Source organism: Rhinoderma darwinii, chromosome 7, assembly GCF_050947455.1.
Source record: "Rhinoderma darwinii isolate aRhiDar2 chromosome 7, aRhiDar2.hap1, whole genome shotgun sequence".
Taxonomy (NCBI): domain Eukaryota; kingdom Metazoa; phylum Chordata; class Amphibia; order Anura; family Rhinodermatidae; genus Rhinoderma; species Rhinoderma darwinii.
This window is the reverse complement of record NC_134693.1, coordinates 86,727,512-86,871,690: the sequence shown is the minus strand read 5'-3', so window position 1 is coordinate 86,871,690 and position 144,179 is coordinate 86,727,512. Positions and strand designations below refer to the sequence as shown.

The window sequence follows — 144,179 nt, the reverse complement described above, 5'->3', positions numbered from 1 at the left end:
CCGAGCATAGTACTGTCCAGGGTGCTGATAGAGTTAATGGGCTGCACTAACTCTTTCAGCAACCTTGACAGTACATGCTCGGCGTGCGGAAAATACAATTTTAATGTAATAAAAAAATAATAATAATACGTTCATACTTACTTTCCTCCTGTCCGGCCTCCAGCGATGACGTTCCATCCATGTCGCCGCTGCAGCCAATCACAGGCTGTAGTGGTGGTCACGCACGTCAGGATGACGTCAGAAGGCCGGCCTCCAGGGATGACGCTTCATCCCACGTGACCGCCTCTGCAGCCAATCACAGGCTGCAGCGCACTCTACACTACATTACAAATCTTCGTAGGAACGTCTTAGGTGAGTTTATTTATGTATGTATGTTTGCATGTATGTATGTATGTATGTATGTTGTCATGTATGTATGTATGTATATGTGCATGTATGTATGTTTGCATGTATGTATGTTGTCATGTATGTATGTATATGCATGTATGTTTGCATGTATGTATATATTTGCATGTATGTATGCATGTTTGATTGTATGTATGTTTGCATGTATGTATGTTGGCATGTATGTATTGTTGAAGAAACCCCTTCCAGGTAGCACCTTTTGGGATGGGTGCTCTAATGGGCTCCCTCTGCTTTGTCAGGTGGTATTCAAATATTGTAATTGAAGTATCAGCAGTGCACCGGGAGATCAATAAAGACAATAGCAATCTGTTGTCTCAATCAATATTCTCATTTATTATCAAGATACATAGGTTAATATACCCTCAGGGCGTACCCTCTAACCAGGGTGTTACCTCTCATGGAACAACCAATCATAACATTTTACACATAGACTGAAAATACGTCATAGGGTACCTTCCCACTGAGGTCACGTGATCTTTCTAACACCTGCAAATCCTGGCCTACAAACAATAGAAATGTAGGAGGTTTTCATAAGTCTATGTGGTGATTTCATATATGTGTGTGAAATACTGAGATAAAGAATTGGAAATATAATGATTATTTCAGGTCTAGGCGTTCTGCCAGACTCCTATCTACCAGTATTGAAGGCCACACGAAGAAATAACTTATTCCCTTGTGATTCAAACAGAACCAGAAAGAGATCATTACAAAATGGAGAATACATATCTTCATAATCCGGCATCCTGCTTGATAATTCATAGTGTCATTTAATACAGAGAACATAAGCAATTTGACCATCCATCACAGTATGTATGTATGTTGTCATGTATGTATGTATGTATGTATATATGTGCATGTATGTATATATGTGCATGTATGTTTGCATGTATGTTGGCATGTATGTATATATGTGCATGTTTGTATGTATATTTGCATGTATGTTTGCATGTATGTTGTCATGTATGTTGTCATGTATGTATGTTGTCATGTATGTATGTGTATATGTGCATGTATGTTTGCATGTATGTGTATATGTGCATGTATGTTTGCATGTATGTATGTATGTTGTCATGTATGTGTATATGTGCATGTATGTTGTTATGTATGTATGTGCATGTATGTTTGCATGTATGTTGACATGTATGTATATATGTGCATGTATGTATATTTGCATGTATATATTTGCATGCATGTATGTATGTTTGCATGTATGTATGTTGGCATGTATGTATGTTTGCATGTTTTTATTTTTGCATGTATGTTTGCATGTATGTTTATATATATATATATGTGCATGTATGTAATTATGTTTGCATGTATTTATGTTTGCATGTATATTTGTGCATGCTTGTATATATGTATGTATGTATCTTTGCATGTTTGTTTGTATGTATGTATGTATGATAGTTTGCATGTATGTATGTATATATGTGTGTATGTTTGCATGTATGTATATATGTGCATGCTTGTATATATGTATGTATGTTTGTATATATGTATGTTTGCACGTATGTTTGTTTGTATATATGTCTGTATGGCCATGTATGATACTGTCTGCTGGCGCTCTGTATCTAAGTCAACTTCGCGGCAGGCTTCTATACATGGTATAACAGTCAGTATCACACATTAAACTGAATCTAAGCCTACGACATGTTTTATTTCATTTTTTTTTAGACAGGTTTGGTGTTTGGATTACATCGGTTTCGAGGACTATTTAGATAACGTTTTTTTTTTCTACAATAAAATGGTTAATGAGGGTTGTGTTGGGGGTGCTTTATTTCAATAAAATATTTTATCTATATCTTTGTCTTTTTCTTTTCAAATTTTATTACTACCACTTTAGTAATGGCCGCTGTCTGAGTGACAACATCCATTACTAAGGCGAGGCTTAGTGTTAGCCGGTGCAGAGGCTAACACTAACCACCATTATTACCCCGGTACCCACCACCACCAGGGGTGCCGGGAAGAGCCAGGTACGATCCAGTACCCGACCATCTGTTGTGATGGTCGGGCTCTGGTGCGGCCGCAGGCAGATATTATGAGGCTGGGAAGGGCCAAAAACAGTGGACCTTCCCACCCTTGTAATGCTAGGCTGCTGCTGCTGTGTTGTATCTGGCTGGTTATAAAAGTGGGGGGGACCCCACGTCATTTTTTAAAATTATTTATTTATTAATTTTTTTATTTTTTAAAAAAAAGAAATGGGGTTCCACCCAATTTATCATAACCAGCCACATACAACACAGTGTTATTAGCCTGGGAATGGACAAAACCAGTGGCCCTTCCCACCCATGTAATGCCAGACTGCTGCGGCCTTGTATATGGCTGGTTATTAAAAATGTGGGGGACCCGTCTATTGTTAAATTTGTTAAATTCAACAAAAAAAAACGACGTGGGGGTCCCCCCCATTTTTATAACCAGCCCGATACAACACAGCAGCAGCCTAGCATTACAAGGGTGGGAAGGTCCACTGTTTTTGGCCCTTCCCAGCCTCATACCAGCCTACGGCCGCCCCAGTACCCGACCATCACAACAGATGGTCGGGTACTGGATCGTACCAAGCTCTTCCCGGCACCCCTGGTGGGTAATAATGGGTGGTTAGTGCTAGCCTCTGCACCGGCTAACACTAAGTACCGCCTTAATAATGGGCGCTGTCAATCAGCCAACTGCCATTATCTAGGCACTAATAAAGTTTAAAAAAAAACACAAAGACAATTCTTTTTTATTGAAATAAGAAATCCCCAACAAAACCCTTGTTAACCATTTTATTAACATTTGAAAAAACGTAGATCTACGCAGTAGTCCAACGAATCGAAGATGTAGTCCAATCGGTACATCAAAATCTGCAACAACATAAAAAAACAGTTATCAATGTGAACAATACCAATACTTCTACTCACCTACACACATATATACACACATAAATACACACATAAATACACACATATATACACGCACACACAAACAAACAACCATACACAAACACACACATATATATATATATACACACACACACAAACAGACAAACACACACACATATACACGAACTAACACAAACACACACATATACAAACAAAAACACACATACCCAAACACACACATATACACAAATACACACATATACACAAACACACCCATATATACACAAACACACACACATAAACACACCACCATATACACACACACATATACAAAAACACACACACACACATCTACACAAATACACCCATATATATACACACAAACATATACACAAACACACCCATATATACACAAACACACAAACACACACACACACAAACACACATATAAAAACAAAAACAGACAAAGACACATACCCAAACACACATATATACACATACACAAACACACACTGTTTCTTTTAAATGCTGCTGGGGAACCCGCTCGATCCACTATATAAGGCTGCGCTACAGTGCAGCATTTAAAAGAAACAGGATCCTGACCTCTCCACAGAGTTTAAGGCAGCACATAGTATTTCAGGAGATGAGCGTGCAGATTCAGTGCTGCTGTGAACTCTGCTCTTACCATTACGTAGCTCTCAGTCTGTTACCTCTCCTCCACTCCTGTCCTCAAGAACACCTTCACATGATTGGCAAGTCACCACATAATGGTAAGAGCAGAGTTCACAGAAGCACAGAGTATTTCAGGAGATGAGCGTGCGGATCTTGTGCAGGGTGGTGACTTGCCAATCATATGAAGGTGTTATTGAGGACAGGAGTGGAGGAGAGGTAACAGACTGAGCTACGTAATGGTAAGAGCAGAGTTCACAGCAGCACTGAATCTGCACGCTCCTCTCCTGAAATACTCTGTGCTGCTGTGAACTCTGTTCTTACCATTACGTAGCTCAGTCTGTTACCTCTCCTCCACTCCTGTCCTCAATAACACCTTCACATGATTGGCAAGTCACCACCGCACACAAGATCCGCACGCTCATCTCCTGAAATACTCTGTGCTGCTGTGAACTCTGCTCTTACCGTTACGTGGTGACTTGCCAATCATGAAGGTGTTATTGAGGACAGTAGTGGAGGAGAGGTAACAGACTGAGAGCTACGTAATGGTAAGAGCAGAGTTCACAGCAGCACTGAATCTGCACGCTCATCTCCTGAAATACTCTGTGCTGCCTTAAACTCTGTGGACAGGTGAGGATCCTGTTTCTTTTAAATGCTGCACTGTAGCGCAGCCTTATATAGTGGATCGAGCGGGTTCCCTAGCAGCATTTAAAAGAAACAGGATCCTGACCTGTCCACAGAGTTTAAGGCAGCACAGAGTATTTCAGGAGATGAGCACGGCCGGCCACGGGCAGCCGGTAGTTTTTCCGAGCCGTGCTCCCATTATGCACACGACCGTAAAAACACCCTTTATTGCGGGTCGTAATTACGACCCGCAATAACGGGCTCATAGACTTCTGTTACCCACGGGTACCTTCCCGTTTTCTCACGGGAAGGTGCCCGTGCCGTTAAAAAAATAGAACATGTTCTATTTTACGGGCCGTGCTGCTATACTTTATAATGACAGCACGGCTCGCAAAAGCGGCCGACTGCCCGTGGCCGGCCGTGCTCATAATTACGAGTCGTAATTACGAGCACGGCCCGTAAAATAAAAAAATACAACATGTTCTATCTTTTTAACGGCATGGGCACCTTCACGTGAGAAAACGGGAAGGTACCCGTGGCTAACAGAAGTCTATGGGCCCGCTATTTCGGGTTGTAATTACGACCCGTAATAACGGGTGCTTTTACGGTCGTGTGCATGAGGCACCGTAATGACTGGTGGCTACATGTGTGCACCCGTCATTACGGCAGCGTTGCTAGGCGATGTCAGTAAATAGTCACTGTCCAGGGTGCTGAAAGAGTTAACTGATCGGCAGTAACTGTTTCAGCACCCTGGACAGTGACTACCGATCACAATATAGAGTACCCTGTAAAAAAAATAACACGTTCATACTTACCGAGAACTTTCTGCTTCCTCCAGCCCGGTCTCCTGGCCGTTGCCTTGGTGACGTGTCCCTCTCGACATCCGGCCCGACATTCCTTGATGACGATGCAGCCCATGTGAGCGCTGCAGCCAATCACAGGCTGCAGAGGCCTCTGCAGCCAATCACAGGCTGCAGAGGCCTCTGCAGCCAATCACAGGCTGCCGCGTCAGAAAAGAAGGTCGGACTGGAGGAAGAAGAGGGACTCGTCACCAAGACAACGACCAGGTAAGTATGAAATGCTTTTTATTTTATTTTTAATCAGCAGCCTCTTTTCTCTATCAGTGGCTGCCGATTTTTATAATATTTTTGACCGGGTTCGGTCGAACCCGGTGAAGTTCGGACCGAAACCGGGTTCGGTTGTCCCGGTTCGCTCATCTCTAATCGACACATACAGAGATGAAAAAAAAATGGCAGCCCCCATAGAGAAGTAAAAGTATGAATACAGTAAAAAGTAGAAAGTGACAACACAAATAAATAACATTTTTGTTTATATTATATTAAAAGCAATATAATAATAAAAAAATAAAATAAAATCACGACACCTTCCCTTAAGAACATTATATTAGGCTTTATTCACACAACAGTATTTTGGTCAGTATTTTGCTCCTGTATTTGTAAGCCAAAACCAGGAGGGGGTCCAAAACATGGATTAGGTTCAAATATTTACATTATCCTTTTTATGTGAATGTTCCTTTTAGTTTGGACTTCTTACTACTGACCAAAATATGGCCGTGGAAAGTGGTGTAAGTGGTTCAATAATCCAGGAGGAAAAGTCCTGGATAAGGTTACTTGCTTCAGTGATGTAGATCCTTGAAAAGTTTGCACTAGTAACAACAGGTTACTAAGTGGTTTCATTTACTTAAATTAGGGTCCAGGATTTAGGAGTGACTGAAGACCTTGGGTGGGAAGGTCACTCCTATACTCCATTGAGGGTTTTCTACCTGTCTTTAACCCCTTAATGACACAGCCTAGTTTGGGCCTTAAGGCTCAGAGCCTGTTTTTCAAACCTGACTTGTGTCAATTTATATGGCAATAACTCTGGAATGCTTATACCTCGATTCTGAGATAGTTTTCTCGTGACACCTTGGAATTTATGTTAGTGGTAAAATTTGGTCGATATATTTAGTGTTTGTTTGTGAAAACAAAATTTTGAGAACTGCATTTTTCAGAATTTAAATGTATCTGTTTGATCACAGGGCCGTTGTTTCAATGGACCGTGTGAAGGTTCCGTGAGAAAATAGGACATATCCTATTTTTTCACGCTTCACGCATCCCTCCATAGACTCATCTATGGGGGATGCGTGACATCGCGTCCCGCAGCGCAGAGCACGGATGCACCTTGGACGTGAAAAACTGCAGTTTTTCACATCCGAGATGAGCAACGCTTGTTTGAATCCGGCCTAAGACAGATAGTAATACCACACAAAATAGGGATTTGTTCACATTTCCCATATGTCTACTATATGTTTGCGTAATTTTTTGAACATTCTTTTATTTTTTTCTAGGACGTTACAAAGCGTAGAACATAAGCAACGTCTCCTGTTTTGAGGAAAACTTCAAAAGCCTTTTGTTTTTTTTTTTAGGTACCAGTTCAGTTCTGAAGTGGCTTTGAGGTGCCTGTATATTAAAAACCCCCCATAAATCTCCCCATTTTAGAAACTAGACCCCACAAAGTATTCAAAACAGCATTTATAGTTTCTTAGCCTTTAGGCGTGTCACAGGAATTTAAAGCAAATTAGAGGTGAAATTTACAAATTTCGCTTTTTATGCAGAAAATCCTTTTTATTCATTTTTTTCTGTAAAAAATATGATTTTAACAGAGAAACGCAACTCAATGTTTATTGCCCAGATTCTGCCGTTTTTAGAAATATCCCACATGTGGCCCTAGTCTATTAAGACTAAAACACAGGCCTCAGAAGCAAAGACGCACCGGGTGGATTTTGGAGCCCCCTTTTTATGCGATTATATTATTTTAGGCACCAAGTCAAGTTTGAAGAGGTCTTGTGGTGCCAAAACAGTAGAAACCCCCCCAAAAGTTACCCCATTTGGCAAACTACATCCCTCAAGGAATTTGAGGGGTGTAAGCATAAGAGGTATTGATTAACAAGCACAATTCTTCCAAGGCAGATGCAGTAACACTCTTCCAATGTCTAGTCAGGACTAGCTTGGCCATCACCAAAATTTTGCAAGTCAGAATTCGAAGTCTAGGAGGAACAGCATCCATGTGTAAAAAAAGCAAAGCTAAATGAGGGGATATAGGAACCTTAAAATAAAACAGACACTCTAGCAGAGTAAACACGTTTCCAGTAGTCATGTATAGGACAACCCCACAGCGTATGCAGCAAAGTACTTTTGTGACAACAACTCCGCCAATAATCTTCTGAGGCATTTGTAAATATCTGATGTAATCTGTCTGGAGTATAATACCAGTGTAGGTTAGTATTAATAGCCGCCTCCACAGGATTGGTTATTCGTTTGTAGGCATTGGCCTTCCTCAAAAGTGGTCCCCAAATTCTTTTCACAAGACTTAATATTGTGAGTTTTGTAAAAGGTCAGCATTTGCTTTTAAAGTACTATATATACACACCTTTCAGGTTCATTGTTGTCTTATCAATCCAACCAAAATGTTTCAAATTGCAGATAGGATATAATTTTCTCAGGTCAGAAATAGTGTCTAATCTGTAAATACTTATAGAAGTCACTTTGTGGTAAGAAGTAATTAGACATTAAAATATTCGAAGGTGTTGAACTGGTCTTGATGATACATAGGAGACAGATGGGTAATACCTCTGGTCTTCCAGCTTGTTAAATTCCAGTCAGTAATGGCCAATTCTAAAATGTCAATAGGGGTGTACAATTTAGGGAGAGGAAGTCGGTCAGTCGATTCCTTTTGTAGGTAAGACCAGCAGACTAGAGCAACAGTTGTGAGTGGGGAGATAGAAGAAGGAAGGGAGACATTCCAAAAGGGGAAAATGTAGGAAGCTTCAATTTAAACCCAATGTTTAGAGAGGTTAGATGTCCACCCTGGACTGAAAAGCGTCACCAAGGTGGCTACGTAATATCCGTATATATGTTAGGGATCCCCAATCCTCCCAATCTTTTAGCTCTGGTTAATATATGAGAAGCAACTCTTGGTTTACGATAAGACCATATAAATCCCATAAGAACCTTTTGGACGCGTTGGAAAAAGGTTTTCGTAATAGTTATTGGGATCGTTCTGAATAGATATAAGAGCTTTTGTAGCAATAACAGTTTGAATGTGGCAATTCTACCTACCCATGATACCTCAAATTTATGTAACCTAGTTGTTTCTGATTAAATAACTTGTAAGAGTGATTCGTAATTAGCTCGGTATAAAGACTTATGCAGAGGAGTCAGAGTGATACACAGATATTGAATACCTCCTTCCTGCCAGTCAAATGGATATCTGGTTTTGAGAAGATGAAGTGCCGAGGTGGAAAGGTTCAACGGGAGTATTTGGGACTTTTGGGTATTACGTTTTTATAAGGAGATCTGACCAAAGGGCTGTGTACATTTCAGAGCAGATTCCATGGAATCCTCCGGGGAAGATAGCGAGAGTATAATGTTATCTGCATACAATGATATGGTATGGGTTCTATGGCCTATGTGTATCCCATGGATATTATCATGTTTTCTTAAGATTTGTGCTAATGGTTCAATGGATAAAATAAACACTAGGGTGGGGGGGGGGGGGGGAGTGGACAGCCCTGCCGAGTGCCTTAATGAGTCGAAAACTAATAGATAACACACCACAAGTATAAACCTTAGCCGAAGGGATTGAATCTAATGCCTTAATAGCTTTAAGTATGTCTCCATTGAAACCCATTTTCTCTAGGGTGAAAAAAAATGTACGCCCAATGAATATGGTCGAACGCCGTTTCATCGTCAAGCGCTAACATAACCGAAGGAGTGTTTGACTGTTCGACATGATATAGTAGGCCCAGGACTCTAAGTGTATTGTCCGAGGCTTGTCTACCCTTCACAAATCCTACCTGGTCTTCTATCAACGAGGGGAACAGGGAAGCAAGTCGTGTAGCTAAAATTTTTGCACATAACTTAACGTTCGTATTGAGCAAGGAAATGGGGTGAAAAGTTCTGAGGAGCATCCATTGGTTTACCGGGTTTTGGAATAGTTACAATTAAAGCAGACTGGTTTCCTGCTGGCATGGACCCAGATGTCATAGCTTTCTGATAAAATCTGCACGCATAAGGCGTTAAAATTTCTTGTAGGGACTTATAATACATGTTGGAGAGTCCATCAGGACCAGGGGATTTGCTGTTAGATAGCTGCTGAATAGCAGCAGAGATCTCCTTATCTAGTATAGGGGAGTTTAGGCTAGACAATTGGTTCTCTGAAAGTTTAGGCAAGTACAAATTCCGAAGGAAATTTTGGATATCCGTGCCAGATGGATGAGGAGAAAAACAGTCACTTTCCAAGTTATATAATGAATAAAAGTCTTTAACCCCTTCACGACCCAGCCTGTTTTGGCCTTCACTACACAGCCAATTTTTTCAAATCTGACGTGTTACTTTATGTGGTAATAACTTCGGAATGCTTTTACCTATTCAAGCGATTTTGAGATTGTTTTCTTGTGACATGTTGTAATTTATGTTAGTGAAAAAATTTGGTCGATAATTTCGGTATTTATTTCTGAAAAACACCATAATTTTAAAAAAAATGTAGCAAAAATTAGCATTTTTCTAATTTTTTTTTTTCATAATCAGGTTTTTATTTACAGATTTTCAAGTACAAAAGAAAAGAACTGATACATACAAATAAATATATACTAAGTCATTTCAGTATTGAACTACTACGATTATTCAAAAGAAGAGTATAAACATTGCAGCACACAAATCAGCACATAAGAGTAAATTGTTATCTTGGCAGCATTAGAAAATTCTATATAAATTATCAGAAGTAAGTAGAAAATAATGAGGTAAGAATACCCAAATAATAAAAATAACATAAGTTAGAAAGAAATTAAGAATAAAAGAGAGAAAGAAGGCGTAAAAAAAAATGGAGAAGGGAACCAAAATGGGGGAAGCCATCCCAATATCAGATGTAAGTCATATATATAATGTCACCGTACGTGTCGGAGGACCAATAAGGTTAATTTCGACCTAACCAAGTAGCTAAATGTGGGCCCGATTTAAAGGAAGACCATGCCTGCCATAGGAGCATATTTTGAGCGGTGTGATCTCCATCTTCCGCCATCAATGTTTCCATTCTCTGTAGAAGATCCATCTCCACAACCCATTCTTTGATTGTGGGGGCTCAGTGGACTTCCAATGCCTGGGGATGGCAGTTCGAGCCGCCGTCAGGAAGTGTCGGAGTAATCCCCTTCTTATCCCCGGTAAGGGACCAGGAATCAGGGATAAAAGAGCCATCTGTGGAGTAGGCACCATGGGAGATCTCTCAACATAGGCATAAATATCAAATACAGCTTTCCAGAAAGTCTGAAGGACCTTGCATGACCGCCAGATATGTAGAATCGTTCTGGTCTCCATGCCACAACGCCAGCAAATATCAGACACATCAGGATACATTTTGTGTAGGATCAGAGGGCATCGATACCACCTAGTCAGAATCTTGAAATTATTTTCCGGAGCATGACATGCCATAGGCATTTTATGTGTCAACAAAAAATACGATCCCAGTCCGCAGTTGTCAAACTAACCCCTAGTTCACGTTCCCAGGCACTAATATATGCAGGAGTTTGATCCGCTAAGGCCTCCAATAGGAGGAAGTATATTGTAGATATTACACGACCTGGAGCTGTCGATTGTAGCAATATGGATTCAAAGGTGGTATTTGTGCAGTTGAAGCCCTCCTGGTAGGGCAGATCGGAGGAATGCTGATAACTGAGCATATTCAAACCATGAAAGAGTCCTACCAGGGCAGATCCTACGCATCTCAGAAAAGGAGGGTAAACGTCCATCATCCGATAAGACCTGGCCTAAATCGACAGTCGTCAGAGGAGAACCATACCAAGAAATTAGTTTTGCGTACAGCTGGTGGAAATTCCGAGTTGTCGAATAGTGGGCTAAAAAGCCCAGGTCTATGCGGTAGGCCCTTTCGAGCTAAAAGTCTATCCCAAAGAATGAGGACATGTTGGGTAAGTATTGGGAAAGTAGAAAGGAACGGTCTATAATCCGGCAGAATCCAAGGTAAGGACCTAAGGGAAATTTGTGGTAATTGTCCGTTCAATCGAAACCCATTGTTTGTTGGAGCTATTGTAAAACCAATCTACAATTCGCATAAGAAAAAAAATGTCAATCAGTTAAATAAAGTTTGTTGAAAAAAAAATAAAATAATTACAGTCAAAATCAAATAAAACTACTTTTTTTGCCCAAAAAGTGGTTTTATTCAGTAAGTGTCAAAACAAATAACACATACACATATATGGTATCCCCGCGATCATAACAACTTGACCAATAAAATGAACACATTAATGAAACCGCCGGATGTACGGCGTCCAAAAAACCCGCAAAAAACTACGGCAAAATTCTCTCTTTTCTCCCATTCCCCCCATAAAAAATAAAATAAAAGTTAATCTATAAGTCCTATGTACCCCAAAATAGTACTAATGAAAACTACGCATTGGCCCGCAAAAATCAAGCCCACATACGGTCACATCGACGGAAAAATAAAAAAATGACGGCTCTTGGAACGCGGCTATGCAAAAACAAGTAATTTTTTTCTAAAAGGGTTTTTATTGTGCAAACATAGGAAAACATATAAAACCTTTACATATTTGGTATCCCCGTAATCGTGCCGACCCGTAGAATAAAGGTAACATGTTATTCACGCTGCATAGTAAATGGCGTAAATTTATAACGTGAAAATTAATGCTGGAATAGCTGCTTATTTTCAATTCTCTCCTAAAATAAAGTTAATAAAAGTTAATCAATATATTGTAAGCATCTAAAAATGGTGCAATTACAAAATACAACTCGTCCCGCAAAAAACAAGCCCTTATACGGCTATGTCGACGTAATAAAAAAAAAGTTACGACTCTTGGAATGCGACCATGAAAAAACAAAAAATAATCCTTGGTCATTAACGTGCAAAATGGCCCGGTCATTAAGGGGTTAATGTGGCGCGTATTTCTCTTTATTTCACTTTAATTTTCACTTCGTTTCACGTCACCATTAAGCCCTTCGGTTTTCAAAGAGTACAATATCAGCCGTCACTTTGCCACGAAGCATGCAAACTATGCTAGCAAGCAGTCAACACAAGAACGGGCGGCTACTGCTCAGAGGTTGGCAGCTAATTTACAGAGTCAACAGAACTTTTTTCTTGATAAATCACAGTGCGTATGTTATTTTAATCTATTTACATTTCCTCCTCACAGTATCTGCGAAATAGTATGTAAATGCCATATCTTGCATATTCCTTGAGACAAATTTATTAACTGATAAGGGATATTTTTCACATTTGAAAGACAGTTAATAAATTGGGTTGTAGTGTTCTTACTGTGCTATGAGGTTTGCACACACTACATTTAATGCTTTAGTATATCCGGCCCAAACACTCCCTCCAAATGCTCCTGGCCCGGCCCCTCTGTCAAATTTTAGAACCCATTGTGGCCCGCGAGTCAAAAAGTTTGCCCACCCCTGGTGTAGACATAAATCCTTCAAAGATTGCATAGCTGTGGAACAGGGTTTCACAGACCTCCCGTTGAAGTGTTTGCCTTGGATGGCTGCAGTTCATTGGAGATCTCTGAATGACCATCCTACTATATACCCAACACTACAGGTGTTTAAAACCTTGCAGAGGCGAGAAGGGATTTCATCAATACATTCGCCTCTCGCACCAGTCTTGGGCACCCCGGAGTTTGGCCCGGGCCTGACTGATCGGACATTTAAGATTTGGTTACAACATGGACGTTTTAGAGTTAGCCATTTCTATAGAGATAACACTTGGTTGGATGAGAAGGAGCTGTCCCAGCCTGAGGGCCTTCCTGTGGCATCCCGATGACAGACTTTACAACTGACTCATTACTTATCATGTCTGCCCACACCGGCAACTTATGACCACATGCTAACTCCATTTGAAACTTTGTGCTCACAAAGGGGGCATGAGAGGCGAGCATTATCCAATCTTTATTGTTTATTACTTACTCCTGCTGAGGATTTTATCCCATCATATGTTGCAAAATGGGAAAGAGATCTCCAGATTTCATTATCAAGAGAGCAGAGAGAGAGGATTATGCTCCTTTCACATAAAGCATCTATTAGTAATGCTTATCAAGAAACGAATTATAAAATATTGTCCCGTTGGTACAGAGTCCCGCATGTTCTACATAAAATATTCCCTGATGTCTCTCCCCTTTGTTGGAGATGTGGCAGAGAAGAAGGGACGCTTTTACATATATTTTGGAGTTGTGAGAGACTTCGAGCCTTTTGGTCAGAGGTTAAAGATATCATATTCGAGATCACTGGATTCACATTGGGGGACGACCCGGCTTGGGTCCTGCTGCATCATCATAACATATCTATAGAGGTATAGGAAAATCGTTACTGAGACATCTGTTGAATGCTGCCAAGGCCTGTATCCCAGCAGCTTAGAGATCCTCTGAGCCCCCAGCTATTCGACAATGGCTAGAACGGGTTCATGAAATTCGGAAAATGGCGGAATTGCTCCATTCCTCTCCTGAGCGTGTTCGCTTTTTGCAAATCGGACAGATGTCTGAGGGCGGATCAATCAGTGGTGGATCTGGGGATGCTTAGGTCGCCGTTGTTTTGGTGCGCTGTGTATTCTTCCCTTAATTTGTCCTCTTCTTTTCTAGACCAATCGTCTATCTACGATTGGTGGGGGTATAGGTCATGAGACTGTTTGTTGAGAACTAGATGTACATATTTATATTTATCCATACTAATATTTGATATGTGCTCGAGTTATTTAGCGGAGATGACATTATTTGCAAATTTACTCTGCATTATTGGAATAATTATTGAGGTGCTATGTCGTATAAGGAATATTTTGTACCCATGTCCCCCTTTTTCTCTTTTCTGTATCCCTGATTTCTGTTGAAAATAAAAAAATTTGAAATACAAAAAATAAAAAATACGGTATGTAAACCCATAGTTTGATCTTGGGCCTTTTGATCACTCTTTACCATGAGCACTAATTCTTCTACTTTGTCAACTCGTTCAGAAAGTTGTGTAAATTTTACATTTAATTCTTGGATTTCTGTTTTATACGTATTTTCAAGGCGTTCTATATATTTTTCCATATCTCGCTTAGTTGGCATCATGGCCAATTGCTGACTTAAGTCATCACCCTATTCATAAGAGGTGCTTCTACATCTTTCACCATTAGTGTCCCTCTGTGGGTGGTGTCTGTATATCCCTAGCCTCCGGAGGCCTAGTTTCTAGATTAACAAAAGGGGCTGAATTATAGCTCTCTGGATATATAGCTTTCTGCACCAAGCTTTCCATCGCTTTTTCAATGTCATTTGGCATTGGCGCAGTCAACGCCTCTCGGTTCATGCTAGATTCTGTTATGTATCTTTGCATACTGTTAGTGGCCATTTGTATTGATTGTTTTTGAAGAGAGCTCGATTTCTTTCCTCTTCTACCCCTTAAGTTAGACATATGGACGCTATTGCTGTTGCAATGCCTGGTATGCTGTTTGACAACTGTACAATACAATATGTCCAAGTTGTTACATATCTTAAATGTTGATCGAGACGGATATAAATAACGTTCAATAACCAATATTCAGTGTGTGGCTCAATAGCACAGTGTCGTATATGACCGATGTCTCTAAAGTCCAGATATATAGTACCTCATCTGAGAATTAGCATGTAGACGATAATTCAATAATATTCAATTATACGGTCATGCAGCTATACAGGGATTTATTTATTATTTATTAGTCCGATTAATATATGTACTGAGGCGAACTGAAGCACCTATGTTCCATGTGCCCAGCGTGGCAGGTGTAAATGTTAGCTGTTATATTGTCCACTATTCACTATACAATAATAATAGTCAGAATGCCAATTATCCAGGCGAGGGAGAAAAAAAGAAATAAATTAAAAGTACTTTTTTCTCCGGTAAACAGATAGGATAACACTTATATAAATAATGTGAGTAATAACATAATCCGTTGCTCACTCACCACCGCAGTATGCTGCAAGCTGCTAGACACTTACTGCTACATCCGATTCTGATTGTCAGAATTTCCGGGCTTTTCCAGTCTACCCGACACCCAGGTTGCTTTCAAGCTACTTACAGTTAAATATACATGGAGCTCTAAGTACGGGGGCATTGGGACACCTATGTCATATAGAATCATATAATATAGAGGCATATAAGGGCATATAGTGCTGTACCAGGAACCAATATTTAATATCAATGTCAATATCCAGCCGGGTCTGAGTATTTACTCTGAGTTCGTGAGTTTACTCTGTTACTTGGTTAACAGGCCCCAGTTCTGATCCTGCACCGGAGCCCTGTTACCAGGTGCTATTAGCACATCTAGCACTATGAACAACACTGTGAACAACACTATGATCCTGTAATCAGTGGCGGATTATCATTAGGGTGGTTCGGGCGGCCGCCCGGGGCCCAAGGCACCCAGGGGGCCCATGGCCGACCGAACCACACATGATCGCAAGGCCCCTCATGCCCGGTGTGGCGTCGCAAGCACCGGAGGGGGCCCCGGTGCTAGCAGCAGCCACATTCACACATCAATGAAAAGTTACTATAGTAACTGGGGCCTATGTAATAAACTACACGGGCCACTGTTACTATAGTAACTGACAATACTTACCCCTCCTCTCCCTGGAGCGCATCGGAGGTTCTGACGTCACAGCGCTGTGCGCAGCGCATAACGTCACGATGCTATGCGCCGCGCACAGCGTCCCGACACTTCATGGAGTGAGGACCTGCGACCCGAGGAGGTAAGTTTCATTTTATTGTCTTGCTGATGGGTTGGGGTCAGACACCCGGGACCCCCGCCAATCAGCTGTTTGAAGGGGTTGCAGCCGCTCGTACGAGCGCTACTTCCCCTTCATTGTGGTTACTTTCTCACACTGAATCGCCGACATGGATGTGTCAGCGATTAACAGTGTAAGCAAGTGAGGGAAATGAAGGGGAACAGCACTCGTAGGAGCGGCTGCAACCCATTCAAAACAGCTGATTGGCGGGGGTCCCGGATGTCTGACCCCAACACATCAGCTATTGATGGCCTATACTGAGGATAGGCCATCAATGTTTAGGGACTGGACAACCTTTAAAGCCTACCATGTGTTAGGCTTAGATACAGGGCCACAGCTTATACTGCATAAGAATACTGTCTGCTGCACCCTGTATCTAAGCCTATATTAGGCTTAGATACAGGGTCCAACAAACAGTATCACACATGCACATGGGCCCTGTATCTAAGGCCCTGTTCACATCCCCGCTGCCCTTCCGTTGAGGGGTTCAGTCTGGTTAACCCCTCAACAGAAAGGCAAATGGAAACCTTAGCTTCCGTTTGCATCACCATTGATCTCAATGGTGATGGAAACTTTGCTAAAGATTTCCGTTTGGGGGGATATTAATTTGTATCTATAGGGGGCTGTGTGTAACGCACATTTGTCCAGCATCCAACAGCCCACAACAGCAGACTCCCAAAGCCCTTGTTCCAGTGCTCATCCGATCATAGACCTCAGTTGCCAGACATCAGCTATCACAAGACCAGACCAGACATGCAGCCCTCAGTCAGTTGGAGCAAGACATAAGAGGTAGTGACAGAAATTGAGCAAAAAAACAGCCAGCTCCTACACAGCACGGTCCAGGTTAGTAATCATGTGTGGCCAGTACTTTAATTCAGCATGAAGGCATAGGAAGGTGTCAGGGTTTCTAAATTTAAACGTATCTGCTTGTACAACAGATAGTAATACCACACAAAATAGTTACAAGTTAACATTTCCCATATGTCTACTTTATGTTGGCATAGTTTTTTGAATGTCCTTTTATTTTTCTAGGACGTTACAAGGCTTAGAACTTTAGCAGCAATTTCTCATATTTTAAAGAAAATTTCGCAAGGCCACTTTTTCAGGGACCAGTTCAGTTCTGAAGTGGCTTTGTGGGCCTTATAGATTAGAAAATCCCCATAAATCACCCCATTTTGAAAACTGCACCCCTCAATGTATTCGAATCACCTTTCACAAAGTGTTTTAACCCTTCAGATGTTTCACATGAATTAAAGCAAAGTAGAGATGAAATGTACAATTTTTTTTTGCCGAAATTAATTTCTAATAACATTTTTTTGTAACACAGAAGGTCTTACCTGAGAAATGCAACTCAATATTTTATTGTCCAGATTCTGCAGTTTTTAGAAATATCCCACATGTGGCCCTAGTGTGCTAATGAACTGAAACACAGACCTCAGAAGCAAAGGAGCACCCAGTGGATTTTGGGCTTCCTTTTTTTTTAGAATATATTTTAGGCAACTTGTCAGGTTTGAAGAGGTCTTCGGGTGCCAAAACAGTGGAAAGTCCCCAAAAGTTACCCTATTTTGGAAACTACACCCCCTCAAGGAATTTATCTAGGGATATAGTGAGCATTTTGACCACACAGGTTTTTCGCTAAATATATTGGAATTAGTCTGTAAAAATAAAAATCTACTGTTTTTCTAAAAAACATAGTACAGTAAAAAAATAGTGTAGTACCGTGTTAGCCAGAGACAATATGAAATGTTAAATACTTTTGTGTCAAAAAAGACAAAAGTATAATAGGTATGATACCTTTATTGGCTAACCATAAAAGTTATATATGCAAGCTTTCAGAGCACAGAGGCCCCTTCTTCAGGCAGTTTACAAATGAATGACTTCTAAATGTTATGCTTTTTTCTAAGTTTTGGAAACTACACCTCTCAAGGAATTTATCTAGGGGTATAGTGAGCATTTTGATCACATAGATTTTTCAATAAATATATTGGGATTAGGCCGCGAAAATTAATAGCACAATTTTTTTCCACTAAAATGTTGAATTTTCCCATTTTCACAAGGAAAGGAGAGAAAAATTTTTTTGTAAAGAAATTTCTCCCGAGTACGGAAATACCCCACATGTGGTCATACATTTTTTTCATTAGAAATGAATTAACCCTTTCAGGACTGATCCATTTTTTGCTTTCAAATTTTCATTTTTTACTCCCCGCGTTCCAAGAGCCATAACATATTTATTTTTCAGTCAATAGAGTGGTGTGAGGGCTTATTTCTTGCGGGAGGAGTTGTAGTTTCTATAGACACCATTTAAAGTACCATAAAATGTACTGGTAAACTGAAAAAAAAAATATTTGCAGGCTGATATAGGAAAAAAATCTGATTCCATTTTTTGAGGTTTTTGTTTATACAGTTTTCGCCGTGCGGTAAAAACGAAAACTTTATTCTGCGGCTCAACACAATTACGGCGATACCAAATTTATATATATTTTTTTTATATTATACTACTTTTACAAAGAAAAATCTATTTCTCAAAATAAAAATTGTTTTATTTCACCAAATTCTGAGAGCCGTAACTTTTTTATTTTTCGGTTGATTGAGCGGTGGGAGGTCTTATTTTTTGCCAGACGAGCTGTCGTTTTTATTGGTACCATTTTTTGTCACATAAAAAGTGATAAAAAAGTTGTATTACATCTTTTTTTGAGAGCCAAGGTGACAAAAAAAATGGCGACTTTGGCGGATTCAATTATTTAAGTTTTTTACGGTGTTCACCGTGCGCGTTAAATAATGGTATATTGTAATAGTTCGGTCTTTTACGGACGTAGCGATACCAATTTTGTTTATTTTTTTACATTACTTTAGAAGGAAAATGTTTTTTTGTTTTAACTTTAAACTTTTTTCTTTCTCACTACTAATAACTTTAATTCTTCTACACATTTTATTAGTCCCCTAAGGGGACTTGAACCAGCGATCATTGGATCGCTGGTACAATATACTGCAATACTAATGTATTGCAGTATATTGTTATTTTTACAGGCTTCTGTAACCGCACGATTGCTGTTCCTGTCCGTTAGTCCTGGGTGTCAGCTGCAATATACAGGTGACACCCGCAGCGTATTGAGGGGGCTCAGCACGTGAGCCCGCTCCATACATCAAGCCCCGCACCATGACGTGCAATTAAGTCATAGTGGGCAAAGGGGTTAATGCACAGCGGATGGTGTGAATATTGCAATTTCCACTGGTATACCATTTTAGTGCATAATATGTTATGCCTAGTTTGTGCCACTGAAAACAAATACCTCATAAAACGTTAAGCGGGTTCTCCCGGGTATGGTGATGCCATATATGTGGGTGCAAACTACTGTTTGGGCACGCTGCAGGGCTCAGAAGGGAGGGAGCACCATTTTGCTTTTGGAGCGCAGCTATTGCTTGGTAGTGGTTTGGGGTTTTACTGATATTTCAGTTTATTATGTTGGGGCACATGTAGGCTGGGCAGAGTATATTAGGGCATAATAAGAGGGTATAATAATGCAGTAAATAAATAATAATTCATAGATATGTGGCCGGTGTCGCACTGATAAATGGCGCCCGATCTTATCAGCTTCTGGAACACTCTGCACATTATGCATCGCCATATTTTTTCACCACCGGAGCTGCGTCAGGGCTTATTTGTTGCGGGACAAATCTGTACTTTTTATTGGTACCATTTTGGGGTACATGCAATTTTTTTGATCACTCTTTATTCAATTTTTTTGCAAGCAAAGTGACCAAAAACAAGCAATTCTGACAATGTTTTTTCATTTTTGCGGGTTGATACAATTACGGCGATACCATATGTATATAGTTTTTTTTACGTTTTGCAGCGCGTGTGTGTGTGTGTGTATATATATATATATATATATATATATATATATATATATATATATAAGAGACAGCATATCTATAGCACTACGACCCTATAAACTATTGATAGGATTAGATACATTGGCTCAGCAGACAGTATCACACATGATAGGATTAGATAGTGGCTCAGCAGACAGTATCACACATAATAGGATTAGACACAGTGGCTCAGCAGACAGTATCACACATAATAGGATTAGATACAGCGGCCCAGCAGACAGTATCACACATGATTGATTTAGATATGGGGCCCAGCAGACAGTATCACACATAATAGGATTAGAGATAGGGCCCAGCAGACAGTATCACACGTGATTTGGTTAGATATAGGACTCGTTGACATTGCAGCTCCAGCACTGGACCCAGGAAAGGTAAGAATAATAATGGTTTTGCTTCTTTATGTGTTACGAATTATTTTTGTGTGTTTGTGTTTTCTTACAAGTTCGGTTGTTGGACTACTTCAATGACAGCATTTTTTTTTATTACCAATAAAATGGTTAATGAGGGTTGTGTGTTTTTTTTAGTTCAATAAAATATTTTTTCTATGTTCTTATACTATTTTAAACTTTATTATTACCACCTTAGTAATGGCCGCTGGCTGATTGACAACCTCCATTACTAAGGTGGGGCTTAATGTTAGCAGGTGCTGAGGCCAACACTAACCCCCATTATTACCCCGGTACCCACCGCCACCAGGGGTGACGGTCAGGTACAGGGGCGGCCGTAGGCTTGTAGTATTAGGCTGGGGAAGGTCAAAACCAGTGGCCCCTTCCACCCTGGTAATGCTGCCTGCTGCTGCTGTGTTATATCTGTCTGGTTATGAAAATTGGGAGGGACCCCACATCGTTCTTTCCAATTATTTTTATTAAATATTTTTCATAACCAGCCAGATACAATAAAGCAGCAGCAGGCAGCATTAGGCTGGGTTCACACGACCTATTTTCAGACATAAACGAGGCGTATTATGCCTTGTTTTACGTCTGAAAATAGGGCTACAATACGTCGGCAAACATCTGCCCATTCATTTGAATGGGTTTGCCGACGTACTGTGCAGACGACCTGTAATTTACGCGTCGTCGTTTGACAGCTGTCAAACTACGACGCGTAAATTGACTGCCTCGGCAAAGAAGTGCAGGACACTTCTTTGCAACGTAATTTGAGCCGTTCTTCATTGAAGTCAATGAAGAGCAGCTCAAGATTACAGGCGTCAAAGACGCCTCGCATAATACGAGGAGCAGCATTTACGTCTGAAACGACGCAGCTGTGTTCTCCTGAAAACAGTCTGTCTTTTCAGACGTAAAAGCCTCTCATCGTGTGCACATACCCTTACCAGGATGGGAAGGGCCGCTGTTTCTGGCCTTTCCCAGCCTAATAGTACCAGTCTGCGGCCGCCCCATTGCTCGACCATCACTACAGATGGTCAAGTACTGGATCGTACCCGGCTCTTCCCAGCACCTCTGGTGGCAGTGGGTACCGGGATAATAAAGGGGGTTAGGGTTAACCTCTGCACCGGCTAACACTAAGCCCCGCATTAGCAATGGACGATGTCAATCAGCCGGCGGCCGTAATAAAGTTTAAAAAAAAACAAAGACATAGTAAAAAATTTTTATTGAAATAAAAAAAAAAAAACACAAACCCCCTTATTAACCATTTTATTAATAAGCAGTCATCGAAGTAGTCCTGGAATCCGACGTAGTCCAACGACCAAACCTGTAAGAAAAACACACAAAAAACGATTAGTAATACATGTATTAGGCTTAGATACAGGGCTCATGTGTGATGCTGTCTGTGGGACCCTGTATCTAAGCCTACCACAAGGTAGGCTTAGATACAGGGTCCAGCAGACAGTAATGTTATACAGTAAAAGATTACGGTGTGCTGGACCCTGTATCTAAACCTACCGTGTGGTAGGCTTATATACAGGGCCCATCAGACAGGATCACACATGGGCCATGTATCTAAGCCTACCATGTGATTAGCTTAGATACAGGGCCCAGCAGACAGGATCACACAATCTGTGATCCTGTCTCATGGGCCCTCTAAGCCTGCTACATCGTAGGCTTAAAGGGGTTGTACAGTCCCTAAACACTGATGGCCTATCCTCAGTATAGGCCATCAATAGCTGATGGGTCAGGGTCCGACTCCCGGGATCCGGCCAATCAGCTGCTTTGAAGGCGCCGCAGCTGATGCCCCTTCATTTTCCTTACTCGCTCACACTGTGAATCGCCGACACAGATTCACATTGTGACCGGAATGAAGGGGAAGCAGCTCTCGTACGAGTTCTGCGGCCCCTTCAAAACAGCGGATTGTCCGGCTCCCAGGAGTCAGACCCCGCTAATCAGCTTCAGCAGACAGGGATATTAATCTTACCCTCTTCAGCCGCGGCGGAAGTTCTGTCCTGACTGTATCCAGGATCACGATGTAGCGCGCGGCGCATAGCGTTGTGACGTCAGGACCTCCGCTGTAATTCCGGAACCAGGAAGGTAAGTACTGTCAGTTACTATAGTAAAGTCTGTCGAACCACAAGTCCCAGTAAGCACAAACACAGGAATCTGTGACGCTGCAAGCTACAGGTAGTGCCAACCATTACTACCTCTACATGTTGCACAATTTTTGTAAAAAGTGTGTCTCTTGGGCACATAGAACATCACATGCCAAGGACTTGGCCTTAACAGCCCGAACAAACGTGCGCATATGTGGATGGAAGCCATTAACATTCAAGGAAGCTATTGTAAGAACCATTGTAGAAGATGATGTTTTGCAGCCATCAGCACACCTCCAAGATAAACATTACATGTCTGTCTTAAAATTACCAAAAACAAAGTGGATGAAGGAGAGACAGTCCTGTCTGACGTTAGGCCAGTCTTCCGTGATTCTGCCAGCAAAGAAATAAAAAAGATAAAACAGCAAATAGTCAAAACGGGACACCATGGGTCCCTTAAAAGACAGAAAACAAGAACAGTGAAGGCTGTTCGACAGATGGGAGGGGGGGGGGGGGGGGGGGGAGTCAACTTGTTGTTGAGCCAAAGTGGTCACTTCTGCACCAAAAGGATATGGATGTAGAGCCTCAGGTGGAGCAGTATGAAATGCAAATCACGTACTCCGGTTACATGAAGGGACAGTGGGAAGTTGTACAGATATGACATGTCAACGCTTTTGTTTTTTACGGTGACCTACAACTTGCCAATCATCGTGCAGTCGATGAGGGTTGGGATTAGGAGGTTTTTCTGGGACAGTCACCAGTATGTCCCATTGTCTCAGGAGAGCCACTCAGTCTGAAAGGGTTCAGACAACATGAAGAGATTTGCTGTAGTGAATAATTAGGCAAACTGGAAAGCCCCAGCAGTATAGAATCTTGTGGTGACGCAAGGCCATTGTGACGGTGGCCAGGTGTCTACGAAGTTGCAGTGTAACAGCACATAGGTCTGTAAAAACGGACAGCATTTTATATTGAGTAGGAATAGCGCCTTTTTTTCTAGGGAATGTCATTAATAGCTATTTAATGTGGTAAAAATGGAGGCGGGCTAGGACATCGCATGGCACATAGTCTGCCAGATGTTCTGGTCTCGGGACTCTATGCACTCTGTCAATTATAAGGTCTCTCGTGGTGCACCGAGGAAGCATAGTGTTAATAAAGCCCTGTACATAGTTGGTCAACAACGACCGCAGCATTTAAATCGTTAGAAAGAGGGGGGCGACCCCCTCTAACAGCTCATTGCCCCTCCGCAACGCAATCGCCTTTGGCAGGGCTTAATGAATACATTAGTATTGCAGCATATCGTGCAAACGATCGCTGGTTGAAGTCCCCTAGGGGGAGTAATAAAACAAAGTAAAAATGGAGTTAAAAAGTTTTGTTTTTGTGTAAAAAAAAATACAAGTTAAAAAAAAAAACTTTTCCTGTTTTCCCCCTAGAGCATAGGTATCGCCGCATCCGTAAAAGTCTGAACTATTACAATATATCATTATTTAACCCGCACGGTGAACGCCGTAAAAAAAATAAATTTTTCAACGACAGAATCTCAATTTTTTTGGTCACCTAATCTCCCACAAAAAATTAAACAAAAAGGGATCAAACCGTCGCATATACACCAAAATGCTATTATTAAAAACTACAGCTTATCCCGCAAAAAATAGGCCCGCATACCACTTAATCGACAGAAAAATAAAAAAAAGTTATGTCCCTCGAATTTGGCGACAAAATAAATTTTCTTTTTTACTTGTAAAAGTAGTAAAATATAGAAAAAACTATATATATTTGATATCGGCGTAATTATATTGACACAGAATAAAATTAACATGTTTTACTTGCACAGTGAATTGCATAAAAACGGCGCGCAAAAAACCATGAAGGAATCACTGTTTTTTCATTTTCTACCCCACAAACAATTTTCCCGTTTCCTAGTACATTGCTACGAAAAACTACAACTCGTCCCGCAAAAATCAAGCCCTCATAGTACTATATCGGCAGGAAGGGGTTAAAGAATATGTGCAGTTATTTACGGTGTATATGTATCTAAGAATTCGGAGGAGCGCAGTCTTCCCATATTTTCTCCAAACCCCTTATGTGCTGCCTTTGTCAGGGCCTACTAGGCTATCGTAGATGATATAGCCAGAGACCATTGTTAAGCCTCCGGTTGCCTTAGCAACCATCGGTGCCTGCAATCATGTCGCGGGACGTCAATGGTGTTTTAACCACTATGAAGCTGCGATCGAGACTGAACGCGGCTCCTAAGGGGTTAATTGGCGGGGACATCCCTTGGGAAGGCGCTGCGGCAACTGCTGTGAGATATAGCAGTTGTCACAGCTCCGGTGTGCGCTGGGAAGGGGGCCGGAATGGCGGTTCCTCCCGTGACATACTATTCCGTCTCTGTGCACGAACGATGCGCTCATCATGAGTGTGAAGGGGTTAATCAAGAAAAGCAGACAGAGCCTGATGTGTGAGAAGAAGGAGAGAGGACTAGAAGCAAAGAGGAGTGTGTTGTACTGGAACTGCATATGTTATGCTGGCTGCAGGCCGGACAGGCTTTGTAGCTGAGAACTTCTGCTATACCCCAACCACACAGACTGGTAAGACCTACCTAGTTTATTTTGAACACTTTGCATGAAGTATTGGCCTCATGCACACTTCCGTTGGCCATCGTACGGCCGCTAATGATGGATTCGTAAAACAGACTGCACACGGATCGCTTCCGTGTACAGTCCGTTGTTTCAACGGACCAAATGACTGAAATAACTGTGACTGTTCCGTCAAAAACAGACAGGAGTAGGACCTGTCCCATTATTGTCGGAACAGCCACACGGTTCCGCTAAAACAACGGAAGTGTGCATGGCCCCATAGAAATGAATGGGTCAGCGTGCTATACGTTAAAAAAAAAAAAAAATCAGACAGAACACGGAAGAAAATAACTAAAGTGGGCATGAGACCTAAGGATGCTTGTGTTATGATTTACTGCTTAAGACATTCTGCTAAAGGAAGCTGCTTTAAGTTGGACTTATTTTATGTTTTATTAAATAAACTAAGCCTTTGATCTACGAAGTTTTCACGTACCTGTGTCTTTGGCTACTACACGGCTAGTGAGCTATATCGCCACAGTGCATTCGTTGTTTATGACAGAGTTAAAAAATAAAATAAAAAGGCCAAGCACTTTTAAGTGTGCGACACAGTAAACAGGAACGTGAAGGAGAGGTGGGATTTTCTGGCAGATTCTCTTGGTGTAGTCCTATAGACGCAGGAAGCTCGTCTCTTCGTGAATCGATCAATATTTATGGTTGTGGAATTATTCTCCTTAGGTATTACACAATTTATTTTGTTTGAGGTTATGTAGAAATAACACCATGCTTCACAGAGTCTTATTAACAAAAAAATATCTCATGCTAACAGAGTTCCTAAGTGTTGGACACCTGCAAATTCAACTGTGCAAATACCAGAAGTGAGAGCCAACAGCCACTGTATCAGGGACCAACCCTCAAAAGCAAACATTTTTTTAAAGGACTACAGACCAGAAGTTAGTGTACAACAAGTAAGCACCCTGGATCAGGGGTAAATGCAGGATTTTTAAAGGGGGGAGGGGGGTTTCCAAATGAATACTTTTCAAACCAAGTTGTTTTCTCCATGCTCCTGCTGCCCTCTGTTTTTTATGCTACAAGTACTGGTCTGCACTTATACACGCCGCCTGCATCACAAGAAAAGCGCTAAATAGCGGGGAAAGGTTCTGTTGCCTCGCCAGCACGGTCAATTGTACCTTTTGACCCTGGTCACAAGAGAGGTTTATAGGCAACTGGAACCCCCCCTGCATGCACTGTGGATTATATTGTAGCATTCATGGCCGCGGGCCGTCGGGTTTACTCACCTCCCGACGCTCGCAGCCATGGATGAGCGAGCGCTTTCTCGCATCTCTTTCCTAGGAGACGCCAGCGCTCACGTCCACTCCAGTCCGCTGTGTCCCGTATAGTGCGCGCGCACACGCACGCTCGTGCCTGATCTTGAAGGGCCAGCGAGTGCATATGTGGACAATCATCATAATCAACTGCAATGATTTCCTGGACTATAAGAAGGGCCCTGCCCTTTTGATCCTTGCCTGAGTGTTGTTAGTATATCCCATATCCGTCTTGCAAATGGTCCAATTGTTACCCATGCCCGGTTACCTGTTCCCACAACACCCGTGCTGTGTTCTTGTGCCTACTAGTGTTGGAATCATGTCTACTACACATGCGGTCGCTTGCCACATCCTGTGCCATCTGCCACGTCCGGCGCAACGTGCTGCACCTGCTGTCATCTGCCACGTCTGGCATAACCTGCTGCAACCACCTCCATCTGTGCCAAAACCTCAGCCACTGTCTGGACTATTCAGGTACCCTAGTGTGAGACTTTGTATTGCTGGGGTGCTCTATTTGGCCAGCTGCCTCCCCGCTACGGCGGTGCAGCCTAGTGGGTCCACATACCCACAGACCGTGACATATATTATTAACTTGAATAGGTTTAGACCCATTAAACATAAAAGGCATAGAAATACTATAGCCACAAGCACACTAGAATATACATAAAAACTCTGCACACAACAGAACTGACCTGCTTTTGAGAAGAGAATGATAGGAGTAATGGGTTTTGTGTTGTATAAGACTATATATTTTTTTCGAGTTAAATGAATTAAAAATTCTATTTGACATTTTATGCTCTTATAATAACAAACAAAAGGTAGCAGAGATCTCGTTGCAAAACAATGTTTTCCTTCGCACATAGGTTTCCCAAATAGTAGTTTAAGCTCTTTTTTCAGGTCTAGTTCTTCTGTGTTACAGCAACTGGTTTATGGATAAAACTTCATAGTTGCAACAGGCAGATACACACTCTGATCTATCTTATAGCACAACACCAAGCTTGCGGCCCACTTCTGTAAATACTTGCACACAGATGTCAATGTCCTCATCACTGTGAGCTGCAGAAATCTGGACCCGGATACGAGATTTGCCCTTCGGAACCACAGGGAAGCTAAATCCAACAACATAGATGCCTGAGAGAAATAAATTGTAAAAAAAACAGCAAGTAGTACATTTGAAATACACACACACACACACACACACACACACACACACACACACACACTTGGACAGTGACAAGTTTAGTCATTTTAGCAGTTTAAGCCCATATTGATTACCAAAACAACATATTGAATATACATTTATGTAAAGTGCAGACTCTCCGCTTTAATTTGAGGGTTTCAAATCCTAATTTGAGGTAGGGTTTAGGAATTACAGCTCTATAATATGTAGCTGCCTCTTTTGCAAGGGACCAAAAGGTAATTGGACCATTATCTCAAAAGCTATTTAATCGAATTCATGGGCTATTCCCTCGTTAATCCATCATCAATTAAGCAGGTAAATGGTCTGGAGTTGATTCCAGGTGTGCCATTTGCATTTAGAAGCTGTTGCTGTGAACCCACAACATGGAGTCAAAAGAGCTCTCAATGTAAGTGAAAAAGATAATCGTTAAGCTGCAAAAAAAATGAAGAAATCCATCAGAGAGATAGCACATATGTTAGGAGTGACCAAATCAACAGTTTGGTATACATACTTGGAGAAAAAAATAAAAAGAAAACGAAGTTGTGATCTCGTGAACTCCAAAAGGGCTGGACGTCCACGAAAGACAACAGTGGTGGATGATCGATGAATCCTTTCCATGGTAAAGAAAAAGCCCTTCACAACATCTACCCAAGTGAAGTATGGGTATCTAAGTTCTAAGTCTACCATAAAGAAAAGTAACTTTATAAGAGCAAATAAAGAGGGTTCACCACACGGTGCAAACCATCAATCAGAAATAGAACGTTCAGATTAGACTTTGCCAAAGAACATCTAAAGAAGCCAGCCCAGTTCTGGAACAGCATCCTTTGGACCGATGAAACAAAGATCAACCTGTACCAGAATGATGGGAGGAAGTAGGGAGAAGGCTTGGAACGGCTCATGATCCAAGGCACACCACATCCTCTGTAAAACATGGTGGAGACAGTGTGATGGGATGGGCAAGCATGGCTGCCAAAGGCACTGGGTCACTAGTGTTTATTGATGATGTGACTGAACACAGAAGAAGCCGTGTGAATTCTCAAGTGTTCAGGGATATACTTTCTGCTCAGAATCAACCAAATGCAGCAAGGTTGATTGGACGTCACTTCACAGTTTAAGGCAAAGAAGTGGAATATTCTGCGAGGGCCAAGTAAATCACCAGATCGAGCTGCATTTCACTTGCTTAAGACAAAACTTAAAGCAGAAAGACCCACAAACAAGTAACAACTGAAGACAGCTGCAGTAAAGGCCTGGCAAAGCATCACAAAGGAGGAAACCCAGCATTTGGTGATGTCCATGGGTTCCAAACTTCAGGCAGTCATTACCTGCAAAACGATTCTCCACAAAGTATTAAAAAAAAAAAAAACATTTTATTTATGGTAATGTGAATTTGTCCAATTACTTTTGAGCCCCTGAAATGAGGAGGCGGTGTAGAAAAATGGTTGCAATTCCTAAACATGTCACAGGATATTTTTGTTCAACCCCTTGAGTTAAACCTGAAAGTCTACACTTCAATTGCATTTCAGTTGTATAATTTCAAATCCAATGTGGTGGCATGCAGAGCCCAAATCATGAAGATTGTGTCACCGTCCAAAAAATTCTGGACCTAACTGTACATATTTTTAGGGAGCCAATTTTTTGTCATTGAACATTGCTCAAATTGTGTGTATCGTGGGATGTATTTGTTGTCTGAGGAATTAAATTTATAAGGATCTAACTTTTCTTTTTTTTATATTTCATTCACTTTCTTCCTTGTTTTTGCCATTTAATTCACAATATCCCCCAAAAAATAAAAAATGTGTACAGCTTTACAAAATCAATACATTTATATCCAAACAGCCTAGAAAATTGTTTGGTTATGAATCATTTGCATTTGTAAGGCTCAGTTCATGGGTTCCGTCAGAGCTTTCAGTAAGAGAAACATATGAACGGAATCAAAACTGAGACAAACGGAAACCATAGGTTTCTGTTTGCGTCACCATTGATTTAAACGGAGATGAATTCGATGCAATTGGTTTCAGTTTGTCACCTTTGTGTAAGGATTCCATCGCTTTGATGGAATGACTAGTGCAGACGACTACAGTATTGATTCCGTCAAAATGAAGGAACCCGTACACAAGGGTGACGAACGGAACCCATTTGCACCAGATCTGTCACCACTGAAATCAATGGTGATTCAAACGGAAACCGTAGGTTTCCATTCATGGGTTCCCCTGACGGAAAGTTCAGACAGAACCCATGAACAGAGTCCCGACGCAGATGTGAACGAAGCCTTAGGGCCTGTTCACATCAGCGTTGGCTTTCCGTTCCTGGGTCGACGGAATCTATAGCGGAGTCGACTGCGCTATTGATTCCGTCGGAAAAACGGAAACCTGCCAGAATGGTGACGAATGGAAACCATTAGCAATGTTTCCATCACCATTGATACCAATAGTGACGGAAACGGAAGCTGTGGTTTCAGTTTGACTTTCCGTTGCGGGGTTCACCAGACGGAAACCTCCGACGGAACACCGGAACGTAAAGCGAACGGTGATGTGAACAGGCCCTAAGTAAGAGAACACCAACTTCTTCCCGCCCACTCCACATTAGCGTGCCGTTTAGCCTGCTAATTTACGCGCTGCATGCTCCTGCACCTATTGCACAGGGCAGGATCGGCCTGTCACTAACAAGCCTGTGCTGTGGCAGAAAAATGAAATAAAAAAAAATCGGTAGCCAGGAACACAGCACTCGCAATGAATCTTTACTTGGATCGATCCAGTTTTCGAATTTGCAATATGTAGAGAATACAAGTCCATTTTCATACTTACGTTTTTGGTGCAGTCTTTTCATTTTACTTATCCTTCCTATTAGATCCAATCTAGCTTAAAAACAGCATCAAATTGCACTTTGTGAACCTGGCTAAAAAGGTTGTGGGAATTAAACCTCATGTCAACCCACTCTCTGTTTATGTCAGTATAGTCACTGATACACACCTCTTTCTAACATATTATCTGCCATTGTTGCAGCCAGTCTGGCATCTCCAAGCATCACTGGACAGATTGGATGATCCTTCCCAGCAATGGAGAAGCCTGCAGCCGTCATCTTGTTACGGAACCTATAAAGCAGCAATATAGTTACGGACGGTTTCATATTGTAATAATAGTAAACAGCTTACTATAATTTAGTTGTATATCAAAGCCTAATATTACGTAGTTACATAGTTTGTACGGTTGAAAAAAGACACGTCCATCAAGTTCAATCAAGGGACGGGAAAAGGGAAGGGAAAAGGGAAGGGAAAAATTTCTACACATAGGAGCGAATACTTTGTTGTAGGAAATTATCTAAGCCTTTTTTAAAGCCATCTACTGTCCCTGCTGTGACCAGTTCCTGCGGTGACTATTCCAGAAATTCACCGTTCTCACAGTAAAGAAGGCTTGTCACCTCTGCAGATTGAACTTTTTTTTTTTCAGACGGAGGGAGTGCCCTATGTTTTTTGAGGGGGTTTTACATGGAACTGGATTTCACCATATTTGTTGTATGTGCCATTCATATATTTATATAAGTTAATTATGTCCCCCCTTAGTCGTCTTTTTTCAAGGCTAAATAGGTTTAGTTCTTTTAATCTTTCCTTATAACTTAGATGCTCCATGCCCCTTATTAGCTTCGTTGCTCTTCCTGGTATTTTTTCCAACTCCAGGGCATCCTTTCTATGAACTGGAGCCCAGAACTGGATTGCATATTATAGATGAGGCCTGACTAATGCTTTGTAAAGTGGTAATATTATATCCCTGTCCTGCGAGTACATGCCTCTTTTAATACACGACAATATCTTGTTGGCCCTTGAAGCAGCTATGATTTACAAGTACACCCAGATCCTTCTCAACAAGTCACTCCCCCAGTGTAGCACCCTCTAGAACATATGATGCATGCAGGTTGTTCGTACCCAGGTGCATAACTTTACATTTATCTACATTAAAATTAATTTGCCAAGTGGACGCCCAAACACTTAGTGTGTTCAAATCAGCTTGCAATTCATGAACATCTTCCATAGTCTGAACTATATTACATAGCTTGGTGTCATCTGCAAAAATAGAAATAGTGCTATTAATCCCATCCTCTATATCATTAATAAATAAGATGAATAATAGTGGTCCCAGCACTGAACCCTGTGGTATACCACTTATAACTGGGGACCATTCAGAGTAGGAATCATTGACCACAACTCTCTGGATACGGTCCTTGAGCCAATTCTCAATCCAATTACAAACTATATTTTCTAAACCTATAGTCCTTAAATTTACCCATTAGGCGTCTATGGGGGACAGTGTCAAATGCCTTTGCAAAAACACTATATCCACAGCGGCCCCTCTGTCTAGACTTCTGCTCACCTCTTCATAAAAACAAATCAGGTTTGTTTGACAGCTTCTGTCCTTAGTAAAACCGTGCTGGCTGTCACTTATAATGCTATTTTTTGTCAGATAATCCTGTATATAGTCCCTCAATAGCCCCTCAAACATTTTCCCCACAATGGATGTTAAGCTTACTGGTCTATAATTACCCGGGGAAGACCTAGAGCCGTTTTTGAAAATAGGCACCACATTTGCCCTGCGCCAGTCCCTTGGCACTATACCAGTCACTAGAGAATCTCTAAATATTATGAAGAGGGGGACAGAAATAACTGAACTAAGCTCCTTAAGAACTCTAGGGTGTAACCCATGTGATCCCGGGGCCTTGTGTACGTTTATTTTATTTAATTTAGCTTGCACCATATCTACATTCATCCAATTCAGTATATTAACTGATATATTAACAGCACTGGCACCAGCTACATCAGCTGCTCTTTCTTCTGTTGTATATACAGAGCTCAAGAACCCATTTAGAAACTGCCTTCTCTTGATCCCCTGTGACCAACTCCCCATTACCACCATCTAGGGGTCCCACATGTTCAGAACTTGGCTTTTTTGCATTTATATACTCAAAGAATATTTTGGGATTTGTTTTACTATCCTTGGCCACCTGCCTTTCATTTTGTATTTTTGCTGATTTTATTACCTTTTTACAGATTTTATTAGGCTCTTTATATTTTACGAAGGCTACAGCTGTACCCTCAGATTTTCAAATGCCCATTTTTTGTCATGTATTGCCCTTTTTACAGAAGGTGTAACCCATGTGGGGTTTAATTTTAGTCGTTTATACTTGTTACCTATAGGAATAAATATTGCACTATAATTACCCAAAGTAGATTTGAAAATCTCCCATTTATCATTTGTACCATTATTTGACATTAGTTCTTCCCAGTCTATATCTTGAATTGCAGCCCTCATCCTGGGCAAATTGGCCTTCTTAAAATTAAATGTTTTTGCCCTCCCAGCCTGTGTTTGTTTTTTACAGTATATGTAAAATATAACTATATAATGATCACGGTTACCGAGGTTATCACGAACATGGACGTTCCCCTACAAGCCTTGCATTATTAGAAATGACCAGATCCAACAGATCTTCACCTCTAGTCGGGTCTTCCACAAACTGGCCCATAAAATTTTCCTGCAACAGGTTGAGGAAATGTCTCCCCTTTGCAGTTGAAGCCAAACCATGACACCAATTAATATCCAGGTAAATAAAATCTCCCATTATCACTACAGTACCCGCCTGTGTAGCCCGCTCCATTTGTTTATATAGCTGAACTTCCATCTCCTCAGTTATATCGGGGGGTCTATAGATTGCACCAAAAGTAATTTTTTCAGTGTTTACCTCCCTTTGTAATTCCACCCAATAGGTTTCAACCTCCTCACAGTCTTCACCTTCTAATGTCTCATTCACACGCACCTTCATATCGCTTCTCACATACAGACATACACCACCACCTTTCCTATTCGCCCGGTCTTTCCGAAACAGTATAAAACCCTGTAGATTTACAGCCCAATCATGTGAAGAGTCCAGCCATGTTTCAGCAACACCAACTATATCTATATTTTGTTCCAGTACCAAGGCCTCCAGCTCCCCCATTTTGCTTGTTAGACTTCTGGCATTTGTGAACATACACTTTAACTTGCCTTTACTTTCAGTATCAGAAAGGTTATTTGACATTATTTGGGCATTTTTATTTTCACTGCTGTTTTGTAACGGAGGCATCTCCTTATCTTGTTGCCTAGTTCTATCCCCACAGTCTGTTTCTCCCCCCACCAATATAGTCTGACCCCTCTCTAACCTAACTATCCCTTTATTTTCTACATTGGCCCCCTCCTCAGCCCTAGTTTAAATACTCCGCCCCCCCAGCTAGAATTCGCTCCCCCAGCACAGTCGACCCCCTTCCATTTAGGTGCAAATTATCTGCAGAATACAGTTTGAACCCCAATGAAGTCAGTCAGTCCAGTGCTCTAGGAACCCAAAGCCTTCTCCACTACACCAAGACTTAAGCCATGCATTTAACTCCCTGAGCTCCTGCTGTTTTTCCTGTGATGCGCATGGCACAGGCAGTATTCCTGAGAATACTACCTTGGAGGTCCTTCCCATCCACTTGTAGCCTAGTTCTTTAAAATTATTCTTAAGGCTCCTCCACCTACCATTTATTCTGTCGTTGGTGCCCACATGGACCACGACAGCTGGATCATCACCAGCCCCTCCCAGCAATTTCACCACCCGTTCCACCACGTCACATGCAAAAGTAGTTGAGATGTTGGAAAATGCAAAGCTTTTTTAGGTTTTGAGCAGCTGTGGGTTTTGAGCAGCTAAAGGGTAACTAAACTTTCAGAAGTTTTGATCGATCGGGGTCTGAGCAAAGGTGAGCGCTGTGTGGCTTCATTTGATCGTCTTTTCTCTCGGAAAGTCGAGCAGATGGTGTACGGGCCCATAGACCTACTATTGAGTCCGTACACCGACTGCTCGGCGTTGCGAGAAAAGTCGAACAGAAACCACGCGGCTCAGCGCACACCCGAGGGCTTCTGCAGCTTTGTTTTAATGAACGGTGGGGGTCTCCGTGCTCGGACCCCCACCGATCAAAACATCTGACATGTAACTATGACATGTCAGAAGTTTACTGAAAGTTTAGTGACTCTTCTCATAGTTTTCCACAGCTTTTGGGGGAAGAAAACCATGCTAAGCACGTCTTTACAGGGATTTTCAGCCTGCATTTAATTTAAAACAGCTCCTGATTTTCAGAAGTTTTTGAGCAACACACGTTTTTAACGGCCGTTTTTAGAGCGGTTTTCAATAGAGTATGAAAAACGGCTCCAAAAATGTCCCAAGAAGTGACCTGCACTTCTTTTTAATGGCCGTCTCTTTACACAGCCGTTTAGAAAAAACTGCTTCGAAACCAACGTCCCGTTTGCTTCAGATTTTTACGTTTATGGCCCCAAAAAACTTCTGAAAACACTCTGTGTTAACATACCCTAAAAGGATACTAGGTTGAACTTGATAGCCTTCTTCTTGTGACCCACTTGTGCAGCTTTGAGCCTTTTATAACAAAGTGTAACGTTTTCCAGTTCCTGGTTGTCAACAAAATAATAGCTAGTCCTTCATAACTTAATTGTGAAGTCCCCCGTCCCTAGTAAAACACGATCACTGTGCTCAGTTCTTTAGGATTCAACTATTATAGTGCAGCAGCATCTGGTTATCCTATGGTTGAGTGCTCAGTGTGTGGTAACCAAACGGTCCAGTGCAGAGCACCCCATCACTAAGGATCCAACTGTTATCCTTTTTAATTTAACCTTTCAGAATATGAAAGTAAATTGGACCATTGACATGTCTGTCTAATGTTTTCTTAGGAACGGCACAACACGGTTATTCCTCCTAGAAATTTATGAATAACTTGGCAGCTGCGTATATCCAGTTGGCGGGGGGAACCCTATACAGACTGACAATGTCCAAGTGAGACTGTAGGGACACGTCCATTTAATGAGGAAAATGGTAACACTAAGTTGTCAATTTATGCATACATTTCTAAAAGTAATTACAGAGGAACGACAATCAAGAGTTCTAAGAAAATATCCAGAATTCTTATTATGCATTTTTTGTAGTGTTTTAAATGCCATTTTTTCTGCAGTTTTAAGTGTGGCCAGATGTTACATTAAAGTCTATAGTAAAATAGAAAATACACTACACAACTGCATTTGTGGTTAGTGGCGTTTTTTTAGTTTTTTTTTTACAAATTCAGCATGCTCGGGGTAAGGCTTTTTTCCAATAGGCTTCTCTTTAGGACTTAAAAAAATGCCAGAAAAAATAAAAAAAAAATGTTCAAAATTACACCTATTGACGAACCGCATTAAAAAAAAAATGCATGTTTCATTTGAAAACTGCTAGTGTTTTTAGAAGCAGTTTAAGTATGCCAGATAAAAATTGTGTATGTGAATGATGCCTTAACGCCTTCCCGACATTTGACGTATCCATACGCCAAAGTCGGGGGGGGGGGGGGGGGTATGGCACGGGCTCACGGAGTGAACCCGCTCCATACGATGCCGGTGTCGGCTGTATGTTACAGCCGACACTTCAGAGTAACGAGCGCGATCCCGCTAGTTTAACTCGTTAAATGCTGAGGTCAATAGCGAATGCAGCATTTAAATCGTTAGAAAGAGGGGGGCGATCCCCTCTAACAGCTCATCGTGGGGGGGGGGGTGATGGCTGCTATGGCGGCCTAATGAAGGCCCCCAAGTCCGCCATCTTTGTGCTCCTATTATGCCCTGCCACAGGGCTTTATAGAAGTCTGTCAGAATCACGATATACTGAAATACATTAGTATATCGCTGGTTGAAGTCCCCTAGGGGGGACTAATAAAAAAAAAAATAATATTATATATATATATATATATATATATATATGTAAAATAAAGTTGTTTATGTAAACAAAAAATTAAAAATTAAAAGTAAAAAAAAAAAAACACTTCTCCCATTTCCCCCCTGGTGCATAGTAAAAGTCTGAACCATTACAATTTATCATTATTTAACCCGCACGGAGAACGCTGTAAAAAATACAATTGTAAACGCCAGAATCTCTATTTTTTGGTCACCTCATCTCCCACACAAAATGAAACAAAAAGTGATCAAAACGTTGCATTTACCCCAAAATTGTATCATTAAAAACTACAGCTTATCCCACAAAAAATAAGCCCTCATACCACTTAATCGACAGAAAATTAAAAAAAGTTATGGCTCTTGGAATTTGGCGACACAAAATAATTATTTTTTACACTTAGGTTTTTAATTGTAAAAGTAGTAAAATATAGAAAAAACTATATATATTTGGTATCGCCGTAATCATAGAATAAAGTTAACATGTTGTTTTATTTGCACAGTGATTTCCGTAAAAAACAACGCGCAAAAAACAATGGAGGAATTGTTTTTTTTCATTGTCTACCCCACAAATATTTTTGTTTCCTAGTACATTATGTGGCACAATAAATGGTGCTACGAAAATCTACAACTCGTCCCGCAAAAATCAAGCCCTCATAGGACTATATAGACGGAAACAAAAAAAAAAAAAAGTTATGGCTTTTGGAAGGTGGGAAGGAAAAAACGAAAATGAAAATCTGTAAAAGGGCTGCGGTGGGAAGGGGTTAAAAAGAGGCTCTGTCACAAGTTTATAACTGCCCTATCTCCTACTGAATCTAATAGGCGCTTTAATGTAGATAACTACCGTATTTTTCGGACTATAAGACGCAGTTTTTAGCAAGAATAAGTCTTGCTAAAAAGTCCCTGCGTCTTATAGTCGACAGTCAAGGGACCCGACAGCGCCGGGCCCCCTGACCGCTCCTTACTTAACCCCTTCCCGACCCCTGATGTGCCGGCACATCATGGAGCTGGAGGGGGATGATGTATGGAGCGGGCTCACGTGCTGAGCCTGCTCCATACACTGCAGGTGTCAGCTTCTGACACGCTGCTCTAATAGCCAGTAACAGCGATGACGCTGTTCCTGGCCGTTTAACTAGTTAAATGCAGCAGTCAATAGCGACCGCGGCATTTAAAGTGGTTTTCCCATGAAGGACATTTATGACATATCCACAGGATATGCCCTAAGTGTCAGATAGATGCGGGTCCCACCTCTGGGACCCACATCTATCTCCAGAACTGAGCCCCCTAAACCCCGTTCTATCTTACCCGGAAGATAGAAAGCAAGGAAGGGCCATTGTTGTTGCTATTTAAATTGTAAATATCTCTACTTATTTTTTTACAGATTAGGCTTTGTAAAACTATTTTGCCATATTGTACAATCGCTCCCTTTTATCAGTTCTTCATTTGAAAATAGAATTGCTGTAAGAAAATAAATATATATTTCCTTTTGTGCACCTCTAGGTTATCAGGTACCCAGTTCTCACCGTGCTGTTTTTGCAGACATAGATTGTGCAATTTCATTGCTGTCCATCAAGAGGTCCAGAGCTTTAGAAGCACTGCCAACCACAGCTGGAGGAAGAGTGTTTGAGAAAAGGTAAGGCCGTGAGCGTTGCCGTAGCAAGTCAATTAAAGGCTTTGGGCCGGTTGTATAACCACCTAGAAAGATATAGTAGTGGGTTATAGAAATACAAACATTATAATCAGTACAAATTACAAACCAATTACATACCAGTGAACATAGCATAAGCCGCCGTACACCCGAGAGCTCGTTCAGCTGACCACTACTTCTCCAGACTGCACCATAAACATGCACATTTGGCGCAGATGAGACTGCATGTTAGGTCAATGAAGAGAGGGGAATAAGCTGCTGCCAGATACCACTCTCCCAGAGGGGGGACTGTTCGGAGGCAGCTACACAGTAGATTGTCGGCCGATCCCACCGAAATTGAAAGTCCTTGGGACTTGTCTAATATGTATGCATAGCTTTAGGGCTCGTGAACACTTTTTTTGCGGATAGCATTTTTTTGCAGATCGCATACTGAACCACAAATCTCCATGGAACCATGAACACATTTAGAATTTTGCAGAACCGCAAAGAAAACTGAACATGTCCTATTCTTGTCAGTGTTTGCAGACAGTCTCACCCATTCTAGTGTATGTGTCCGCAAAAGAAATATCTATCTGATGTCTATGATCAGCTTTAAGGAACATTCTTAACATGGAAGATTTATGGAAGATGAATACTGACCTGCAGCTCCGCCTAGTGCTTTTCCAAGAGTGGAATTGACAATTGTCACCTGGGCCATGACTCCCAGAAGCTCATCTGTGCCCCTGTCAATAAGAAAGGATGGGCGAATAAGTCCCTAATGGAATATTATTAAAAAAACAAAGATATATACCAAAAGGACATCACATGTAGTACAAAAAAAACAACATTTCTGCTCTGTGTCTTTTGCAATAAGAAGTTTAGGTAGTGGAGGTTACAAGGAGTTGAGAGCACGGATAGTGTGGTTGTATTGTCAGTGAAGTTTAAAAGTCAGACCTTAGGTATTATTGCTGCACAGAAAGGAGGGGGGTATTTATGCTTTATAAAAAACATTGCTGTATGGGGCGCTAGGAGATCATTACTTGGGGAACTAAAATGGAGTACTGTGTCAAATAAGCAAAGGACTGAGCAGATCAAAAAAGTGATCAAAAAGTCGTATGCACAGATGTGTACATACATCTCTAAACTAGCATGTCTTGTGGGGTGTTCTTTGTATGCAGTAGTTAGTATCTACCAAGAGTGGTCCAAGAAAAGGCAACCGGTCACAGGCACCAAAAGCATTGGGGTGGTGGGAGAATGAAGGCTAATGCATCTAGTCCAATCCCACAGAAAAGCTACTGTAGCACAAATTGCTGGAAAAGTTAACTGACCCCTGTCCGCTGTCGAACCTACAATGTGCACGTGAGCATCAGACCTGGACCATGAAGCAATGGAAGAATTTTTTTTTTACATTATGTGGGCAGCTTGGTGCATATGCGTCGCTTAACTAAGAAAGAGATGGCACCAGGATGCACTATGAAAAGTAGGCGGTGGAAGCAGTGTCTTGCTCTGGACATCTTGGTTCTCATATGGATGTTACTTTGACACATACCACTTACCTAAATTGTTGCAGCTGTATTCTCAAATGGCAGTGGCCTCTTTTAGCGGGATTATTCACCCTGCCACTTTGCAAAAAATTGTTCAGGAATAGTTCGAGAAACATGACAGAGCTCAAGGTGTTAACTTGGCCTCCAAATTGCCCAGATCTCAATCTGATCAAGAATCTGTGGGATGTGATGAAAAAACAAAGCCCAATCCATGGAGGCCTCAAGGATCTGCAGCGGAATGTGTTGCCTTGGCTGTTGTACATCTTTCAGGCTCTCCCAATCTACATACGTCTTTTCTTTTCTTTACCTCACTCACTTCTCTAATGCTTAAATTTATCTGGTCGAACAAACCCGCACGCATTGCACGAGCGATTATGACCCGCACGAGATCTGACGGTGGTCTGGGCTTGCCGGATATCCACCGCTATTACCAGGCGGCACATTTGACGCGTATTTTAGACTGGTGTAGACATGCCGAGTCCAAACCATGGGTCAAGTTGGAACAATCCTTCATATCCCTTCCTCTTGCGGCGGCATCGTGGTTACTGGTTCAGATCCCAACCTCGGCAAAATCGCACTCGCTTATAGGCCCCACCCTGCGTGTTGCGGCCGTATGATGTATATTCATTATCCGGACACTGCAGTAACACACTGCAGGGAGCCGGGCTCCTAGCATCATAGTTATGTACGACGCTAGGAGTGCCTGCCTCTCCGTGGAACTACTGTCTCGTACTGAAAACATGATTACAGTACGGGACAGTTGTCCTGCAGCGAGGCTGGGACTCCTGGCTTCGTACATAACTATGATGCTAGGAGCCCGACTCCCTGCAGTGTGTTCGATCCGGGACTTGCGGCTGAAATACGTTTCGTCCATTACGGACGTAACATGCTCGTGTGAACCCAGCCTAACATTACTGCAGTGTCCGGATAATGAATATACATCACTACCAGCCTGGATGTGAGGTTTATTCAGAATTCTGACACGTCTGTGGCGTCTGAGATTTACAGCAAGGCAAACGTAATCTCGCGAGATTACGATGTAACCTGTCATTTCAAACGAGATTACGCTGGCCTTGCTGGAGTCTCACAGAAAAGATTCAGAAGTGTCAGGATTCTGAATAAACATCACGTCCAAGCTGGTAGTGATGTATATTCATTATCAGGACACTGCAGTAATGTCCTACACTTCTCATAGTTCCAGCCCAGCTTCTTTCACTGCACAATCACACTGTGCTGTGGATCATGCTGGGCTGGAACAATGAGAAGTGTATGAGGCTGATTAGTCACTGATTGGTCAGCCTCATACACTCCTCTGTACAACACCCAGTTGATAAAAAGTTGTCCATTGAGAAACTCATTAGCATAAATCTAAACTAGCTCATAACTTGCTCAAAAATGATAGTTTTTCAAAATAAAAACCACTGCGGTTATCTACATTACAGCGCCAATCAGTTTATGTAGGAGATCGGGCATTTATAATCTGGTGACAGAGCCGCTTTAAAGCTGATGTAAATGTGGGAGGGAGACTCACCCCCCCCCCTCCCTATTTTTGGCTACAAGCCAAGAAGAGGTGTCTTCAAATTGCTAAGCATTGTCCAGTGCCATTTTGGGAGTGGTTTTGGCAGAGGCTACAGGACACACCAAAAGTCTAAGGGTACGTTCACACGGCCTATTTTCTGAAGCAGAAGGCCTCCAAACATCTGCCCATTGATTTCAATGGGAAAACGGCGTTCTGTTCTGTGCATGTCACTTCTTCAGCCGTTTTTCCATAGACTATAGAAAAATAGCTCCAAAAACGGCCATACAAAATGCAGAGAAAAACCATGAGTTGCTAAAAAAACGTCTGAGAATCAGGCCGTTCCCTTAAAAACCGCTCCGTATTTTCAGATGTTTTTTATTTTGTGTGCACATACCCTTAGAATAATGAAAGTCAAGAGGGAAGCCCCTGTGGTGAATGACTTAAGCTGACCTGTTCGCACAGCGTGTATTTGACTTGGCTTTTGACCCATTTTATGCACTGAAAAAAACGTCAAACGATTGCTTAAACTCCCATTAACAGTAAACGCTAGTGTATTTGACACGTCTACACGTAGTCTTTTTTTTTTTTTTTTGAGCGGCGTGTGAACATGTCCTAAGGGAATTATTTCTCATTGGCCTGTAGTTTATATTGCAGTGCAGGGAGAAGACAGGCTGTAGGCAAGAAGATTTTTTTATAATAATAACTTTATTTTTTTATTTTGCAGGTTCTGCTGGACTGTTTGAACTATGTCATAGATACCTGAGGAAGGGACCTGTCCGGTCCTGAAACGCGTAGTATCTATTACAAATAAAGCCTACCTTAATAAACTTAGTTTCGAATATCTATCTGTCAGGCGCCGTGTCCCAAATACTGCATCTTTTCTCCTTCACATCCTGTGTTCGTTTTCCCCGAGAACAGCCGACGTCCACAACGATCTTCATGTATTCTCTTCTCCATGCATAGCAATAGTGTTGTGCCTATCCTAGCACAACACTGCCAGGTGAGTACATCAGCTCGCCTTTTGCTCACATTGTCCCCCGTTCCTTACAATATTACCTTAGAGGAGCACCGTTGTCCTCCTCTCCTCGTTTTTCTTCATCCAGATATCTTCCTCCAGTCCGGCCTCCTGGGATGACATTTCAGCCCATGTGACCGCTGCAGCCAATCACAGGCTGCAGCGGTTTCATGGACTGCCGCGTCATCCAGGGAGGTCGGGCTGTATGTCAAAAGAGGGACGCGTCACCATGACAACGGCCGGGTAAGTATGAATTTTTTTACTTTTATTACGGAAAGGGCTGTCCCTTCTCTCTATCCTGCACGGATAGAGAGAAGGGCTGACGATTAGTGCGGTGCAATTTTGCAGCGAAAACGTGCCCGTATTTACGGGCACGGGTCCGTAAATACTGGTGCAATACGGGTCGAATACGTGTGACCAAGGACCCGTATTTACGGAGGAAAAAAATAAGTTTGTGCGCACGAGGCCTTACAAAGTATCTTCCAGTAATGCGGTCTAACTAAAAGCACACAAGTGTTTTCCCTACATAAAATGCCATTAAGGCCCGATTCACACGAGTGTGTTAAACGTCCGTGGGACGGCCGTTGAAACAACGGCCATCACATGGAACTATGTAATTCAATGTGGCCGTTCAAACAGCCGTTGTTTCAACAGACCGTGTGAAGGGTCCGTGCGAAAATAGGACATGTCCTATCATTTCATGGATCATGCATCCCTCCATTGACCCTCAACTATGGGGGATGCGTGACATCGCATCCCGCAGCCCTGAGCACGGATGCACCTCGGACGTGAAAAACTGTAGTTTTTCACGCCCGTGATGCGCAGCGCTCGTGTGAATCAGGCCTAAGGGATATGGCCGAATCTATTGCTAAGCTCTCCATCAATACGGCCCTGACAGAATCTTGTTATAAACTCCCCATGAGATTGTAATTAACCGCTCAGAGGCTGGCTCCGATCTACCCTGGGTCCTCCTCTGGTTGCTTTAGGGGTTGTGGAGTGGAGGGCTATCTTTTGCACGTGTGGTGGACTTGTCTCAGTGTATACCTTTTTTGGATACGCTTCTATTATTTCATGCAATCAGTAACTCACGTCTTCCTATAGCCCCATGCACGCTACCGTAAAATTGTACGTAATTACGAACTGTAATTACGGGCCCATTAGTTTCTATGGCCGACGGACACCTTCTCTTATGTTTACGATAGGGTGTCCGTGCAGCAGAAAAAAAAATAGGACGTCCTATTTTTTATTTTACGGACCGTGCTCCCATACTTCATAATCGGAGCATGGCCCGTAAAAACGGCTGGCTGTCCGCTGCTGGCCATGCCCGTAATTACTGCTCGTAATTACGGGCACGGTTGTGTGCATGAAGCCTAAGGCTCCGTGCACACGACCATATTTTCATCTATCAGTAAATACTGTCCGTAAATACGGATTTGTAGGAATCCGTAAATACGGTTCGTATATGCGGATCCGTAAAAAAAAAAAAGGAGGCTGCAAATGAGATCAACATGTTGCCTAGCAACGCTTCCGTAAATACGGACAGTATACAGATGCACATACGTAACCGTCCATATTTACTGAAGCTTCTATGGGAGATTAGGACAGTTTCTATAATTTTTTCAGCACTGACACCCATCAGTTGAAATACTGAAAGGTGTCTGTGGCCAATGGAGCTGAATGGGTCCGTAATTACGGACCCTATTTACGGATGAAAAATACGGTCGTGTGCATGGAGCCTAAGTGAATCTCCCTGGGAAGCATTACTGAATAAACTGGTTCCCGATGTCCCTAAGCATACTCAAATGAATTTCATTTAGGTTTCTGGCAGCCAGAATCACAATAGCGTGGGCATGGAGGACTCCTTAGATTAGCCTAGATCGTGTGAAACCAAAATGGTCATGGATCATGGTTAACGAAAAACTCACGTATTCTTCAGGATAGGGTTAAACTGTTTAAGAAGATTTGGTCCACCTGGATAACTTACTCTGCGGACATGAGTAATTTCTGCTCCACCTTGATGGTTAGGTGGACAATGACACTACTTGTGCTCTCCCTAAGTTGCCTGTATATGGTATTTGAATATGATATGAATAGCTTCAGGAATTAATAAAGGGTTAGGCTCCATGCACACGACCGTAAAAAAATCTCCGTAATTGCAGATCGTAATACGGCCTGCAATTAAGGACCCACCCGGTTCTATTGGCCGGGGACACCTTTACGTATCGCTACGGATAGGAGTCCGTGCCGTAGAACGGTACTACAAAAGATAGAAAATGTTCTATCCTTTGCGTTTTACGTGCCGTGTTCCCATACTTTGTATGGGAGCGCGGCCCGCGGCTGGCCATGCCTGTAATCGTGGGCCGTGATTACGGGCACGGCCGTGTGCATGAGGTCTTAGGCCCCATGCACAAGACCATATATTTCATCCGTAATTATGGACCCATTAATTTCTATTGGCCACAGATACCTTTCAGTATTTTTGCTGATCAGTGTTAGTGCTGAAAAAAATTATAGAACCGGTCCTTTTCTGGTCTGTAATTACTGAACGGACTCCCATGTTGGTGACATATAGCCTATGTTGGTGACATATTTTTCAGACTCCCTCTCTTTTTACAGATTCGTATATACGGATCAAATACGGACCATAATTCCTTACATACGGATGAATTACGAATGACTACGGATCCGTATTTACCGGATAGATGAAAATATGGTCGTGTGCATGGGCCTTAGGCACCATGCCCGTAATTATGACATTAATTACTGGCTGTGCTCCAATTATAATGTATGGGAGCACGGTCCGGAAAATAAAAAAATAGAACATGTCCAATTTTTTGTCGGAAAGTTTCTACGGCATGGACACCTTCCCGGAAATATACCGACCATAGAAACGAATGGGCCCGTAATTACGGGCGATTTTATGGTCGTGTACATCATGTTCACACAACCTATTTTCGGGCCGTAAACCCAAAAAAAAAAACGGAAGCAGAACGCCTCCAAACATCTGCCCATTGATTTAAATGGGAAAAAACTGCGTTCTGATCCGAAGGGCCGTTTTTTTTACGCGGCCGCAAAAAATAAGTGCAGGTCACTTCTTGGGACGATTTTAGAGCAGTTTTTCATAGACTATTGAAAACCGCTCCAAAAACGGCCGTAAAAAACTCACGAGTGGCTCAAAAAAGTCTGAAAATCAGGAGCAGTTTTCCCTTGAAAACAGCTCCGTATTTTGAAAAGTTTTTTGCTAATCATGTGAACATAACCGTACAGCTAGGCTGGAATTTACATTTTATGTGCATTTCCACTTCTTAACGCACATAGCCATACTACGGATCCATGCTGTACGAATTTGTAATTAGATATTTATAAAAATCTATGGGCCCATACTGTACCTCCATGTGCCTTTGTTATCATAAGGAGACATACAGAAGTTTTTTCACGGCTTCTGTATGGAAAGAGAATTGTGTTATGTTCCATCTTATGACCTACTACAGAGGTATTCTCTCCTAAGAAGACTGCTTCCTGGAAAGAAGACAGCGCTGTACACAGAGTGCTGCTATACAAGCTGTGTGTTCCGGAAATTAGTATAGCACCCAGTTTTATAGCCCTGCTCGCTAATGCTGGGGAAAATGTTTTAATGCGTGTCTTGGAAGGAAAATAAAGATTTATTTCATGACATCTCTAAATAAGCAATATTCCCATTAAAATATCTGTAATTATTTTTTCACTGCTGTTCTGATTCCTGGAACGAGCCATGTCTGGCCAACTATACCCACATACAAAAGAAACAGTTGACCATATGTAATGTCCCCCAAGACATTACTTGTAAGATAATGTGTTGTAAATGTATTTTAAGACATTTTTGAACTATTAGGTACTGTCACTTTAAAATAACAAACGTGAAGTTACAATGCACTGTTACAGCCGATGCAGGAGTGGCTTAGACTAAGACGTTTCCAGAAGGTGGGAGGAGCTTAGGACAGAGGGGGGTCCAGCGGCAGTTAGTTGGAGTCAGTGTGACAGAGTTAGCAGTTGGAGTCGGTTGGTAGAGGAGGAGAGTGGTACCTAGGTCCATCCATCTTGGATCCAGAGACAGGCTGCCTTCATTATCCGGCCATAGTAAAGCTCGCAGGAAATAAGAAAACAGCCTTAATACACGGAAATCCTCTGACATCTATTGAGAGTAACAGGAATCCATTCTGTGGACAGTGAGCAATCTCACCTTATCAAGTTGGCGAGTCTCATCCTTCACTTATACATGTGTACTACCCTTACGGACAGGCTGAGAGCCAATACACAGAAGCAGAAAGCTGCATTCATGGACAGATCTCATCGTCCCACTGATTGACAAGGGTAGGAAGCTACAAGGAAAGCAGAAAGAAAGAGGGTCCCCCGCTCCTGAATCTGGCGCTTCATCGTATAAGGATTGAGTCTATTGTAAGAAATGTGCCTCCATTTCATATGGAAGAATGTAACCAACATGTTATGTGGAAAACTTCCGTAAATTGTGCCGCAAGCAAGCCTGTTAAACTGCCACTCCAGTCTCCCGTCTTATTTTGCACCTTCGACATCAAGGACACCCCAAAACACCATCAGGACAGGAGGAGACATGGAGTGTCCCGGGGGATATTTAGACACTACCATCCTCATTTACCCAGTGCAAACCCCCTCATCACTAGCTGTGAGCAGGCCCTGAGAGAAATGGAAGGCCTGTTGGCCATCGTGATCCACACTGAGCCGAGCCGGCTGTCAATTTGTGGGCCTACGCCTTTCCCAGGGGCGTAACTAGGAAAGACTGGGGCGTAACTAGGAAAGACTGGGCCCCATAGCAAACTTTTGACTGGGGCCGCCCCTCTCCCTGGGTGTCACACAACCCCCCCTTGTAGATAGTGCCTTTTTTACAGCCCCATGTAGATAACGCCATAGATCCCCCCTGTAGATAACGCCATACAGACACCCCCTGTAGATAACGCCATACAGCCCCCTTTGTAAATAGCGCCATACATCCCCCTGTAGATCGCGCCATACAGCCCCCCTGTAGAGAACACTACATACAGCCCCCTGTAGATAACGCCATACAGCCCCCCCGTAGATAACGCCATACAGCCCCCCCCGTAGATAACGCCATACAGCCCCCCCCGTAAATAACGCCATACAGCCCCCCCCGTAAATAATGCCATACAGCCCCCCCGTAAATAATAACATACAGCCCCCCCGTAAATAATGCCATACAGCCCCCCCGTAGATAGCGCCATACAGCCCCCTGTGGGTAACGCCATACAGCCCCCCCCCTGTAGGAAATGCTATACAGCCCCCCCTGTAGATAGCGCCATACAGCCCCCCTGTAGGAAACGCCATATAGCCCCCCCTGTAGGAAACTCTATACAGCCCCCCCTGTAGGAAACTCTATACAGCCCCCCCCTGTAGATAGAGCCATACAGCCCCCTCTGTAGAGAACACGCCATACAGCCCCCCCTGTAGATAACGCCATACAGCCCCCCTGTAGATAACGCCACACAGACCCCCCCCCCCTGTAGATAGCGCCATACAGCCCCCCCCGTAGGTAACGCCAAGCCCCTGTAGGTAACGCCATACAGCCCCCCCCTGTAGGAAACGCCATACAGCCCCCCTGTAGAGAACGCCATACAGCCCCCCCCTGTAGAGAACGCCATACAGACCCCTTTGTAGAGAACGCCATACAGACCCCTTTGTAGAGAACACTACATACAGCCCCTGTAGATAACGCCATACAGCCCCCCCGTAGGTAACGCCATACAGCCCCCCCGTAGGTAACGCCATACAGCCCCCCCCGTAGGTAACGCCATACAGCCCCCCCCCCGTAGGTAACGCCATACAGCCCCCCCCCCCGTAGGTAACGCCATACAGCCCCCCCCCGTAGGTAACGCCATACAGCCCCCCCCCGTAGGTAACGCCATACAGCCCCCCCCCGTAGGTAACGCCATACAGCCCCCCCGTAGGTAACGCCATACAGCCCCCCCCTGTAGGTAACGCCATACAGCCCCCCCCTGTAGGTAACGCCATACAGCCCCCCCTGTAGGTAACGCCATACAGCCCCCCCTGTAGGTAACGCCATACAGCCCCCCCCTGTAACGCCATACAGCCCCCCCTGTAGGTAACGCCATACAGCCCCCCCTGTAGGTAACGCCATACAGCCCCAACCTCCCAAAAAAAATCTGACCTATAGTGTGTCCTACAAAAGACATGTATCCCCTATTCACAGGATAGGGGATACATTTGTGATCGCTGGCAGCGATAGGGAGAACGGGGGACCGAAAGTCTCCCGAAGTTCTCCATGACTAACCTCTGACTTCCGGAGTCTGCGCAGCTCAATAAAAATAAAAAGGAGCGCTGGTCACGCATGCGCACAAGCGCGACCGGTGCTCCATTCATTTCTACGGAGCTGCCGACACAGACCCCGGAAGTCCAAGGTTTCTCATGGAGAACTTCAGGGGACTTTCGGTCCCCCATTCTCCCTATCGCTGCCAGCGATCACACATGTATCCCCTATCCTGTGGATAGGGGATACATGTCTTTTGTAGGAACAACCCCTTTAATGGCAGAGCGGGGAGATACCTCCCTGTTCTGTCGTAGCGTTCAGTGGCGTCGCGCTGTAGTAGCCATAGCGGCAGCTAGTTGAGCCTCCGGCCATGGTGGGGGCCTGTGCCGGCGGGCGACACGGTCCCCCTCATGCCGCGGTAGTTACGCCACTGGTCGGTTTGTTCTTATGCCCAATGTAAAGTTGATAGAGATAAGCAAATTTGCATGCTGGAGTCGGAGGTAATAGATTTGAGAAATCATGGTGATGATATTGATGCACAGCTGACTGAGTCTTTATAGGGCGGCATCTATGGATGTGATCATTGCCAAGTTGCATGATAAGCTAGCTGCTAGGTCACAATTGGTTACCAGTATACAAAAATCATAAAGGATTTTTCCAAAATGTTACCGGCCCTGTCTTTTTCATTAAAGTCAAGGCCTGATTCCCCAGTAAGTTTGTCCTCTACAGGACAAAAAGAGGGGAGTAGTAAGGGTATGTTCGGACTATTTTCGGACATTCCTCGGGCCGTAAACTGCCAAAAAATTGGAAGCAGAACGCCTCCAAACATGTGGATAGGGGATACATGTCTTTTGTAGGAACAAGCCCTTTAATAGCAGAGCGAGGAGATAGCTCCCTGTTCTGCCGTAGCGTTCAGTGGCGTCGCGCTGTAGTAGCCATAGCGGCAGCTAGCGGAGCCTCCGGCCATGGTGGGGGCCCGTGCCGGCGGGAGACACGGGCCCCCTCATGCCTCGGGCCCCGTAGCAGCCGCTACGGCTGCTACAGCGGTAGTTACGCCACTGGCCTTTCCCATCGGGAAACCCGCTCGCACGCTACACATATTCTGGTCCAGGTGACTCCAAACACCAGATAAAAGCAGCACTGCCTATTTATATAGTTACAATAAAAGGAATTTAAACGGTCAATCTGATATCTTAGCATTAATATAAATTAATTCGTATTTACCAACCTAGTGGAACAAGAATACCGAACAGAAGAGAAGTCATCTCAATTTAGTGCTCATCTACACAATCATAATTCATGGAGATAACAACAAGGAATGGAATATGGATATGAATTATGCTCATGTACAGGAGCCCTTACTGAGTTTAGGTCTACAGCTTAGCATTACCTCACCTAGGATTTCACCCGATAATTTGCAAAGGGTGATATCTGCAGCTTTTCCACACAAGAAGTATGCAGATTTTTTTTTAAAAATAAAAAAACTAGCATTCTGCAACTTTTGTGCAGATTTCTTCTGCTACAAGCGGATTAGATTTTGAAAACCTCATCTACTTGCGTTGCACTGCAAATTAATGCTAATTTGCGGTGCGGATTCTGCCATGTCTAGACCTGGCATTAGCGTGCCTGTAAATAGACCGGTTGACATGTTCTATAGAACCTAGAAAATTTGCTTATTATGATCAGTGCATTACCGTCCATTTGGTCCCATAAATCCAGTAGCATGACATTCATCGATAAACACAAGGGCATTGTAGCGTTTTGCAAGGACACAAATCTCACGAAGAGGGGCAATATCCCCATCCATAGAGAACACACCATCTGTAACTATGAGACGCAACCGGTGTTTCTGTAAAGGAATGACAGGTTAGTGCAGTATAGAACATATTGCTGCAGACGGGAAAGAGTTGTAATGTTGTCAGCAAGGTGCGGAGAAAGGTACACTTACTGATCCTGAAAAGCTGCAGTCCCTAGCAATAATTAACCGCTTCAGTGCATACAAGTGCCTCCATAGCTATTGATGACATGTAGGTTCCAGTGTAGGAGTAAACCTAAACTTACTGAAGATCCACAAGTTTCCAGAGGGCTTCCCAAAGCATCAATTAAACATTATACCTGACAATTGTGTGGACACTGTATAGCAGCATAATATGTGCCAGTGGTGCCCAAATGAAGACCCTAACACACCCCTGGGTCCTGAAACCTGCTCCAAAATCTCAACTGCAGCCGAGGCAAGTTACTAGAGGTAGGCTTGGAAGTGATTTGGAAATGGCTGCTGTTAATATGGGGTGAAGCAAGAGGGACACTGCTGTAATTGCTGGAGGGACATGGGGGTCTACGAGGTGGAGTGCTTTTGGGTCTCACCAAAGAAATTCTGAGCAGGGTCTTACAACTGGAATGAGACGGGGTCTACTGTAAATGCTGTAAGGGGGGGGGGGGGGGTACACCTGCAAGTGTTTTGGCCTTGATCAGTAACAATAAAAAAAAAAAAAAAATCCAACCGATTATTGTGAAGCTTGAGGAGCTTGTGCAGCTTATTGTAATAGTCATCACTTTACTTTTCACAGAAAATGCTGCTTGAGTGTATTTTGATCATAACAGCATAGGATGAAGCCCTGCATAGATTTACACTTCCTACATAGAAGTCCCCTGCCTCCAAGGGGTCACATATCAACTCCCTTGTCTGCCTCGAAGGTGTGTATGCCCCTGGCACTGAAGCCTTTATACTGCTGCAAATGAAAACTCTGCCCATACAGGGGTGGCACCTTAGATCTCAGGTCTGGCACCATATTGGTAGAGAAAATACATTTTTAACATTACCAAAAGGTACAAAACGCATTTAAAGCCATATCTATAGATTATTCAGGTGGCTAGAAATCACACCAGGGTTGCCTTACTCTACCTGCGCTTCTTTCAGTTTTGTCTCTAGGTCCTCTAAGTCCATGTGTTTATAACGATACTTGTTGGCCTTGCAAAGGCGGATTCCATCGATGATAGAGGCATGGTTCAGCTCGTCCGATAACACGGCATCTTCAGGGGTTAGCATGGCCTAAAAAGTCAAAAGAAAAAAGTGATCAATTTGCACAAGCAGAAATGTGATAACCTAGAACTGCTCATAATATCCTTGCTTCAAACACAGCCAGAATTTAGAAAAGTCTTAGGGACCAGCAACTATATTTTTGGGAAATAGAAGATTTATTATTTGCTGGAACATTACAATAATACATAAGTAAAACGTAAATTTACTCGTCATTGTCAGAGTTGGCACCCCAACTGGTTTTTGCCCACAGTCTGAATAAGGAGGAGGACTCAGGGACGGTCCTAGATGGGGATGTTATGTACAACGCGAATAACTTTTATCCCTGAGTGGCCATAGGACTGTTTAATTATTCTAATCTAGATTCTTCCCTAAATAGATTTATTTTCTAAAGTTTTATAATAGTGCACATGCCCATGTACAGATCCCCAGCAGATGGTCCAGCTGCTTTAAAGGGAACCGGTCAGCAGTTTTGAGGCCTCATATATACTATATATGATACAGGGGAAGGGAAGGGCATTTTATAAATACCCTTCCAAGAAAACGATGTGTAATTTTACCGGCATGCCGATTGCAAGTGCCACTGCATGCCCGCCCCTCTGCGTGATGGCTCAAGGGGCCTCCTGATTGGCTTCTAGAGCAATCACTCAGAGTAGACAGTGGCACTTGTGACCGCTGCCCTTGGGGGAAATCAATTGTCGATTTCTCATTCATTGAACTTGCATGAACAAGAAAAAAAAAAAAAAAAAAAAGTTATGTTTAATATGCCCTCCCATATATTGCTCTGTCAACAGTTTTGAGGCCACAAAACTGCTGACAGGTTTCCTTTAAAACCTGTTTAGGTTCTAATAGAACATTGATGTTGTTGTAATAACCAAAGGGAGTCATGTACTATATATAAATACAGTTACCCAGTTACAGTAATGCACGGCTGTGGCATTGCCCATGTACAAAAATAACTCATCGGCCTAGTTAGATAGTCAGACACCAGGCCAGGACTATCATTGGAGCTCCAGGCCCGCATTCCCCCTCGTTCCAGGGGCCCCCCGGCTGCCTGCTCTCCCGAAACGAGTGGTGTTGCTAGCATCATCACGCTGGGGAGGACGCTGGCCTATGCGGCATAGGCCAGCATCCTCCCCAGCATCGCACCAGGCATAGGTCGGCATCCTCCCAAACTCGATGAACACACACTCATTAGATGCCACCCAACATCTACGGGTACAGGACGAAAAATGACGGACATCAAATGTAAGTCCCTACTTTTAATCTTTAACTTTGTTTTGAATATACCAAGCACTCAGGATTCTATATTGTGGGGCACAGTTTATAATACGTTGTACTAAGCTTCAAATACAGGGACGGCATCATAAATAACTGCCCCCACTGATCAGCTAATAAACGGGGATACAGCGCTAGTCGCCGCAGCCTTTTCCTAGTTTACAGGACCTCGCCATACAGTTAGTATGGCTGTATCTGGGATTGCAGTTCCGGTACCCTTCAAGTGAATTGCATAATACTGGAAAACTTCTTAATGCAATTAGTTTATATGTATTACAACAACCGCAGCAATTTCATATAACGGACCTGGTGAACATTTATATTTCTGTTTATGGCTAATCAATTTACCAAACAGCTTTTTTTTCTATCATTTACATGGAGTGCCAGAAACCACACACCGTAAACTATGACACTGGTGGCAGACAGAGACTAATGTATATGCAGGATGACTGAAAAAGTAGTGATCACACTTACAAGATGTGTAGAGTGGGTTGCTTTTACTCCATTGAGACAAGTCTGCACAAGGTACAATGTGAATAAATCAATTCTTTAACCCCTTGAGTACCCAGCTCATTTTGGCCTTGAGGACCAGACCCATTTTTTCAAATCGGACATGTGTCACTTTATGTGGTAATAACTCTGGAATGCTTTTACCTATCCAATTGATTCGGAGATTGTTTTCTCGTGACATATTGTACTTTGTTAGTGAAAAAATTTGGTCGATAAATTCATTGCTTATTTGTGAGAAACTCGAAAATTGAGAGAAAATTTGAAGAAATTATGATTTTTCCAATTTTAAATGTATCTGCTTGTAAAACAAATAGTAATACCACACAAAATAGTTACTAATTAACATTTCCCATATGTCTACTTTATGTTTGCATTGTTTTTTGAACATCCTTTTATTTTTCTAGGACGTTACAAGGCTTAGAACTTTATCAGCAATTTCTCATATTTTTAAGAAAATTTCAAAAAGCTCTTTTCAGGGACGAGTTCAGTTCTGAAGTGGTTTTGAGTGTCCTATATATTAGAAACCCCCATAAAACACCCCATTTTGAAAACTGCACCCCTCAAAGTATCCAAAACCGCATTCAAAAAAAGTGTTTCAACCCTTTAGGCGTTTTACAGGAATTGAAGGAAAGTAGAGCTGAAATGTTCAAATTTCATTTTTATTTACAAAATTCATATGTAATAAAAAAAATTCTGTACCACAGAAGGTTTCACCTGAGAAATGCAACTCAATATTTATTGCCCAGATTCTGAAGTTTTTAGAAATATCCCACATGTGGCCCTAGTGTGGTAATGGACTGAAACACCGGCCTCAGACGCAAAGGAGCACCTCTTGGATTTTGGGGCCTCCTTTTTTCAGAATATATTTTAGGCACCATGTCAGGTTTAAAGAGGTCTTGTGGTGCCAAAACAGTGGAAACCCCCAAAAGTGACCCCCATTTTTTAAACTACATCCCTCAGGGAATTTATCTAGGGGTATATAGTTAGCATTTTGACCCCACAGGTATTTTGCTATATTTATTGGAGTTAGGCCTCATGCACACGACCGTAAAAACACCCGTTATTGCGGGTCATAATTACGACCCGCAATAATGGGCTCATATACTTCTGTTACCCACGGGTACCTTCCCGTTTTCTCACGGGAAGGTGCCCGTGCCGTTAAAAAAATAGAACATGTTCTATTTTTCTATTTTACGGGCCGTGCTGCTATACTTTATAATGACAGCACGGCTCGCAAAAGCGGCCGGCTGCCCGCGGCCAACCGTGCTCGTAATTACGAGTCGTAATTACGAGCACGGTCGTGTGCATGAGGCCTTAGTCTGTGAAAATGAAAATCTACTTTTTTTCTGGAAAAACTTAAAAACTTCTAATATTTGCAAGAAATAAAGGAGAGAAAGCACCCCAACATTTGTAAAGAAATTTCTCCCGATTACGGAAATACCCCATATGTGGTAATAAACTGCTGTTTGGACCCACAGCAGGGCTCAGAAGGGAAGGAGCGCCATTTGGATTTTGGAGCTCTGATTTTACTGGAATGGTTTTCGGTGCCGTGTCACGTTTGCAACGCCCTGGAGGGACCTAAACAGTGGAATCCCACCAAAAGTGACCCCATTTTGGAAACTATACCCCTCAAGGAATTTTTCTAGTTATATAGTTAGCATTTTGACCCCACAGGTTTTTTGCTGAATTTATTGGAATTAGTCTGTGAAGATGAAGAGACTTTTTTTTGGAAAAAAAACTGAATTTTCTAATTTTTATAAGGAATAAAGGAGAAAAAGCACCTCAACATTTGTAAAGCAATTTCTCCTGATTACGGTAATACCCCATATGTGGTAATAAACTGCTGTTTGGACCCACGGCAGGTCTCAGAAGGGACGGAGCACCATTTGGATTTTGCAGCTAAGATTATGCCGAATTGGTTTCTGGGGGCCATGTCGCATTTGCAGAGCCCCTGAAGTACCAGTACAGTAGAAATTCCCCAGGTGTGATCCCAATTTGGAGACTATGCCCCTGAAAGAATGAAATTAGAGGTGTAGTGAGCATTTTGAGCCCTCAGGTGTTTTATAGATTTTATTAGAATTGGTCCGTGAAAATGAAAAAAATTTTTTTCCCCAATAACCTGTCGATTTAGCGCTGCATTTTTCATTTCCACAAGGAATACAGGAGAAAAGACACCCCAAAATGTATTACACAATTTCTCCTGAGTAGGGAAATACCCCATATGTGGTTGTAAACGGCTATTTGGACATACGGCAAGGGTCTAAACGGAAAAAGTGCAATTTCGTTTTTGGGGTGGAGATTTTACAAAATTTGTTTTTGACGCCATGTTGCATTGCGCTGAGGTACCAGTACAGTGAAAACTCCCGAGAAGTGACCCCATTTAGGAAACTACACCCCTCAAGGAATTCATCTAGAAGTGTAGTAAGCATTTTGACCCTCAAAGGTTTTGCAGAAATTAGTGCACAATGGATGTTGCAGATTGAAAATTGTTAAGAGGTTCTCCAGAGTACGGTAATACCCCATATGTGGCCATAAACTGCTGTTTGGGCACACTGCCAAGCCCAGAAGGAGCGCCATTTGGCTTTTGGAGCGCAGATTTTGCTTGGTAGTAGTTTTGTTTAGTGTTTCAGTTTATAATGTGGGGGCATATCTAAGCTGGGCGGAGTACATCAGGGTATATGTTAGCTGGGTGGAGTGTATCCAGGTATATGTAAGCTGTGCAGAGTACATCAGGGTATATGTAAGCTGGGCGGAGTACATCAGGGTATATGTAAGCTGGGCGGAGTTCATCAGGGTATATGTAAGCTGGGCGGAGTACATCAGGTTATATGTAAGCTATGTGGAGTACATCAGGTCATAATAGGATGATGTAATAATGGGGAGAATTAATAATAAAATTAATTATCCATGGTTAGTGACGTACGCTTTGAACCAATCCTTTATGCACAGGCCGGATTATTGGGTGCAGGAGTCGCACTTCTAAAGGGTGTCTGTGGTGTTGTACAAAACATCCGCACTCCAGTATTGCCTAATCTTTGACTTCTTCACTAGCCCCATATGTAGCACAGAGCCCAAAATGTCATAGTTTCCGCTGCATTTACAGGGTCTACCAGTGGGGGCTGCAAATGATGACGTGGGGTTTTAGGTGAGGAACTGCTGCAAATATAAAATTAGTCTGGGCCGTCGCTTTGCATTATTGCGTTCCAAGAGTCATAACTTTTTATTTTTCCGTTGACAAGCTGTGTGAGTGCTTGATTTTCATGGAACGAGCTGTCGTTTTTATTAGTATCATTTTGGGGTACATGCGATAATGTGATCAGTTTGTATTCCATTTTTTCTGAGGTGAGGAGACCAAAAAACAGAAATTCTTTCACTATTTTTTTTATAATTTTTTACCGGCGTTCCCTGTGCAGTATAAACATGTTTACTTTATTCTGCGGTTCGATACGATTATGGCAATACCAAATTTATATAGTTTTTATATGTTTTACTACTTTTACAAAATAAAAACACTTTTCTAAATAAAATGTTTTAGTGTCACCATGTCCTGAGAGCCATAACTTTTTTATTTTTTTGTCGACAGAGCTTTGTGAGGGCTTGTTTTTTGCATGACACTGTAGTTTTTATTGGTACCATATTTGGCTACGCGCGACTTTTTGATCACTTTTTATTCCATTTTTTTTGGAAACAACGCGACCAAAAAAGGAAATTCTGCCATTGTTTTTATTGTATTTTTTTTACGGTGTTCACCGTGCGGGATAAATAATATGATATTTTTTTAGGTCAGGCCAATACAAACACGGCGATACCTATTATGTCTAGTTTTGGTCTTTTTTTTCATTTTTTTTCTAATTATAAAGGGCTTGATCAGGGAAACAACGCGATTTTTTTTATTACGTAAAACATTTATTTATTTATCTAAAACGTTTTTTTTTTATACTTTTTCACTTTTTATTTTACACTTACTAGGAGACTGGAAGATCTGATCTTCTGATCCCCTGTACAATACACCGCACTACTTCTGCATGTACTTGTGTAGTGCAGTGTATTGTAACTGTCACTTTACAACTGACAGTTGAGCCTATTACGTCCAGCCTTGCGCAGGACCTAATAGGCTCCCGTACCTGGCAACCAGGAAGCCGTTGCTAGGCCTACTGGTTGCCATTGCAACCATCAGAACCCCGCGATTTTTCGCGGGGGGGGGGGGCAATGGGGTGCAGAGGGAGCCCCCTCCCTCTGCATCAATCACTTAAATGCCGCTGTCGCTATTGACAGCGGCATTTAAGGGGTTAAACTACAGCGATCGGAGAGGACAGTGATTGCTGTAGTTGCAGTGGGATGTCGGCTGTATATTACAGCCAACATCCGATGAAGATGGAGCGAGCACAGCTCCTGTGCCCGCTTCATCCTCAGGGCGTTACTATACGCCCATTTTCGGGAAGGGGTTAAGAAAAATAGTGGTATTTTTTTTTATACCGCTTTCTCTGATCTCCTCACGGATCTCACAGAAATGAGGAGACCAGAGAAAGTGACAGGAGCTTTCTCCTGCAGACGACGTCACAGACGGCTGTGATTGGTCAGTCTTCAGAGACTGACCAATCACAGCAATCGCCGGCATTGGGGACTGCTAATTGGTCCCCATGCCGGTAGCAGAGACTGTTAGCTGTCAATGACAGCTGCCGCCGCTGTTATATCACTATGTGATTTCACATAGACAGTTTATTCCTTCTTCGCAATAGTACGGCGAAGGTACGCTGCAATGAGCGGCCTGCGACGTACTATTACGGAGAAGGTACGCAAGCGGTTAAAATGTAGAAATAAAGACACTAACCCACCTCAAATAGGCCAGCATTGGCATCAAAACAACTTATATACAAGATGGCATCTTCTCTTTGGTGGAACCGTGCAATCTTCTCCTCAAGATTTTTGTGTATATTCTGGGAAATATAAGTTAAACATATAACATGAGTAAAAGTTTTTTTGTTGTTGTTGATACCAAATATGTACGTTTTAACATATTAACTAAAATGTAAAAAAAAAAAAAAAAAAAAAAAGAGAACGTGCGCGCGCTTATTTATTTTATGTCGTCTTTAACAAATTCTTTTTTGTCCCTTTAGGGGATGTTTTGTTTTAAAGAAGCACTCCAGCAATTCTTTTTTTTTTTTGCCCTATTTAGTGCAGCATAGGCTATTATTCCAGAATAATATATAGGCTCTTATGTATGCCTTAATTAGCACCTATAATACCCCTTGGGCAGTATTATAACCATAAGACATAGTCTATAATTAAGAAAACCTATATACGCCTCACATACATGTATACAGAAAAGGAGTCTTCTAGACATATGTTAGTCCAAAAATATAAATTTTATTATTCCACAAATAGGAAACCCTCCCAAAGATACCCATACATAAACATACAGAATTAAAACACTTAAAATTGAACAAACTCCGAGATCATCAAATAGCCACCAAAGCCTATTTGTTATAATAGTACATAATATACAGCAGGTAACATAACAGCATCAGGGAAGAACATATAGTCTTCAAAATAGTAGGAGGTCCTAATAGTATCTGCCTCCCCTCTACCTAGGTAAAGTCTGTTAAAGATGTTAAACTAACTACCATACACAAGTACTGAGCATGGTTGCATATCGATTACCTGTAGCTGACATGATGGCTGCTGATGGTCTCAGGAGAGAAGCACCTCGATACGCGTTTCGCACCCTTCGTCAGGAGGTGATGATAGTGTAATGGAGTGTGATTTAAATACTACACCTGTATACCGGTGACCAATGGCGCATAGCGATTCATTAAGCTATCCCACGTGTGTCTTCCGCGTCAGGAGCGTTCAGTGCAGTGGCAGGATCCCCCATCACCTGCACTTCCGCCCTTTCTCTGACAACTTCCGGTACAGCATGTGGATGGCCAATCAAGCGCATGCGCAGATCACCCTATGTGTCAAGCCATCTAGCGTTAGAATACGAATCGGCCATTCAGATTATTCGCAAATTATTCATATGGAGGAGTTCAAAGTGTTTATAATATCCATCAACAACCATCAGTTCACATTACGGTTAGTTATACCCGCTATGTATATGCATAAATACATGTTTTATCCCTATACCTGCACCATAGGTACAACCAAATATGAATGTGTCCCGGGATGTGCGGCGCACCAAGCACCATCTGTGGAGGCACGGGTAAGGGAGACCACCACCCGGACCCCCACCGCAGCACCACACACCACCGCGACACACACATCAAGTTTATGAATCAAATCTTTTTGGATATACTATGATGTATATTAGAGTGAAATCACATCGCCGTGCCGCACGACGCGCACCCACAACGGGAGAACGGGTAGGGAAGACCACCCCCAGCGCCCAACACGGTGGGTGAATATTCCCCTCCCGGAGCCCAGCGCAGCACACCCCGCACAAGACACTCCATGATTAAAAATTATACATTAAATGCGTACGAAATGTCAGCTCACCCTCCTAGGTGCACGAAGAAGACAGCGATCTCCACGCTGTAGTAACAATCCAGAAGGAAAAGGTTCAGCACTCCTTGTGGAATATGAAAAAATCTTCTTTATTGGTTAAAATAGATAGCCAGCGGAAGACTGAACAGCAAACAGTGGACAAGAAACATAAAACATACGTTCCCTCTGACGCGTTTCTAGCTTTCAAGAGCCATTACTCAGATAGGGGAAGGAATGAGAATGTCTGACTAAAATAGCTGCCAAGACAAAAAACACCCACTTTGATCAGGTGTATGCAATTATCTCAGAAGTGGATGACATGTGAAACATACAAAATTGTATAAAATGCAACTATCAAATCTCAAGCCAAACACAAAAATACAAAATGTGCAAAATATATAAAATATTAGTAGTTCAGAATAAGATCATTTCTCACATTTAAACCATTGGGGACTATAGTGTTCAACATGAGAATCCAGTAACCCTCACGATTTAAAAGTGCTCTCCTATGATCACCACCTCGCACTGGTAATATCACATGGTTGATATTAAATCTATTGATAACTTATCCAAGAGGGAACATAAAGCCATTTTTTCCTTGAGAAACAATAGTGATATAACTATTAGAACAGCTGACAAGGGAGGGGCGGTTGCGGTCCTGGACACTGCACTCTATATTAAATTAAACGAGGAATTATTATCGGATAACAACACATATGCCAGATCAAGAATTAATCCAACTAAGATTTTTTCTGAACGCCTGTACATTTTGTTACAAGAGGCTCAAAAATTTGGGAGCCATAGATCAGAAGGAATGTGATTATAATTTTGTTGAGAAACCAGTTATTCCTATTTTTTACTCTTTGCCTAAAATCCATAAGGATTGCTTCCCGCCCCCTATGAGACCTATTGTGGCAGGTATTGGTTCCTTGAATGAGAAACTTAGCGAGTGGGTAGATACATTACTGCAACCTTTGGTTACACGTTGCTATGGGTTTCTCCAGGATACAAAACATGTGCTATCGTCTGTAGAAAGTATCAAATGGCAGGATAATTTTGTATGGATAACTTGTGACATTGAAGCATTGTACACATGTATCCCTCATCAATTGGCTTTAAAGGCAGTTCTATACCATTTAGATAGATATTCAAAATACTCTCTAGATCTCAAAAATGTTATTATTATGGCAATAGAGTATCTTCTCTCCTCTAACTATTTCATGTTTCATGGTTGCTATTATATTCAAAAACCAGGCGCAGCTATGGGAGCTAAATTTTCCCCTTCGCTTGCCAATTTATATGCAGCATGGTGGGAGGAGTGCTTTCTATTCACTGAAAGCAATCCTTTTGCTATTGATCTGGTATGGTCGTTACATTGATAACATGATCATTATCTTGTCTTCAGATGTGGCGACCATACCAGACTTCATCAACTACATAAATAATAATCCATTTGGTTTGACATTCACCTATGCTTACGATTGTCAAAAAATTAAGTTCCTGGATCTCACTCTAAGTGGTATTTCCAGCCTAGAGACTGTTCAGACTGGCACCTATCGCAAGCCTACTGCTGGCAATGCAATTTTGCATGGCAAGTCCTGCCACCCGGAGCACAACATCAAGGGTGTTCCGGTTGGAGAAATTTTAGAAGCTAAAAGAAACTGCTCGTCTGAACAGGTGTATAAGGAAGAAACTAACAATTTGTAATCGTTTAAAAAAATCGAGGTTATCCCCAATGGACTTTGGATAGGGCTATTAATTTGGGTGAGGACAGAAAACGTTGTGATTTACTACAAAGAAAGCATACATATAAAAAGAACAACAATTCATCTCTTGTGTTTGTTACATCGTACAGTAAAGAATATCATACGATACGATCTATAGTGTCCAAATATTTACCAGTCCTCTTTCAAGATGAGGGCTTACGCCAGATATTAGAGCCAGGTTGTAAATCTTCCTCTCGGAGAGCACCTACTTTGGGTTCTATGCTTTCACCTAGTTTAACGCAATTTTCATCCAAACAGAATTTGTGGCTTTCGTCAAAGGGCTTTTATCCTTGTGGAGCAAATATATGTATGTGTTGCAATTATGCACACCAAACTAAAGAAGTTCTCAGCCATTGATGGATCTATACATAAAATTAAACAATTCATCAATTGCAACACACGGCATGTAGTTTACCAAATAAATTGTACTCTTTGTAATTTATCTTATGTTGGGTGCACTAGTCGCTCCCTTAAGGTTAGAATTAGAGAACACCTCAATGGAGATACTAATCCTGGAGTTAGAAATCCTTCCCATGCATCCAAACATTTTAGTCTTATGCACCAAGGCAATACCAGTAGTTTTGAGTTTTCAGGAGGTGGTGATCATAGGAGAGCACTTTTAAATCATGAGCGTTACTGGATTCTCATGTTGAACACTATAGTCCCCAATGGTTTAAATGTGAGAAATTATCTTATTCTGAACTACTAATATTTTATATATTTTGCACATTTTGTATTTGGCTTGAGATTTGATAGTTGCATTTTATACAATTTTGTATGTTTCACATGTCATCCACTTCTGTGATAATTGCATACACCTGATCAAAGTGGGTGTTTTTTGTCTTGGCAGCTATTTTAGTCAGACATTCTCATTCCTTCCCCTATCTATGAGTAATGGCTCTTGAGAGCTAGAAACGCGTCAGAGGGAACGTATGTTTTATGTTTCTTGTCCACTGTTTGCTGTTCAGTCTTCCGCTGGCTATCTATTTTAACCAATAAAGAAGATTTTTTCATATTCCACAAGGAGTGCTGAACCTTTTCCTTCTGGATTAAATGTGTACACCTATATATAGATTAATCACAAGTCTGGGGCACGCTTGGCAAAGGCCACCACCAAAGACAATGGCGGTGACAATCCACCGAGCATACCAGATACAAATACACATGTAATGACAAATAGGGTGCTGTATAAGAGATGATCAGAATAGAGTAGAGAGCACAGGTTTCATATTGTGTAAATGATGTGACCAAATGTCATCTAAACATATATATAATATATGGAACACCTCCAAACAGGAGCAAAAATGCAAGCAAAAAAATACAAAATATATAATATATAAAACGAAAATATAAAAATAAATAAATAAATAAAATATATATATATATATATACACACACATACATACATACAAAGGTTTGAGGAGGGAGGACATACAGCCTCGCTCTCCATACAAAGTGTTGCATAATGACTGCCCCTTGGTCACCGGAACAGCCAGGAGTAATTCCAGACCAGTCCGGGAAGCAAGGGACAGGTGCCAAACAATATATTCATTTTAATTAGAAATTATAGTGCACATAAATATCATTTCATATAAACAATAATTCAATTGTATATTCACTGTGAAGTAGTGCTTCTCAATCCTGCAAATTCACTATAAATTTTATATACCAGTGATCCCAGCAATTTCACCAGTGCATCTAGAGAAAAAGACCCCAATGCCCACCACTATAATCTCAATCTATAAGAGCATCTATACTTATACACATTTCTCCACATTTGTTTCATAAAGTCTCCTCCCCACGTCCTTCTCCATTTGTCACAAAGATTTGTGGAATAACAACATTTATATTTTTGGACTAACATGTCTAGAAGACTCTTTTTCTGTATACATGAATATGAGGCATTCATAGGTTTTCTTATGTATGCCTTGTCTATACCTACATAGGTCGCCCCCCCCCCCCAATTATTATTTTTAATGCAGACGTAGATATAGGGCCCAGCTCGATGACATTGCGGCTCCAGCGCTGGACCCAGGAAAGGGAAGTATAAAAGAATTGCTTTGCTTTTTTACGGGTTACTAAATTTTTTGGGTTTGTTTTTTTTACAGGTACGGTAGTTGGACTACTTCGGATTAGAGAACAACTTCGATGACGGCGCTTTCTTTATTCTCAATAAAATGGTTGAGGGTTGTGTGGGTTTTTTTTATTTCAATAAAATATTTTTTCTATGTCTTTTTTAAACTTTATTACAACCGCCTTAGTAAAAGCCGCTGGCTGGTTGACCGCGTCCATTACGAAGGTGGGACTTAGTGTTATCCGATGCGGTGACTAACACTAACCCCCATTATTACCCCAGTAACCCACCGCCGCCGTTTTTAACCAATTATTATTATTTTTGTTTTAAATGACGAGGGGGCCACCCCATTATTAATGACCAGCCAGATACAACCTAGCAGCAGCAGGCTAGCATTACCAAGGTAGGAAGGGCCACACTTTCCCAGCTTGCGTCTGCCCAGTACCCGACCATCACTACAGATGGTCAGATACTGAATTGCACAAGGCTCTTCCCAGTACCCCTAGTGGCAGGGGGTACCGGGGTAATAATGCCTGTTAGGCCCCTTGCACACAGTGGTAGCACAGTGTACGATCTGCGATTATGGCACGGACGGGCTGCGGACTGTCACCCGCATTTGCAGGCCATGCTACCATTATAAAAAGTATAGGAGCACAGTCCGCAGATTAAAAAAAATAAGACATGCCCTATTTTTTGCGGGTATATACGGTAAGGTGTCCATCGGGCATAGAAATGAACGTATCCGTATTTTTATCTGCAATTATAGGGACTCCTTCGGATACAAAGAAGTCCCGATGCTATGAGTTATTAGCAGTCATTCGCCGACTTTCAAAAGCAGGTGAATAAATCGCCAGAGGCAGATTAATTAGACCATAGGCCCGGGGCAGTTAATCGAACTTGGACCGCCATTTCCCACTGCCGCTCTGTTGTGCCTATAGTGAACACCAGCTTCCTGTGCAAGCATTGACAAATGGGTGTTACGATTCCCCTGGTCAAAGGGCTGTGTCCCTACATACTGACAGTCCCGAAGCGTTGCTGACAGTATCACGCTGTGTAGGGACAGATCCTCTTGACAATGGGGATGGTAACACCGATTTGTCTATTAGTCATGGACTACACAAAGACCATGTGGAATACAAGGATTTCCTATAACAGACATGTCAGGAGAGGGGACAGATCCTCTATAAATCCAGTGACTCACAAGTGAGGTCTTCTCCGATGGGAGTCGTTCTCTTTTCTTCTCCATCTGACACAGACAGCTATGGCAAATTCCCCCGATAACTGCAGAGTTTCCCGATAAGAAATCTTTGCCCTTTGCTTCGGCAGCCATTTCCAGCCTTCATAGAAACACAAAAATTCAGACACCAAGGCCCAGGCCGATACATTAAAGTGGTTGTCCGGGCACAAACCAGTTTTTCATACCGATGACCCATCCACAGGATAGCTTATCAGTATATGATCGGTGCGGGTCTGACACCCGGACCCTGCACTGATCAGCTGTTGTAGCTGCCTCCGGGCACTGAATGTTGTGCAGTGTTCTGTGCCTGTAGTGCTGGAAGCTGATGGCTCCATACACTGCATAGCAGCTGTGATGCAGAACTTCAACTCTGCTTCTTTTCACTTGAATAGGAACAGAGCTGCAGTATTGCAGCACACCCTCTATACTGTGACCGGAGCCATCTGCTTCCGGCATGGACATCCGGTGCCCGGAGGCAGCTGATCAGTGCGGGGTGTGGGTATCAAAAAAATCCTAGTAGTTGGTGAGGTAAAAAACTTAGAATATGTATAAAAATTGCAAGAGGCAGTAGAAACCCTTTTTTTCCCAACTACTTGCTACCTATAGAATAGTTTTATTGTAAAAAATACCTTTATTTAAATCAAGTAGGGACAAACCACATAGAATTAAAAACAACAATGTGTGCTGACTTACCTCTAGAGAACTGAGAATTTGTACAAGGGAGCATGTATGTGACATTATGGGGGCCAGCGAAATTGAGGATTTAACACAGTTAAAAACTTTACCTAGACATTTTAAATTGCACCATGCTTTCAACCCTAGAACACTATCAGTAAGAGGTATTGATAGAATACATTGTGGCATCGGGGGGGGGGGGGGGGGCAATGTGAAGAAAGTGTTGGCACAAAGAATGTAAATGGATCGTCATTTTGGGATCCATGACACCTCAGGGACTTAACCCCTTCCCGCACCTTGATGTTAATGAACGTCAATGTGTGCAGTAACTTCGCGCACCTTGACGTTCACTAACGTCAGTGCTTTGACAGTTAACCGCCGCGCGGCGCTACACCGCAGCGGCGGTTAACTGTGCAGGGTGTCAGCCCTGCTCTCCCTGTTGCCGATCAGCGGCCTGTCGCTGCTGAAATAGTCAATTAACCCCTTCGATGCGGTGGTCGATTGCGATCACCACATTGAAGAGGTTTACAGCAGATCGGCAGCCCCCCACATGTATTTGCGGGGGCTGGCGATCCTTCTCACGGCAACCAGAGGCCAGACAATGACCTCCAAGTTGCCATGTACGGAAGCCTTGGAGGATCAGCCTCCGGCCGCGCCTCCGATGCTTCCTGTCAGTGTGACAGTGTTACACAACACATTGACCACATATTTGACTAAGGTAATCATAAGAGTATGTCGGAGCAAGTAGAGTCAGTCCATTGATCCCATAAGGAAGTACGAGCGTAGGACCCTTGAATAGAGGCTAAAGCGCGTTCCATAACACAATTATTGTTAACATATAAAATCACTTCACTCATACTAGGCACTTTTGTAGATTTCCAGTATTTTGCAATCAATATTTTTGCAGACAGCAATATATGAAAAAGTACGTTTCTGACACCCGTAGAGAAATCCACCAATCCCACATGCAGTAGGGCTAGAGCAGGGGCGAGCTGAATGTCAACCCCTAAAAGAGATCGTAAGAAATGTTCTACTTGCTGCCAAAAGCTGGACAATACTGTACACTCCCAGAAAATGTGGAGGATGGTACCCTTAGAAGTGAGGCACCTCCAGCACCTATCTGATGATGTTGGATATATTCGCGACAAACGACTAGGAGTGTAATACCACCTATACATTATTTTCCTAGACGCTTCCAAATGTGTAGCGCATTTAGAGAGAGAGCAAGCTAGATTGAAAGTGGCTTCCCAATCCTGCGTACTTCTAGGGATTCCCAGATCTCTCTCCCAATGCCCCAGACAAGGAAATTCCTCCCGAAGCAAACCCTCACACAATACCTTATAAATTTTTATCCCTTTATAAATAATATCCCTTTGCATGTTTTATCCAGATTAGTGAATGACAATTCAAAAGGCGTTTTAAGGGGAATCAGAGGAGGCAATGTACTCAACAATTCTAAAGAATTTATAGAAGTCCCTACGGGGTATGTTGTACTTCAGACATACATCATTAAATGCCATTAGATGAGTTCGCTCCATAATGTCAGAAATACACTCAATGCCAGACAACAGCCAATTTTGGATATCAATATCAGGTATCAGAAGCGGAAGCATTCGAAGAGGAAGATGAGAAAATCTCTCCGGGATTATAGGGTGAATAACAGTAAATTTTTTCCAAACCTGGAGCCCTGCATCAATCGTTAAAAAAGAAGATTTAGATATTTTAGCACCAGTGGACAATAGGCACATGCGCGCTTCTACAGAAGATCCATCCAGTAATTCCTTTTCCATAGAAATCCAATGTTTCATAGGAACTTTAGTCTTCCACATTCTGGCTTGATCCAAAATTGCTGCATAATAATAATGAGCCAAGTTCGGGAGAGCCAAACCCCCTTTAATAATTGGCTGGTATAATACCTCCGCAGCTACTCTAGGGCGGGAGTTTTTCCATATATATTTATTAATTATACCTTGGAGTCTTTTAAGATAAGATACCGATAGCAGAATAGGTAAATTTCTAAATAGATATAGTATTTTTGGAAGGCTCATCATCTTAACCGCAGAGATTCTCCCTACCCATGATGCCTCATACTTCATGTACTTGGATAAGTCTGCTTCTATCGCAGATACCAATGGTATATAATTATATTTATATAAAAGAGAGGTGGGGTAGGTAAGTTGTATTCCTAAGTATGAGAAAGAGTGCTCAACCCAAACAAATGGAAATTTATTAAGGAGAGAGTCCAAAAGAAGACGAGAAATATTCATACTCAAAACCATAGACTTGGTAACATTAAGCTTTTAATACGAAACTGCACTAAAAGCCTCCAATATCTTAGTGACCTCTAATAGAGAGGTCTCAGGGTCAGATATAGCAATGAGCACGTCATCCGCAAATAAGCCAATTTTATGAGATATATCCCCCACCGTTATCCCACTAATAGCAACAGATGACCTAATGGAAGTAGCCAACGGCTCCATCACCAAGGTAAAGATGAGTGGAGATAAAGGACACCCTTGTCGAGTCCCATTGGTTATGTTAAAAAAAATTTGATGTACATCCAGGAGGTAAATACCAATGCAGAGGGAGAAAAATATAGGGCCATTATACTATGATGCGCTGTACCATGAATTCCAAATGCCTCCAGAAGTAACCGCAAATATCCCCAATGGACCCGATCGAAGGCCTTCTCCGCGTCCAAGGAAAGAAGCAGAGAAGGCGTCCGATCTCGCTCCACCAAGCCCAACAAGTCCACAAAACGCCTTGTGCCATCAGATGAGAGCCTCCCCTTTACAAATCCCACCTGATCCTGATTTATCAAATCAGGCAAAATGCCGGCTAGGCGTTCCGCAATTATTTTAGTAAAACAATTTTAAGTCTGTATTCAGCAATGATATAGGTCTGAAGTTACCCGGTTTGTCCGGAGCTTTTAACATTTCCACAGGGAAATTACCACCTTGCTGTACATCAATAAACAGATTCAATAAATGGGGTAGGAGAAGAGAACCACATTTTTTGTAGTAGTCTACCGTGAGACCATCGGGGCCAGGAGCCTTATGAGGTTTCAAGGACTTTATAGCCTGCAGGATTTCAGTTTCAGATATACAAGCAGAGAGCATCTCCAACTGATGAGGTGACTGAAGGCAAATTCATGTCCTGTAGAAAGGAAGAAATCATGGCCACAGAAGGCTGTGGGGTATCTAAATTATCCTTGAGATTATATAGATCTGCATAAATAAATGATTTTATTGCGCAAACGCTGCAAAACATCAAAAAATTCTATACATATGGTATCGCCGTAATTGTACCGACCCGCAGTATAAAATATAATGGTAATTTATAGCCCAGGGTGAACGCCATAAAAAAATAAATAAAAACCAGTGTCAGAATTGATGGTTTTTGGTCACCTTGCGTGCCAAAAAATTGAATAAAACGTGAAAAAAAATTTCTGGTACCCCAAAATGGTACCAATGAAACAGATTGTCCCGCAAAGAATAAACCCTCACACAGCTCCGGTGGAAAAAAAATAAAACCGTTCTGGCTCTCAGAATATGGCGATGCAAAATGTGCAGAGTGTTCCTAAAACCGGATAAGATCGGGCGCCTTTTATCAGTGCGACATTGGCCACATTTCTGCCGATTATTATTTATTTACTGCATTATTATACCCTGATGTACCCCGCACAGATAACATGTACCCTGATGTACTCCGCACAGATAACATATGCCCCCACATTATAAACTGAAACACCAGTAAAACCCCAAACAGAACAACCACCAAAGCTACATCTGCGCCCCAAAAGCCAAATGCCGCTCCCTCCCTTCTGAGCCCTGCAGCGTGCCTAAACACCAGTTTACGCCCATAGATATGGCATCGCCATACCCAGGAGAACCCGCTTAATATTTTATGAGGTATTAGTCTTCAGTGGCACAAACTGGACATAACATGTAGTGCACTAAAATGGCATATGAGTGGAAAATTTTAATTTTCACTCTGCACCATCTGCTGCACATTAACCCCTGCGCACACCACGACATAGCATGACGTAGTGTGGGGGGTGATGTATGGAGCGGCTCACGTGAAAAATAAAGCATTTAAAACAGCAAAATCAGTTTTTTGGTCACCTTGGCTCTACCTAAAAATGTAATAAAAAAGTGATCAAAAAGTTGTATTTACCAAAAAATGGTACCAATAAAAACGACCGCTCGTCCCTCAATAAATAAGCCCTCAAACCGCTCTATTGACTGAAAAATAAAAAAAGTTGTGGCTCTTGGAACGCGGGGAGGAAAAAACTAAGAAAAAAATGGATCAGTCCAGAAAGGGTTAATTACTTTCTAATGAAAAACCATTTATGACCACACGTGGGGTATTGCCGTACTCGGGAGAAATTGCTTTACAAATGTTGGGCAGCATTTTCTCCTTTATGAAATTGAAAAAATTCAACATTTTAGTGGAAGAAATGTCGATATTCATTTTCACGGCCTAATTCTAATAAATCCTGCAAACGACTTGTGGGGTCTAAATGCCCACTATACCCCTAGATAGATTCTTTAAGTGGTGTAATTTCCACTTTTGGGGGGTTTCCACTGTTTGGCCTCTCAGGGGCTTTGCAAATGCGACATAGCACCCAAAAACCATTTCAGCTAAATTTGATCTCCAAAAGACAAATAGCGCTCCTTCCCTTCTGAGCCTTGCTGTGGGTCCAAACAGCAGTTTATTACCACATATGGCACATTTCCGTAATCGGGAGAGATTGTTTTACAAATTTTGGGGTGCTTTTTCTCCTTTATTCCTTGTAAAAATTAAAAATGGCTACCTTTTTTCAGAAAAAAAAAGTAGATTTTCATCTTCACATACTAATTCAAATAAATTTTGCAAAAAAACTGTGGGTTCAAAATGCTAACTATACCCCTAGATAATTCCCTGAGGGGTGTAGTTTCCAAAATGAGGTCACTTGTTTTTTTTTTATTGTTTTGGCCCCACAAGACCTCTTCAAACCCGACATGGTACCTAAAATATATGCTAAAAAAAGGCCAAAATCCACTAGGTGCTTCTTTGCTTCTGAGGCCTGTATTTCAGTAAATTAGCGCACTAGGGCCACATGTGGGATATTTCTAAAAACTGCCGAATCTGGGCAATAAATAATAAGTTCCATTTCTCGGGTAAAACCTTCTGTGGTATAGAATTTTTATTACAAATAAATTCTGTAAAAAAAAAAAAAAAAATTAAATTTGTAACTTTCACCTCTACATTTCTTTAATTCCTGTGAAACGCCTAAAGGGTTAAAACACTTTCTGAATGCTGTTTTGAATACTTTGAGGGGTGCCATTTTCAAAATGGGGTGATTTATGTGGACTTTCTAATATATAAGGCCCTCTAAGTCACTTCAGAACTGAACCTTGTAAAAATCGCCTTTTTAAATTTTCTTGAAAATGAGAAATCGCTGCTAAAGTTCTAAGCCTTGTAATGTCCTAGAAAAATAAAAGAATGTTCAAAAAACGATGCCAAACTAAAGTAGACATATGGGAAATGTTAACTAGTGACTATTTTGTGTGGTATTACTGTTTTACAAGCAAATACATTTAAATTTAGAAAAATGCAAATTTTTGCAAATTTTCTTCAAATCTGTGTTTTTTACAAATAAATATTGAATTTATCGACCAAATTTTTTCCCTAACATAAAGTACAATATGTCACGAGAAAACAATCTGTTTACATGCAGTTCAGGTTTGTTGATCTTTCCTTGTGATGAAACTTTTTTTCCGTGAACGCTCATTGCAGGCTGCAATGAGCGTGCACGTACCTTCCAAGAGTTCATGTGAGCTGTCCTTGCTCCTCCCCGCTGGACATCCTTCACTGGACTTGTCTCCTTGCTGACATTATTGAAGGATGGTGAGCAAATGTTATCCTCCCCATTATGTTTTTCACATTTATGTTTTTTCTCTTTTCAGGTCTATAAACCTCTTCCTGTCTACCCTAACCCTCGTCCACCCTCTTCTATCTCATGTCTCTGTCCACTAAGGCCATGTTCACAGGAGGAATATCTGCCTCAAAATTCCGTCTTGAAGTTTGCGGCAGATTTACCTCTCCCTGCACGTTGATTTTTGTGTCGTTTTTCCGGGCGTTTTTTGTGCGCTGTTTGCGGCTTTGTTTGCTGCTTTGTCCGGGGCGTTTTTAGCTTAGTTTATCTTGGCTTTTTTTGCTTGTTTGTGTCTTTTTTTGCGATGTTTTTCGCTGTGTTTTCCGTTGCGTTTATCGTAGCCTTTTTCGCTTCGTTTATCGTTTCTTTTTTTGCGTCGTTTGTGGCTATTTTTGCTGCGTTTTTCATTGCGTCTTTCGTGGCGTTTTCCCTGTTTTTCGCTGCGTTCTTGGCCTGGTTGCGGCTTTTTTCGCGGCTTTTTCCGCGATGTTTTTCGCAGAGTTTATCGCAGCCTTTTTTCGTCGTTTTTCGCGGCTTTTTTTTGCATCTTTGCGGTTTTTTTTTGCTGCGTTTTTCGTTGCGTTTTCGTGGCGTTTTCCCTGTCGTTTTTCGTGGCGTTCTTTGCCCGTTTGCGGCTTTTTTCGCGCCTTTTTATGCTGCGTTTATTGTAGCCTTTTTTGCGTTTTTTTTGCGTCTGTTTTGCACAACAGCTGTCAAAAGGATGAATGTAAACAGAAAAGCACCACGTGCATTTCTGTTTACAAACATCCAAATGGCGTGTCATAATGATGGCGGCTGTGCAAAAACCACGCAGCCGCCCATCATATGATGCTGCCTCACGGAGCAGGTAAGTGGCTTTTGCGCAGGCAAAACGCTGCGTGTTTTGCCTGCGCAAAAATGCCACGTTCGGCTGAATCAGCCCTTCTATACATTTTTAGGCAAGTTAGTTCAGACATTGATGAAAACTCCGCTGCGGACGATAGGCAGCGTTGCAGAAATTTCTAGCCGCAGCATGCACTGTCTGTTGCGGAGAAGTGGAATGGCACAAAGTATTTCAGCCTTTGCAATGCAAAAACTGAAATATGTGGCAATTCAGCTGTGCTTTCTGCAACGTCTGAATTACCTGTCAAAACTGCAAATATTGGTGCAGATTTGTTGCGTACTTTCCCCTAAATCTGCAACAACATTTGAAGCATAAAAACTCTGCCACGTCGTTGTTCATACTAGGGTCTTGACTTCATAGATTTTAATATGGTTTGCTATGTGTTCAATAAAATTCAAATTTTTATATACAAATTGGCTTGAAAAGCTCTGATTGTTCTCTTCTGTGTATGGATCAGTATAAGGAGTTGCCTGTATAATATGGGGGGATCTTTTTGTTATAATAAGGGCTGGGCACCGTTTATAATTGCTTTTGGAGTCTACATATTGATTCTAATTTATTCTGTGTTGTTCACAGCTACTGGCTCTCAGCACCAAATGAATTTCAGAGTCCGTGATCAATCATGGCTCTTACAACTAGATGAGATTTTTAAAGAAGGCTCTAGCTTGATTTTAGATGGTAGTGGTAGAGAGATCAGCAGGAGGCTGAAGATATTATTAAATCAATGAACCAAAATTTGGTGGAACAAGGCGTTCCTAGAGAAGTATTTGTCCAAAAATCTCATCCCTCGAGGCCTGAGAGTTCAAGTATTTCCCTCCTTTGAAATGGATGATGATAATTTCAAATGTTCCAGGGGTTTTATGGAACGGTTGGTTCTTTCTAACCAAGCTAATTTGGTAGAAATTGAGAAGGAGATAGAGGGTATCCAAGTAATACTCAGATCAGAATTGTCTAGTGGTGCACTGGACAAACTTTGAGGATCTTGACAAAGAATTTGTAAAATGGGAGAAGGAGATATGCGTAGTTAAGGCTGGTAAATTCCAACGCGGTGTCAGCAGCACAGAGTGTATAAATGGCGCATGGTTAGCGGAAGATCTAGAAACATAAGCCAAACATCCCATTCTAGGTCGTCCTCCACTTCATCCCGTACTTCGACAGAGGAACCATTATAGATCTAGATTAACTAGAAATATGCTAGAACCTGATAACACCCAGAGCTTCCAAGGCCCACGATAGAGTTTTGATCGCCAAGCAAAAACAGAAGAACGTATCCAACCAAAGGGATAAAAAACCCAGGAGTAATTTGGACGTAATAAACCTTTCTTCATATGTCCTCTCTGATGCCCAATGTGAGGTCCTCGGGAAAGGTCTAACTTTTTCAGCCACCAATTCTTTCAAATTTTTCACAGCTCTAAAAGATTTGCACCTTTTCTCAAGAAAGGTAGTTTTAAAGAAATTACATAATAGGGGACCTGTGGAATTTACTAGCCAATTGGAAAGCGAAACTTTGTTCACGGAATAATTCTTCCAGTGCTAGCAAACAGCTGAAGTGCCAGGCATGTTTCCGTCAACTGTTGTGTCCAGATCCGCCAGGTTTCGCCCCTTGTCCTTATGTCCACAGGTGGAAATTTTTACTAAATTAGTCACTGATGATTTAAAAAAATTATCCACTAGGAAGACTAATGATAATCTAACCTACAACCAAAGAAATGCACATTGGATGATGTAGTCTTCAAGGCTGCGGACAAGGGGGGAAATGTTGTGGTCTGGCCAACAGTAAAATGTGAGAAGGAAGCCTTTAGGCAGCTGCGGGACAGGCTGACGTATGTTAGACTGCCGACAAACCCAATTAGTCTTTTCTCAGAAACTAAGGAAAATTTTAGACACGGATCTTAATATGGGCACTATTCCTAAAAAAAAAAAATCTACGATGGGTTAATTACTAATGATCCCAAAATCCCTACCCTATATCTTCTGCCAAAGATCCACAAGGATCCCATTGATCCCCCAGGACGCCCGATCGTGTCCGGGATTGATAGACTGTGACCCGGCGTGTAAGTTTATTGACCATTATTTGAAAAACACTGGTAAATGACTTGCCCTCTTAAGGACACAACGGATGTTCTTGGTAGGATCAATGGGATCCAAATTGAATCAGATATGTACCTTGTGACAGCAGATATAGAGTCACTCTATATGAGTATAAGACACCATGACGGGCTGGAGGCGGTCCGCTTCTTCCTGGGGACCAGCAACCATAATGGCCAATTATGTGATTTCATTCTTGAGTTATTAGAATTTATTCTGAGTCATAATTTTTTTGGTATTTAAGGATTGCTATTATTTACAGAACCAGGGGACTGCAACGGGTGCAGCATGCGTGCCGTCCTATGCAAACCTGTTTCTTGGATTCTGGTAGAGACTGGGTTTACATGGGGACGACGCCCACGCCGCTGACCAGGTGCATCTGTGGTTACGTTACATTGATGACATTTTCTTTATTTGGCAAGGATCAGAGTCTGGTCTTACTAGCTTTATACAACAACTTAACAAAAATCCATTCAATATTAAGTTGACATAAATACCATCAACAACATGTAGAGTTCCTAGACATAGATTTTTTTTCTAATGTTCAGGGTTTTCTACATACTGATGTATTTCGTAAATCTACATCAGTCAACTCACTGCTACATGCATCGTCAGCCCACGCGCTGTCCACCATTAAAGCCATCCCTGTTGGGCAGTTCCTCAGGATGAAGCGGATCTGTTCCTCTGATGCCCTATTTGAACAGCAATCCAAAAGATTTGAGATTTAGAGATAGGGGATACAGTAACCGAATCATCAAGTCAGGCTACAGGAGAGCAAGAACAACCCCACGAGACGATCTTCTGAGACCCAAACAACAATTAAGTGAGCCAGGTATATGATTCATATCTACTTACAATGGACAGTGGAATAAGATGAGCCATCTTGGAAAAACACTGGTCCATTTTGAGATCTGAACCACAATTGGCCCAAAATCTATCTGAAAGGCCCATGATGACAGCTAGAAGAGCCAAAAACCTGAAAGATTTTCTTGTTAAAAGCCACTATGTCCCACGCCAGATAAGCCCTTTTGGCTCTCGGGGACCTGGAAAAGGATGCTACCCTTGAGGTGACTGTAGAGCCTGTGTTAATATCTGTCGGGCAACCAACTTTACCTCAGCCGATGGAATGTGACATTTCGATATCCGAGAGTATATTTCATGTAGCACGACACATGTGGTATATTATGGCACATGTGATTGGCCAAAAATATACGTAGGACTTACAGTACCGTTCAAAAGTTTGGGGTCACCCAGACAATTGTGTTTTCCATGAATACTCACTTATATTTATCAAATGAGTTGCAAAATGACTAGAAAATATAGTCAAGACATTGACAAGGTTAGAAATAATGATTTTTATTTGAAATAATAATTTTCTCCTTCAAACTTTGCTTTCGTCAAAGAATGCTCCATTTGCAGCAATTACAGCATTGCAGACCTTTGGCATTCTTTGCTGAGGTAAATTGGGAGAAATTTCACCCCATACTTCCAGAAGGCCCTCCCACAAGTTGTATTGGATGGATGAGCACTTCTTGCGTACCATACGGTCAAGCTGCTCCCATAATAGCTCTATGGTGTTGAGATCTGGTGACTGCGCTGGCCACTCCATTACAGATAGAATACCAGCTGCCTGCTTCTTCCCTAAATAGTTCTGCATAATTTGGAGGTGTGCTTTGGGTCATTGTCCTGTTGTATGATGAAATTGGCTCCAATCAAGCGCTGTCCACAGGGTATGGCATGGCGTTGCAAAATGGAGTGATAGCCTTCCTTATTCAAAATCCCTTTTACCTTTGCCAGCACCATAGCAACCCCAGACCATCACATTACCTCCACCATGCTTGACAGATGGCGTCAGGCACTCTTCCAGCATCTTTTCAGTTGTTCTGCATCTCACAAATGTTCTTCTGTGTGATCCAAACACCTCAAAATTCGATTAGTCTGTCCATAACACTTTTTTCCAATCTTACGCTGTCCAATGTCTGTGTGCTTTTGCCCATATTAATCTTTTCCTTTTATTAGCCAGTCTCAGATATGGTTTTTTCTTTGCTACTCTGCCCTGAAGGCCAGCATCCCGGAGTTGCCTCTACACCAGACATGGGCAAACTACGGCCCGCGGGCCACATACGGCCCGTTAGGCTTTTTAATCCGGCCCGCCGAACTTGTCCAAATAATAGTAAAAACCTCCTTTTTTTTCCCCTTTCCCTGCAATGCCCACGTTTTCCCAATAGATGGCGCACTCAAAACACATTGACCGTTGTTAACCCCTTAACGCCGAAGGACGGATATATCCGTCCTCAGCAGCTGCTAGTTCGCGCAGGACGGATATATCCGTCCTGGGATCGCGCGGGTACTGACAGTTTACCCACGCGATCAGCGGCAGGAGCACGGCTGTTATACACAGCCTGGCTCCTGCTGCAACTGCCGGAATCGAAGCACGCGCCGATTCCGGCAGTTTAACCCATTAAATGCCGCTGTCAACAGTGACAGCGGCATTTAATGTGTTTGATAGAGGGGGGAACTCCCTCTGTCTCCCGATCGGCGCCCCCGCAAACAAATCGCGGGTCGCCGTCGGGTTTCCATGACAGCCGGGGGTCTAACAAAGACCCCCAGGTCTGTCTTCAGCATCTGCCTGTTAGGTCATGCCTCTGGCATCGCCTAACAGGTTGCCTGTCAGTTTTACACTGACAGGCAATAATGCTTTGGTATACGAAGTATACCAAAGCATTATATATGCGATCGGCATATCGCATAGTGAAGTCCCCTGGTGGGACTAAAAAAAAAAAAAAAAAGTAAAACCGTTAAATAAAGTTTGTGAAAAAAAAAATAAAAAAAAATTACAGTCAAAGTCAAATAAAACTACTTTTTTGCCCCAAAAAGTGGTTTTATTTAATGAAACGGTCAAAACAAATCACACATACACATATATGGTATCCCCGCGATCGTAACAACTTGACCAATAAAATGAACACATTAATTAAACCGCCGGATGAACGGCGTCCAAAGAAAACGCAAAAAACAACGGCAAAATTCTCTCTTTTCTCCCATTCCCCCCATAAAAAATAAAATAAAAGTTAATCTATAAGTCCTATGTACCCCAAAATAGTACTAATGAAAACTACACATTGTCCCGCAAAAATCAATCCCACGTACGGCCACATCGACGGAAAAATAAAAAAATTACGCCTCTTGGAACGCGGCGATGCAAAAACAAGTAATTTTTTTCTAAAAGGGTTTTTATTGTGCAAACGTAGAAAAAACATATAAAACCTTTACACATTTGGTATCCCTGTAATCGTGCCGACCCATAGAATAAAGTTAACATGTTATTTACGCTGCATAGTAAACGGCGTAAATTTATAACGTGAAAATTAATGCTGGAATAGCTGCTTATTTTCAATTCTCTCCTAAAATAAAGTTAATAAAAGTTAATCAATATGTTATAAGCATCTAAAAATGGTACAATTACAAAATACAACTCGTCCCGGAAAAAATAAGCCCTTATACGGCTATGTCGACGGAATAAAAAAAAGAGTTACGACTCTTGGAATGCGACCGTGGAAAAACAAAAAATAATCCTTGGTCATTAACGTGCAAAATGGCCCGGTCATTAAGGGGTTAATGTGGCGCGTATTTCTCTTTATTTCACTTTAATTTTCACTTCGTTTCACGTCACCATTAAGCCCTTCGGTTTTCAAAGAGTACAATATCAGCCGTCACTTTGCCACGAAGCATGCAAACTATGCTAGCAAGCAGTCAACACAAGAATGGGCGGCTACTGCTCAGAGGTTGGCAGCTAATTTACAGAGTCAACAGAACTTTTTTCTTGATAAATCACAGTGCGTATGTTATTTTAATCTATTTACATTTCCTTCTCCCAGTATCTGCGAAATAGTATGTAAATGCCATATCTTGCATATTCCTTGAGACAAATTTATTAACTGATAAGGGCTATTTTTCACATTTGAAAGACAGTTAATAAATTGGGTTGTAGTGTTCTTACTGTGCTATGAGGTTTGCACACACTACATTTAATGCTTTAGTATATCCGGCCCAAACACTCCCTCCAAATGCTCCTGGCCCGGCCCCTCTGTCAAATTTTAGAACCCATTGTGGCCCGCGAGTCAAAAAGTTTGCCCACCCCTGCTCTACACTGTAGACGTTGACACTGGCGTTTTGCGGGTACTATTTAATGAAGCTGCCAGTTGAGGACCTGTGAGGCATCTATTTCTCAAACTAGAGACTCTAATGTACTGGTCTTGTTGCTCAGTTGTGCAGCAGGGCCTCCCACTTCTCTTTCTACTCTTGTTAGCGCCTGTGTTTGCTGTCCTCTGAAGGGAGTAGTACACACCGTTGTAGGAAATCTTCAGTTTCTTGGCAATTTCTTGTATGGAATAGCCTTCATTTCTAAGAACAAGAATAAACTGTCGAGTTTCACATGAAAGCTCTCTTTTTCTAGCCATTTGGAGAGTTTAATTGAACCCACAAATGTAATGCTCCAGATTCTCAACTAGCTCAAAGGAACGTCAGTTTTATAGCTCCTCTAAACAGCAAAACTGTTTACAGCGGTGCGAACAGAATTGCACAAGGGTTTTCAAATCATCCATTAGCCTTCTAACACAGTTAGCAATCACAATGTACCATTAGAACACTGGAGTGATGGTTGCTGGAAATGGGCCCCTATACACCTATGTAGATATTGCATTAGAAACCAGACGTTTGCAGCTAGAATTGTCATTTCGCACATTAACAATGTATAGAGTGTATTTCGGATTAATTTAATGTTATCTTCATTGAAAAAAAACCTGTGCTTTTCTTTCAAAAATAAGGAAATTTCTAAGTGACCCTAAACTTTTGAACAGTAGGGTACCTCTAGAGAACTGAGAATTCGTACAAGGGAGCATGTACGTGACATTATGGGGGCCAGCGAAATTGAAGATTTAACACCGTTAAAAACTTTACCTAGACATTTTAAATTGCACCAGGCTTGCAACCCTAGAACACTATCAGTAAGAGGTATTTATAGAATACATTGCGGCATCAGGGGGGGCAATGTGAAGTGTTGGCACAAAGAGAATGTAAATGGATCGTCATGTTGGGATCCATGACACCTCAGGGCAAATCTTAGCTTTGTTCCATTTTTATAATCTCTACCATCCATGTGTTTTTACTAATTATGTTTTGTCTTGTATGTGTTTTTATTAGGTTCTACGTACGATATATAAATTGCCCTGTGCCCTATATTTGGAACGGGAGAGAACTTTTGAACCATTTTTGAATACTGTACATAATGGTACTGTTTGAAAATGTGGATTTGCTGTCCTATCTTTGCCATACTCAAGTAAATGGACACTCTTTTCTTCTGTTCTTTGCTTGGTTATGAAATTGAGCGTGTATGTAATATATAAATCTACCACCTTTTTTGTGTATTACTATCCAATTGTGGCTTCGTACTAGTTACTACAAATGACTGGTATTTTGAGTATGTTCCTCTGGAAACCGCTGCATGATGTTTTATATAAAAAACTATTATCGTATTGGTGTATATGAATCTTTATCACGGTTTCTATAGACACAATTTTTGTAATAATTAATATGTTATTAAACATGAGTGTTTTTGTATATTGGGTCATTAGGCACCCCCTAATTTATGTATTGTTTGTCTTAATTTGTTATACACATATATATTGGTTTGTGCTTTATGGTACACTTTCTTTTTCAACTTTTTATTTAATTCACATTTCATTAATTTTTTTTTATATAATATTATCACACTCACTTTTTTGTTCACTACAGTATTAACCTCCTTTTCATTTTATTATCTCTTCACATTTTCTCCTTATTCTATATATATTCTTGCAACATACATTTCCACTATACACGACTATTCCCGCAGAGACATAAGCCAAAATATTTTGAGAAGTATTTTTACACACACTGACATGCAATGGTTGTATGGCAAACTAGGTTCCCAAGAGTTATCCAATATATTTTGATAATACAGGGTAAAATGAAAAGATCACAGCACACAATCCCTTTACTTACAGTATTAGAACTTCTTTAGTGATGTAGTGCGCATGTCCGATGCGGCTGCTGGTTGCGACGCTTTCCCTCTCAGTCTCCAAGGGCATACTGCGCATGCATTGCTCCAGGCTAGCATTTAGGAATTGACACAGTGGTTTCATTATTACTCTGGCAAATTTACTGTACATTCATAATTGCCATCACTAATGTCCTTTTTTTTTTTTTTTTTTTTTTAGTGATCAGCTAATATTATGGGTCTTGAATTGGCTTGGATAGTATGGTATTTTAGCCTTACTAGCTATTTACCCATATCTACCTTGCCTACTGTATGACCCACTATGTTACCAATAAACAACTAGCTCCACTGACCTTTAAAACGGTTGCCATATGCAAGCGCCACTGTTCTAACTTCCTGACATTTGGCGATTCATCTATCACCTCACTTTATGTTACCACGCATGCGCGTTGATTCGTATGTTCATCTGTGGGTTTTGTATAGCCCCGATATTATCGCTGTGCGGTCCACAGTGATTATTTCTATCACTTGCATTTACTCTAATGCGCTTGCACGCTTAATCATACATTCATTGGTCGCCTCATACAAGCCGGTAATTGGTGGCGCCGGCTGTCTATTATAGAGCAGGGGGCACGGTCCTCTGACTGGCTATCGGCCAATCAAGGCAACATGTGGAGCTACTTCTAGTGCACATATAACCAGGGTTATTTCACCGCGCGCTGTCATTGGCCCCGATACCCCTGAAGACGCTACATTGGAGCGAAACATGTCGGGGGGGCTTCTACCTCAATTTTAATACTTGTCCTGCTGACGCTTTAGAATTTAACTGTGGGTTCAGTGTTACGTTCTGCAGCCGTTAGCACTTCACTCCTCAAAGACCTGTTCCTATACCCAGGGGCGTAACTAGAAAAGACTGGGCCCTATAGCAAACTTTTGACTGGGGCCCCTCCTCCCCTGAGTGTCACACAACCCCCCCCCCCCTTGTAGATAGTGCCTTTTTTACAGCCCCCCCTGTAGATAATGCCATACAGCCCCCCCTGTAGACTGTATGGCGTTATCTACAGGGGGGACTGTATGGCGTTATCTACAGGGGGGACTGTGTGGCGTTATCTACAGGGGGGACTGTGTGGCGTTATCTACAGAGGGGGACTGTGTGGCGTTATCTACAGAGGGGGACTGTGTGGCGTTATCTACAGAGGGGGACTGTGTGGCGTTATCTACAGAGGGGGACTGTGTGGCGTTATCTACAGAGGGGGACTGTGTGGCGTTATCTACAGAGGGGGACTGTGTGGCGTTATCTACAGAGGGGGACTGTGCGGCGTTATCTACAGAGGGGGACTGTGCGGCGTTATCTACAGAGGGGGACTGTGCGGCGTTATCTACAGAGGGGGACTGTGCGCCGTTATCTACAGAGGGGGACTGTGCGGCGTTATCTACAGAGGGGGACTGTGCGGCGTTATCTACAGAGGGGGACTGTGCGGCGTTATCTACAGAGGGGGACTGTGCGGCGTTATCTACAGAGGGGGACTGTGCGGCGTTATCTACAGAGGGGGACTGTGCGGCGTTATCTACAGAGGGGGACTGTGCGGCGTTATCTACAGAGGGGGACTGTGCGGCGTTATCTACAGAGGGGGACTGTGCGGCGTTATCTACAGAGGGGGACTGTGTGGCGTTACCTACAGAGGGGGACTGTGTGGCGTTACCTACAGAGGGGGACTGTGTGGCGTTATCTACAGAGGGGGACTGTGTGGCGTTATCTACAGAGGGTGACTGTGTGGCTAACGCCATACAGCCCCCACTGTAGAGAACGGCATACAGCCCCCCTGTAGATAACGCCATACAGCCCCCCCTGTAGGGAACGCCATACAGCGCCCCCCCCTGTAGGGAACGCCATACAGCCCCCCCATGTAGGGAACGCCATACAGCCCCCCCCCTGTAGGGAACGCAATACAGCCCCCCCCTGTAGGGAACGCCATACAGCCCCCCCCTGTAGGGAACGCCATACAGCCCCCCCCTGTAGGGAACGCCATACAGCCCCCCCCCCTGTAGGGAACGCCATACAGCCCCCCCCCTGTAGGGAACGCCATACAGCCCCCCCCCTGTAGGGAACGCCATACAGCCCCCCCCCCCTGTAGGGAACGCCATACAGCCCCCCCCCCCAAAAAAAAAAATGATGTGACCTATAGTGTGTCCTACAAATAACATGCATCCCCTATCCACAGGATAGGGGATACATGTGTGATCGCTGGCATTGATAGTGAGAACGGGGGACTGAAACACTTCCGGGGTCTGTCGGCACAAGCGCGACCGGCGCTCCATTCATTTCTATGGAGCTGCCGACAGACCGCGGAAGTCCGAGGTGGAGAACTTCAGGGGACTTTTAGTCCCCCGTTCTTCCTATCGCTGCCAGCGATCACACATGTATCCCCTTTCCTGTGGATAGGGGATACATGTCTTGTTTAATTGCAGAGAGGGGAGATACCTCCCTGCTCTGCCGTAGTGTTCAGTGGCTTCCCGCTGTAGCAGCCGTAGCGGCTGCTAGCGGAGCCTGCTGCCATGGTGGGGGCCCGTGCCGGCGGGTGACACGGGCCCCCTCATGCCGCGGGCCCTGTAGCAGTCGCTACGGCTGCTATGCCACTGCCTATACCTTGCACTAAGCTGATTGCAGTCAGCAATGAACTTTAACTTTTAATTTTATGTAGTCTGTCTTTGTTGCAAATTTAATAAAATACTTTATTATTTTCATTTGATGGTTGGAAAACAGGGCTCTTTGCCAGCAGGCAAAAAATCTTTTTGAATTTAACCAATACGCCCACCAACTATTGGGGTCCTTCCCCTCTGTGCTTATCGAAAAACTGCATCATGGCGCAAGCTACCCTTGTCTCTTGCTGGGCAGGTTCATTTGGTTAAGATGCTGATTTTGCCTAAGCTTCTGTATACTTTTCAGCATACTTGGCTCCCATTCCAAGGTCCTTTTTTGCCACACTATAGTATACTGACAACCTTTCTTTGGACAGGGGCCAGAGTTAAACTTGGTTTGGAATTGTTGTAACGTCCTAAAAAGTGTTGGCGGTATGGCTCTTCCTAACTTATTTTTGTACTATGTGGCCTCTCAGCTGAGATATCTGGGTCCCTGGTTGTCGGTGGGGACTTATGCGGGGGATGAGTTTTCTGGGGGGGGTGTCGTACCTGCTCGTATACCTTGAGGGGGGAGCTTTAGTGTCAGGGCTTAAACTTACTCCGCTGCATGGAGTGGCGAGACAGGTGTGGACCGCACTTAAACTGTTTGATATTACGGGACCCCTTGTATCTTGGCCCTTATGGCCTAATCCCATGCTTCGTGAGCTGCATCAGCTTGATGGTTCTGAATTCTGGGAGGGCCGTCGTGTTACTCACCTTAAGCATTTGATAGAGGGTGCTTTATGGTTAACTTTTGAACAATTGCAACATAAATATGAAATTTCCCCTCGGTCTTTTTACAGGTATCTGCAGCTCAGTCACGCCCTCACTGTGCTATTGCCAGGCTATCCTCATCATTCTTTGCAGACACTTGAGATTATTGATCTGTTTTCTACGAATGGCAGGCTTGGACGTATGTCCTGTATTTTTTCCTCTCTGGTACAGAAAACCTGTTCTAAACGGGTCCCACCTGCTAAAGCGGGCTGGCTGGCAGTTCTTCCTCTCCTGTACGATGACTATTGGGAGAATATGTTTGTTGTCTTCCCATCTTCTGGTCTAGCCGGCTGCTAACAGGCTCACGCAGCTGTATATCACTCATTCTGCCTATTTGACACCAACTCGTCTGCACAGAATGGGAGTGATCCCGTCCACTGAATGCCGGAGATGTCACCAGGAGGCTGCCATTTTTGCATATGATTTGGACGAGTCATATATTGCATCCTTTTGGGGTGAGGTTTTGTCTCATCTCTCTGGGGTTATGGCAGCCCCACTTCCTCAAAACCCACTGCTTTACCTTTTTGGCCTCACCGGGGATAACTCCTACTCATGGCATAAAATTTTTTATCTTCATGAAACTCTGTTTATAGCCCATAAGGCAATTGCGCTGCGGTGGATGGCGCCTGCAGTACCTGCTTTAATTCAGTGGAAATCTCTGGTAAGTGGCTTTCTGCTGTATGAAAAAGTTTTATATCATCATCGTAAATGCCCTACAAAGCTTGACAAGATATGGGCCCCAGGTGTGCTATCTCTGATACTACTGATTAGGTAGCTGTGCAGGTGTAGTTTGATAACCGTTACTTTAATGTGATTCTTTCTTATGTATCGATTGTGATATGTCTGAAATGTAAAGATGTATATTGATTGACTATTTATGTTGATTTTTTGGCGATTTCACCTATGTGCTTGTACCTAAATCTTATAAATAAACCGAATTTAAAAAAAAAAAAAAATAAAAATAAAAAAAAAGGTACTAACTTTAGATACTGCGCATGTCAAAGGACTTAGAAAAAATCTCACAAATAGTGCTGGAAATATAAATGCACTCTAAGGCTAAATCAGGAATGGACGCTACTGCACATGTCAAAAAAGACTTCTGACAAATAGTACTGGAAATACAAATGCACTCTAAGGCGAGGTCAGAAGTGAACGCTACTATGCATATAAAAAAGACTAAGAAAAAAAACAAAAAACAACAGACAAAATTCACTAAGGAACATATCTAAGAGCTTAGAAGAAATCAAATGTATAACAGCAGGACCATAAATATGTTTAGAGGCTAAGTTGAAAATAAGCGCTACTGCACATGTAAAAGCACTTAGAAAAGAACTCTCTTGAATAGTACTAAAAATATAAAACGCTCAGTCAGAAATGTACACTACTGCGCATGTCAAAAGACTTAAAAGAGGCTCTGTCACCACATTATAAGTGCCCCATCTCCTACATAAGGAGATCGGCGCTATAATATAGGTGACAGTAGTGCTTTTTATTTTTATTTTTTAAAACTATCTGTTTTCACCACTTTATTAGCGATTTTAGATTTATGCTAATGAGTTGCTTAATGCCCAAGTGGGCGTGTTTTTACTTTAGACCAAGTGGGCGTTGTACAGAGGAGTGTATGACGCTAACCAATCAGCGTCATGCACTCCACTCCATTCATTTAGTCAGCGCATAGGGATCCTTTTAGATCGCTATGTGCTGTCTTATACGAACACATTAACAATACTGAAGTGTTTAGACAGTAAATAGACATTCCACGGGATGTCTATTCACAATCTCTGCACTTAGTTACTGTTTCTGTGGTAGTTACAGCAGAGCAAAGCGTAATCTCGTTGTAACCTATCATCTACAGCGTAATCTCGCGAGATTACGCTTGCTCTGCTGTAAGTACCGCAGAAACAGTAACGAAGTGCAAGGATTGTGAATAGACATCCCGTGGAATGTCTATTCACTGTCTAAACACTTCAGTATCAATAATGTGTTCGTATAAGACAGCACATAGAGATCTAAAAGGATCCCTATGCGCTGACTAAATTAATGGAGAGGAGTGCATGACGCTGATTGGTCAGCGTCATACACTCCTTTGTACAACGCCCACTTGGTCTAAAGTAATAACACGCCCACTTGGGCATCAAGCAACTCATTAGCATAAATCTAAAGTCGCTAATAAAGTGGTGAAAACAGATAGTTTTTAAAAAAAAATAAAAAGCACTACTGTCACCTATATTATAGCGCCGATCTCCTTATGTAGGAGATGGGGCACTTATAATGTGGTGACAGAGCCTATTTAGAAAGAATCAGACAGAAATCACTAGGGCTATAGGTACACTCTGAAAATAAGCTAGAGACACGCGCTACTGCGCATGTCTCAGGACTTGGTAAGAATCAGACAGATTGCAACAAATAGGCGCAGACACTTAGAATCTAACAGCCAGAGGATCAACAATAAAATAACAGATCATAATGAAGTCTGAAGTTTGACAATAGCTAGGAGGGTTAAGGAGAAAGGAATACTAATGACCTCCAATACATAAAAAAAGAGGTTGTGATCTTGTGGAAGACCATATATCATTCAATAATATGAGGCATATGCAATTTCTTATATGATATAGAATAAAGGAGGTGCCAAATGGATTTGTATTATAGTTACATTAAGTTGCCCCTACGTATTGAGGATAGTACAACTATTATAAATACTTAATAAAAAATCCTATAATATGGCTTACATTGATCATGATAAAGAAGACATGGTGTAAAGAAATCTATCAGAGAAAGGCCACGAAGGTAAACCCTTCATTAAGGCAATTGGGGCTCAAAGTGCTGAGACGACGAATCAAACGAGCCTCTTCCTCTGGGTCCAAGTTTCAATTATGTAATACCCCAGAATTGGAGGGATTTAGTATTCCACTCATGTACTGCGCCAACATGCCAAGACAGGGAAGTCTTCTTTCCTATTAACTGAACGGATATGTTTAGATATACATCTTCTAAGTTCCTGAATAGTTTTCCCTATGTTTAATATGCTAAGTTTTATTATCAAAAGGGTTGGTAAATTTTTTTGTAGTTGGCATGAGGGGACAAAATGAACATCTGCACAAGGATGAGAGCCTTTAATGGTAGACTGAAGCCAAGTTGTACATGAAATGGATTGTTTCTTGAAATGTCTAAACAAGAAACTTTCTTCGGTTCTTACCTCTTCGGTAAGTAATACCTTGGGGATAACGTCTCGTAGATCAGAATCGGCAGAGAGAATACCTTTGATCAGATGCATTGGTCCATATGTCTGCTCCTCTCAGGTAGTGCATATATTACACAGTTGCAGATTGCCAAGGTTTCTTATTTTGACCATAAAGGAGGTCCCTTCTATTAGTGGCTTTTGCTCTGGCATAAGCCCTATAAAGACTTTTTTGGGGTAACCACGAGCCCAAAATTTATGGTATAAGGGTATGTTCACACTCATAGCAAAATAAGTCTGAAAATACAGAGCTGTTTTCAAGCAAAAACAGCTCATGATTTTCAGACGTGTTTGTAACGACTCGCATTTTTTCGCGGCGTATTTTACGGCCGTTATTGGAGCTGTTTTTCAACGGAGTCAATGAAAAACGCCTCCAAAAACGTCCCAAGAAGTGACATGCACTTTTTCGCAGGCATCTTTTTACGCACCGAATTTTGACAGCGACACGTAAAATGGTGGATAAAACGGTGTACAAATAGTGTTCAAAAAATATTGAATTGCTTGAAGTCCTAAGTAATGTTGGATATTTGTATATAGTGATTCGACGTCAATACTAGCCACCGTAGTGGTAGGAGTGACATTGATCTCATGAATCCTGGCAACAGTGTCCTTAGTAGGGATGTCCGATACCAGAATTTGAACTTGGATACCAATACTTCGTTTAGTATTGCGATTTCGATACCAATTCGATACTTTGCCAACAGTAATAAAAAAAAAAGTTGTTCCATTTTCTGAGGTGAGGCGCGTGGTGCGATAAATTTAACCTCCACGTGCCTCACATTAATAGTAATTAACCATCATGTTTCTCAGTCATAATGGGTTAATGTGTAAGGTACATGATGGTGTTAATGACTATTAATGGTTCAATTCCTCACACCTCGTGCCCCACAATAAGTGATAGATAGCAGTTTATTTTATTTATTTTACAGCGTACACATCATAAATTATGCAAAAAAATGGTTGTGCAGATTACGGCCGCGCCAATACTGAATGTGTATATTTTATGTATTGAGACTTATTATAATGTTTATTGTAAAAAAGGTGTATGTGTATTTTTTATTTATTTAACATTACTTTATTTTTTAAACTTTAATGTACAGGCATATATTTATATTCCAGTACATTAGCCTGTGTACTGAAGGGTATGTCCTAACTGCCCGCGTACTAACAGGAAATATGGTAGGACAGCCCTGGGGTCCTTCAATGGAGCCTGGGCTGTCTGCCCATATATGGTATGTCCTTCAATCGAGTCACATGAATTCCCTGTGACGCGATCCAAGGGGCAACCCCACTTCTCATTTTCCCCTGAATGCTGCAGTTCGCTGTGATCACAGCATTCACGGGAATAACGGCAGAGAGGAGAGGTTTCTCTGATCTCCGCCGTTATAGAGCGGGGCTGCGGGTGTGTAATACAGCCATTGCCGTGCTCCTGACAGGAAGTGCGTGGTCAGCATTAGGTGATGCGGCCGGCGCTGCACTAATGAGCGGAGGTTCAGGCACTGAAGACAGAACATGGGGGTGTTTTGCAGTGCGCCCGCCATGTTCTGTCTTCAGTGCCGCCGCTCATTAGTGCAGCGCCGGCCGCATCGAATCATCCTGACCCCGCACACTTGTTAACCAGGCAATGGCTGGGTAATGTTACAAATGGTGAAAGAATCTCGTCAACATATGTCTAAATACCTTATGGCAAATGGTCATTCCTGGAAACTATAGGTCTACCAGAGATTGGACATAAAGCTTTATGAATTTTTGGAAGTGCATAAAAAGTTGCGAAAGTGGGAGCTGGGTTGAAGATCCGTTTGAACTCGTCCTGTGTAATCAGATTATCAAGTTTAGCAAAACTTGTAATTGAGGAAGAAAGGATTCGGTGGGATTTTTTTCTAAGATGGAATAAGTAGAAGTATCGTCCAACAATCTATATACCATATTGGAATAATCAATACGGTCCATAGTGACAATATTACCCCCTTGTCAGAAGGTTTCAAAACTAAATCAACATTCTTACAGAGCTCCTCACGAGCCATTTGTTCCACTGAACTCAAATTACCAAAGACTCTTGATCTATTAGATTTCAATTTACACAGATCAGCACTCACCATCTTTACAAATATATCAATGTTACCGAATTGCGAGAAAGGAGTATATGGCCCAAAACCCCTGGGGACGCATCAGCGAAACATGTCGGGGGGGGGGGGGGGGCTATATAAATCCTATTTTAGAGCAATGTTAACAGCTGACCTTTACTATTGACCATAGTTAGTACCTTTACTTAGTAGAACAGCTGTTCTATACTATTGACTACAGCTAGCACTTTTACTCAGTGCTTATGATTTGCATTGGGTTATTCTTATCTCTTGTATGGCAAAGGAACTTTGATACTATTACTGGTCGGCACACATTGTAGTTTTAATTTAACTATTCTACTAGGTGGCAAGTAGTTGGGGAAAAAAAAAAAAAAACAGGTTTCTATTGCCTCTGGCTATTTTTCTATATATTCTTGGGTGTAGGTATCAGACCCCCACTGATCACATACAGATGATGGTGTTGATAGGTCATCCGTATTAAAAAAACGATCCGTGCCTGGAAAACCCCTTTTACTCAGACTAATAAACATGTACCCCAGACCAGAACCTAGAATACAGACCTTCTAAACTGTTTCACTCCCCAGACCAAACCCCCTGTAAACAAATACAGACCCCAGAACAAGCACCCTAAATAAATAGACCCTTGACAAGCCCCCCTAACTACAGACCCCCAGACCTGACCCCCTAGACAAACCCCAGACCCCCTAAACTAACTTACCCATACCTGACTCCCTAAATACAGACCCTAGACCAGGCCCCCTAAATACAGAACCCTTAAACTAATACATCCCCTCATGCTTCTCTATTGCTGGTGTTCTAGGACCTGAGGTCATGTGACCAGCAGGTTTCCAAACAGTAAGAACTTCAGATATAAGGTCATGTGACCTTATATCTGCAGGTCCTTTTGAAGGACATACACAATGCAGTTCTGTCGCTTTTTTTCCGAGAGTTGCGGCAAAAACTGCAATGTACTTTGGGCGTCCATGTGCCCCCTGGTAGCCTCGGGCAGCCTCCCAAAATGCCCATATTATGATCCACCATTGCATTCAGCATTCCGTTGTTTTGCTCCTGAACGGAGTCTCCAAAGCAGATGTGAATTAGGCCTGGGAGCCTATGAGTGACTGGTCTTTGGCTTCGGGCGAAGTGGAGGTCCTGACGCCATTCAGCGTCATGACGTTGCGCGCGGCGCACATATCATTTTGTCGTCATAATGATGAAAGATGTCAGCACCTCCGCTGCGCTCGGGAACAAGCAGGGTTGTCACATTGTTGCTATACTGTTGCTGGCACCACGCCGCCTCCTCAGGAAGTCATCACAGACCATGTGGAATGTCAAGCCTCCATCTACAGTTTCTACAAAGCAGCATGTTTTGTAAAATGAATCATCTTCATCCACCTGTTCCTTCCTCAGCCAATTGTCATCTTTACTCCCAGGAGTCGCGAGTTGTACAAATGTGCCGATACAAGCAAAAATGTATTATATATCTATATCTGCATAGGCCTCCAATTACACACAAATTGTCCAGTATTGTCCCCTGATGAACCAACTTAGAAACTACACTAATTGTGTGTAATATAATTTTTGTATCCCAGGAGTTTGTACATAGGTGGCGTATGGTACCGCCCCATCTAAATATAATTTTCTGGATAGTTATTACAGTGAAAAAAGACACACGTCCATCAAGTTCAACCAAGGGTTAGGAAAAAGGGAGGGGGTGAAACTAATTATACACCATGACATAGGAGCTGATATTTTTGTCGTACTAGGAAATTATCGAAGCCTTTTTTAAAGCCATCTACTGTAGCTACTGTGACCAGCTCCTGCGGTAGACTATTCCATAGATTCACGGTAAAGAAGGCTTGTCGCTTCTGGAAATTGAACCTTACCCTAGGTGAGATTTGTGAATTGCTTTTTAGATTCAACCCTGGTTGTGTCAGGGGTATGTGTGTATCAAAAGAAACACCTAGAGTATTTCAATCTGAATAATGAATAAAGGTTATGTTCCCACTCTGACACTACTTGTTGCTTTGAGGAACCAACATAATGATTTCAGGTGACAATACGGTTACTATAGTAACAGGGGCCTATGTAGTGGATTACATAGGCCCCAGTTACTATAGTAGCTTTTAATAGATGTGGTGTGGGGGTGGGGTGGGGGTCACAGGCCCATCTGGCTTTTGATGTATGTTTCTTTGCCTGATGAAGAGATCGGTCCGATCTCGTAACACGTAGCATTCTTATCCATTAAACATATATCTCATTTAAACTTCTTGCCTTGGATTGAATCCTTCAATTCCACAACATTTGGACAGCGCTGGAGAATTTTATCCTCCATCCATCTCCATCTGGCTTTTGGGGCCCGGACGCAATTGCAACCGCTGCAACCCCTATAACTACGCTACTGTGCCTGGGGACATATACAGAGGAACAAGGAGGTGAAGCTGGGTCCATGAGAGAATAGGACATGTCCTATTTTGCTGCGTGTCACGGCTCCGTCCATAGACTAATCTATATGGGGATCCGTGACAACACGTCCCGCACGGGTGAACCTCAGACGTGATAAACCGCAGTTTTTCACGTCCGAGGTTAACTACACTCGTCTGAATGCAGCCTCACTCTCTAAGTCCTGCTAAGAAGAAGGCCTCCAAGTTGTACAGAGGCAAAAATGTATTACTTTCCACTGTATGAAGGAGGGAAGGGACAAGCAGGAAAGTCTCTCTGCTGAAGTTTATTTTTAGGTGTCTTGCATTAAATCCAATACTTCATGAGAAATCTCAAATACAAAAATCAACCAAAGAATCACCCTTGAGTAAAATTAAGAAGAGCAATTCTGACTAGGGATGTCACGATACCAGAATTTGGACATAGATACCGATACTTTGTGTAGTATTGCGATTTAGATACCAAAACAATACTTTGCCAACAGTAATAAAAAAGAAAAAAAAAAGTTCTTCCATTTTCTGATGAGGCACGTGGTGTGATGAATTTTGAATGTGCCTCACATTAATAGTAATTAACCCCATCATATTTCTCAGTCATAATGGGTTAATGTGTAAGGTAAATGATGGTGTTAACTACTATTAATGTGAGGCACATGGAGGTTACATTCATCGCACCTCGTGCCTCAAAATAAGTGAAAGAAAGCCATTTTATTTTTTCACAGCGTACACATCACAAAATCATGCAAAAAAATTGTTGTGCAGGTTATTATGGTAGCGCCAATACCGAATATGTGTATATTTTATGTATTGAGACTTTAATGTTTATTGTAAAAAAAGGTGTATGTGTTTTATTTTATATTACTTTATGTTTTTACTTTATTTTTAAAATTTTATGTACTGGCATACATCTATATGCCAGTACATTAGCCTGTGTACGGATAGTACACAGGCAGTTGTTAGGACATACCTAAGTATAATCTGACATCAGGAAAAATGGTAAATCAGCCCTGGCGTCATTCAATGGACCCTGGGCTGTCTGCCCATATATGGTATGTCCCTCATTAGCGTCACAGGGATTCCTGTGATGCGATCCACGGGGCATCCCCTTTGTTAATTTTCCCCGGAATGCTGCAGTCAGCTTTGATCGCGGCATTCAGGGGAATAACGGCAGAGATAAGCAGTTTCTCTGATCTCTGCTGTTAGAGTGGGGCTGCGGCTGTGTAATAGCCATTGCCCCGCTCCTGACATTAAGAGTGCGCGCTCGGTCAGCATGAGGTGATGCGGCCAGAGATGCACTAATGAGCAGCGGCAATGAAGACAGAACAATTTCGTATCGAAATACATGAAATAACGGCATCGAACCGTTTGGGGGTGCACAGCATCGAAACCGTATCGACGTTTCGATGCATCGAGCATTCCTAATTGACAATAAAGTTATAAAAAAGAATATATTCTAAGTTACAAGAACATTGCCATTTCATTAATAATTTTCATAACAAAAAGTCCAGAATTGCTGTTAATAGCGGTTATAAAGTAATTTGCAGGGTTTCTAGAAATAAAATATTTTTATCATCTTTTTTTCCCTCTCTTCGTCCCTCCTTAACTATACTGCAAATGCAACTTCAGAGGCCCTGCTACTTCCCTGACAAGCAGGGCAGAAAGTTTTTTTTTTGGGCTGCTCTGCAGTGAACAGAGGATTATAATGCAGAGATCTGTCTGTGAATAGTGTGACTGAGCATGTGTGCACACCAACACTTAGCTCATTAGGTGGACGTCCACACTGGTATACACCTTGAACACCAGGTGGCGCCATACCATGTAAGTAAACATCATAGCTTCGCTGGATCTTTTGCTTTTTTTACATGAAGTAGATTTAAAAAGATTATATATATATATATATATATATATATACATATACACACACATATATATATATACATACATACACACATATATACACACAGGAAAAGTATCAAAAAGTATCAAAAAGTATCAAAAAGAACAATCATATTCTAGCTCTCATTTTCCAAAGCCCCTTTGGAAAATTAAAGGAGCAACGTAAGTGTTTTTTTGATAAGCAACTTTTCTTTTGTACTAGTTTTGATAAATCTCACCCAGCATTTCTCATCGCAACTCTACAGGACCCAATGTAAAATATAATATTAATAAAATGACCTTGTTCATTCAGTGCACTTACCTGGGTGCCACAGATAAATCTTACAGAGCTCAACCCAGCCCCATATTCTTCCAGTGCTTCACGTCCAGCACGAATTACCTCAGGGTGGCTGGACAGACCCAGGTAGTTATTGGCACAAAAATTTAAGATGCCTAAAAAAAAAAAAAAAAAAAGAAGATTTAGAGTAGTGAAAATATTTTGTAATAAATTATAGAACATCGCTACTATAGTCAAGTTACTATGGAACAAACGAAAAAAATAATTGTAATCTATAGTATTTACCTTATGCTTTTCCTCTTCTAATAAGAGACTGTGCCACTTTAAATACAGGCATCTATTAGACTCCTATAAGGAGCTAATACACAGGGTACCACTGACTGGAGGAGAGCTCCTGTGTGACAGATATCTTCTCCTCAAGCACTGCCCGCACGTCCTTAATAGAGAGAAACCGGGAGCAGTGAACTGCACCCACGAACTCCGGCTGAGGGTGTAAAGGATCTGCCAGACACAGCTTCTGTGTCGACGCCCGTGGTTAATCAGTCTGCATCTGCTCGTAGGTCTGTTAGAGTGACTCGATCAGCTTCCACTCAGGCTGGTAGGCTGAGGAGTGGGAGGACCTATCACAGCCTGGCCAGACAGTTTTAGCTCCCGCCCTCGGTCTATGTATATCTTAATTTGCTTCTGGTCTTTGCCTGTGATTCTCTCTTGTTTCCTGGCTCTGCTGTTCCAGCTATTACTATTGACCTCAGCTTCATTTTGACCCTGGCTTTACTGACTACGCTCCTGCTCTGTGTTTGGTACCTCGTACACTCCTCGTTTGACTTGGCTCTTTCACTACTCTTGCTGCTCACGGTATTGCCGTGGGCAACTGCCCCATTTCCCTTAGCTTGTGTACCCTTGTCTGTTTGTCTCTCGTGCACGTATTGAGCGTAGGGACAGTCGCCCAGTTGTACGCCGTCGCCTAAGACGGGTCATGCAAGTAGGCAGGGACTGAGTGGCGGGAAGATTAGGGCTCACCTGTCTGTCTCCTTACCCAGTCATTACAGAGGGGCTGTAAAGCGGGTACTCCAGGCCTGTTGTAATAGTGCCTAATGGGTATTGAATAGATTCCTTTATTTACCACTTAAGGACAGCCCGGGTGAATAAACTCATGTCATTTTACATTTATGGTGCAGGTTTATGCCAGTTGCTCGAGTGACCAGGAACCCTGGAAAGATGAAGACATTTTTCTTCTGATGTTATACACGCATTGTTATATAAGTGAAGTGTAAATAATATAGACAGTGACAATGCCCCAGCAACAGAGCAAAGGTATAGTATATGACAAATACATAAAATAGTAAAATCCCCCAAAGGTGTTTTCTTACTCCTATAGTTACATAGTTCGTACGGTTGAAAAAAGACATGTCCATCAAGTTTAAAGAGGCTCTGTCACCAGATTTTGCAACCCCTATCTGCTATTGCAGCAGATCGGCGCTGCAATGTAGATTACAGTAACGTTTTTATTTTTAAAAAACGAGCATTTTTGGCCAAGTTATGACCATTTTCGTATTTATGCAAATGAGGCTTGCAAAAGTACAACTGGGCGTGTTGAAAAGTAAAAGTACAACTGGGCGTGTATTATGTGCGTACATCGGGGCGTGTTTACTACTTTTACTAGCTGGGCGTTGTGTATAGAAGTATCATCCACTTCTCTTCACAACGCCCAGCTTCTGGCAGTGCAGCACTGTGACGTCACTCACAGGTCCTGCATCGTGTCGGCACCAGAGGCTACAGATGATTCTGCAGCAGCATCGGCGTTTGCAGGTAAGTCGATGTAGCTACTTACCTGCAAACGCCGATGCTGCTGCAGAATCAAGTGTAGCCTCTGGTGCCGACACGATGCAGGACCTGTGAGTGACGTCACAGTGCTGCACTGCCAGAAGCTGGGCGTTCCGAAGAGAAGTGGATGATACTTCTCGTCAGAACGCCCAGCTAGTAAAAGAAGTAAAAACGCCCCGATGTACGCACATAATACACGCCCAGTTGTACTTTTACTTTTCAACACGCCCAGTTGTACTTTTGCAAGCCTCATTTGCATAAATACGAAAATGGTCATAACTTGGCCAAAAATGCTCGTTTTTTTAAAAATAAAAACGTTACTGTAATCTACATTGCAGCGCCTATCTGCTGCAATAGCAGATAGGGGTTGCAAAATCTGGTGACAGAGCCTCTTTAACCAAGGGATGGGAAAAGGGAAGGTAAAAATTTCCACACATAGGAGCTTATCATTTTTGTTCTAGGAAATTATCGAAGCCTTTTTTAAAGTCATCTACTGTCCCTGCTGTTACCAGCTCCTGCGGTAGACTATTCCATAAATTCACAGTTCTCACTGTAAAGGCTTGTCGCCTCTGCAGGTTGAACCTTTTTTTCTCCAGACGGAGGGAGTGCCCCCTTTTTTTTTTTAGGTTGTTTTACATGGAACAGGATTTTACCATATTTTTTGTACGTGCCAATAAAATATTTCTAGAAGTGAATCATGTCCCCCCCTTAGTCGACTTTTTTCAAAGCTAAATAGGTTTAATTCTTTTAATCTTTCCCCATAACTTAGATTCTCCATGCCCCTTATTAGTTTCGTTGCTCTTTCTTGTATTTTTTTTTTGCAACTCCAGGGCATCCTTTCTATGAACTGGAGGCCAGAACTGAACTGCAAATTCTAGATGAGGCCTCACTAATGCTTTGTAAAGTGGTAATATTACAACCCTGTCCTGTGAGTCCATGCCTCTTTTAATACACGACAATGTCTTACTGGCCTTTGAAGCAGCTGATTGACATTGCATGCTGTTATTTAGTTTATGATTTACAAGTACACCCAGATCCTTCTCAACAAGTGACCCACCCAGTGTAGCTCCCCCTAGGACATATGATGCATGCAGGTTGCAGGTTGTTGGTACACAGATGCATAACTTTACATTTATCCACATTAAATTTAATTTGCCAAGTGGATGCCCAAACACTTAGTGTGTTCAAATCGGATTGCAATTTACGAACATCTTCCATAGACTGAACATTACTTCGTAGCTTGGGGTCATCTGCAAAAAGAGAAATAGTGCTATTTATCCCAACCTCTATATCATTAATAAATAAGTTGAATAATAGTGGTCCCAGCACTGAACTCTGGGGTACACAACTTATAACTGGTGACCATTCAGAGTAGGAATCATTGACCACAACTCTGGATACAGTCCTTGAGCCAATTCTCAATCCAATTACAAACTATATTTTCTAAACCTATAGTCCTTAATTTATCCATTAGACGTCTATGAGGGACAGTGTCAAATGCCTTTGCAAAGTCCAAAAACACTATATCCACAGTGGCCCCTCTGTCTAGGCTTCTGCTAACCTCTTCATAAAAACAAACCAGGTTGCTTTGACAGCCTGTCCTTAGTAAAACCGTGCGGGCTGTCACTTCAAATACTATTTTTTGTCACATAATTCCGTATAAAGTTCCTAAATAGCCCCTCAAACATTTTTCCCCACAATGGATGTTAAAGAGGCTCTGTCACCACATTATAAGTGCCCTATCTCCTACATAAGGAGATGGGCGCTATAATGTAGGGCACAGCAGTGATTTTTATTTAAAAAAACAATCTGTTTTCACCACTTTATTAGCAATTTTAGATTTATGCTAATGAGTTACTTAATGCCCAAGTGGGCGTGTTTTACTTTAGACCAAGTGGGCGTTGTACAGAGGAGTGTATGACGCTGACCAATCAGCATCATGCACTCCTCTCCATTCACTTACACAGCGCATAGGGATAATTTTAGATCTCTATGTGCTGTCTTTTACTAACACATTATCGATACTGAAGTGTTTAGACATTGAATAGACATTCCACGGGATATCTATTCACAATCTGTGCACTTCGTTACTGTTTGTGGTAGTTACAGCAGAGGAAGCGTAATCTCGCGAGATTACGCTGTAGATGACAGGTTACAGCGAGATTACGCTTCCTCTGCTGTAACTACCACAGACAGAGTAACGAAGTGTAGAGATTGTGAATAGACATCCCGTGGAAAGTCTATTCACTGTCTAAACACTTCAGTATTGTTAATGTGTTAGCATAAGAGAGCACATAGAGATCTAAAAGGATCCCTATGCGCTGACTAAATGAATGGAGAGGAGTGCATGACGCTGATTGGTCAGCGTCATACACTCCTCTGTACAACGCCCACTTGGTCTAAAGGAAAAATACGCCCACTTGGGCATTAAGCAACTCATTAGCATAAATCTAAAATCGCTCATAAAGTGGTGAAAACAGATAGTTTTTTTTAAATAAAAAGCATTACTGTCACCTACATTACAGCGCTGATCTCCTTATGTAAGAGATAGGGCACTTATAATGTGGTGACAGAGCCTCTTTAAGCTTACTGGTCTATAATTACCCGGGGAAGACCTAGAGCTCTTTTTGAAAATAGGCACCACATCTGCCCTATCAGCTGATATATTAACAGCACTGGCACCGGCTACATCAGCTGCTCTTTTTCTGTTGTATATACAGAGCTGAAGAACCCATTTAGTAACTCTGCCTTCTCTTGATCCCCTGTGACGAACTCCCCATTACCACTATCTAGGGGTCCTACATGTTCAGACCTTGGCTTTTTTGCATTTATATACTTGAAGAATTTTTGGGGATTTGTTTTACTATCCTTAGCCACCTGCCTTTCATTTAGAATTTTTGCTGATTTTATTAACTTTTTACAAATTTTATTAAGCTCTTTATAATTTACAAAGGCTAGAGCTGTACCCTCAGATTTGTATTTTTCAAATGCCCTTTTTTTGTCATATGTTGCCCTTTTTACATAAGGTGTAAGCCATGTGGGGTTTAATTTTAGTCGTTTATAATTGTTACCTATAGGAATAAATTTTGCACTATAATTACCCAAAGTAGATTTGAAAATCTCCCATTTATCATTTGTACCATTATTTGACATTCGTTCTTTCCAGTCTATAGCCTGAATTGCAGTCCTCAACTTGGGGAAATTGGCCTTCTTAGGCTATGTTCACACGGAGTATTTTGGGGGAGGAATATCTGCCTCAAAATTCAGTTTGGAACTTTGAGGCAGATATTCCTCTCCCTGCACGCCGATTTTCACGGCAATTATAGCGCCGTTTTTCGCCCGCGGCCATTGAGCGCCGCGGGCATAAAACAGCGAGATATACGCTTTCTCCTGCCTCCCATTGAAGTCAATGGGAGGTCGGAGGCGGAAGCGCCCGAAGATAGGGCATGTCGCTTCTTTTTCCCGCGAGGAAGTTTTACTGCTCGCGGGAAAAAGACGCCGACGCCTCCCATTGAAATCAATGGGAGGCGTTCTCAGGCCGTTTCTGCCGAGTTTTGCGACGCGGTTTCCGCGTCAAAAAACTCGGCAAAATACCCCGTGTGAACATAGCCTTACAATTAAGTGTATTTGGCCTCCCAGCCTGTATTTGTTTTTTACAGTATAGGTAAAATGTAACTATATTGTGATCACTGTTACCAAGGTTTTCACGAACATTGACATTCCCAACAAGATCTGCATTATTGGAAATGGAGCTTCACCTCTAGTCGGGTCTTCCACAAACTGGCCCATAAAATATTCCTGCAACAGGTTGAGGAAATGTCTCCCCTTTGCAGTTGAAGCCGAACCATGACACCAATTAATATCCCGGTAATTAAAATCTCCCATTATCACTACAGTACCACCTGTGCAACCTGCTCCATCTGTTTATATAGCTGACCTTCCATCTCCTCAGCTATATTGGGGGGGGGGGGTCTATAGATTGCACCAAAAGTAATTTTTTCAGTGTTTACCTCCCTTTTTAATTCCACCCACAAGGTTTCAACCTCCTCACAATAGTCACCCACTATTGTCTCTTTCACACTCGCCTTCATATCACATCTCACATACAGACATACACCACCGCCTTTCCGATTTGCCCTGTCTTTCCGAAACAGTGTAAAACCCTGTAGGTTTACAGCCCAGTCATGAGAAGACTTTGGCCATGTTTCAGCAACACCAACTATATCTATATGATCTTCCAGTACCAAGGCCTCCAACTCCCCCATTTTGCTTGCAAGACTTCTGGCATTTGTAAAAATACACTTTAACCCCTTAAGGACACAGCCTGTTTTGGCCTTCAGGACACAGTACATTTTTTCAAATCTGACATGTTTCACTTTATGTGGTAATAACTTCGGAATGCTTTTACCTATCCAAGCGATTCTGAGATTGTTTTCTCGTGACATATTGGACTTTATGTTGCTGGCAAAATTTGCTCGATACATTAAGTATTTAATTGTGAAAAACACCAAAATTTTGCGAAAAATTGCAAAAATTTGCCTTTTTCGAAATTTATATGTATCTGCTTGTAAGACAGATAGTAATACCACACAAAATTGTTGCCAATTAACATCACCCATATGTCTACTTTAGATTGCCATTGTTTTTAGAACATCCTTTTATTTTTCTATGACATCACAAGGCTTAGAACTTTAGCAACAATTTCTCACATTTCCAAGAAAATTTCAAAAGGCTATTTTTACAGGGACCAGTTCAGTTGTGAAGTGGATTTTAGGGCCTTATATATTAGAAACCCTCGATAAGTCACATTTTAAAAACGTCACCCCCTCAAAGTATTCAAAACATCATTTAGAACGTTTTTTTAACCCTTTAGATGTTTCACAGGAATTAAGGCAAAGTGGATGTGAAATTTTCAAATTTTTTTTTTTTTGCAGAAATTCATTTTATCTATTTTTTTTGTAACACAGAAAGTTTTACCAGAGAAACACAACTCACTATCTATTGCCCAGATTCTGCAGTTTTTAGAAATACCCCACATGTGGCCCTAGTGCACTTATTGACTGAAGCACAGGCCTCCTAAACAAAAGGAACACCTAGAGGATTTTGGGGCCTTCTTTTTATTAGAAAATATTTTAGGCACCATGTCGGGGCTGAAAGGCTCTTGCGGCGCCAAAACAGTGGAAAGCCCCCAAAAGTGACCCCATTTTGGAAACTGTACCCCTTGAGGAAATTATCTAGGGGTATAGTGAGCATTTTGACCCCGCAGGTTTTTTGCAGAAATTATTGGAAGTAGGCCGTGAAAATGAAAATCTACATTCTTTCAAAGAAAATGTAGGTTTAGCTAATTTTTTTCTAATTTCCACAAGGACTAAAAAGGAGAAAATGCACCACTACTTTTGTAAAGCAATTTCTCCCGAGTAAAACAATTCCCCGCATGTGGTCATAAAAGGCTGTTTGGACACACGGCAGGGCTTAGAAGGGAAAGAGCGCCATTTGGCTTTCGGAGCTCAAATTTAGCATCAATGGTTTGCGGAGACCACGTCACATTTGCAAAGCCCCTAAGGGACCAAAACAGTGAAAACACCAAAAAAGTGACTCCATTTAGGAAACTACACCCCTTGAAGAATCCATCTAGTGGTCTAGTGAGCATTTTGAACCCACAGGGGTTTCATAGATTTTATTAGAATTGGGCAGTGAAGATAAAAAATGAATCCTTTTTTCCAATAAGACGTAGCTTTAGCGCAAAATTTTTCATTTTCTCAACCAATAAAGGAATAAAAGACCCCCAAAATTTGTAAAGCAACTTCTCTGGAGTACAGCAATACCCCATTTGTGGTCATAAACTGCTGTTTGGGCACGTGGCAAGGATCAGAAGAGAAGATGTGCCAATTGGAGCAGATTTTGCTGGATTTGTTTCTTGACACCATGTCACTTTTGCAAAGCTCCTAAGGTACCAGTACAGTGGAAACTCCCCAAAAGTGATTCGATTCACGAAACTACACCCCTTGAAGAATCCATCTAGGGGTGTAGTGAGCATTTTGACCCCACAGATGTTTCATAGACTATTAGAATTGGGCAGTGAAAATAAAAAAAATCCTTTTTCTTCAATTAAGACGTAGTTTTAGCTGAAAATGTTTAATTTTCTCAACAAATAAATGAAAAAAAAGCACCTCAAAACTTGTAAAGCAACTTCTGTGTATGGCAATACCACATATGTGGTCATAAACTGCTGTTTGGGCACAGAGTAGGGCTCAGAAGGGAAGGAGAACCACTTGGCTTTTGGAGTACAGATGTTGCTGGATTGGTTTCTGGGCACTATGTCGCATTTGCAAAGTCCCTGTGGGACCAAGACAGTGGATCCCCCCCAGAAGTGACCCCATTTTGGAAACTACACCCCTCAAGGTATTCACCTAGGGGTGTAGTGTGCATATTAACCCCACAGGCGATTGGCAGAAATTGGTGTGCACTCGATGTTGCAGAGTGAAAATGGGATTTTTTCCATAGATATGCCAATATGTGGTCGCCCAGCTTGTGCCACTGGAGACACACCCCAAAAATTGTTAAAAGGGTTCTCCCGGGTATGGCGATGCCATATATGTGGAAGTAAACTGCTGTTTGGGCACACTGTAGGGTTCAGAAGGGAGGTAGCGCCATTTGGCTTTTGGAGCGTGGATTTTGCTTGTAGTAGTTTTATTTTGAGTCTTACTGGTGTTTAAGTTTATAATGTGGGGGTACATGTATGCCGGGCGGAGTATATAAGGGGCATAGTCAGGTGGTATAATAATGGGGGTAAAAAAAACAAACTATAAAATAATCCATAGATGTGTGTTACGCTGTGACACAATCCTTTCTGCACAGGCTGGTGTCGCACTAATAAATGGTCTTTACTTATTCCCCTTTTGGTCCACACTCTGGATTTTTGCAGTTTGAGGAATTTTGCTGGGAAGCGTTGTCCTGGTATAATACGGGTACCCTTCCAGCAGATATGTTTGGGCCCTCCCCTTCCTGGTTCCCTAATTTTAGGGGCCTTGATAATTCGCCACTTGAAACAGAAGAAATGTTCCCATCGGGCCGGCACAACTGCATATTTTTATTTCCTGGCTTATTGGAGCCTTAACTAATTTTATTTTTTCATATACGTAGTGGTATGATGGCTGTTTTTTTTGCGGGACGAGCTGTAGTTTTTATTGGTACCATTTTGGGGTACATGTGACTTTTTGATCACTTTTTTTTGGGATTCAAGGTGGCAAAAAAAAACAGCAATTCTGGCATATTTTTTTTAATTCTTTTTATACAGCGTTCACCATGCGTAATAAATTACATGTTACCTTTATTCTGCAGGTCAGTCCGATTCCGGTGATACCTAATTTATAGCACTTTTTATGTTTTACAACTTTTTGCACAATAAAATAACTTTTGTAAAGAGAATGGATTTTTTCTGTCGCCAAATTGTGAGAGCCATAACGGTTTCAAATTTTTCGTCGACGGAGCTGTATGAGGGCTTGTTTTTAGCGAGACGAGTTATAGTTTTTATAGAAACCATTTTTGGGTACATGCGACTTTTTTATCACTTATTTCAATTTTTGGAAGACAAAATGACCAAAAAAATAGCAATTATGTCAGTATTTTTTTGTTTTTTTTTTACGGCGTTCACTGTGCGGAAATAACTAACATAATATTTTTATGCTTCAGGTCGTTACGGTCGCAGCGATACTAAATATGTATGGTTTATTATTTTTTTCAATAAAAAATATGACTTAAGGGAAAAAGGGCGATTGTGTTTTGTGTTATTATTTGAAACTTTTATTGTATTTTTCACAACTTTTATTTTTACTTTTTTTACACTTTTCTTTAGTCCCACTAGGGGACTTGAAGGTCCAACTGTTTGTTTGATGTTCTAATACATTGCACTACCTATGTAGTGCAATGTATTAGAACTGTCAGTTGTTCACTAACAGCAAGCCGATCAGGCACCGCCTCCGGGCGGGGCCTAATCGGCTTTCGTAATGGCAGATAGGAAGCCATTGTTAGGCAGCCATTGTTAGGCATCCTGTTGCCATAGTAACAGTCGCCAGTCTCGACATCGCATGGCAGGGCTGCCGATTTCATACAAACCACTTTGATGCAGCGATTGCATTGAATCGCTGCATTGAAGGGGTTAATGGCAGGAATCGGAGCTAGCTCCGGTTCCTGCCGATAGATCAGGGTGTCCGCTGAAACATACAGCGGGCACCCACTGCTGATGACGCCGGCTCAGCTTCTGAGCCGGCACTATCTTGCCGATGGTACCGGAAGCCTCCTGGGCCCCGCCGACGACGGGGCATAGGAGGATTCCGTTACTGGCAGAACGGGAGGTAAGTATTAGCCCTCCGATCGCCTTTGCAGCCACCGGAAACCCAGCCATCACGTTGCTGGGGTGCCGGTGGCTATAAACTCCTCACATGCTGCGATCTCTATTGAACGCAGCATGTGAGGGGTTAATCGGTCGGATCGGAGGCTAGCTCCGGTCCTGGCAGATACCGCAGGGTGCCAGCTGTAACATACAGCTGTCACTCGGAAATGATGTTGCTGGCTTAGCTCCATCTGTTTCACGTACAGTTACGTGGAGTTGCGGGAAAACACCATCTCCCATCACGTAACTGTACGTGAAATTGCGGGAAGGGGTTAAAGGGAATGTGTCGCTAGAAATTATTTTTATTTTCTTCAGTTAAACAATTAGTATTTAACCCCTTAGTATAGTGTTTTTATGTCGGTCGTTTAGGGTAGTTCTTCTGAAGTGTCGGCTTTTCATGTCGGCACTTCAGAAGAACTTTTCTGCCATCGTGCTCGGATCTCTTGAAGACCGGGCTGTTAGTAACAGCAGTGGTCTCCGATCATTTTTAACCCCTCAGATGCAGTGCTGAATAGCAAGTGCCGCATCTGAGTGGTTTGGGAGGGAAGGGGCCGCATCGGAGCGGTTTCGGGGGGGGGGGGGGGGGATCTCCTGAAGTCCGGGCTGCTGGTAATAGCCTTGGGCTTCAGGGCAACGATCGGAGACCACTAACAGTGGTCTCTGATCGTATTTAACCTCTCAGATGCAGCACTCAATAGCGAGTGCCGGCCGCATCTGAGTGGTTTGTGAGGGAGGGGGCCGCTTCGGAGCAGTTATCTCGGGGATCTCCTGAAGACCGGGCTGTTAGTAACAGCCTCGGGCTTCAGGGCAACGATCGGAGACCACTAGCAGTGGTCTCCGATCAGTTTTAACCCCTCAGATGTGGCACTCAATAGCAAGTGCCGCATCTGAGTGGTTTGGGAGGGAGCCGCATCGGAGCGGTTTTCCTGGTCATCGGGTAATCTGCTTCTGAAGCCAAGGCTATTAGCAACAGCCTTGGCTTCAGAGTGATGATCGGAGACCAATAACAGTGGTCTCCGTTCATGTGATCACTGTGAGAACCATTCACAGTGATCACAAAATGAAAAACAAAGTGTTTCTCCTACCTGTCTCTCTGTCTCTCCTCACACTCTCTGTATGACAAGAGACAGAGAAAGAATTTTACTCTGACACCAAAGACACAAAATTACAATAAATCTAATATATAAACTTTATATAAAGTTCAATTGTATACCTAGGCTAGGGTTATCCTTAGGGCACGTTCACACGTGGCAGAGTTTTTCCGCTGCAAATGTTGGTGCAGATTTGGGGCAATTACGCAACGAATCTGCACCAACATTTGCATATTTGACAGGTAATTCATACGTTGTAGAAAAGACAGAGGTTCTTGCCACAGATTTCAGTTTTTGCATTGCAAAGGCTATAATCCGCAGTGAAATTCCACTTCTTCTCCGCCACGGACAGTGCATGCTGCGGAGGGAAAATTCTGCACCGCAGCCTATGGTTCGCAGCGGAGTTTTCCGCAACGTCTGAACTAACTTGCCTAAAAATGTATTGAAACAAATGTAAGAAACGGACGCTGGAGACAGTCCACATCGGACTGTCCACAGCAGAATTCCACAGCAGAATTCCGCCACATGTGAACGTGCCCTTAGGGTTAAGTCTAGGGTTATTCTAGGTTCTATTCTAGAGTTAGCCTAGGGTTAGCCTAGGTTTTTTTGGTAGCGTACGTGTGTGACGTCTGTGTATTTTATTTGTGCAAAAAAAAAAAAAAAAAGTTTTATAGTCTACGTGTTTGTTCGACAGCAGTTTTTTGTCGAGCGTGCTTTTGTGACGTTAGTGTATTTTTGTCTGGGAAAAAAAAAAAAAAGTCAAGAAAAAAAAGAATAAAATTTGTCTGCGTGTGCATCTGGTTATAGTCTTTGTCTTACATGTGTGTAATTACAATGGCCCATAGAAGGTTCACGGTGGAAGAGGCATACGCCATGTTAATTTCTGACTCTGATGAAAGTGATACAGAAACCGCGTCCGAGGTAGAAATGTTGTCTACCAGTGATAGCGACGACAGTGATACGCTTTCTGCAATTCAAGTGTCGCTGCAGAGTGCACAAGAACAGGGCATGTCGCAGAAGTACCACAAAACACGGCCCACTCTATTCCCCCAGAATATATTGGGTGGGTACCCACAGAGTTATTTTCCCCTAATATCCCAGAATTTATTGCCACACCAGCGATAAATATTAATGTGGAAAATTTTACAGCCCTCGATTTTTTTTAAAATATTCATTACAGATGAACTATTGGAGCTGGTTGTCAACCAAACCAATCTGTATGCTCGCCAATTCTTTGCTGAAAAGCCAAAGTCCTCCAATGCAAAGGAGTGGCACCCCACAAATACTGGCGAACTTAAACATTTTTGGGGCTCATCCTCAACATGGGGTTAGTGAAAAAGCCCTCAATCCGGTCATATTGGGCAACAAGCCCTATACATGCCACACCTATTTTTCCATCCGTTATGACCAGAAGCAGATATGAGGTGCTAATGCGCTTCCTTCATTTTAATGACAATTACCAGGCCCCCCCGGTAGTGATCCAGGCCGTGACCGCCTGTATAAAATAAGGCCCCTGATAAAAAATTTGGAGGAGTTATTTATTCCGATATACAACCCCGAAAAAAACCTAGCGATGGATGAATCGCTGATGAGTTACAAAGGCAGGCTCTCATTCCGCCAGTACATCCCCTCAAAGAGAGCAAAATATGGGGTTAAAATCTACCAGCTCTGTGAGAGCGGTACAGGCTACACATCTGCCTTTAGAATCTATGAAGGCAAAGACCGTGATATTGCCCATATTATTAACTCATTTACTTTCACACTGTTTTTGTAGGGAGAACCAAAAGGGAGGGTTGCTTATTGGATTAGGGAGAACCAAAAGGGAGGGTTACTTATTGGATAATGTTTCACTGTAAAAATGCAGCAATACTGTATTTTCTGGAAAAAAATATTTTTTTATTTCTTTCCACCTATTAAAAATACTCACTATACCCCTAGATGAATATTAGCAGGACATTTATACTTGTCAAAATGACCTGCAGTACCACGGCAAATATAGTGTGGTTCCCTAAAATCAGCTCTGGCGTAAAAAGGCCTCCAAAAGCCAAAATGGACTCCTATGATGTGCCCTATATATTTGGTATCGCCGTACACGGGAAAAAAATAACAGAATGTGGAAAGTGGTCACTTTTACCAGTAGGTCATATGGTGTTTCGAAACGGCTTAAGAAAAGTGACACTTTTGTAAAAAGGAAGGTGTGGCACTATCTACAGGGAGGACTATTGTGCCAGGGCACACAAACACCCAAGTTCCCAGCTATCAAATAGGTGTATAGAATTAAAACTAAAATTTTACTTTTATTAGTATGACTAAAAAGGATTCCAATTAAGACATACAACACAAATTTAAAAGTAGCCAGTGTTAGCTAGCAGGATGTGGTAAGTGGAGAAGCGTGACCGCAAAGACTTCTTTTCTTTGCTCGTCGGATAGCGGTTTTCATTGCTGTGCGCATGCACCATATGAGCTCCTTGATTGGATGTACCTCTTGTCCCTTTGATTGGACAGCACACACATCCATCACACGAGACGGGGGCGCGCCCCTTCTTAGGCATTTCTATTGGTTCAACATAGGGCCACACCTTTGTCATACGTTATTTCATGGTCTTGCGAGAAGAAAACCTTGTGTACGCCATCATTAGCCCCATTGTACTCCTAGCGAACCATGTCGGGGGGTGGGGGGCTTCTGTGCTTTTAATTTCTTTGTTGGGCTAGCAGTTTTACTGTAAATCTCTCAGTTAATGGTCATTGGCACAGCGTACCACAGCAGCTGATTGCCATATTAATGCATCTTTGCACTCACTCCATTTAATGCGGTCACACTCCTTCACTTATCACATCCTGCTAGCCAACACTGGCTACTTTAAAATGTATGTGTTGTATGTCCTAATTTGAATCCTTTTAAGTCATACTAATAAAGGTTACATTTTAGTTTCATTCTATACATCTATTTGATAGCTGGGAACTCGGGTGTTTGTGTGCCCTAGCACAATAGTCCTTCCTTTAATGTTTATTGCCCGCCAGCTATCAGGGTCATTCTATAGTTTTTGTTTAAATATTGGGTTAATCACGCTATATTTTTTACTCCTTTATGTTTTACAACTTTTTGCACAATAAAATTAAAGTGCTATAAATTTAGTATCCCCAGAATGGTACTGACCCGCAGAATAAAGTTAACATGTAATTTCTAACTTTATGGTGAACGCTGTATAAAGAAAACGCCAGAATTGCTGTTTTTTGGTCACCTTGCCTCCCAAAAAATAGGATAAAAAGTGATCAAAAAGTCGCATGTACCCCAAAATGGTACCGATAATAACTACAGCTCGTCCCACAAAATAGCTGCCCTCATATCACGACGTCTATGAAAAAATAAAATTAGTTCAGGCTCCAATAAGTCAGGAAATATATATGCAGTAGTCCAGACACATGGGGAGCATTTCTTCTGCTTCAAGAGTCGATTTATCAAGGCCCTAAAATTAGGGAACCAGGAAGGGGAGGGCCCAAACATATCTGCTAGAAGCGAGGGCACCCATATTATACCAGGACAACACTTTCCCAGCAAAACTCCCCAAACTGAAAAGGTGCGGAGTGTGTACCAAAAGGGGGGGGGGGGGATAAAAAAAGACAAAAAAAAAAGACAAAAAAAAGGACATCATTTATCTCGTGGCCTGTGCATAAAGTATTGCTTCACAGCATTACACACAACTATGGATTGTTTTATTCAGTGGCGGATTATCATATGGGCGATCCATGCGGCCGCCCGGGGCCCGAGGCTCCCAGGGGGCCCATGGCAGCCCGAACCGCACATCTTCCAAACCTATTCAGCGCGCTAGCGCTGCTAACTTCCGAAGATGAGGAGGGGAGGAGCAGGGAATTGGCCGGGAAAGGGGTAGGACACGCCTCCCAGACAAGTGCGCCATTGAGTAACAGAACAGCAACGGACGGCTGTTCTGTTGCTCCAAAGCTGCAAGAGAAGAGAAGAGCCGGGCGGTCACCGGGGCTGAGGTTAGTTGGCTTATCCTCCTGCCCAACTGGTTCCCGACCGCTGGCTGTATTTTTACGGCCAGCGGTCAGGGACGGGTCCTTAAAACCAGAGCCATAGACTTTCTACGGCTCGGGTTTTAACTTGCTGCCCGCGCGATCGGGCAGCTGAATGTCGGGTCTCCGGCTGTCAGTGACTGCCGGGGACCCTGAGGAGAAGACAGAAGCAGCTTTCGCTGCTTCTGTCTTCTCCGATGTCTTTGAACGCTGTGTATAGGAATAGAGACAGCAGCGGCGGCGCGGTCTCTATTCCTCCCGGTGATCATGTGACTGGTCACATGATCGCCGGGTGCCGACAGGCAGACTGCTGCTGGGTCTTACTAGACCCAGCACAGCCCTATTAGTGACAATCGTCACTATGAGAGGGCTGATTTCCCCTGTAACTGGGGCTGCTGTGCAGCTCCAGTTACAGTGAAAAAACATGGTGTAAAAGAAAGAAAAAATATATATAAAGTTCCCCAAAGGTCTTTTTTGACCTTTGAGGAACAGAACATAATAAAAAAATAGTAAAGTAAAGTGAAAAAAAATTGAAATAATAAATACACATAAAATACCCACCCCCCAAAAAAACGTTCCCCCCGCCAATCATTGTTGTAACGCTAGCACTGACCCAATTACCCTAATATAGACATGTAATATATAAAAATTTACAGTAAACAATGACGATCACAAATAACAGGTCTATTTTAGGGTAAAACTATGTTATTACCAAAAAAAATAGCTGAAACGTAAAAAAGCTTATTTTTTTACTATTATTTTCAAACTTTATGAATAAAAATTCTAAAATAGCAAAAAAGGTGTGTATAAAAACGATAAAAAACGAAACCTGCAATGTCTACGGAAAAAACGTCGCAAAAATCACATAGTTTTTTTTTTTTTTTATAAAAATGTGTGTTTGGTGCAACTTTGTAATTCCGTTTTATTAAAAAATATTTTCACTTTTTGAGATACAGCTGCTTTGTATCCTGTATCCGTCAGGTCAGCAGGACTGACGGGATCAGTGAAACGGGCCCTGCGCTAAATTATAATCTTAGATGTGATAGATTTGAGGTGGATCCTCCTGCTGACCTGACGGATACAGGATACAAAGCAGCTGTATCTCAAAAAGTGAAAATATTTTTTAAATTTATGATATAAAGTTTTTAAATGTGTACATAACCTTGTGGCACTATATACAAGGGGGAGCGCTGTGTGCCACTATATACAAGGGGGAGCGCTGTGTGCCACTATATACAAGGGGGAGCGCTGTGTGCCACTATATACAAGGGGGAGCGCTGTGTGCCACTATTGTATACAAGGGGGCTGTGTAGTGCTATCCACAGTGGTATGTGTGTGGCGCTCTTTATAGGGGGGCTTTTTGGTGCTATTTACAAGAGGGGGAGGGCTGTGTGGCGCTCTCTACAGGGGGGCTGTATGGCACTATCTATAGGGGGCTGTGTGTAACGCTCTCTACGGGGGGGGGGGGTGTGTGATATATAGAGGGGGCTGTGTATGGCGATATCTATGGGGGTGTGTGTGGCACTATGTACAGGGGGCTGTGTGTGGCACTATGTACAGGGGGCTGTGTGTATATGTGGTGTTTTACAGTGTGTGGTATTATTATATTCAGGCACGCAGTGTTTGGTGCCATTATATTTAGGGGCACAGTATGTGGCACCATGATAACTTTATTTTCGTTTATAGGTGTGGAAATGTTGGAAAAGTGAGGAGACGTCTGAGTGCCAAATTCTGCAGAAATGAGTCATGGCCGGGAGAAGTCGTCATGAGCGCTGGACCGGATGGAGAAGAAAAGAGGAAAAAAACTACTAGAATCTGAGACGTCGTCACCTGTGAGTCACTAGATTTATAGAGAATCTGTCACCTCTCCTGACACTTTTATTATAGGAATCCTTGTATTTCACAAAAAGTCTTTCTGCAGTCCAAGACTGATAGACAATTCCCCTTGTCAGGAGGTTGTGTCCCTGCACAGTGTGATACGGTCAGTATGTAGGGACACCGCGCTGTGACAAGGGAAATCGTAACACTGTTAATGCTTGCCCAAAAAGGTAGTGTTAAAAATAGTTACGGCGCGGCAGGGCGGCGGTGAGGAAGGGGGGCCCAAGCTTGGGTAACAGCCCAGGGCCCATGGTCTACTTAATCCGCCACTGATTTTATTGTTTTTTTTGTGCTAGGCAGTAGGCCTTTAACTCCTTCCCGACCGCCCGTCTTTTGACGTCAGGCGGTGCTGGTCCCCAATCTACAACGACATCTTTTGGCGTCGCTTTAGAGGAGGCTGATGGTCGCCCGTGTGAGCGCTCATCCTCTAAGCAGGAGCTGTAACTTAAGCTCATGATCTTAGAGCAGTCTCCTAAACACATCTGGGGTCAGAAAACATTCCAGCCCCAGCTGTTTAACCCATTGATTGCCGCAATCCGTGACCGCGGAATGATCAATGGGAATTCCCGTCTTTCATCACATCACCAGGATTCCGGTGATGCGATCACACACCGGGGAATCCCTCTGCAGTCAGCCCTGGGGATCTACAAAGGACCCCAGGGCTGTCTGTTCCGTTTGCCTGCTGTTCGGTCACACTATGTGCTGCCCTAACAGCAGCCCGTGTCATAGTGACACAGTGTAACGCATCAGCATACAGGAATATGCAAATACATTATAAGTAATAAATAAAGTTAGAAATAAAGTTATCCCTTAATGGAATTTTTTTTAAAAAGTCACAAAATAATAAATAAAAGTCCCAAAAAAAGTCATTTTGCATAAAATATATTTTATTGCACCCACATTACATAAAAATCAAAAACCAACACATATTAGGTATCTACATGACTAATAACTGTAATTCTTCAGGTTATATAGCATGAAACGTGAACGGGATAAAAAAATAAAGGAAAACCATGGCGAGAATCATTTTTTCCTATATTCATAATTTTTTTTTACCCCCAAACTGCGGGGAAAAAAAATAATACTATTTCTCTCGCATAAAACAAGGCTTCATACAGCCATGTCAATGGGAAAAAAAAAAAAAAGTTATGGCTGCTGAAAGGCAGAGAGGCAAAAACAGAAAAATTTAGCTGGTCATTAAAGGGGTTGTCCGAGATTATTTTTTTTAAGTACAGTTAGAAATACATTACACATATTAAAAATTGCATAATATACTTACCTGTGCAATCTTGCTTCTGTTCTCCGCCTCTGGCTGCTTCTTCCTTCTGGTCACTTGAGCTCTGACGTCACCTTTTCAGCCGCCTCCACTGTCGTGTCGTATCCCGATCACATGGTCTCGCACCAGCGAGACCTCGGATGGTACACGACACGTCACTTGTCACGTGGTGTAGATCGGCTTCTTCTGCTTCACATGCAGTAACGCGCATGCGCTGTCACTGCTGTTCTCGCAGTTCCTGCTGTTCTCGAGATAACAGCAGGAGCCGCGCATGCGCGTTACAACAGAACAAGCCGATACACACCACGTCACAAGTGACGTGTCGTGTACCCGGCAAGAATTCAAGATCAACAAAGCAGCAGAGCCGGAGCAGAGAGAGAGGTCAACAATCAAGTTCCCGATGGCAGGATCTGGAAACGGGGCCACTTTGGAAAACGTAAGTATATTACAAATGTATTTATTTTTTTAACTTAAATGATTTAATGGTGTTATTAAAAATATTCTGTTATATCGGACAACCCCTTTAAGGTCTTTTCAGGCCCAGTCATTAAGGGGTTAACCCTGATAGCTAGGGAACCTATGTGTTTAGTCATGCCTCGCAACTTTCAAGTATCGTGAAAAAAAAAAAGCAACAACTTATAAACTGGTAACAGAGCCTCTTTAAAGTGCCCTCTCTCCTACTTAAGGTGATAGGCGCTGTAATGTAGATAAGTTTTGTTTTTTTTTAAGTTTGTTTTTGACAGAGTTATGACTGTTTTTCGTTTTATGCGAATTTCTTCTAAATACCCAACTGGCTGGAGGCGATGTCTTTTCATTCTCCTGACACGTTAACGAGGCAGTATGTGACAGCACAGCGTGATCTCGCGAGATCACGCTGTGCTGTGAGAACAGCTGAACATGAATGAAGTGTATGACGCTGATTGGTCAGTGTCATACACTTCTCTTTACAACCTCCAATAGCACAAAAGAAAAAACACGCACAGTTGGGCATTTAGAAGAAATTGGCATAAAACGAAAAATAGTCATAACGTTGTCAAAAATGAATGTCTTTAAACAAAACAAAAATGTTATCTACATTACAGTGCCTATCACCTTAGGTAGAAGATAGGGCACTTATAAACTGGTGACAGAGCCTCAGCCTCTAACCCCGCCTATACACACCATGCTTAGCCCACACAGTATCATACTCCCATAGTGCCTCCTACAGTATAATGCCCCCATAAAGCTTCCCACACTGTATAATGCCAAATGGCTGCCCCATACAGCATAATGCGGGCGGGGCCTGGAAGGCTTCCGTACTAGGCAGACCGGGATTCCAGTATTAGGCCTCCAGTTGCCATTGCAGGCACCGACACCACGGCAATTTCATTGCTGGGGTGCCGATGAGCTGCAAACACCTTAAATGCAGCGATCGAATTTGACCGCTGCATTTAAGGGGTTAATGGCAGGGATCTGAGCTAATTTCGTTCCCAGCCATTACAGCAGGATGTCAGCTGTAACATACAGCTGACACCCGGGGATGATGGAACGGACACCGCTCTTGAGCCGGTGCCATCTATTTATCGTAAGTATACGACATTTTGCGGGAAGCACTGGCTTTCCATGATGTATAGCTACCACAAATGTCGGAAAGGGGTTAACATCAATGGCATACAAATATATCCAACAAAAATCACACCTGGATCCATATTAAGGGGTGAATTATCACATCGCGTGCTTGTTCTGGAATTCTAGTTGCGAAATCAGTACTGAAATTCCACAACAAAGTACAGCACAATGTTAGTGAATGGGGTTTTATCAAACCTGATACACAGAGTAAAATATCTCCTGCGGATTGTGGGAATGCTGCAGATTTTCAAATCTTCCGCATGCCCTTTCTGTTGTAGAAATGTTGCATATTTTTTAGGCCTCATTTACACGAGCGTAATATACGCACGTGCGACGCGCGTGCTTTCCACGCGTGTCGTACGCACCTATATTACTCTATGGGGCAGTGCAGACGATGCGTGAATTTTGCGCAGCGCGAGTGCGTTGCGTAAAACTCACGACATGTTCTATAATCGTGCGTTTTTTGCGCATCACGCACCCATTGAAGTCAATGGGTGCGTGAATACCACGAAGGTCGCACGGAAGCACTTCCGTGCGAACTGCGTGATTCGCGCAAGAGCTGTCAAACTCTGAATGTAAACAGAAAAGCACCACGTGTTTTTCTGTTTACAAACATCCAAAAGGAGTGTTTGAGATGAGCGAACCGAACTTCACCGGGTTCGGCCGAACCCGGCAAAAAATGTTGCGGTACACGACGTCAGGAGACAGTCACTGTCCAGGGTGCTGAAATAGTTAAACTGGTTCAGCACCCTGCACAGTGACTTCCGATCCCAATATACGTGAACCTGTAAAAAAAAAAAAAAAAAAGTTCTGACTTACCGATCAAACTCCCGGCTTCTTCCTCCAGTCTGACCTCCCGGGATGACAATTCAGTCCAAGTGACAGCTGCAGCCAATCACAAGCCAAGCACAGGCTGCAGCGGTCACATGGACTGGCACGTCATCCAGGGAGGTGGGGCCAGATGTCGAGAGGCGAGTCACCAAGGACGCGTCACCAAGGCAACGGCCGGGAAGTTCTCGGTAAGCAAGAACCTCTTTTTTTTTTTAAACATGTTACTCGATATGGTGATCGGAATTCACTGTCGAGGGTGCTGAAAGAGTTACTGCCGATCAGTTAACTCTTTCAGCACCATGGACAGTGACTGACGTCGACTAGCCTCATCTCTATGATGGCGGCTGCGCGAAAATCACGCAGCCGCGCATCATACACTGATGACACGGAGCTGTCAAGTGCCTTTTGCGCACGCAAAACGCTGCGTTTTTTTGCGTGCGCAAAACGCACACGCTCGTGTAAATCAGGCCTTACCGTGGATTTTATTCATTGAAGTGCAGGGAATGAAAATCTGTGGCTAACTTCATTGCGGATTTTAGTACATATTTTTAGGACGGTTTCACAGAATAATTCTTACCAGGGCCCCTGTACGCTGTGTGTCTTTAGTGAAAGAAGCTGGGTGGGAATGATGAGAAGTGTATGATGTGGATTTGTCAGCGTCATACACTTCTATTCACAACGCCCAGTTGGTAAAAACACAATACACGCCCAGTTGGTAAAAACATAATACACGCCCAGTTGGTAATACGAGAAAACACGCCCAGTTGTCCATTGAAAATTAATTTGCATAAATATAAAATTGCTCATAACTTGGGCAAAAATTATCGTTTTTAAAAAAACAAAATAAACTTTGCTGTTATCTACATTGCAGCGCCCATCACATTCAATAGGAGATAGGGATTTGATAAACTGGTGACAGAGCCTCTTTAAAGAACCAGTTTCTGTTTAACCCCTTAAAGTCCAAGCCATTTTTCACTCGCCGCCTTCCTAGAGCCATAACTTTTATTTTTAAATCAATGGAGTGGTGTGTAAAGGATTATTTTTTTGCGGGAAGAGTTGTAGTTTGTATTAGCAACATTTAAAGTACTATATAATGGTTGAATTGGATAAAACAGAGACTCCTACATGGTTTTTGTTTTTAATATACATACATACATATATATATATATATATATATATATACCCATCTCATTTCACATCTACTTTTACCTTAAGATAAGGTAAATATATACAGCCCCAGAACCAAGCTCAGTACATAAATACAGCATCAGAACCAAGCTCAGTACATATATACGGCACCAGCACAAGTACAGCTACATACAGAGATAATTTGAAAATGTAGTTTAACCACTGCCATATAAGTTAGTTCGACATAAAACGACAGCTCCCAGTATAGCAAGAGCAATGGTTAGGATATGCTGGGAGTTGTGCTTTCACAAAACAAACAAACAAACAACAACTATACACCCTGTACACATCTTGCTGTAGATCATACAGAGTCTACAGTAGAGTTGTCACACGATACCATAATTTGGACTTAGATATCGATACTTCGTGTAGTATTGCAATACTCGATTCCAAAACGAAACTTTGCCAGCAATAATAAATAAAAAGTACTTCCATTTTCTGATGTGAGGCGCATGTTTTGATCAATTTTGAACCTCCATGTGCCTCACATTAATAGTACTTAACCCCATCTTATTGTGGGAGGTACATGATGGGGTTAATTATAATTACTATTAATGTGAGGCACATGGAGGTTCAAAATTCATAATACCTCGTGCCTCAAATTGATAAGTGAAAGAAAGTAGTTTTTTTTATTTTATAACAGCGTAAACATGAATGACGTTATAAATGTGTTATTACGGTCGTGACGATACCGAATATGTGTATATTTTATGTATTGAGACAGTCTATTGTAAAAAATTTGTATTTTTTTAATTTAACATTACCTTATTTTATTTTTTTTAACTTTAATGTACTGCCATATATTTATATGCCAGTACATTAGCCTGTGTACTCATCATACACAAGCAGTTGTTCTGGCATACTGAGGTATGTCCTAACTGGAAATATGGTTCGACAGCCCTGGGGTCCTTCAATGGACCCTGGGCTGTCTGCCCATATATGCTAGGTCCCTCGATCATGTCACAGGTATTCCCCGTGACGCAATCCAAAGGGCATCAATTCTCATTTACCCCTTGAATGCAGCAGTCAGCTTTGATCGCAGCATTCAGGGGAGTAACGGCGGAGATGAGAGGTTTCTCTGATCTCCGTGTAATACAGCCGTCGCCCCGCTCCGGACAATAAGTGTATGCGTGCGGTCAGTCTGAGGCAACGCGGCCGGCGCTGCACTAATGAGCCCAGACACAGAAGACAAGAACATGGGGGTATTTTGTAGTGCTCCATGTTCTGCCTACGGTGCCGGCAACTGTGCGGGTGCACAGCTTAGTAACGAAATACATTAAATAACGGTACCGAACAGTTTCAGGCTGCACGGCATCGAAAAAGTATCGAAATTTTGATGCATCGTGCAACCCTAGTCTACAGTACTGATCAGTCCCAGGGAGAATAAACATTTACAGTGAGTGACTAGGTGACGCCTCAGATTCTTTTTGTTGTCTCTCTCTTTTCTTCTACATCCGGTCCAGACCTCGATGATGGCTTCTATCGGCCACAGCCCATTTCTGCAGATTGCCGCTCAGATGTCTTCGGCGCCTCACTTGTCCAACATTTCCGCACCTATAAACGAAGATAAAATTCTCATGGTGCCACACATTATGCCGCTGAATATAAGGGTATGGTCACACACAAATTCAAAAACGTCTGAAAATACGGAGCGGTTTTCAAGGGAAAACAGCTCCTGATTTTCAGAAGTTTTTTAGGTCACTATCGATTTTCGTTGCGTTTTTCAATAAAGTCTATGAAAAACATCTCCAAAAACGTCCCAAGAAGCGACATGCACTTATTTTTCTCGGCCATTTTATTTACGTGGCCGTTTTTCATAATAGCCGCGTAAAAAAACGGCCCGTCGGAACAGAACACCCTTTTATCCATTGAAATTAATGGGCAGATGTTTGGAGGCTTCTGATTTCTCGGCCGTTTTTTTGCCCGAAAAACGGCCGAATATAGGCCGTGTGAACATACCCTAACAATACCATACACTGTGCTCCTGAACATAAAACAGTACCATACACTGTGCTCCTGAATATAAAACAGTACCATACACGGTTCTCCTGAATATAAAACAGTACCATACACTGTGCTCCTGAATATAAAACAGTACCATACACTGTGCTCCTGAATATAAAACAGTACCATACACTGTGCTCCTGAATATAAAACAGTACCATACACTGTGCTCCTGAATATAAAACAGTACCATACACTGTGCTCCTGAATATAAAACAGTACCATACACTGTGCTCCTGAATATAAAACAGTACCATACACTGTGCTCCTGAATATAAAACAGTACCATACACTGTGCTCCTGAATATAAAACAGTACCATACACTGTGCTCCTGAATATAAAACAGTACCATACACTGTGCTCCTGAATATAAAACAGTACCATACACTGTGCTCCTGAATATAAAACAGTACCATACACTGTGCTCCTGAATATAAAACAGTACCATACACTGTGCTCCTGAATATAAAACAGTACCATACACTGTGCTCCTGAATATAAAAAACAGTACCATACACTGTGCTCCTGAATATAAAACAGTACCATACACTGAGCTCCTGAATATAAAACAGTACCATACACTGTGCTCCTGAATAGAACAGTACAATACACCGTGCCCCTGAATATAATTGCACCATAATCTGTCCCTATGAAGTAAATTGTGTCAAACGCAGTAAAGTAAAAAAACACCACACATACACAATGCCCCCCGTAGATAGCACCAGTCACAGGGCCCGCTGTAGATAGCGCCCCCCAAAAAAAACCACAACATTATCACCTGTCCATGTGCCGTCCCCTAGTGACACAGCACTGGTCCATAACCAGGTAGCGGCATCCGGGGGTAACAGCGTAGTCGGCGTGATGACATCACGCCAAACGCATCATTGTGAAAGCGCCAAATGGCGGGGTGGGAACTGATGGTTCCCATCTCGCCAGTGCAATAGTAATCAATTATATCTGCGTCCTAAGGATGCAGATACAATTGGGTGAGAGGTCCCGCTTCACCCAGTTTCTCTGCAGCAGTTTTAACAACCGGTTTGGGAGAACCAGGGCGAACTGGGTCCCCCTTTAGCCTCAGGCCCTGAACACGTGTTCAGATTGCCCTCATTATAATACACCCCTGATTCTTACAGAATGTACAATTTGTACCTAGTCTGAAGAAAAAATAAAAAAAAAAACAGAAGCTTTATCACATGTAAAAAGGCATGAAAATAGTGCCCTGTGTGAACCCACAGTAAAATACATACAAGTGTGCGATGCTCAAGTTGGTTTCCAGTTTCTTATTCAAGGTGAAAGTATTTTGCCCTGAGTAAAAGTTGAAAGCACCCTGAAAACAGGAATAATTGGCACAAAAATGGGCTTCAAAGTGGGTAACCGAGAGTGTTATTTAAAAGCTTAAATGACTTTGGGCCTTTAATCGAACACTGCCAACACAGAGATAGAGATGTCCAACATCAAATTCAGTCAAGTGCAGGCAGGCCCAAAGTCGTTTTGGACAAAAATGCTGACATCAAAGTGGACAGATCCAGTTTCAATAAGCTGTTGTGAAACACCCTCCCAGATGACAGCAAATACATGACAGACAGGAGTGAACAGCTGAGGGGAATAAAAAAAAAAATGCACCTGTGGTTTTCCGCTACCTATCCATTGCAGAACACAGGGTCAACCAGCTGCACGATGATGAAGCTGGTTTCTTATTCAAAGGGAAAGTGTTTTTTATTTTTCTGGTACAGGATCTACGTACTTATTTTATTCATAAATTACAAGATCAGGGTTCTGTAAGGAGTTGAAAGCATGGCAACCAAGATGGTCGATATTTAAAGGGTTAAAGGACTTCGGGCCACTAATCTACCAACACAGAGATGTCCCGCATCAAATTCAGAAGAGTCCAGGCTGTTCCAAATTAAATCTGGGCATATACACTGGCATCAAAGTGGGCTGATTTGCATAAGTAATTGGCGTTTTAAAAGGCTCAAGTGACTTTGGGCCACGGATCTCACAATGCCAACACACAGATAGAGAGATGTCCCGCATCAGATTGAATCCAGGCAGGCACAAAGTGGTTCCGGGCACAAAAGCAAGAGTGTGTTAATTAGGGGCCCAAAGTCTGTTAATCTTTCGAAAACAGGACTTACTTTGATGCCATCATTTATGCCCAGAACCACTTTTGGCCTGGATTCAACTAAATTTGATGTGGGAAATCTCTCCTGTGTGTTGGCAGTGTGGGATTTGTAGCCAAAAGTCAATTAACATTTCAAAAACACCACTTATTTAAGTCAGGAAAAAGTGCCCCTCTGCCCACTTTGATGCCAGCTTTTATGCTTAAAACCACTTTGGGCCAGCCTGGACTCTAATTAATTTTACATCCCCATCTGTTTCTTAGCAGTATTAGTTCAGTGGCGCAAAGTCATCTTACCCTTCCAAAACACCAGTTACTTATCCAAATCAGTAAACAAAAAAACAACCTTTCCCCTTGAACAAGAAGCTGGTAAATAAGAATCCAACTTCTGCATCGTGCCAGCTGCTCCATGAGGCCTTTCCGTTTCAGTGTGCAGACACAATCACATTGATAAAACCACAGTATTTAGGTACAATCTATGACAAACTAGACACTTGTGATCATTAGTCAGGAGTACGCTGGTACTATGAACTGCCAGGGCTTATTCTTCATGATGCTTTTTATACACAAATGAGGCGTCGTGTTCCTAGAATACGGGCTGGAAGTGGATGACTTTCTAGGATAGTGTGCGTGCGTGCGTCAATACCTGCACTCTTCCCATCCACCGTGATGTGCGGTCCTTGCTTAGAAGTGATGATCCTCTCACTCTTCCACGTTCCTGCTTCCTTTATATTTTCAATTTCCTTCTTCAAAATACCCCTGAAGTGGGCAACAGTGGATTGTGCCCGGGCCCGTCCCAGTCTGGAAACCCATTTACTCCACATGCTAGCAGCAGCTCCACCAGCTTCACGCAGGATTATCAAACAATATGGACGGGAGGTGGGTACAGCCGAAGCCAATCAGCGGCCAGAAGACCCATAAACCCTCCTATTGCTGCGCTCTAACAGGGCGTCCTACTTAACCCCTGGACAGCCGGTGCAAATCATATTTATATGCAGGAATGGAATACATTCTATACTCAACTACTGCAACCAATACAAACCCTGCACTTTACAAGAAGAACCAATCACCTTTATTGATCTTATACTGTGAGCCACTACTAGAACGTCGATCTTCTCATTTAGTTTTACTCATAGCAAGCACTTGCAGAAAATACACACAATAATGATATACGAGATCTCCTTGTCATGGAAGCTGGGCTGACACAAATGGAACAAAATGTGCACTATTTAAAGTATAGTAACTATGGTAGTAATGCAATTTAAATTTATTTAAATATTTAATATTTGCATATATCTAAGGCTATGTTCACATCTGCACTAAGAATTCCATTTTTCTGTTCCATCATAGGAGCAGAATAATGAAATTCAACGTTTTCACATGACAAACAACAACAGCGCCTGACGGACCCCATTGGCTTTAATGAGTTCCGTTGAGTTTTTGTCATGGTGTCCATCATTGTACTGAAAAAAAAAAGCTATTTGACGGCGCTTACAATGCAGTTGTGAATACATCCGCAGCAATGTTCCCTCTTAGGCTGGCTTCACACGACCATGTTACGTCCGTAATGGACAGAACGTATTTCGGCCGGAAGTCCCGGACCAAAAACAGTGCAGGGAGCCGGGCTCCTAGCATCATAGTTATGTACGACGCTAGGAGTCCCTGCCTCGCTGCAGGACAACTGTCCCGTACTGTAATCATGTTTTCAGTACGGGACAGTAGTTTCACGGAGAGGCAGGGACTCCTAGCGTCGTACATAACTATGATGCTAGGAGCCCAGCTCCCTGCACTGTGTTCGGTCCGAGACTTCCCGTCCTAGTAATGCTGCCTGCTGCTGCTTTATTGTATCTGGCTGGTTATGAAAAATGCGGGGGACCCCCCGTCATTTTTAAAAAATAAAATAAAAAATAATTGGAAAGAACGATGTTTTAATAACCAGCCAGATACAACACAGCAGCAGCAGGCAGCATTACCAGGGTGGGAAGGGCCACTGTTTTTGGCCTTTCCCAGCCTAATAAGACTTGCCTGCGGCCGCCCCGGGTGCCCGACCATCAATACAGATGGTCGGGTACTGGTTCGGACCCGGCTCTTCACAGTACCCCTGGTGGCGGTGGGTATCGGGGTAATAATGGGGGTTAGTGTTGGCCTCTGCCCCTGCTAACATTAAGCTTTGCCTTAGTAATGGAGGTTGTTAATCTGCCAGCGGCCATTACTAAGGCGGTAATAATAAAGTTTAAAAAAATACAAGCACATAGAAAAAATATTTTATTGAAATAAAAAAACACAACCCTCATTAACCATTTTATTGAGAATTAAAAAACGGTGTCATTGAAGTAGTCCTTGAATCCGAAGTAGTCCAACAACCGTAAAAAAACACAAACACACAAAAATAATTAGTAACACATAAAGAAGCAAAACAATTATTATTCTTACCTTTCCTGGGTCCAGCGCTGGAGCCGCAATGTCAGCGAGCTGGGCCCTATATCTAATCCAATCATGTGTGATACTGTCTGCTGAGCTACTGTATCTAATCCCATCATGTGTGATACTGTCTGCGGAGCTGTGTATCTAATCCTATCATGTGTGATACTGTCTGCTGAGCCACTGTATCTAATCACATCATGTGTGTTACTGTCTGCTGGGCCTTGTATCTAATCCTATCATGTCTGATACTGTCTGCTGAGCTGTGTATCTAATTCCATCATGTGTGATACTGTCTGCTGGGCCCTATCTCTAATCCTATCATGTGTAATACTGACTGCTGAGCCACTGAATCTAATCCTATAATGTGTGTACTGTCTGCTGAACTGTGTAGCTAATCCCATCATGTGTGAAACTGTCTGCTGGGCCTTATATCTAATCCTATCATATGTGATACTGTCTGCTGGGCCACTGTATCTAATCCTATCATGTGTGATACTGTCTGCTGAGCCAATGTATCTAATCCTATCCATAGTTTATAGGGTCATAGTGCTATAGATATGCTTTGCTGTCTCCTATACACACACACACACACATTTTTTTGGGGCGGACTCATATGTATTGGGGCTATTTCCCCTGACATTTTAAGTCCTTAGTGTAATGATAGGGGTAGGGAAACGGACAAGTGAGCCCTAATCTACCCGCCACTCTGTCCCTGCCTACTTGCAACGACCCGCCCTAGGCGACGGGGTACAACTGGGCGGCGGTCCCTACGCTCAGTAAGTGCACGAGACAAACAGACAAGGGTACACAAAGCTAAGGGAAATGGGGCAGTTGCCCACGGCAACAAGAGAGGTGAACGAGCCGAGTCAAACCAGGAGTGTACGAGGTACCAAACGCAGAGCAGAAGAGTAGTCAGTAAGCCAGGGTCAGTATGGAGCAGGATCAAATAGTCAGGAGCTGTAGCTGGGCCAGGAAACCACACGAGAAGAATCACAAGCACTGGAGGAACAGGAAAGGCAGGTATAAATAGACAGAGGGCGGGAGCTAGCTGAGTCTGGCCAGGCTGCGATAGGCTCTCCCACTCCTAAGCCTGCCAGCCTGAGTGGTGGAAGCTGGAGTCAGTCTCAGAGACATAGACTCAGGTGCCGACTGATTACCTATGGGCGTTAACCCCGCTGTGCCTGGCAGATCCTTTACACTACCCCCCCTTTTTATGAGGGGCCACCGGACCCTTTCTAAGTGGACCTGGTTTATTGGGGAAACGAAGGTGGAACTTCCTGACCAATACCCCAGTGTGAACATCCCGGGCGGGTACCCAAGTCCTCTCCTCAGGCCCGTATCCTCTCCAATGGACCAGGTACTGGAGGGAGCCTTGGACCATCTTGCTGTCCACAATCTTGGCCACCTCGAATTCCACCCCCTCAGGGGTGAGAACGGGAACAGGAGGTCTCCTCGAGGGAGCCAAGGACAGGGAGCAGCGTTTAAGGAGGGAGGCATGAAACACGTCGTGTATTCGAAAAGATGGGGGCAACTCCAGTCGGAAGGAGACAGGATTGAGGACTTCAATGACCTTATACGGCCCAATAAACCGGGGAGCAAATTTCTTGGACGGGACCTTAAGGCGCAAGTTCCTAGACGATAACCACACCAGATCCCCGACCATAAACAAGGGGTTAGCAGAACGTCTTCTATCAGCCTGAGTTTTTTGTACGCTCCGGGACGCCTCTAGGTTCTTCTGAACCTGGGCCCAGACTGTGCACAGTTCCCGATGAACGACCTCTACCTCGGGATTGTTGGAACTACCAGGTGAAACGGAGGAGAACCGTGGATTAAACCCAAAATTACAGAAAAAGGGGGAGACCCCTGACGAGTTACTGACCCGGTTATTGAGGGAAAATTCGGCGAGGGGAATGAATGAGACCCAATCATATTGACAGTCAGAGATAAAACACCTTAAATATTGTTCTAGAGATTGATTAGTCCTCTCAGTTTGGCCATTAGTTTCAGGATGGAAGGCAGAGGAGAAGGACAGATCAATCTCCAACTTTTTACAGAAGGCTCTCCAAAACAATGAAACAAATTGTACCCCTCTGTCCGAAACAATATTGACAGGGACCCCATGGAGACGCAGGATGTGTTTGACAAACAAGGTAGCTAACGTCTTGGCATTGGGTAGTTTCTTGAGGGGCACAAAGTGGCACATCTTACTGAAGCGGTCTACTACAACCCACACCACCGACTTGCCTTGAGATGGAGGCAAATCGGTGATAAAATCCATGGAGATATGGGTCCAAGGTCTCTGGGGAATGGGCAAAGAACGTAGTAAGCCCGCTGGTCGGGACCTGGGAGTCTTGAACCTAGCACAAACCTGACAAGAGGCGACGTAGGCCTTAACGTCTTTAGGCAACCCAGGCCACCAATAGTTTCTGGCAATGAGGTGTTTGGTACCCATGACGACTGGATGACCAGATAGTGCGGAGTCATGGTTTTCACTAAGTACCCTTAGCCGGAATTGCAGGGGAACAAACAGCTTGTCCTCAGGAAGGTTCCCGGGAGCTGAACCTTGATCAGCCGCGATTTCTGAGACTAAATCAGAATCAATAGAAGAAATGATTATACCAGGAGGCAGAATACAAGCAGGATCTTCCTCCGAAGGGGGGCTGGCCATGAAGCTACGCGACAGTGCATCGGCCTTAATATTTTTAGACCCAGCCCTATAGGTAACCAAAAAGTTGAATCTGGTAAAAAATAGCGCCCATCGAGCTTGTCTCGGGTTTAGCCTCCGGGAAGATTCTAGGAAAACCAGATTCTTGTGGTCGGTAAGGACCGTTACCTGGTGCCTAGCCCCCTCCAGGAAGTGGCGCCACTCTTCAAATGCCCATTTAATGGCTAAGAGTTCGCGGTTGCCAATATCATAGTTACTCTCAGTTGGCGAAAACTTCCTGGAGAAGTAGGCACAGGGACGGAGATGGGTGAGGGACCTGGTACCCTGGGACAAGACAGCCCCCACTCCCACCTCGGATGCGTCAACTTCCACGATAAATGGCTCCATTTGGTTGGGCTGAACCAGCACCGGGGCCGAGATAAAGCACTTCTTAAGGACCTCAAAAGCCTGGACAGCCTCAGGAAGCCAGTGGAGGAGATCAGCACCTTTGCGAGTGAGGTCCGTAAGAGGCTTAGCGATGACCGAGAAGTTAGCAATAAATCTCCTGTAATAATTAGCGAACCCCAAGAAACACTGTAACGCCTTCAGGGAGGCAGGTTGGACCCATTCCGCCACAGTCTGGACCTTGGCGGGGTCCATGCGGAATTCATGAGGAGTGAGGATTTGACCCAAAAATGGTATCTCCTGTACCCCAAACACACATTTTTCGGTTTTCGCAAACAGTTTGTTGTCCCGAAGGACCTGGAGCACCTTCCTGACATGCTCAATGTGGGAGGACAGGTCCTTGGAAAACACCAGTATGTCATCAAGGTACACTACAAGAAAAAACCCCAGGTAATGCCTTAAAATTTCATTTATGAAATTCTGGAAGACCGCAGGAGCATTACACAACCCAAAGGGCATGACGAGGTATTCGAAATGACCTTCGGGCGTGTTAAACGCAGTCTTCCACTCATCCCCCTCTTTGATGTGGATAAGGTTATACGCCCCCCGTAGATCAAACTTAGAGAACCATTGGGCCCCCTGAACCTGATTAAAGAGATCAGGAATCAAAGGAAGGGGATACTGGTTCCTTACAGTGACCTTATTCAAGTTACGGTAGTCAATGCATGGCCTAAGACCACCATCCTTCTTCCCTACGAAGAAGCCGCCAGCACCTACCGGAGAAGTAGAGGGGCGAATGTAACCCTTAGCCAGGCATTCCTGGATATACTCTCTCATGGCTTCACGTTCGGGATAAGAAAGATTAAATATCCTACCCTTAGGGAGCTTAGCTCCTGGCACCAATTCGATAGCGCAATCGTATTCTCTATGAGGAGGTAACACTTCGGAGGCCTGCTTAGAGAAAACAATAGCGAAGTCCTGCACAAACTCAGGTAGCGTGTTCACCACCTCAAGGGGAGAAATAGAATTAACAGCAAAACATGACGTCAAGCATTCATTACCCCATTTGGTAAGCTCCCCAGTATTCCAGTCAAACGTGGGATTATGCAACTGCAACCAGGGAAGGCCTAAAACCAAATCGGACGATAATCCCTGCATCAACAGTACAGAGCACTGCTCCAAATGCATGGAGCCAACAAGGAGTTCAAAAACAGGGGTATGCTGTGTAAAATAACCATTAGCAAGAGGAGTGGAGTCGATACCCACTACCGGAACAGGTTTAGGCAAATCAATCAAAGGCATAGCTAGAGACATAGCAAATTCCACAGACATGATATTAGTAGAAGACCCTGAATCCACGAAGGCACTGCCGGTAGCAGACCTACCACCAAAAGAGACCTGAAAGGGAAGCAAGATTTTATTACGTTTCATATTTACGGGAAATACCTGTGCGCCCAAGTGACCTCCCCGATGATCACTTAGGCGCGGAAGTTTTCCGGCTGCTTATTCTTACGCCTTGGACAGGTGTTCACTTGATGCTTGTCATCCCCACAATAGAATCAGAGACCATTCTTCCTGCGGAACTCTCTACGTTGTCGGGGGGACACGGAGGCCCCGAGTTGCATAGGTACCTCCGAGTCTTCCGTGGAAGAGCGAAGCAACGGGACCTCGGGAGGCATCATGGCGGAGTCAGAGGGGAAAACACAAAAACGTTCAAGTTGTCGTTCCCTGAGACGTCGGTCAAGTCGTACCGCTAAAGCCATAACCTGGTCTAGGGAGTCAGAAGAGGGATAGCTAACTAGCAGGTCTTTCAGGGCGTTCGACAGACCCAACCTAAACTGGCACCTTAAGGCAGGGTCATTCCACCGAGAAGCTACGCACCACTTCCTAAAGTCAGAACAATACTCCTCAACAGGTCTCTTACCCTGACGTAAGGTCACCAGCTGACTCTCGGCAAAGGCAGTCCTGTCAGTCTCGTCATAAATGAGTCCGAGAGCGGAAAAGAAACGATCAACGGAGGAAAGTTCAGGGGCGTCAGGAGCCAAGGAGATGGCCCACTCTTGGGGCTCTTCCTGGAGCCGGGACATAATTATACCCACCCGCTGGCTCTCAGAACCTGAGGAGTGAGGCTTTAAGCGAAAGTAAAGCCTACAACTCTCCCGAAAGGAGAGAAAAGTCCTCCGGTCCCCTGAGAACCGGTCAGGCAACTTGAGGTGGGGTTCAAGGGGTGAGGTGAGGGGCACTACCATGGTAGTGTCAGGTTGGTTGACCCTCTGAGCCAGGGCCTGGACCTGTAGGGAGAGACCCTGGGCCAGGGTCTCAAGGGGGTCCATAGTAGAGACAGGGACCAGGATAGACTAGGTAACGGGCTTGTGATTATGTAATGATAGGGGTAGGGAAACGGACAAGTGAGCCCTAATCTACCCGCCACTCTGTCCCTGCCTACTTGCAACGACCCGCCCTAGGCGACGGGGTACAACTGGGCGGCGGTCCCTACGCTCAGTAAGTGCACGAGACAAACAGACAAGGGTACACAAAGCTAAGGGAAATGGGGCAGTTGCCCACGGCAACAAGAGAGGTGAACGAGCCGAGTCAAACCAGGAGTGTACGAGGTACCAAACGCAGAGCAGAAGAGTAGTCAGTAAACCAGGGTCAGTATGGAGCAGGATCAAATAGTCAGGAGCTGTAGCTGGGCCAGGAAACCACACGAGAAGAATCACAAGCACTGGAAGAACAGGAAAGGCAGGTATAAATAGACAGAGGGCGGGAGCTAGCTGAGTCTGGCCAGGCTGCGATAGGCTCTCCCACTCCTAAGCCTGCCAGCCTGAGTGGTGGAAGCTGGAGTCAGTCTCAGAGACATAGACTCAGGTGTCGACTGATTACCTATGGGCATTAACCCCGCTGTGCCTGGCAGATCCTTTACACTTAGTGACGCCCCTGGCTGCTAGTGCTAAATTGTTGGGTCACTTAGTAGACCCAGCGATGCAACTGAAAGCTGCGGACCGTCGGCCATGAGAAGTTTGAGGGGGGCCCAATAAGAACTTTTGCATCAGGGCCCATGAGCCTTTAGCTAGGCCCCTGATCACACACACAGCCACCTGTAGATAGCGCCACACAAACCTCCTGTAGATAGCGCCACACACAGACCCCTGTAGATTGCGCCACACACAGACCCCCTGTAGATAGCGCCATAGAGACCCCCTGTAGATAGCGCCACACAGCCCTCACCCTCTTGGAAATAGTGCCACACAGCCCCCCTTGTATATAATGCCCCACAGCCCCCCCTTGTATATAGTGCCTCATAGCCCTCTTATAAATAGTGCCACACAGCCCCCCTTGTATATAGTGTCACACAGCCCTCCTCTTGTAAATAGTGCCACACATACCCCCTTGCATATAGTGCCACACAGATCCCCCCTTGTATATTGTGCCACACAGCTCCCCCTTGTATATAGTGCTACCTCAGCAATACCCCCGTGTATATAGTGCTACACAGCAATTACCCTGTGTATATTGCAACATAGCCCCCCTCAAAAAAATATTGTCTTTACTTTGCCCCCTTCCCGCGACGGACAGAGCGCTGCACAGCCTTGCAGGCGGGACGCTTGCGCAGACCAGCGTGATGCAGTGCCTTCATCACTCCAGTCTGTGCAGCCTACAGTATTCAATTGTATCTGCATCCTGAGGACACAGATACAAGAGAATGTGGCTGTCGCTAGAACCGGGGGCCCCCTGCGGTGCTAGTGACGCCACCAGGTCGTCCTTTTGATGAGTCGCCACTGCATCCGCCCATGACAGTGCGCAGACTTTAAAGTTTAGTGAGTGGGGAGCATAGCCGCGAATCTTATAGGGAACACTGATCCGCAGTGCTGCTGAATCATTGTGTTTGTTTGTCTCATTCAGACAGGTTATTGTACCCGCGTTTAACTGTCCGTATTCGAGATGTAACACCTGGATTTCAATATAAACATTTGTTGATAAAAAAAAAAGTGTATTTGAGGTTGTTTATATATACATAAACTGAAGGAATCGCGGCACTCCAAAAGTTTTCAAAGTATAAAAAGGGATTTATTCATCCATGTTTATGCTGCCACGTTTCAGCCCTGCCCTGTCTAGGCCTTGTGATGGGGCTGAAAGTTGGCAGCATTGACATGGATGAATAAATCACTTTTTATACTTTTTTTTTTTTTTTCATTATTGAAGTTTATTAGGTTTTCAATTAAAAAGGTACAATAGAAATACTATCGCATCGAAAGCAAATGGCAATTCGACTGAAACAAATCAGTAGGATACAAATAATGTATAGTATACATAATGTCAAAAACACAACTTTACAATAATGTGTGGAAGTTGAAGAGAAATACTATTGGAATTTAACCCTTTCACGCCGCAGCCCTTTTGCAGATTTTCATTTTCGTTTTTTCCTCCCCACCTTCCAAAGGCCATAACGCCTTTATTTCTCCGTCGATATAGTACTATGAGGGCTTGATTTTTGCGGGACAAGTTGTAGTTTTTTGTAGCACCATTTACTTTGCCATAAAATGTACTAAGAAACGGGGAAAAAATTATTTGTGGGGTAGAAAATGAAAAAAACAGCGATTCCTCCATGTTTTTTGCGTGCCATTTTTACGGAATTCACTGTATAATTAAAACAACATGTTAATTTTATTCTATGGGTCAATACGATTACGCCAATACCAAATATGTGTAAATTTTTCTATATTTTACTACTTTTACAAGTAAAAACCTAAGTGTAAAAGAGAACATTTATTTTGTTTCGCCAAATTCCGAGAGCCGTAACTTCTTTATTTTTCCGTCGATTATGGCGGGATGGTAATGCAGGTAAGCCAAGACAATTGATAGTCGTAGGGGATTCTATAATCAGGAAGACGGATAGAATTATTTGTTGCCAAGACCACCTCAACCGAATGGTTTGCTGTCTCCCTGGTGCCAGGGTTCGGCATGTGGTGGAACGGGTGGACAAATTGCTGGGAGGGGCTGGTGATGATCCAGCTGTCGTGGTCCATGTCGGTACCAACGACAGAATAAATGGTAGGTGGAGGAGCCTTAAGAATAATTTTAAAGAACTAGGCTACAAGCTGAAGGGAAGGACCTCCAAGGTTGTATTCTCAGGAATACTGCCTGTGCCATGCGCATCACAGGAAAGACAGCGGGAGCTTAGGGAGTTAAATGCATGGCTGAAGTCTTGGTGTAGAGGAGAAGGATTTGGGTTCCTAGAGCACTGGGCTGACTTTTCATTGGGGTACAAACTGTATTCTGCAGATGATTTGCACCTAAATGGAAGGGGGTCCGCTGTGCTGGGGGAGAGAATTCTAGCTGGGGTGGCGGAGTATTTAAACTAGGGCTGAGGAGGGAGGTCAATGTAAAAAAAAAAGGGGTAGCCAGGTTAGAGAGGGGTCAGACTATATTGGTGGGGGGAGAAACAGAATGTGGGGAGAGGACTAGACAGCAAGATAAGGAGATCCTTTCGTTACAAAACATCAGTGTAAATAAAAAGGACCGATTAATGTCAAATCACATTTCTGATAATAAAAGTGAAAAACTGACAGGCAAGTTAAAGTGTATGTTCACAAATGCCAGAAGTCTAGCAAGCAAAATGGGGGAGCTGGAGGCATTGATACTGGAAGAAAATATAGATATAGTTGGTGTTGCTGAAACATGGCTGGACTCTTCACATGACTGGGCTGTAAATCTACAGGGTTTTACACTTTTTCGTAAAGACAGGACAAATAGGAAAGGTGGTGGTGTATGTCTGTATGTGAGAAGTGATATGAAGGCGAGTGTGAAAGAGACAATAGTGGGTGAAGACTGTGAGGAGGTTGAAACCTTGTGGGTGGAACTAGAAAGGGAGGTAAACACTGAAAAAATTACTTTTGGTGTAATCTATAGACCCCCCAATATAACTGAGGAGATGGAAGTTCAGCTATATAAACAGATGGAGCGGGCTGCACAGGCGGGTACTGTAGTGATAATGGGAGATTTTAATTTCCGGGATATTAATTGGTGTCATGGTTCGGCTTCAACTGCAAAGGGGAGACATTTCCTCAACCTGTTGCAGGAAAATTTTATGGGCCAGTTTGTGGAAGACCCGACTAGAGGTGAAGCTCTGTTGGATCTGGTCATTTCTAATAATGCAGATCTTGTTGGGAATGTCAATGTTCGTGAAAACCTCGGTAACAGTGATCACAATATAGTTACATTTTACCTATACTGTAAAAAACAAACGCAGGCTGGGAGGGCAAAAACATTTAATTTTAAGAAAGCCAATTTCCCCAGGATGAGGGCTGCAATTCAGGATATAGACTGGGAAGAACTAATGTCAAATAATGGAACAAATGATAAATGGGAGATTTTCAAATCTACTTTGAGTTATTATAGTGCAAAATTTATTCCTACAGGTAAAAAGTATAAACGACTCAAATTAAACCCCACATGGATTACACCTTCTGTGAAAGGGGCAATACATGACAAAAAAAGGGCATTTAAAAAATACAAATCTGAGGGTACAGCTGTAGCCTTTGTAAAATATAAAGCGCTTAATAAAATCTGTAAAAATGTAATAAAATTAGCAAAAATACAAAATGAAAGGCAGGTGGCCAAGGATAGTAAAACAAATCCTAAAAAATTCTTCAAGCATATAAATGCAAAAAAGCCAAGGTCTGAACATGTAGGACCCCTAGATAATGGTAATGGGGAGTTGATCACAGGGGATCAAGAGAAGGCAGAGTTACTAAATGGGTTCTTTAGCTCTGTATATACAACAGAAGAAAGAGCAGCTGATGTAGCCGGTGCCAGTGCTGTTAATATATCAGTTGATATACTGAATTGGATGAATGTAGAGATGGTCCAAGCTAAATTAAATAAAATAAATGTGCACAAGGCTCCGGGACCAGATGGGTTACACCCTAGAATTCTTAAAGAGCTTAGTTCAGTTATTTCTGTCCCCCTTTTCATAATATTCAGAGAATCTCTAGTGACTGGTATAGTGCCAAGGGACTGGCGCAGGGCAAATATGGTGCCTATTTTCAAAAAGGGCTCTAGGTCTTCCCCGGGTAATTATAGACCAGTAAGCTTAACATCCATCGTGGGGAAAATGTTTGAGGGGCTATTGAGGGACTATATACAGGATTATGTGACAATAAATAGCATTATAAGTGACAGCCAGCACGGTTTTACTAAGGACAGAAGTTGTCAAACTAACCTAATCTGTTTTTATGAAGAGGTGAGCAGAAGCCTAGACAGAGGGGCCGCTGTGGATTTAGTGTTTTTGGACTTTGCAAAGGCATTTGACACTGTCCCCCATAGACGCCTAATGGGTAAATTAAGGACTATAGGTTTAGAAAATATAGTTTGTAATTGGATTGAGAATTGGCTCAAGGACCGTATCCAGAGAGTTGTGGTCAATGACTCCTTCTCTGAATGGTCACCGGTTATAAGTGGTGTACCCCAGGGTTCAGTGCTGGGACCACTATTATTCAACTTATTTATTAATGATATAGAGGAAGGGATTAATAGCACTATCTCTATTTTTGCAGACGACACCAAGCTATGTAATATAGTTCAGACTATGGAAGATGTTCATGAATTACAGGCAGATTTAAACAAACTAAGTGTTTGGGCGTCCACTTGGCAAATGAAGTTTAATGTAGATAAATGTAAAGTTATGCATCTGGGTACCAACAACCTGCATGCATCATATGTCCTAGGGGGCGCTACACTGGCGGATTCACTTGTTGAGAAGGATCTGGGTGTACTTGTAAATCATAAACTCAATAACAGCATGCAGTGTCAATCAGCTGCTTCAAAGGCCAGCAGGATATTGTCGTGTATTAAAAGAGGCATGGACTCGCGGGACAGGGATGTAATAATGCCACTTTACAAAGCATTAGTGAGGCCTCATCTAGAATATGCAGTTCAGTTCTGGGCTCCAGTTCATAGAAAGGATGCCCTGGAGTTGGAAAAAATACAAAGAAGAGCAACGAAGCTAATAAGGGGCATGGAGAATTTAAGTTATGAGGAAAAATTGAAAGAATTAAACCTATTTAGCCTTGAAAAAAGACGACTAAGGGGGGACATGATTAACTTATATAAATATATTAATGGCACATACAAAAAATATGGTGATATCCTGTTCCTTGTAAAACCCGCTCAAAAAACAAGGGGGCACTCCCTCCGTCTGGAGAAAAAAAGGTTCAAGCTGCAGAGGCGACAAGGCTTCTTTACAGTAAGAACGGTGAATTTATGGAATAGCCTACCGCAGGAGCTGGTCACAGCAGGGACAGTAGATGGCTTTAAAAAAGGGTTAGATAATTTCCTAGAACAAAAAAATATTAGCTCCTATGTGTGGAAATTTTTCCTTCCCTTTTCCCTTCCCCTGGTTGAACTTGATGGACATGTGTCTTTTTTCAGCCGTACTAACTATGTAACTATGTAACTATGTAACTATGATTAAGTGGTATAAGGGCTTATTTTTTTGCGGGATAAGCTGTAGTTTTTAATAATACCATTTTGGTGTAAATGTGACGGTTTGATCACTTTTTATTTCATTTTTTGTGGGAGATTAGGTGAACAAAAAAATAGAGATTCTGGCGTTTACATTTTTTTTTTTTTTACGGCGTTCACCGTGCGGGTTAAAAAATGATATATTGTGATAGTTCAGACTTTTACGGGCGCGGCGATACCAATTATGTTTATTTATTTAATTTTTTACTTTGCTCTAGGTGGAAAATGGGAAAAGGTTTTTTTTTGAACTTTTCATTATTTTATTTTTTTTTACACAAAAAAAACAACTTTATTTAACTCATTTTTACATTTTTTATTAATCCCCCTAGGGGACTTCAACCGGCGATCGTTAGATCGCTTGCACGATATACTGCAATACTAATGTATTGCAGTATATCGTGATTCTGACAGTCTCCTATGAAGCCCTGCTGGAGGCAGAGCTTCATAGGAGTACCAAGATGGCGGACCTGGGGGACTTCGTCAGGCCCCCAGGCAGCCGTGCGAACCAACGGCTCCCCCCGATCTCGCCGCGGGGGGGCCGTTGAGACATTACAGGGGGTCGCACCCGTTTTTAGTAATTTAAATGCCGCGATCTCCATTGAACGCGGCATTTAACGGGTTAAACATGAGGGATCGCGCTAAAGCACACAGCCGACACACTCGCTCTATGGAGGGCTTTATGTTAGTGGTAAAATTTGGTCGATATATTCAGTGTTTATTTGTGAAAAATTGCAAAATTTAGAGTAAATTTAGAAAAAATATAATTTTTCGGAATTTAAATGCATCTGCTTGTAAAACAGATGGTTATACCACCCAAAATAGTTACTAGTTCACATTTCCCATATGTCTACTTTAGATTTGCATCTGTTTTTGAACATTCTTTTATTTTTCTTGGACATTACAAGGCTTAGAACATAAACAGCAATTTCTCATATTTTTAAGAAAACATTTTCTTTAACACAGAAGGTTTTACCAAAGTAACACTACTAAATATGTATTGTCCAGATTCTGCAGTTTTTAGAAATGTCCCACATAGTGTGCTCGTGGAGTAAAACACAGGACCCAGAAGCAAAGAAGCGCCTAGTGCATTTTGGGGCCACTTTTTTATTAGAAAATATTTTAGGCAACATGCCAGGTTTGAAGAGGTGTTGAGGTGCCAAAACAGTAGGAATCCCCCAAAAGTGAATTAATTTATGGTTGTTGTTACCATTTTGACTCCACAGTTTTTTCACAGCGCGTATTTGAATTGGGCTGTGAAATTTAAAAAAATGACATTTTTTCCAATAAGATGTCATTTTTTATCAAAATTTCTTATTTTTACAGGGAACAAAATGCCCCATTTTGTTGCCCAATTTGTCCTGAGAGCGGCAATACCCCATTTGAGGTGATAAACTGCCGTTTGGGCCCATGGGAGGGCTCAGACGGAAAGGAGCGCTATGTGTTCTTTGGAGTCCAGATTTTGCTGGATTGGTTTTCGGGTGCCATGTCGCATTTGCAGAACCTTAGAGGTATCAAAGCAATGGAAACCCACCAGAAGTGACCCCATTTTGGAAACTACACCCATCAAGGAATTAATTTATGGGTGTTGTGACCATTTAGAGCCCACAGTTTTTTCACAGAATTTATTTGAATTGGGCTATGAATAAAAAAAATTTGTATTTTTTCCAATAAAATGTAGTTTTGGCTCAAAATTTCTTATTTTCACAAGGAATAAAATACCCCATTTTGTTGTCCAATTTGTCCTGAGAGCGGCAATACCCAATTTGAGGTGATAAACTGCCGTTTGGGCCCATGGGAGGGCTCAGACGGAAAGGAGCGCTATGTGTTCTTTGGAGTCCAGATTTTGCTGGATTGGTTTTCGGGTGCCATGTCGCATTTGCAGAACCTTAGAGGTATCAAAGCAATGGAAACCCACCAGAAGTGACCCCATTTTGGAAACTACACCCATCAAGGAATAAATTTATGGGTGTTGTGACCATTTAGAGCCCACAGTTTTTTCACAGAATTTATTTGAATTGGGCTATGAATAAAAAATTTTTTTATTTTTTCCAATAAAATTTAGTTTTGGCTCAAAATTTCTTATTTTCACAAGGAATAAAATACCCCATTTTGTTGTCCAATTTGTCCTGAGTGCGGCAATACCCCATTTGTGGTGATAAACTGCCGTTTGGGCCCATGGGAGGGCTAAGAAGGAAAGGACCACCATTTGGCCTACTGGGGATTTTCTGGTGCTAAGTCATGTATGCAGAAGCCACTCATAGTGGCGGATTAAGTAGACTATAGGCCCTGGGCTGTTACCCAAACTTGGGCCCCCCTTCTCCCCCGCCGTGTTAACACTACCTTTTTTACTTCTTTTAAACATTATTTTCATTGACAAATTTTCAAATTTTGTTGTTAATAGACAAAAAGATCACATGGAAAATGCTCCAAAGTTGAGCAACATGTAAATTACAAAATAAAATCATGGCATATAACCAGGTTCGCATAGAATATAAAAAACAGTACTTCCCCCTCCCCCTGATCACGGCTTAGGCAAATACAAGTAAACAACGCATAGAATTAATCAGAGCTAATGATGATCCCCCCTCAGCAATCTCCTATCAAGACATGAGTTGTAACCCCCCCAGAGTACCTTTCAGAAGTTACTTATGGTACCAGGCGGTATGTCTAAAAGGCGTAACAACCTCCGCCACCTCAGCAGCTGTACATTGCGATTCAAGAAAGATTTGCGACTTAGTAAATAGTTTCTCAGTTCCCAATTCTTTCCATCTTTCCACCTCTACACATTCCAAACCCAATAACCTTTTCAATTGTAACACGATCATGTCAAGACCCGGGGTGTCCGTGTCCAGCCATCTAGAGAGAAGACACCTTAAGGCCACCAGTAAAATTCTGTGTATTAAGGAGGGGGGAGATCTCGTCTCCCGACTGTCTTCCTCTTCTGGTGGTCTCGCCTGGTGGAACAATACTGAGTGGGGCGTCAGAGGAACTCTCGCCTTCCAATGATCTAAGATATATGTGTGCACCATCAGCCAGTATCGTTTAGTATGAGCGCAATTCCATGCCAAAGATTCGTCAATGGGGTGTTACATTTGGGGCAGGCAGTGATACTGTCAAGTCTGTGGCTGCGGGCTGTCAGCTCCGTTCCTCCCCTGACAGCCGCAGCCACGAGTCGGCAAGCGCTGGCCCCAGCCTCCTCTTCAGGAGAAGCCAGCGCTCGCGTCTACTCACCAATGCCGGATCCCGTAGGGTGCGCGCGCACAGGACCTCGTTTCTGACCTTTGACCTGTGAGTACTCTGGACTATAAGAGGGGTCCAGCCCCTAGTGCTATACCTGAGCTTTGTTGTTGTATCCCTAGTCTGTCTTGCAAATGGCCCCCTAGTGTTTTCTGCTCTCAGTGGTTTCCTGTTCCTGTTTCCTGTTCATGTATCCTGAATCTAGTGTCGTGCTTGCTGTAGCCGTGCTGTGCTGTATTCCACGCCTGACCTGCGTCTCCACACCCGACGTCCACCTGCTGCCAAGTTCCTGCCTAGCTACTGTCATAGCTGCCACAGGTACCCTATACGAACTATAGACTTTGATCTAGGAAAGTTGGCCAGCTGCCATACCGCCAAGACGGTACGGCCCAGTGTGTCCACGAACCCTTCGCGACAGATACGATCTGGGAATGACGGAGAACGTAAGAAATCGAAGCCATATATTGCTGAATGCATTAACTTAAAGGGAATGTGTCGCGAATTAAACCTTTTTTTAAGTGTCGTTACTTATTGCTATTATATTTTTTACGTTTTTTTATGTATTTTTTTTTCTTCCATATGGTGGAAAGTATTATAAATTAAATAATAATTTGACATGTTTTCCTATGTTGGCCACCAGGGGGAGCACTTCCCAGAATTACAGCAAGGTGAATAAGGCAAAGCAACCTGACTCACAGCTGCCGTAAATGTGGGAGGGAATCTCACCCCCCCCTCTCACAAGCCAGGTAAAGGTGTCTTCAAATTGCTAAGCAGTGTCCGGCAGCCATGTTGGGTGTGATTATGCATCTGGCAGAAGTTATAGGACACACCAAAAGGCTAAGGGTATGTTCACACGCTTACTAAACAAAGGGAAAACTGCTCCTGATTTTCAGCCATTTTTTAATCAAACTCACGTTTTTTACGGCCGTATTTGGAGCTGTTTTTCTATAAAGTCAATTAAAAACAGCTCCAAAAAGGGCCCAAGAAGTGATGTGCACTTAATTTTGGTGGGCATCTTTTTACGTGCCGGTTTTGGAAAACGACCACGTAAAAAACGCCCTGTCGGAACAGAACGCCGTATTTCCCATTGAAACCAATGGGCAGATGCTTGTAGGCGTTCTGCTTCAGATTTTTCAGCTGAAAACACTGCGTGTGAACATACCCTTAGATTGATGAAAGTGAAGTGAATGACTTTTCAGTTGATCGGTTCACACGCCGTGTATTTGGCACGTTTTTTTTTGCACATGTGCAAAAAATGCTTGATTACACTTGATTTTGCGTGTTTGGGGGATTTGTGTGTGTGTGTGGGGGTGCTCGCCGCTGATTCTTCAAAACAGGTGATATGCGGCTATGAAGTATCAGCGGCGCCCGTGCACACCCCGCTCAGCTACACACACACACGGGAAAAGTCTTACAGGGGTCACCCAGGAAAACATGGCGCCGCACCTGTCCTCAGGTCGTGTGTGGTATTACAGCTCTGTCCTATTCACTTCAATGGAGGTGAACTGCAATACCAGATGCAACCTGAGGACAGGTGCGGCGCTGTGTGTCTCCAATACGGACACCCCCTTCTGTCCTGAGATGACCCGACGGGGGAGGCGGGTGTCAGAGCGACCCACCGCCATCACTGCAGACAGAACCACACAACTACGGCATGAGGGCAGGGCTTGTCCTGAGTGCACTGTCTCTTGTTATGGACAGATTTATAGTCACATGAACCCCATCTGATGAACCGGTAACCTAGGTTCAATCACATGACAGAGGGGGATCACCAAAAACCCTGTGCACCCTCAGCCCGTCCATCCAGCCCTTTCCTGGTTATATCTGCTTCTGGGAAAGCTGGGTGACCACCATTACCCCTCCTACTGGAGTGTTTGGGGATGTGACTAATGAACCTCTCACACTCCAGTAGGAAGGGTAATGTTGGTCACCCAGCTTTCCCAGACCCCTGAACGGTAAATCTCGCTAGTTGTGCTGAGACTGTTTGGGAATGTGACTAATGAACCTCTCAGTCTCAGCACAACAAGAGAGATTTATCGTTCAGGGGTCTGGGAAAGCTGGGTACCACACTATCAGCGAGCATAATATCACCCAGCTTTCCCAGGACAGTTACATCCTGTGTCCTTTATACAGAGTCTCCTGCACGACTACAGGGGGGCCCGTCGGGTGGGGGGCCCATTGGGGGGGGCGCCCGTCAGGGGGGGGGGTCGGGGGTCACGAGAGCGGCGGTCTGTGAGAGAGAGAGAGGGACAGACAGAGAAACATACATCTTACCTGCAGTGCAGCTGGTCTTCATGATGGCGCCTGCTATCTCCCTGCAAACAGCTGCTCTGCTGTGTGACTCTGACCTGCGTCTGCGCAGTACAGAGCCAGATAGCAGAATCAATGGAACGGCTCCCGTTCATTGTGTCCTATGCACTGTAGCTGCCGTATTCCATCTCTGTATGTGTCGTTAATCGACACATACAGAGATGAAAAACAAAATGGCAGCCCCCATAGTGAAGTAAAAGTTAGAAAAAAGAAAAAAGTAAAACACACACAAATAAATAAAATTAATTTTAATAACATACTAAAAGCAATATTATATAAGAATTTTTTTTTTCGCAACACCCGTCCTTTAAAGTAGGTTTCCCTCCATCTCTCATTCAAGATCACCTTCCGTATCGTCTCCCAACCCTCCAATATAGTCTCTCCTATGTCCGGAATCCTGAGTCCACCTTCCCCAAGCTTTGAACATAGATCTGGGACGTGGTCGTACAAAGCAGTCTCCAAGTGCTCTATACAACATCGAAATAGTCACCCTATGAGACATTGGACCTATCACCTCATCCAGTGTATGTGCGGTGGCTTCTTTAGATAAATCCCTCAACCTAGATGTACAAAATGAACGCACTTGGAGAACTTGGAGGAAATTACCCTCTGAGGACCTTAGATTAGACATTAGTTCAGATGCGGTAAGCCATCTCTTGTCTTCTACATGTATAAGGTCACCTCCGCATTTATTCCCCTCTGCCTCCCAAGAGGTAAAAATACCACTTCTCTCAATTCCCGGCAAAAATTCCGGATGTCCCCATAAAGGCATATGTTTAGAAAGTAAGTGAGGCAGACCAAAGAGTTTACGAATCGCTTTCCAAGCTAGGACTGTATCCCTCAAGATAATGTAGGTTTTGAGACGATACGGAAGTGAAGCAACTTTACAATGCAATAAGGCTTTCAAATTCCAGGGTGAGGCATACGCCCCTTCCAGGTCTAAATTGGAATAATGACTAGATTCATGAAGCCAATCTACTACATGGCGGAAGAGACATATCACATTATACCCCCGTAAATTAGGGAACTTCAGTCCCCCATCATGTTTACCTAGCATAAGCTTAGTGAGTGCAAAGCGCGCCAGCAATTTGCCCGCTTTATTGCCAAACCTAAAGAGATCAGCATCAAATTGGGACCGGTAAATATTTTCTCTTTTGTCAAGCCACTGATCATATTGCAGTTTGGCTTCCCTCCATTTATCTCCCAGAGTCTTGGTCGGGGATTGTAAAAACGCAGTATAGGCACACCTCAAACCAACGCTTGTCTTCCTTCAGTAGTCTTACGCTTAAGGATAGAGATGAATTGCATAATCTTCCCTCGAATCACCGCTTTTGCGGTAAGCCAATATAAATATGGGCCCGAACGGTGCGCTTCATTATCCCCTTCAAGTTCTATGCACCAACCCCTTAGCTTCTGTAAGAATCCCTCGTCCTTCGCCAGAAAGGGGAATCTCCATATGAAGCCCGTCCCCTTAGCGACAATATCAGCAAGTGTAATTGTAATCGGGGAGTGATCAGAGATAACTAGATCCTCAATTGTCGCTTCTCGTAACCGGTAGGATAAGGTATCGCTCACCAGAAGGTAATCAATACGGGACCATGTTTTATGGGCGTGCGAGTAATGTGTGAACTCCCTAACATCAGGATGCAGACATCTCCAGGCATCTGTGAGGGAAGTGTATCCCAAAAAGTCTGGCAGGATCAAATCCCTATGCCGATGTGAAATGGATAGGGAGCTCATATCCTCACTAGGCGACATTACAGTATTGAGGTCTCCCCCATGCACTAAAAATCTGTTATGCTCCTGTAGGAGCTGAGTTTCCAACTTACGAAAAAAACGTGCATTGGCAGTATTAGGGCCATAAACATTGTAAATACTGAGTGTTTCCCCTGCATGTACCACTAACTAGATGAATCCAACAGCCCTCATCGTCACACTCCTGGGACACTACATTAATGGCAACATTTTTGTGTATCAGTATCAAGACTCCCGCCTGTCCGTCTCTAGCGGCCAAGCCAAAAACCGGACCCACCCAGAATTTTTGAAAATATTTAAATTCTGGTTCAGTAAGGCGAGTCCCCTGTAAAAGGACCACATCCGAATGTAGTCTTTTCATGTGTCTCAAGAGTTTGGTCCTTTTATGTGGGGATCTAAGCCCTTTTACATTCCATGAAACTATTTATGTAATTGGGCTATTCATATAGTTATCTAAGTTGTAAGAAAGCCGTGAGTGGTTCGGGAAGTTGGATCCACCGTTACAGAAAAGCCATGTATGAACATTAAATACATAACCAAAACCAGGCAGAAAAAACAATAACAGGAGCAAAATCAACAGACTTTGAAAAGAAGAAAAAGAGAAAGCTCCCCTGCTATGGGTATACAGAACCCTAGTACCCGTCGGCGTATTAGACTTCACTTTTTTCTGGCGTGCAGAACATACCTCCCCCTCCTTCCCTGACCTGTAGAACAAAATATATATATATAGCGGAGCATTGGCCCCGTACAGTAGGTACAAGACAGGGTAGCGTAAAGCAGACAGTAAAAAATTAGAGAATTAGAAAATTTAAAAATTGCATCATCTGTCCGCCGTCACATTGTGCAAGGTAATCCTGGAACAACAATATAATCCTGTACTCTAAGGAAGAAGAGAAAAAGAAAAGGCGGCCCAGCAATAACACTTAAAGAGGCTCTGTCCCCACATTATAAGTGCCCTATCTCCTACATAAGGAGATCGGCGCTATAATGAAGGTGACAGCAGTGCTTTTTATTTAGAAAAACAATATATTTTTACCACGTTAGGAGCGATTTTAGCTTTATGCTAATTTGTTTCTTAATGCCCAAGTGGGCTTGTTTTTACTTTAGATCAAGTGGGCATTGTGCAGAGGAGTGTATGATGCTGACCAATCAGTGACCAATTAGCATCATGCACTTCTCTCCATTCATTTAGTCAGCGCTTAGTGACACTGCGTTATTCACTATGTGCTGTCTTATACTCACACATTAATGTTACTGAAGTATTTAGACAGTGACTAGACATTCCTTCCAGCCAGAACGGGATGTCTATTCACAATCCCGGCACTTCGTTAATGTTTCTGTGTGACTTACAGCAGAGCAAGCGTAATCTCACGAGATCACGCTGTAAATGACAGGTTACAGCGAGATTACGCTTTGCTCTGCTGTAAGTACCACAGAAACGATAACGAAGTGTCGGGATTGTGAATAGACATCCCGTCCTGGCTGGAAGGAATGTCTATTCACTGTCTAGACACTTCAGTAACGTTAAGGTGTCAGTATAAGACAGCACATAGTGAACAACGCAATGTCACTATGTGCTGACTAAATGAATGTAGAGAAGTGCATGACGCTGATTAGACCAAGTGGGCGTTGTACAGAGGAGTGTATGACGCTGACCAAAGTAAAAACACGCCCACTTGGGCATTAACAAACTAATTAGCATAAAGCTAAAATCGCTCCTAACTTGGTGAAAATACATCGTTTTTGTAAATAAAAAGCACTGCTGTCACCTACATTATAGCGCCCATCTCCTTATGTAGGAGATAGGGCACTTATAATGTGGTGACAGAGCCTCTTTAAAAGAGCTACCGGGTATCTGGCCTACAGCGTCTTCAATCTGGAGAGGGAGACCGGGTTCGGTCTCTCGGCCGTCTCTGCGGTTTGGGAGAGTCCACTCTTCTCCTTGACCCTTCTCTGCGAGCCTTTCCAGGTGTGGAAAGTAAAGCCTCCGACCAGGTCCTAATTCAGCCCGACTCCGTCTGGTATCGCCTGTATTGTGCTCCGGACTACGTCACGCATCGTGTTGAGGGCGCCCCCTACATAATTCCGCGAGCTCCTCCTCGGCTTCACTCGCTGAGGTAAATGCCTTGGTGTGTCCGTTCGCTTGAAACACCCGTAGGCTGGCGGGATATTGTAGACTAAAGCATTGTTTAGCCTGAAATAAGGCAGTGCAAATCTTGAATCTTGCAAAAAGATTTGCAAAGTTTCGCAACCTCCATGGAATAGTCCTCAAAAAGCAGAACCCTCATACCCGTAATCTCCAAGGGCCGAGATCTACGTTGGTATAACTTCATGAGTGCTACCTTGTCGTTATAATGAAGTAACTCCAGTATGACTTGTCTGGGACGTGGTGGTCTATTAATATCAGATGACGGGTGATTTCTCGGGTCCGGTCCCACTCTGTGCGCCCTTTCCACCCGGCACGGGTGTTGTAAACCTAGGGCTGCCGGCAAGGCCCTCTCAAAGACACATTGTAAATCAGAATGATCCCCGTCTCTTTCAGCCCCACAATTCTCAAATTACTCCTCCTGGATCGGTTTTCTAGATCCTCCACCTTGTCCCCCAACTGAGTAGTAGTAGACATAACCATTTTCAGCGTAGTTTGCAAGCGCTCATTTTCATCCTCTAACAACGTTATAC

General features: G+C 42.7%; 1 protein-coding gene across 2 annotated transcripts; it reads right to left on the bottom strand.

Moving 5' to 3' along the window:
* Nucleotides 1-27,365: 27,365 nt before the first annotated feature.
* Nucleotides 27,366-121,081, bottom strand: GCAT (glycine C-acetyltransferase). 2 transcript variants are annotated; one of them, XM_075833634.1, is made up of 9 exons: nucleotides 120,849-121,080; nucleotides 93,980-94,110; nucleotides 58,239-58,340; nucleotides 51,481-51,627; nucleotides 50,273-50,427; nucleotides 38,866-38,948; nucleotides 38,102-38,273; nucleotides 30,789-30,910; nucleotides 27,366-27,770 (listed from the first exon to the last, which is right to left on the bottom strand). In XM_075833634.1, the coding sequence occupies exons 1-9, from the start codon at nucleotides 121,024-121,026 to the stop codon at nucleotides 27,619-27,621; spliced, it is 1,242 nt and encodes a 413-aa protein (XP_075689749.1). In that variant the 5' UTR covers nucleotides 121,027-121,080; the 3' UTR covers nucleotides 27,366-27,618. The 2 variants fall into 2 exon arrangements, with proteins under 2 accessions (XP_075689749.1, XP_075689750.1); XM_075833635.1 differs by lacking the exon at nucleotides 58,239-58,340 and having other exon boundaries at nucleotides 120,849-121,081.
* Between the last annotated feature and the right edge of the window lie 23,098 nt (nucleotides 121,082-144,179).

Excerpts from the sequence above, each read along its gene's own strand:
- GCAT (XM_075833634.1), bottom strand. The coding sequence starts at position 121,026 with ATGTGGAGTAAATGGGTTTCCAGACTGGGACGGGCCCGGGCACAATCC. Across the intron at positions 50,428-51,480 it reads CAAAACTGAAAGAAGCGCAG|AAACACCGGTTGCGTCTCAT; the intron begins GTAGAGTAAGGC and ends ATTCCTTTACAG. Across the intron at positions 30,911-38,101 it reads ATGTCTGCAAAAACAGCACG|GTTCCGTAACAAGATGACGG; the intron begins GTGAGAACTGGG and ends GCTGCTTTATAG.